Source organism: Syzygium oleosum, unplaced genomic scaffold (genome assembly GCF_021117445.2).
Source record: "Syzygium oleosum isolate NSW1041296 unplaced genomic scaffold, Sole_v2.1 Sole_v2.16, whole genome shotgun sequence".
Taxonomy (NCBI): Eukaryota; Viridiplantae; Streptophyta; class Magnoliopsida; order Myrtales; family Myrtaceae; genus Syzygium; species Syzygium oleosum.
This window is the reverse complement of record NW_026607500.1, coordinates 8636474-8780652: the sequence shown is the minus strand read 5'-3', so window position 1 is coordinate 8780652 and position 144179 is coordinate 8636474. Positions and strand designations below refer to the sequence as shown.

General features: G+C 40.9%; 2 protein-coding genes, 4 long non-coding RNA genes and 1 pseudogene across 14 annotated transcripts; all 7 read left to right on the top strand.

The window, feature by feature from the left end:
• Nucleotides 1-8235: 8235 nt before the first annotated feature.
• LOC115662506 (disease resistance protein RUN1-like) lies at nucleotides 8236-52236 on the top strand (the record flags this gene model as incomplete). The annotated part of the gene is made up of 6 exons (XM_056318761.1): nucleotides 8236-8976; nucleotides 10401-11207; nucleotides 13400-13419; nucleotides 19837-19870; nucleotides 49319-49795; nucleotides 51171-52236. Coding segments are annotated over exons 1-6 (3069 nt in total), but the record flags the coding sequence as incomplete, so codon positions are not given.
• On the top strand, nucleotides 28384-30068 carry LOC130140167 (uncharacterized). Its single transcript, XR_008818168.1, has 2 exons — nucleotides 28384-28659; nucleotides 29788-30068. It is a non-coding gene; the product is annotated as an uncharacterized LOC130140167 (long non-coding RNA).
• Nucleotides 52237-52239: 3 nt separating the features above from the next.
• Nucleotides 52240-55072, top strand: LOC115662505 (uncharacterized). Of its 3 annotated transcripts, XR_008818165.1 has the most exons (5): nucleotides 52240-52264; nucleotides 53165-53296; nucleotides 54161-54305; nucleotides 54383-54459; nucleotides 54742-55072. It is a non-coding gene; the product is annotated as an uncharacterized LOC115662505 (long non-coding RNA). The 3 variants fall into 3 exon arrangements; XR_008818166.1 differs by lacking the exon at nucleotides 52240-52264 and having other exon boundaries at nucleotides 52277-53296; nucleotides 54745-55072; XR_008818164.1 differs by lacking the exon at nucleotides 52240-52264 and having other exon boundaries at nucleotides 52278-53296.
• A 7971-nt stretch (nucleotides 55073-63043) lies between these two features.
• Nucleotides 63044-83418, top strand: LOC115663518 (disease resistance protein L6-like). 7 transcript variants are annotated; one of them, XM_056318800.1, is made up of 12 exons: nucleotides 63044-63498; nucleotides 65903-66674; nucleotides 68192-69287; nucleotides 75192-75473; nucleotides 80631-80738; nucleotides 80831-80927; nucleotides 81006-81062; nucleotides 81139-81334; nucleotides 81755-81839; nucleotides 81943-82173; nucleotides 82257-82325; nucleotides 82953-83418. In XM_056318800.1, exons 2-6 carry the CDS (start codon nucleotides 65992-65994, stop codon nucleotides 80906-80908), a joined length of 2247 nt encoding a protein of 748 aa, XP_056174775.1. In that variant the 5' UTR covers nucleotides 63044-63498; nucleotides 65903-65991; the 3' UTR covers nucleotides 80909-80927; nucleotides 81006-81062; nucleotides 81139-81334; nucleotides 81755-81839; nucleotides 81943-82173; nucleotides 82257-82325; nucleotides 82953-83418. The 7 variants fall into 7 exon arrangements, with proteins under 7 accessions (XP_056174775.1, XP_056174773.1, XP_056174778.1 ...); XM_056318798.1 differs by having other exon boundaries at nucleotides 82249-82325; XM_056318803.1 differs by lacking the exon at nucleotides 80831-80927 and having other exon boundaries at nucleotides 82249-82325.
• On the top strand, nucleotides 77906-79628 carry LOC130140165 (uncharacterized). Its single transcript, XR_008818162.1, has 3 exons — nucleotides 77906-78103; nucleotides 78508-78664; nucleotides 79423-79628. It is a non-coding gene; the product is annotated as an uncharacterized LOC130140165 (long non-coding RNA).
• Nucleotides 83419-87360: 3942 nt separating the features above from the next.
• Nucleotides 87361-89413, top strand: LOC115684213 (uncharacterized). Its single transcript, XR_008818163.1, has 3 exons — nucleotides 87361-87775; nucleotides 87879-88186; nucleotides 88722-89413. It is a non-coding gene; the product is annotated as an uncharacterized LOC115684213 (long non-coding RNA).
• Nucleotides 89414-107033: 17620 nt separating this feature from the next.
• LOC115686253 (disease resistance protein L6-like) lies at nucleotides 107034-124887 on the top strand (annotated as a pseudogene).
• Nucleotides 124888-144179: the final 19292 nt, after the last annotated feature.

Sequence of the window (144179 nt, the reverse complement as noted above, 5' to 3'; positions counted from 1 at the left end):
GAGGACTTTAGATGCAAAAATTTTCTCCTCAAACCGAGACTTAAAACACTACTGTTTTCTGATTTAGACTAAGACTTGCAAGAAGACACGTTTTGGCGGCATATATGGGGATGACTTACCATGTATTTTACCGTAACAAAAGAAAATCTTACCATGCGTACAAAATCTCACTACATAATACTTCCGTTGCTCTCTGATTCTTATAAGAATAAAGTAGGAGCAAAAGAGAGAAGACACTTTGATTTCCTTCTGGCCTTTGAAGGAGAAACTAAGGGAAGAACTGAAGCAAAGAAGAACATCGTTGCATCGTGCTCGGGTACAGAATGATAAAAACAGAATATAATAATATATATATAAGTGCAAATGGACCATCACCACAAAGCTTGACTTAGATTAGAACAACTAGACACGTACCAATCAATGGTCGGCACGACTATGTAGGCGCACTCCACACCGATTTAATTAAAATTATGTGTCTCCCTCCAAGCTGTGACAAAATTTGGGTCCGCTATAACGTAGTATTAAGGATGGTCGATCCTGGACACCTAAAAGTTAGATGAGTTATTAAATATTTTAAGCATTTCGTCAACGATATAAGTTTACCAAAAAAAAGTTTAGATTATAAGTGTCACAGTGAGCATATTTTATGATTTTTTGTGGTATTTTTCAGTTTTGACCTCCAAAAGAAGAGAAATCAGAGTAAAGAAATACCTTATTATTGTTGTTATTATTATTTTGAGGAGAATGATCCATTCGGAGAACTAATCTTTAGGTCTGAATCATAAATAAATAATGTATGAGCCAAAATTGGAGCAAGTTATGTTTGTCGTTGCATCCGAGTTAGTTTCAATTCGAAAATCCATTTAATAACGAAAATGATTAGAAAACTTTGAACAACCAAAATGGATCTTTCTCTGTGACATCTCGAATTTCGACCCATAGTTGGGATTTATAAAACGTGTAATTCGTCAGTATGCTTATAGTAAAAATCTCGCCCGGGAACTAATCACTCCCGGTTATTATTTTAAAATTGAGATTTCGCTAGAATCGCACTCGATCGAATTTGGCCGTTATTTAGAGCCCAAACTTTGGTGTCGAATTTCTTGGAGTTTCGGGACGAATTTAATTGGATGGTGTCGATATTATTGTGGCCAGCGTCGCTATTGCCAGGAATATGTGAAAAGTGGATTTTTGACCGGGTGCGGATTTTGACTAGTAAACCTCCCTCGTAGTGTGTTTTGGATTAATTTCTTTTGGCCCTTTTTCCTAAATTATTAATTAGGATTATTGTGGACCGTTAGATCGTTTTCGAGTTCGAACGTGGGCCGTCGGATCGCGATCATTAGGTTTGACTTTGTGGTCCTTTCTCTCTCTCTCTCTCTCCTCCCCCTCTGCCGCGCACGTTGGCCCCCCATGCACGTGTCCCTTCACGCGCATTTTTCCCCTTCCTGTCAGACCTTCTCTCTCCTTTCCTTCTCTCTCCATTCTTCTTCTTCTTCCTTCTTCCTCCCGCAACTGCTTCTGCACCCCGCTTCTGCTCACCCCAGCCAACGCCGACCGAGCTCGCCTCCAGCCACGTCGCCGTCGCCGCCGTCGCCTGACCGCCGTTGCACCATCCGCCAGCCACCACCCCGACCGGCTGTTCTCTCTCTCTCCTCTGCGCGAGCAGTAGCTCGTCGCTGCGTTCGCCGCGGCCGAGCTCCACCAGCCGTCGGCTAGCTCGTCCGGCCGCTCGCCTAGCACCGCCGCCCAGCCAGTCGCCGCCGGTTCGCCCCTTTCTCTCTCTCTCTCTCTCTCTCTCTCTCTCTCTCTCTCTCTCGCCGTCACCACCCCCTCCCCGGCTCACCTTTCCTTCCCCTCCAGCTCGTTGTCGCTGCGTCGCCGTCACCGCCGCGTCGCCGTCGTCGCCGCGTCGCCGTCGCCGCCGCGTCGCCGCAGCCCCGACCGGCCAAACGCTAGCCCGGCCCGGCCCGGCCTCGTCGGCCGGCCCGGGCCGTAGCCGAGCAGAGACCCAGCCCGGGCCGTGGCCGTGCTCGCCCGAGCCACCGCCGCGCCTCCCCGCCCAACCCGGGCGCCGTCGCCCGTCCAGCTCACCCGTGCGCCCCCGGGCACGCCGTTCGGCCACCACGCCCGTGCGCCAGGCACGCCGTCCGGCCACTGTGCCCGTGTTGGTGTGACATCCCGAATTTCGACCCATAGTTGGGATTTATAAAACGTGTAATTCGTTAGTGTGCTTATAGTAAAAATCTCGCCCGGGAACTGATCACTCCCGGTTATTATTTTAAAATTGAGATTTCGCTAGAATCGCACTCGATCGAATTTGGCCGTTATTTAGAGCCCAAACTTTGGTGTCGAATTTCTTGGAGTTTCGGGACGAATTTAATTGGACGGTGTCGATTTTATTGTGGCCAGCCTCGATATTGCCCGGAATATGTGAAAAGTGAATTGTTGACCGGGTGCGAATTTGGACTAGTAGACCTCCCTCGTAGTGTGTTTTGGGTTATTTCTTTTAGCCCTTTTTTCTATATTATTAATTAGGATTTTCGTGGGCCGTTAGATCATTTTCGAGTTCGATCGTGGGCCGTTGGATCGCAATGATGATGTTTGACTTTCTCTCTCTCTCTCTTTCTCTCTCTCTCTCTCTCCGGTCACCTTTTCCCCATGCACACGTTTGCCCCCTCCCTTGTCAGACCCATCCACTTCTCTCTCTCTTCCTTTTCTTTCTTTCTTTTTCCTTTTTCTTTTCTTTTCTTCCTCTCTTCTTCCTTTCCTTCGCTGGTCTTCTCTTCCGCCGCGACAGTCCACGGCCTCACCTTTGCTGCTCACCGGGACCAGGCCCGACCCACGACCCACCGTTCGTCGTTCGCCTTGCCCCCTGTCGCTTTGGCCGAGCCGTGCCGCCGCTCGTCGCCGCGACCGCCGCTCGCCGGCCCTGTCACTTTGTCGCCGGCCCCTTGTCCGCTTTGTCGCCCGGCCACTATCCATGGCTGCACGCGAGCAACAGCTTCGCCGCCGGCTGCGTCCGCCGCGGCCCGGCGTTGCCCGGCCGTCCGCCCGGCTTTGTCTCCGTCGCTCGGCCACTCGAGACGCCGCCGTGCCGCCTCCATTTGCCAGCCCGACCTCCCCTTTCCCCCTGTTTTCTTTCCGGCGCCTTCCTGTTTCGAGCTCCCGGCTTCGTCGCCGCCGCGTGCCGCCGTTCCGGCCGCCGCCGCTCCGCCTCTGCCACCTAGCCTCTCCCCTCAACCACCTTCGCCGCCCTGCTACCCCCTTGGCTGCGACCACCGCCCTTCCCCTGATTTTTTTCTTCCTCCCCGATGCCTCCCTGTTTTTCTCTTCCCCGGCGCCACTTCGTCCAGCAGCCGCGCACCGCCTTTCCGGCCGCCGCCGCTGCTCCGTCCGCCACCACCCAGCCCCGGCGACCTTGCTCAGCCACTTGCATCCGCCGTGCTCGCCGGAACAGCTCAACCGCGCCCTTGTCGTCGCCGTTGGCCGATCGTGGCCGAGCAGCCCAAGCCGTGGCCGAGCTCGCCCAGGCCACTTGGCACCTCGCCCGTTCGGCCGGCGCCTTGCTCGTCCCGGCTCGGCCGTGCGTCCCGGGCACGCCGATCGGCCACCGCGCCCGCACGCCAGGCACGCCGATCGGCCACCGTGCCAGTGTTGGCCGGTCAGCGCGCCCGTTGGCCCGCGCCTAGTTCGGTACTGTTCACCCGGGCCATTTTAGGCCCGAGCCGATTTTCTCCGGGCCAAAACCAAGTAAGTGACTTTCTAAACCCTATTTAGTACTTCGGGTATTTTATAACTTGTCTCCGGTTTAGAACGGTTAGAGCGTGATTTAATTTAATTATATTATGATATAATTGTGCTAATTGGATTGGATAAAATAATGTGCATGATTTGGGTGATCGTACGTGGCCGACTTGAACGTCGGGTTTGTGGATTGACGTGGCGAATTGTGAATTGGATTGAGATGTGAATATGGATGGTTTAATGCAAATGGCGTGAAATTGATTGAATTGAATGGCGTGTGCATGCCTGTCGATTATAAGCCCGGATTGATCGGAGGGCTACGGACTTGGGACGTGTTGACGGCGGTCCGTGTGAAGGCATGAATGGCCGGTGTGCCAAATGGATGCGGGCTTGAGACGTGTTGACGGTGGCCCGTTAGAGGTGTGTTGGACCGGGACGTATTTACGTCGGTCATTGGAAATTGAGCCCGGATTGATCGGAGGGCTACGGACTTGGGACGTGTTGACGGCGGTCCGTGTGAAAGCATGAATGGCCGGTGTGCCAAGTGGGCCTGAGGCGCAGTGGCGCGGGCAGTGAGAATGGACCTGAGGCGCAGTGGCGCGGGTCGTGAGAAAGATGTTCGGCCACGCATGCGATTTGAGTGTGATTGAAATGTCTGGTTGAGTGTGACTGAATTGGCTGGTTGAGTGTGATTGAATTGGCTGGTTGAGCGTGTGATTGAATTGGCTGGTTGAATGTGTGGTCGAATTAGTAAGATGAATTGCGTGCAAGTGTGGTTGGCGTTTGAGCAATTGCGATGTGCTATTTAGTTACTATTACTGCATTACCATGTTATGACTAACGTGCAGTGTTAGCATGGGTTCGATGGTGAGGTAAGTATAAGGATGCGATTTAATTTTATATGTTATGGGGTAGATTGCATGTACGACTTGTCTGGGTACGCATTGGCCTATGTGGGGTATAGGGGGTTGCTTATTGAGACTCGTTCTCACGGTTATTATATAACCATTTTTAGATCTGCGACAGTGATTGATTGGAGACGCCACCAGGGTATCTCGGGAGTGGAGGACGGGTCAAGTTGCCCCATATTTTTGTGTGCCCCTCTTTTGTAAAGTGAAGTAGGATATCCAAACCACTACTCCGTTTTGATGTTGTGTATTTGGAATTATTGTTTTGTGCTATCCCTTCGTCATATTTTATTGTCCGGGTTGTTTTATTTCGCTTCCGCTTGCGTAGTTCGTTTGGGTCGGCGACGCGTCCTGGGACGTCGCGTTCAATGATCGACCATCGAGGGGTGATCGCGCGCTCGTAGGGTGCGGGGCGTGACAGTTGGCCGGCCAGCGCGCCCGTTGGCCCGCGCCCATGCCTAGTCCAGCACTGTTCACCCGGGCCATTTTAGGCCTGAGCCGATTTTTTCCGGGCCAAAACCAAGTAAGTGACCTCCTATTCCTTATTTAGGACTATGGGTATTTTTAGACTTGTTTAGGATGTGCTTGGTACCGGGTTAGGAATTAAATTAGGCGTGGGCTAATTTGACTGATTGTGCTCAATTTGTGAATTATTGTGGCGGTAATTGTGTGGCTAATTTAGTGATTGACTAAGATAAATAGCATGACTGAATTGTCGTGGCGCTTGTGGGTGAATTGGATTAATTGAATATGTTGACTTGAATGTCGGAATCGTGAGGTTGTGATTTGAAATTGTGATGATTGTGGGTGCATATTTGTGGCTATTGTGGTGAGTCAATGATTGGCTTATCGTGGCGGTTGTGAGTGGAATTGATAGCTGAATGTGACCGACTTGAAGGTCGGGTTGGTGGAATATTGTGGTGAGCATGCCTTGAGTTTGATTGGTACAACTTGTGAGAATTTCGAATTGTGTTGTGGTGCATGTGCATGAGATAAGCCCGGATTGATCGGAGGGCTACGGACTTGGGACGTGTTGACGGCGGTCCGTGTGAAGGCATGAATGGCTGGTGTGCCAAATGGATGCGGGCTTGAGACGTGTTGACGGTGGCCCATTAAAGGTGTGTTGGACCGGGACGTGTTTACGTCGGTCATTAGAATTGAGCCAGGATTGATCGGAGGGCTACGGACTTGGGACGTGTTGACGGCAGTCCGTACGAAAGCATGAATGGCCGGTGTGCCAAGTGGGCCTGAGGCGCAGTGGCGCGGGCAGTGAGAATGGACCTGAGGCGCAGTGGCGCGGGTCGTGAGAAAGATGTTCGGTCACGCATGCGAATTGAGTGTGATTGAATTGGCTGGTTGAATTAGTTGGATTGATTGAGTGTAAGTGTGGTTGGTGTTTGAGCGATTGTGATGTGTTATTTAATTACTATTATTGTATTATCACGTTATGACTAACGTGTAGAGTTAGCATGGGCTTGATGACGAGGTAAGTACAATGATGCGAATTTTATATGTTATGGGGTAGATTGCATGTACGACTTGTCTGGGTACGCATTGGCCTATGTGGGGGTATAGGGGGTTGCTTATTGAGACTCGTTCTCACGGTTATTATATAACCATTTCAGATCCGCGACCATGAGTGATTGAAGACGCTGCAAGGGTATCTCGGAGATCGAGGACGGGTTGAGTATCCGGTATTTTGAGTTCCCCTTTTTGTAGAGGAGTTAAGTTTGTGAACTATTGTCTCTTTTAAGGAATGTGGTTCTGTTGTTGTGGCCTAGCTTGGGATTGTCTTTTTGTGAGCGTCGTATGTATCTGCCAAGAGTAGGAATTACAGTTACTGTTTCATGCTACTGCTACCCCTTGTCCTTATTATTTGTCTGGGTTGTTTCTATTTGTTTCCGCACATGCCTAATCTCTGATGTTTGGGTTGGGTCGGCGACGTGCCTGGGACGTCGCATTTAATGATCGACCATCGAGGGGTGTCGCGAGCCCGTTAGGGTTCGGGGCGTGACATTCTCCCTCAAAATCTAGAAAACTGTGCCCGGCTAGAATGATTTACAAAATGAAAGTTGACTTTAGTTCGAAAGAGTCTTTGTTTTTAGTTCTTCCTCTGCGGGTGCTTATTCATTAATTGCTAATGTGTCGACTAGTAGTGGTAAGCGATGACGAAACCAAAGGGGATGGCCATTTCCCTCTTGGCCATTAGGTGCTTCACACAATTTTTAGTTTTTATTTGTCCGTGGCTATTGGGATTATGCCTCAATTTTTAGTTTTCTCTGCACACTCGTCTCAGGATCTCAAATAACCACCTTACTCTGCTCGATTCAACAAATCGGAAAAGATTGTAAGCAAATTAGCGTCATAACTGAATAAGTAGATCACCAAATCAATAAGTAATTCATCGCCTCAACTAGAGATTGGACACGTTGCTATAAAAAACTACGTGAATGTCTTGGAATAATGCATTCTATATAGCTAATCACTAGAGGTGAGAAAATGGATGACGAACCCATTTTGTAATTCAGATTCAATGACCCGGTAATAATATGGGTTACCTGACTGTGATGAAAGGGGTTTAGATAGGTCTAAAACAATTAAAGCCCAATCAGATAGAGATGCTGTTCCCAGTGTTCTATTGAAATTGATAAGTATTAAAGGATATTGGTAGGAGACACGGTATATATCTTATTTTATCTTATAACTCATATAATCATATTCATCTAATTCGGTATGTGACATGACACACATGCCAGAATTTATGATGTGGTGCCACATGGCTATGACATTGTGCGGCATTGATTTATATTAATATACTATATTGACAATGATATTATTAGTATATATTATTGTTGTTTAATCACCATAATGTATGCTTATACCGATTACTATGGAAATGGATTTTTGGAAATCCAATGCGATTAGACCGAATGCAAGTTGCTTTGTAACATACATTTCGTTAGACCAAATGCAAAGCCCCTCACAATTTTGCAGATAAAATAGTCAGTTTGATAATTTCATGATCCTTGACACGCGTTAGTAACATAATTTCTTAGCATAAGTGATCGCTGATAATACAATATTTCAGTAGTGAAATGAAGATTATCCATTTGATACTACAATATTTTTGGAAATTCTTGTTATTGATTATATTCAACAAAATACCTTTTCTGATGGAAAATATGCTAACACAAGAAAAGGAAAGCTCAACGGTGCAACCACGGAACTAACGCTCGTACGTATTTATCTATCTTGGCCACTTGTCTGACTTATACCATAGCGGCACTTGTCTTTTGTTTTGGTTTTATTTCTTTTCATTGCTTCTGCATCGTAACTTGCTAAGCTATTTTATTCTTCACTGGACAGGTATCGCCTCGGATTTTCTGCTGCATTGGAATTATCACGCACGAAGACAACGACCGTAAGCGCTTGGATAGTGTTCCCGGTCAATGAATTACTAATTTATATCTGGCCTGACAAAGTTTGAATTATTGGTTGCGATTCTGGTTGCCAGCTGGTTCGATTATGTAATTCAAACCAATAAAGAGACAATGGGCAACCACAAGGCATTTCGTGTTTCCTGAGAGGCATTCTGGTTTTTCTTCTCCGGCAGCCTTGAAAGCAAAAATCAAGGGCAGAGTCAGGGCAAAGACGAGATGCATCGTCCCATTTTTGGGCATTCTTTTGCCGTGCTCGTGGCACCCATCCTTCTCTCCGTGCTCGCGTTCAAATTTCTCAATAAGAAGAAAGCTGGCGTGCGTGGAAATGCAAAAGATGCTGAATCTGGCGCATCCGGTTCGTCAATTGCGCCGCCGACGGAAGCTAGTTCCAGTGGATCTAGTTCGTTCACCGCACCAACTAGAAATCACTATGAGGTATTCTTGAGTTTTAGAGGACTAGATATTCGAAAAGGCTTCATCGATCACCTTTACAATGGGCTCATTGATGCTGGAATTCATGCTTTCAAAGACGATAATGAGCTTCGCCAAGGCGAGAAGATCGGACCAGATCTTTTGGCAGCCATCAAGAACAGTAAGATCCTAATCCCCATTCTCTCTGTAAATTATGGTGAGAGCAGTTGGTGCCTAGATGAACTGGTTCAAATAATGGAGTGCAAAAATAATAGCACGGGGCATATAGTGTTGCCCATATTCTACAAAGTGAAAGTAGCTCACGTGCGACATCAAATCGGGAGTTTTGGAAAGACATTTCGGGAGCGTGAAAGCCGTTTGCGCGAGAGGGGCTTCGACCCTACGATTTTGGAGAAGTGGAAGCAAGCACTCACTGAAGTCAGTTCCTTGAAAGGATTGAACGCTGATGGGTAAAAGTTTTCACCAAAACATTCTCTACCTTCTTTTAGTTTGTGTCGATGTTTACTGGTTGTTCTGGATACTACCTGCTTCATTTTCTTTCTATTAGTTTTTTCAGTAAAGGAAAAGCAGTAAGATGTTGCTAGCAGTGAGATCTTGCGATGCATGGTTTTCATAAGTTATTCTTTTCAAGAATTACTATAATGATATTGACCAATCTAATTGTAGAATTTATTGTTATGATCCCATTCGCTTGAATAATATAAGATTTTTTTCATTGAGTTATTACTCTTATGTCCATAGATTTTGTAGCATCGTGCCTTTTTTTTTTTTTTTCATGTTTGTAGTGTAAGCTACATTAATCTCCATCACAAACTTTTCTATTTACATATTTATCTGAGATTGATAGTACATCTTATTGGTGGTTCCTGTTTAAAGCTCATGACATCATATAACGTGCATGTTGATTGACAAAGCCATAATTCTTTTTCTTCGCAAGTTATATTTATTAAATTATTAACATCGTCAATTAATTGCTATTAAAAAAATTACAAATGAAATATTTCATTGGTTATATATGATGATTGCAAATATAAAGAAGGAAAAAAAGATTTTCTTTATTATATATTTGTCTTAATAATGTTCAATGCATTTTCCTGTCTTCGACCAATAATTTCTATCTCATACACCCGCATAAGTTGAAGAATGTTCTTCTTATGGGGAAAAATCATTCTTCTACTTCCCCATAAATCAATATTAGATCAATTATAGTCAAAGAATATAGATACTTAAAAGGAAAATAAAATACAACCTATTATCATCCCATGGCTCCAAGAAAATTGATAAGAACACGAATCTGGAATGATACTAAATTCACAACAAGAGTAGAAACTTGCGACCACATAGAATTGCACAAGCATAGAGAAATTCCCTCAATTATATTTAGGTAGTTCATAATATAACATTCTGAACGACTTTTAAGACTTAAATTCCTCTTGCGTTAAAAGTTATAATCTATTTATTAATTGATGGCTAAACTCTCATATTGGGTCGACTTATTGGGTTTTGCTATTCAAATGCTATAGAAAGTTTTTAATGACACGTCCACATCATCCCTAATAACTTTAACAATCAATAACTTTAAAATTTAATTCAGATCCATAATTCATGTAATATTCAATATTCATTAGCGATACCCTCAGGTTTCTTCTGGCTCAATAGATTATACCATAGCAAAAATGGAATGTCAGCATGCTTGAAGCAACCACCATCACTTTCCACTTTTAATCTTAGCATATAAGATTATATATGGAGGTGTGACAAATAGATTCTTAAAGTTTTTTTATCCTCAAATTTATGGATTACAGTGTTCTCATTAGATTGGCAATATAAAATTACTATTTCCATGTATTTGAACTCTTGTTGCATTTAACAGGTATGAAGGAGAATTGGTGAAATCGGTTGTCCGAAAAGTCTTGAACGAGTTGAAGAAAGAGTTTCAGTTGGTTATTTCTGAGAATCTGGTCGGAATCGATAGACATATCGAGAAGGTTATGGAATTTGTCAATAACAATTCTCGTGCCACCCTATTTGTGGGCATCCACGGAATGGGAGGTATTGGTAAGACAACTCTTGCTAAAACCATCTACAATAAGCTCTCCAACAAATTTGAGCATCGTAGCTTCATTGCTGATATTAGGGAATCATGTAAGCGCAATGGCCTTGAATACTTGCAAAATCAATTAATCTCTGATATATTGAAGCATAGCAATCAAGTTTCTAATAGGGATGAGGGGATTAGGTTTATCTCATCCAAGTTTGAAGGTAAGAAAGTCATAATTCTTCTTGACGATGTGGATGATGATGATCAGTTGATGGCTTTGGCTGGAAATCACAATTGGTTTTCTTCGGGAAGTATAATCATTATTACCACCAGAAACAAGAGTATTCTTGACAATGCCGAGGTGGACTGCAACTATGAACTTGAGGAAATGGATAAGGATATATCTTCGATTTTGTTTAGTAGACATGCATTTAGAAAGGATATTCCTCCAAGTGAATTTGAGGTCCTCACTCGTGATGTTGTATCCGCCACCGGAGGGCTTCCCTTATCTTTGGAGGTTTTGGGTTCATTTCTACGCGATAAAAAGCCAAACATATGGAGAGATACGATAAAAAAATTAAGAAAGGTCCCTCATAAGAAAGTGCAAGAAAAGCTAAAAATAAGCTATGATGCACTAGAGTATGGACAACAACAAATATTTTTGGATATTGCTTGTTTTTTCATTGGCACTGATGGGAGAATTGCATCTTACATGTGGGACACTTGTGACTTCTTTCCAAATGAGGGAATTGAAGTATTGAGATTGATGTCATTAATAAAAGTTGGAGATGGTCATGAGCTCAGAATGCATGACCAATTGAGAGATCTTGGTAGAGATATCGTTTGCAAGGAAAACGAGAGAGAGCCTCAATACCGTAGCAGGTTATGGGATACCGACGAAGTTATGAAAGTGCTAAAGAGAAATAAGGTAACCGTGTCTCTTCTTTTGCTCCCTTAGTCCATTATTTACTATCAGAGTGATGTTGGTCCTCTACTTAGTGCTTGCGCTCGAGTGAACAGAGGACCTAGTAATATTATTTCCCTCGTGTCATTTCATTGACGTTATTAGATAGTAAGAGGTCGCTCTTTCTTAGTAAGTATTGCAGCTTATCAGAGATTTTTCCTAAACAAGCATTATCTCCAAGAATGGGTACTTTCAAATTTACTAGATACTTATAGGGGTATTCTATCTTGAAAAAATTTGTATTTCTCTAATTGACTCTGTTACCTCCTTGACACATGCAATGACTAACTTGAATATGCTACCGTGAAAAATAGCTACTGAGGATATTGTAATCATAGAATTCTAATCTCTCGGTGTTAGAATTAATATAACAGGAGAAACCATGCCCGTATTTTTCATGAAATTTCAATCATTATACCATATTTGAGAATGGAAGGGATACTTATTTCGTGTAATATTAGGTTAGAAGTTCCTTTTACCAAAATTTACATGATAGAACAGCAATATAAATATAGATACGTATAACTTTGAGCGTACTTCATGCATTGACCATTAAAAAGAGAATTGTTTTATTTTTTCCCCATAAAATGTCCCAGAGATAATAACTCTAAAATTCTGTTTTGTGCAAAATGAAGTATGTGATTGTATCGTATTTTTGAAATTAATCATAGTTTTGACTCTATTACTTTGAATCCATCATTTGGTTTGACTCAAAGTTGTTGCTCGAAAGAGTAGCACTTGTTTGCACTTTCAACGTGCAACCTATTTTAAATCTCAAGAGCCGTATCATATGCTATCATTTTCAAAGCCAAGATGTCTTTCGTATTACATCCTAACATAAACTAAACCAACCAACAGAAAAATGAGTATGCTGTATATTTATATCTATAAAAACTGGTATTACTATCTTTTACAACTAAAAAGGTAAATTGATCGATGTAATTAGCTCAGTATTTTTGTTGGGTTCATTTTCCTTCTTCATTCATGGTACTATCATTAGTTGAAATGAAAGTGGTTTTGATAAAACTGAAACAAGATCTTCTTTTAAGATTATTCCTACATTTAATCAAAATATCTAAAGTAATTCTCATAATATGTTATCTTAAAACTCAGTCAACTTTGATAAAATAACCGATGTGAAGTGCGAAGCATGGAGAAGAGCACAAGGACGACGAAGAAAATAAACAGAAATGAAAAGACATAAAGCCTAATTGAAACACATTCATAACTTGCTCCTCAAATATTAGTGAGTATACAGCCAAACAAAAATAAGCACAACCTTTTGCACCTAGGAAAACAATAACACAACCATACAAAATACAAAAAAAGAAAAGAAAATAAGACCAATCTTATGTATGCGGGGTGAAAATAGCGCAATTTTTCAAACTTCCCAGAGAAAAGATCAACCTTTTCACTCGTGAGACAAAAATGCCACCCGTCACAATTTCCACATTTTCTCACCCTAAATTACCATGTGTCATCCTACATGGTTCATTGTGCTGACGTGCACAATGAGCCATGTTAATCATGACCACAAATGACCTTTTTTTCTTTACAAAATGGTAGAAATTTGGCAATCGGTTTTTGTGTTGGTTGACATGACTCACCGTATACGTTAGCACGGTGAGTTATGTAAGATAAAAAGATCAAATTAATCGTTAGAGGGAGTAATAGAATATTTATATATTAAATCATACATTCATTTAATAATTTAAATTTTTATAACTACTCTTCTCTTGGATTCCTTTTAAGGTATTGAGATCTAATTCCTTGTCGACGAATTATATGATCTATTGGTCGTCTTTCAATTATTGTTGGAATATTTGATGGAGGAAAAATTGGTTAAAAAAGGGAATGATGTGGCAAGGGAAGGAAGAAATGATAAGGGTTTGAAGCAATCATTTTTAGGAGAATATTTTTTTTAAATCGTTCATTTTCCGGGAAACGAACAAAGCCATAGATTATATTTTACCAATTGTATAACGATATATCAATATTTATAAGCATTACGAACCTTGGTTGAAATAACGGTATGACGAGGCACAACCCTCTGTGGTATGGTGTCAAGTCATCCCATTTGCTGTCACTCGATCTTGCTTAAGTCAATTCAAGTGGCTGCAGTGGCATAAGGCCAGATTAGTATCCATGAAATCAAATACAACATTGTGAAGTACAAAGAGAAATTTTCTTGTTGAGAGAAACTAACATGGATTTGACAATTCTTGAATTTTCCGTGTTACTTCTTAACTTATGGAAAAGTGATTTTTCTTGGTGAAAGCTTGTTGCATATTTGATTCACAGGAAAAGCTATTATATTTCAAATCCATCCTGATGAAGCAATTATTCATTCGTTTGATTCAAAAATAGATTAGAAATAGCTAAGGGGACCAAGGAATTAATAGCTATTTCATGTGGCCGAGAACAGCTTCAATTTTCATAATTCAGAAATGATAATGAATTCAATTTAAAATTAATCAAAGTCATTAAATGAGGACAGTTACTATAAATAAAAATCACATTTGATGTTTATATAACTACTATCACAAGTTTAGCTACTTTTATTAATCGTAAGTAGCACTGTCATGTAATATGTACGAAATTTATACATAAGATAAAATGAAAAAGAAAAGGACTTCAAAAGATTAAATTCTCTTTGAGAAGTTTGTTTTCCCCAATTGTCAAAATTATTCTGATAACTATGTCCCTACGTGATTGTTGTTCATTTGGATATCTATTATGAAAATTACAGAGAGAATTTTATTTCTCTTAAAATTGATCAAATCAACTTTGATTCTGCACATTGTAATTTAATTAAATCCCGTGCATTGCATGTGCCTAATAACTTGTATAGTACTGAAGCTACATCACTGGAAAGAAGAGGATTTACAAGTAGTAAAGTTTTACCCTCAATGAGCCATTAGATCAAAGGGTAAAAGTACGTTAATAATATATACAAGATACTATAAACTGTACAAAATAAAATAAAACTAAAAGAAAGAGCACATCATAATACTTTTTAAGATCCAAGTACTCATGGCCAAATTTCAAAATCGAAGTTGACATCCTTCACTTCATTACGACTTTATATATATTGTTTACAGACCAAAAAAGGAAATCATATCTTCACTTTGCTAGTCTCTTAAAGACATGGATGCATGTTAATAGCACTGTGAACAAATGATTCTACATTACTTTTGTTGGATATAAATAGCATTAATGAACATTAATTCTTATTTCTAGGGAACCGAAAAGATTGAGGCCATTTATCTTAGCTTCGACGCAACAGCTGGCCTAGGTGGCAATATACATGCAGACGAACAATTCAAGAATTTAAGGAGACTAAGGTTCCTTCATGTGAGCGGGGCACATTTTAGTGGAGATTTTAAGAACTCAATTGAGGAGCTAAGATGGCTTCAATGGCGCAATTGTCCCCTTACTTTCGAAGCAAAGAATTTTTATGTAAAGGAATTAGTTGCACTCGAATTGTCAGGAAGCTTGATTTCAAATAAATGGCAAGGATGGAGCTACGTCATGGTAAGTTGATAGAACAAAGACTTTTCTTCTTCTTCTTTTTTGCTTTCTATTGAATCATAATCACTTTGGGTTATTCTATCCTTTATCAGATGGCAAAGAAGCTAAAATTTCTTGACCTTACATCTTGTGGATCTTTAGAAGAAACTTTCTTCCTCTCAGCTTTTAAGAATTTAGAGGTTCTGATACTTGAAAATTGTTCAAGACTGGAGCAAATTGACTCTTCTATTGGAGACATGGAGAGCCTGGTACGCTTGGACTTGGCGAGATGCGAGATGCTGAAGGAGCTGCCAAATGGCATAGGAGCTTTGCAGAATCTAGAAATTCTGAATATAAGTGGCACCAGGATAAAAGAATTACCAGACGGCATAGGAGCTTTAAAGAATCTAGAAATTCTGAATATTAGTAGCACAGAGATAAGAGAAATATCAGAGAGAATAGGAGCTTTGCAGAATCTAGAAATTCTGAATATGAGTAGCACCGAGATAAAAGAATTACCAGACAGCATAGGAGATTTGAAGAATCTAGAAATTTTGGATATTGGTGGCACCGGAATGAAAGAATTACCCAATGGTATTGGAAGGCTGAAAAAGCTCCGAAAGTTAAATACTTGGCAGTGTAGGGAACTCCAATCACTGCCGGTTCTTCCTTCGAGCTTAATATACTTGAATGTCACCTGTCAAAGTCTCAAATTATCGTCACTTTTTCACATAACCAATCTCAAGGAACTAGATCTTTTTTACTGCGGAGTTCTCGATTGCACCTCAGAGCTTCCATCATCACTATCAGAGCTTTCAGAATGCTCCCAACTAGCAGATGTTGAAGAATTGGATTTGCAAAAATCCCTAAACACTCCTTTTAAGTTGGAAATATTGAAAATCCATGGCGGCAAGTTTAGGGAAATACTAGACGTTTCACAATTAAACCATCTAAGGAACTTGTTTGTCGCATCTTGCACTAACATACTTGAAGTCCGAGGTCTCGACAGATTGAAATATTTGGAAAGCTTGGACATCTTTGATTGCACTTCAATTGAAAGGTTGGACCTTTCAAAATCTGAGAGTATAAAAAAGTTACGTTTTGAAATTTGCAAAAGCTTGGTTGAAATTCAAGGTCTCCACATGTTGGAGTTGTTGGAAGAGCTATCTATCAAAAAGTGTGTTTCAATTGAGAGGCTGGACCTTCCAAAATCCGAAGGTCTGAAGATAGTCAATGCTCAATATTGCGAAAACTTGGTTGAAATTCAAGGTCTCGGTAGGTTGGAGTCCTTGGAAGAGATAAAGATCTATGGGTGCGCTTCAATACAGAGGCTGGACCTTTCAGAATCCAAGGGTTTGAAGAAGTTATCTGTTGGATGTTGCAAAAACTTACTCGAAATTGAAGGTCTCGATGAGTTGGGGTTCTTGAAAGAGTCAAATATGTTTCGGTGCACTTCCTTTGGAAGGTTACCAGATTTATGTCGCTTTGACAACTTGCATAAGTTGGCAATCAACTGTAGTGACAACCTTCATGTTATTCAGAGCCTCGAGAAATTCCCATCCTGGACAAGTTTATGGATTGAGGATTGCAAGTCCTTCGCAAAATTCCCAAACTTGTCAAATATTCATAATTTAAGGGGATTGTTCCTATCAAATTGTCATGAACTTAGGGAGATCCCAGGGCTTGAGAAGTCAAAATCTCTAGAATATATTACTATCTCAGGATGTTCTTCAATCGAGATCTTACCTGATTTGTCATCATGTACCAACTTGAGGAGTCTGGTTGTGCAAAATTGCGAGAAACTGACTGAGCTTCGAGGGCTGGAGAAATTGGAGCAACTGGGGGTATTGGACATTTCTGGATGCAAGTCACTCAAAACAATACCAGAATTATCTAGAACACATATTTTTCGAAATTACGAGAGGGGGGGATTTGCCCCATATGATCCAAGGACAGAATTGCAATCGGGATGAGTCAGAATAGTTGAGATGATCCATATTTCCTGAAAAAGGTACATAAAGCAGGTAAGCTACCTTTTCTCTTTTGAGATCTATTACCCAATTTTCATTTGTATTTACTTTTTGCAATTTCTTTTAAGATTTATTACCTTTTCATTGTGTATCCTGGTTAACAGTGACATTTTTTTCTTACTTGAATTCAAGGAATCCGCGGGGAAATGTTCGTGGAAGTTAATGTGTGCTTTTGCGAAATGTTTTTGCTCATCATGCCAGTAATGGAAATAGATCAAAAGGCCTTCTGAGTGCATCATTTGTCATTAGCCTTTGGGTAAGATTCTTCATCCTCTGCAGAGAAATAAAGATTCTCCGCGTTCGATAGATTCTGGAGTGCTGGAATTACTGAGTAAAAACTGAAGTATACGGGCATTTGACATGCCAAAGGTAATCGTATCATGAAATGCTAAATGAAGGACCCTGTATGGAGGTTCTTCTGATGTGAGGTTTTAGTTTTCTCTATGCTCACTAAGCAGTTCATGATTTGCATGTTTCAAAGGTACGCTTAAGAATGAATTTATGGTGCAAAAGGAACATATTGAGAGTGCATCCCTTAGTAAATTAGTATGCATACACTACTTACTTCGGATAAAATTTTTCCAACAATTGTGTTCCATGCATTTTATCTCACAGAATTGTCTGCATAAGCTAATTAAGGTAATTGTATCAGTTGAGAGGCGCTAAATGCAACTTCTCCTAGCGGCTTGGTCGTGAACAAACTAGGAAACAGGCCAGAAGCAAAACCATTTTGTATTATTTGGATCAATCAAGAAAATAGCAACTCGAATTATGCTGACTATGGATCCATGTTCATTTGCTTTGAATCCGGGATACACCTAATAATCCAAGGCAAATAAAAGATTAGGCCAAAGAATACTTCTTAATGTTTGTAGAGTTAGTAATGCCTTATGTCATTTACCAGATTTGAGTCAAGAAAATAATCAAGATGGTAGACATGAACGAGAATGTCTTTTGACATAATCGGCTGCACTGTGAAATGATCCCTTATATTATGGATAAGCTATTATTAGTGCATTTACTTGCTGAAAAAAAACACACAGGAGGCATTTTCATAAGTTTCCTGACGAAAATTTCCTTTATCCTATATGCCATTTGAAAACTGTCTTGCGTACATTTTGATACGTGAATAGCACATAATGTTAAGGGAAAAAATCATACTATATATCCCACAAAAGAAGCAACTTAAGTTGAATTCACTGTACAACTTGATCAAAGCTTCTGTTATTGATGATGTTAGATGTCTATCAGTTGGATTGAAAGAGCTGAAAAACAAAATTAATATTGAGTTTGACAAACGTTGGGGTATTATTAGTAGTTTGCTGATGTTAGTTGCTAGATTGATTACATTTTGTTCACTGGCAGGATTTGGTTATTATTCGACCAGTTGTGATGTAAATGCTGAAATATCCAAAGGAGCTTTCGAAAGGCACTTCCAAAAGGAAACAAAGTCATCCAAAAATCAGGAGCTCGAAGTTTCTTAGACTTCTCTGAAGTTGACAATGCATCCTTGGAAAGGTGAAGGATGTTCGCCTATTTTTATCCCACATTGTCCTGATTACGATCAACGAAAGCGTCGTAGAGCTGAAACTATCCGTTAAGAGGCTTTTGAAATACTGAAAGTCTAGCCAATTGGTTTGATATAGGCTCAATAATTTGGACGATTGTATTTCGATTTGGTACAATATTCAGCACCTCCATGGAGGTCTTTTGGAGTCCTTATTTAAAGAGAGTTCTTTGTGATTCAGGTTTGGATCTTCATGCTAAAGTGGAATCTATTCGATGTTTGGCTGCTAAACTTTGTTGGGTTAATAATGAACTTAGAGGTTCTTACTTTGGGAAGCTGCTGTCGGAGTAGGCTTGGAATGGTTGTATCACCACTGCAGTTGGAAGTCTTGGAATCAAAGTTTGCGAGGTTAAGATCTTATTGCAGTTGATCTTGCTGTCAGCATGATAGCGGTTGCAGTTGATACCAAATTTGAAAATGCTTCTGGTGTGGAGAACAAGGTCGCCAAAGTCCCCTAATGTGCATTTGAGATTGCACTTTGTTTGGGATATTGAAGCTCAATGGAAACAAAGGATCAGCTGTCATGAACATGCAATTTTGGAATCCTATTGACAATTTATTTTTCAAAAGTAATTGCCCAATAATTTGTCATGTCTTGAAGTGGTTTTCGTGTGGTCACTGGTCAGGTTGATTAATCTTTCCAGTTACACTCTGATCAGCTTAGGTTGGTGCACTTCCTATTCTTAGTCTTTTCTTGACCTGTCTTGATTCCACGAATTACTGATGTTTTATTCTCTTTTTTTCCCTCGAAACGTTATTTGTTGAAATTCTTGTACAGCTTGCATTATATCTAATTGGATACTGACTGTACTAACGGTAGGATATGTCACGCCCCGCACCCTACGAGCGCGCGATTATCCCGCGATGGTCGATCATTGAACGCGACGTCCCAGGACGCGTCGCCGACCCAACCCAAACATCAGAGATTAGGCACGCGCGGAAGCAAATAGAAACAACCCGGACAATTAATAATGACAAGGGGTAACAATAGCACAAAACAATAACTGTAATTCCTACACTTGGCAAATACATACAACGCTCATCAAAAGGGACAATGGTTCGCGAACTTAACTCCTCTACAAAAGGGGAAACTCAAAATACGGGACACTCGACCCGTCCTCGATCTCCGAGATACCCTTGCAGCGTCTCCCATCACTCACGGTCGCGGATCTGAAATGGTTATATAATAACCGTGAGAACGAGTCTCAATAAGCAACCCCCTATACCCCACGTAGGCCAATGCGTACCCAGACAAGTCGTACATGCAAACTACCCCATAACATATAGAGTTTACATCATTATACTTACCTTGCCCTCGAATCACGAGCCAACCCTGCATATTAGTCCAAACAAGATAATGCAAGAATAGTTCATCATCATATCACGGTCACCCGGCACACGCAATCTCACTCGCATTCAACCAGCCTAGCCAAGCAACCACACGTTCAACTGGTCAATTAAATCACACGCTCAACCAGCCAAATCAGTCACACGCTCAACCAGCCAATTCAATTACACTCAAATCACATGCGTGTCCGAACATCTTTCTCACAACTCGCGCCACTGCGCCTCAAATTCATTCTCACAGGCACACAAGCCTCACAATTCGATCAATTCCAATGGCCGCCGTCAACACGTCCCAAGCCATACCATTCAATCAATTCCAGTGGCCGCCGTCAACACGTCCCAAGCCACACTTTCCTTTCACGGACCGCCGTCAACACGTCCCAAGTCCGTAGCCCTCCGATCAATCCGGGCTCAAATTCCAATGACCGACGTAAACACGTCCCGGTCCAACACACCTTTAACGGGCCACCGTCAACACGTCTCAAGCCCGAATCCATTTGGCACATCGGCCATTCATGCCTTCACACGGACCGCCGTCAACACGTCCCAAGTCCGTAGCCCTCCGATCAATCCGGGCTTAAAATCGACAGGCAAGCACGCGCCAATCAATTAAATCAATTTCACGCCAATTGCATCAAACAACCCATACTCACAGCTCAGTCCAATTCACAATTCGCCACCTCAGTCCACAAACCCGACGTTCAAGTCGGCCACACACCATTACCCGAGTCAAGCATAGCATTTAATCTAATTTAAATAGCGTAATTATAACATAATATAATTAAATTAAAACACGCCCTAGCCGTTCTAACCCGAGACAAGTCAATAAAGTACCCAAAATACTAGGTAGGGTTTAGGAAGTCACTTACTAGATTTTGGCCCGGGAAAAGTCGGCTCGGGCCTAAAATGGCCCGAGTGAACAGTGTCTCACTTGGCGCGGGCGAGGGCGCGACGGGCGCGGGGCTCGGCCACGGCGCTCGGCCATGGGCACAGCCCTCGGCCACGGGCACAAGGCTCGGTCACGGGCTCGGTCACGGGCTCAAGCACGGGCGCGGGCGCGGGCAGCGGGCGCGGCAGCGGGCGCGGCAACGGGCGCGGGCGCGGGCACGAGCACGGGCGCGGCTTGGCTGGCCGGCTGGGCTGGCCGGCGGGGGCGGCGGCGGCAGCGACGGCGGCGGCCGCGACCGGCGACGAGCTGGACAGCAAGAAGGGAGGAGGGGAAGAAGGCGGCTGAGGTGGGGAGGGGCGAAGGTGAGAGACAGAGAGAGAGAGAGAAAGAAGCTGGGGGGTGGCGGGGCTCGGCCGGGGCGGGGCAGCTGCGTCGTCGCCGGGGTAGCAGGCGGCGGCGAGCTCTTGGCGGCCCGACGAGCTGAGCTCGCGGCGGTGGGACGAACGGCAAGCTCGGGCCGCGAGTTGGGGCGGAGGACAGAGAGAAAGAGAGAGCAGTCGGTTGGGGCGGTGGCCGGCGGACGGTGAGGCGGCGGGACGGACGGCGAGCTCGGTCGGCGATCGCGCGGCGTCCGGCGGGCTCGAGCAGAAAACGAACCAGAACCAGACGCCCCGAAGAAGAAGAAGAAGAAGAAGAAGAAGAGAGAAAAGGAGGAGAGAGGAGAGAGGGGTGTCAGGGGAGTTGGTCAGCATGCAGGGGGAGAAGGGACGTGCATGGGGAACGTGCACGGCAGAGGGGGGGAAAAGAGAGAGAGAGAGAGAGAGAGAGAGAGAGAGGGAAGGAGAGAGAGAGGGGCACGCGCGGGAATGGAGTCGGCAGAGAGAGAGAGGAGAGAGAAAGAGAGAGAAAATAGAGAAAAGGACTGATTTAAACTTTTCGAGCGTGATTCAATGGACACGGTTTAAACTGAAAATCGATTTAACGGTCACGATTCAAATATTAAATGCGATCCGATGACCCAAATTCAAAATCGAAAGCGATCTACCGGTCCAAAATAAGCCTCGCAAATAAAAAGGGACAAAGGCCGAATTAATTAAATCAAACTATAGCGAGGGGGTCTACTAGTCCAAATTCGCACCCGGTCAAAAACTCCCATTTTTCCATTATTCCTGACAATCTCAACGCTGGCTACGATAATATTGACACCGTCCAATTTATTTCGTCCTGAAACTCCCGAAAATCAACTGCCAAGTTCGAGATCTAAATAACGGCCAAATTCAATCGAATGCGATTCTAGCGAAATCTCAAGATTTAAAAATAATAACCGGGAGTGATCAGTTCCCGGGCGAGATTTTTACTATAAGCGCACTGACGAAATACCCGTTTTATAAATCCCAAAAATGGGCCAAAATTCGGAATGTCACAGGATATCTAAAAATCAGTTCACTCATTTGGCATTGGCTAAGAACGTGCAGTATTTCACTCATTTGGCCTTCCAGTGATCGACAACCTTTGGTGGCACCAACGCCTCGGATTATGCCTGGTAGGCCTAAAGAGACAGAGGAAGAGAATCTAAAAATGGATATAGTGTCAAGACAGGGCACAGAAATTACATGTTATTTGTGCTTCAAGCAAGGCCATAGCTCAAGAAATTGTCCATTGAAACAAAAGAAAAAGGTAAGGTTCATTCATTCTGTGTTTCTAGTCTCTATTTGTGTCATTATTTTCTGACTTTATTTTCTTAAGTGATCAGGATGAAGAGATAGTCAGACACCAACTTGTCACAGAGATGCATCATAACAATGCCACCAGTCAAAAGGTACTTTTAACCTTGCTTTTAAGTAAATATGTAGTGGAATGATTATAAGTGCCCTTTTAACTTGAGTATTTTTTGGTTCTTAATAGCCTGGATGGGAAGGCAGTAGAGTCATTTCTCGACTAAGAAATACTGACAATGTTGTGGTCAATGCTAAGAAGGTAGAGAGCACATCTTGCATATTTATTGCTAGTATAATTGGAGGTACAACATTATGGTAGTCAACGAGTTATTATGTACAGATGTAAAATTTGATTTGTTAGTATGCATTTCTTCCGTCCAGCAGCACAAGCAAGACAGTATGAAAAAGAAGCGAGAGAAATGGAAACAAACGGGTGAACATTTACAGGACATTGGAAGTGTTGGATCAAGAAGATATCCAAGGAGGAGGAAAGTCAACCAGGAGTAGCTGTTTATAGAGTTGGAAGTATGATATGTTCTAGTACCCTTGTTGGTATGATATTCTTCAATTAAAGATCAAGAGATGGAGTCTGTTTTTATATTTTTTGCTAGTGTTTAAGATGTCGGAATGATACTGTTAAGCACAAAAAGCCCACAAGCATTCTGGGCAACAGCTTTTTGTGCTTGGGAGTACGTTTGATATCTGGAAAGAAGTGCAGTTGGCTTATGTTCGCCTTGTCTGTTGGTGCTATTGACAAGACTCTGTCCCCAATAACAAGCGAAGCTTGTTTAGAGGTAAGACACGAATTTTCTTTCCAAACAATTTCGACAAATTTTCATTCTAGAAAACATCAATTTTCTTCGCCAAATGAAAGAATCTAACATTTTCATTCTTAAAAAACTATTTTTCATTGCATAACACCAGCAATTTCACACACATCATCACGAGTAAAATTGGAGATCCTAATCCTACAACCATTAAGTACTTCCAGTAGTGGAACATCACTCTCATCCAACTAAAAACCAAAATGAAAATCCATATCATTCTTTTAGTAACTTTTCCAATTGTTCTTTGCTTTCCCATTCGAGCAATATGCACAATTAAAAGGGAGAAACATGGAGTCATATTGAAGCTAAAATTCTTATGTTACAGGCTTTCCATCACGTCGATCATCTTTTACCTTGTCAATAAGTCGGGCTTCAGTTTTTGATTGGAGAATCGCAATAAGAAGAAAAAATATATCAATGATTGTATACTTTCCAATTTGAAATGAAATAGTAAAAAGAAAAATTTTAACCCATAACTCTGAAAAGCCATTTCACCATATACTATTTAGTTTTTGCCACGAATAAAACGATATTGTATTACCTTATTTTTCATATTGGAAAAAGAAAAAGAGAAATCAACCCACTATTCTAACAAGACAAATGCAATCCATACTCCTCGTTCCTTCTTAATCAAAGATATTTTGTTGTAATATACGTTGGAATAATGGCTTCAGGTTAGGAATACTAAAAGTATAAACACATTCACTAAAGAGTGTGATATAGGAAAGTAATCAAAACTTCATGCAATCCTGATCGAGAAGTAAGATAATCTTTGTATTGTTCAAATATTCATCTAATATATAATTCTTTTAAAATGAATAGCAAAATGTGTAAGGGTACTATGACATCCACGTTTTGGACCCCAGATTGATCAAGGGAAATGGATAGGGAATTGGTACGTGACCGACCCAAGGGTCAGCCATGGATCAAGCGGTTTGGTCGGAACGGGTAACGAAGGGATGGACAGTGAACAGGCTTCCCAATCACGCAAGTACATCAGAGTGATTGACCACGGATTGACCGTTCGACCATAAGGGTCGGCAGTGGGACGATCGTGTATCGAGTCGATCGACGGGAGGTCATGGATCGATGCAGCGCGGACATGTGTAGGTCGCGGGTGATTCCGCATGGCCATGCACCGGTCGCGGGTGATCATGGACTGACTCCAAGCGGCCGTGCGTCGATCGCGAATCGATTCCACGCGACTACATGACAACTGAGAGTCGATCATGGATCGTTGATACTCAAACATGGACCGGTCGCGAATCGGTCATGGATCGTTGCGGTGGATCGGGAAAGGCCGTGGAGGAGTCATGGACCAAGCCTTGTGCCAGGCCATGGACCATCCATGCGCCGGTTAGGATCGGCCATGCGCCCCACCCCGTGCTAGCCGTGGACTAGTTCCACGCCCGTGCGGCACAGGCCCCGTGCCCGTGTAATGTTTCGCTCCGCACCCGTGCAGGCCATGCCATGTGCCTGGCTCAGCGCCCGTGCAGCTCAGGTTGTGCGCCCGACGCAGCACCGTCCAGCCCAACTTTGTGCCCGGTCAGACTTGGCCGAATAGGCCTTGTACCTGGTCATTTCAGATTTTGGTCCGGTTGTGTTTGGGTGCTATTTAGCCCCGAACCTCGGTTCCAAATACGAGGATCGATCGTGTATGGTACATAAAACCCCCGATGGTTCTAATTTGCTTAGTAAGTTAATCATTAGTGAAGTTTAGTGCTCAAAGGAAAATGAACCATTGGAGTTAGTGAGAGCCACAAATGATTGGGAGTTCTTGAGAGAGAGGCACAAGGATCACACGCCCAAAAGACTTCATAGGCAAGAGGACGAATTGGCTTGGCAAGTAAATGGAATTATTGATAACTTCTTTTGTGAGTTGCCCAATAATAGAATTTTGATAACTTCCTTTGTAAGTTGCTCAATAATAGAACTCTGGCAACTTTCATTGTAAATTGCCCAATAATAGAAACTTATCTTGCAAGTTGGCTTGGCTAACTTACCTTGCAAGTTGGCTTGACTAACTTATTTTGCAAGTTGACTAACTTCCTTAGCAAGTTGGCAAGAGGCCTATAAATAGAAGAGCCCCCTCTTGCATTTCCACCCTTTAGCTCACCATTCCACCATCACCACTCTCTCTCTCCCTCACGCCTCACTGTCTCTTGGCCGCCCTCTCTTTCTTGGCCGTGTCCTTGCCGTGCCCTTGCCGTTCGGCTCACCCCTAGGCCACACTCGGCCCCAATCTTGGAGGGTAGTAAGTAGACCTTCTAAACCTTGGTTAGAGCGATGTGTTACGTTGGTAGAACAAGTCATGTTCTTGTTGTGCTTGTATGGTATTGTAATTAAACTTACTAAACCTTAGCTAGGGTATCGTGTTGCGTTGTTGGGCGAATCATGTGTTTGTGGTACTTGCATGAATTATGTGGTTTGTGAACACTTGATATAGGGCAAAAGTACACCACAAATGCCATAACTTGTGTACGGCGATCACTTTGGTGCCCATAACTTTTTTTCGGATCACTTTGGTGCCAAGTCGGAGGAAAATAGATCACTTTAGTGACTCCCGCCAAAAAGCCGACCTGGCATTTATATTAAAAAAAATGATCTGACATGTACAAATGGAAATTATGTGGCTTTTTTTTTCGAATTTTTTAATTTTTAGAAAAATAATAATAATTTAAATAATTTAAATAATTAAAAAAAGGTTGCGGCGGCGAGGAGCCCTCGCCGGCTGCCCTCTCCACCACCGCCGGGGAAGGGCCGGCGGTGGTGGGCGCGGTGGTCGGCGAGGTTGCCGGCCCACGGCCGAGCCGCGACCCTCGCCTCGCCGGCGAGGGCGGATCGGGCGAGGCGAGACCTCGCCGTCGTGACCCAGGCGACGGCGAGGTCTCACCTCGCCGGATCCGGCCCTCGCCGACCCACTGCGCCCACCACTGCCGGCCTTCCCGGCGGTGGTGGCTTGGCAGCAGCAGCGGCGAGGGAGCCCTCGCCGCTGCTACAGGGCCTTTTTTTTAAATTTATTTATTTAATATAATATAATATAATTTTTTTAAAAAAAAGTACACGTCAGCTGGCTAAACAGCATTATTTTTTATTTTTAATGCTGACTGGACCTCTCCGGCGAGCCGTGGACCTCTCCAGCGAGTCGTGTCAGCGCCACATCGGATTTCCGGCGAGCCACGTCAGCATTGGCACTAAAATGATCGTTTTTCAAAAAAGTTTTTTTTGGTAAAGGTCGTTTTTCAAAAAAGTTGGCACCAAAGTGATCCAAAAAAAAGTTATGGCACCAAAGTGATCGCCGTACACAAATTATGGCACTTGTAGTGTACTTTTGCCCTTGATATAGCTTGCCATGCTTGCATTTACATTTGTAAGGTTTGCTCATGTGTTTGGCGTTATGCTTGATAGCACGCTTGGATCATGAAGGAGTCTCGCTTAGTTCGGATCGGCGTCAAGGCGTGTCAGAACGAGCCGTGCTTGGAGGGTCGGTATTGAGGAGTACCAATTCAAGCCTTGCTTGGTGTAGGTTAGCGCCATGACCGGTCGGTTTGGGCCACGAGCTTGGTTTCGTGCCCGGCATGACTTAAAACTTTAAAGGCAACATGGCATGATAAACACTTCATGTGAAGTAGTCAAGTTGGTACGATGCTTGTTGGCATGGTCGTACGAGGGAAAAGAATAGTCGTCGCCATTGATTGGGGACGTTACCCGATTAAGTTCGGATGAATAGCCGTCGCCCTTGATTGAGGACGTTGCCCGATTAAGTTCAGATGAATAATCATCCCCCTTAGATTAGGGGATGTTGCCTGGAGAATTTCCGGAAGAACCGTATCAACGATTGAGATAATGAATCCCTTGTGTACATGCTTTTGGTTGAGATGTTGTTACTTGAATAGAAAGGCAAGTTGAGATCATCTTATGCACAAGAACAAGTGTGTTTGAAGCATCTTTGCTATTGATCTGCTATCAATTGATGTGACTATGGCACGTGCTTGTTCGATGGCGAGGCGTCCTCCTATCCGGAGTTTAGTAAGTTTTACTTACTGAGTCCTCGACTCACTCCGTTGTTTTTCAGATTTGTAAGCATGGAGGTCTCACACCAGTTTGGAGAGCTGTAATCACGCTAAAGGAGATAGGAATTTCCCCCAGCCTATGCAGATACATGTAGTGTGTTGAAAAGGGAAAAATGCTCGTAGAAAGAGGCTTGTAGAATACACTCATGTAATATATATACCATCCTGTAAATATAAGATTTGCTCATGATGCTTGTCTTAATCCCGTTGTTTGTTTAATTGTCCCGAGTTTATGCTTCTGCTTGTTCATAATGATAAGATAAAATAAGGAACGGGACGTCACGCTCTTAATGAGAAGATAAAAAGAAACGGGACGGCGACGCGTCTGGAACGTCGCATTAATAACCCCGAGATGAGGATATTACATGTACGATTATGACTAAGAATATAATATGTAAAGCCTGAAACTAGAAAAAAAATGAAAAGAATTTTAAAAAAATTCTCAGCATGTTTTTTCACCTTATCACTATTTAAATCCACTTTATTTTAATACATATTTTAATATTTTCCCAGAGATAATAGTTACTTTGCGTAAGGTGAAAAGCAGTAAATTGTTGAATTGATTAAAATTTTTTAAAAATCATGGCAAATTCATCAAGAAGTCACATCACCAATTTACAATTCACACCCCTTCCATCCCGTAATATATATTTGTGCATTAGGGGTGAGCGCGGTTCTAGGGTAGAACCGAGAACCGGAGAACCGGACCCGGTGGATCTGATTCGGTTTCAGGTTCCATGGACAGAGGGTCCGGTTCCCCATTTTTAGGAACCGGCTATTCCGGTTTCGATTCTCGGTTCCTATGGAAACCGGAACAGGAACCTGGAACCGGAACCTGAAATCGGAACCGGATCGGAACCAGGAACCGAAACCTGGAACCGGAAGAAACCCTAATTCAGTAATTCCCAAATGCTCCCTGCTCCTCTTGAATCGCACCTTTGAAATTCCAACGCATCCGTTTCGCCACACACGCACACCCCCCAAACCCATCCACAGACTCACTCACTCTCACACACACGCCACTCTCTCTCTACACTCTCGCAGTCGAACGAATCTCCGGCGAGAAGCGACGATTTCCTCACCGTTCGTCGGCCCTCCGTCTCGCGGCTGCGGACCCCTGCATTTCCCGGCGGATTCCTCCGGCAATCGCCCCGGATCAGCCCGAGGTGCACTTCCGGCGTTGTTCTCTCTGATTTCTACGCGCTGTTCGATTTTCCCTTCCGCGATGTCGAGCGCCGAGCTCAATTTCAGCTCGGATGCTGGTCGTCATTCGTTTTCGGTTCGGTTCGGTCAGTCGATTCTAGTCTTTTGCCTCGTGTTTGGCAGCGAAACGGGTCGACCGGTGCGTGTCTGGAAGCGCTAGTCAGTGCTCCGAGCTTCGCGCGTGTGGAGCATTTCGAGTAGCTTCTGGGGAGAGCAAGCTGAGTTGGGGGTAATCATGGTGGTCGTTGGTGCCATGGTGCTGAATTGGGGGGAAATCCAGCTGCTGTGATCGAGATGCTCTTATTGGGTGTTTGGTGTCGTGGCTCAGTTCCTTGTCTTGGGATCCATAGGGGTGCTGAGTTTGGGTCGGTTGACGTGGTAGTTTTCGTTTGTCTCGGAATGATTTTCTTTGGGTCTAAATCTGAGTCCGAGTTCGGAAAATGTTAAATTCCTTCTCCTTACCACGTGCATACCACATGCTCTACCAAATGTTTGAACCAGACTCACACAAGCTTGTCTCTATGCCATATGTACGAACTGGCCACCATATGTTTGTAATAATGTCTGAATGAAGCTATGTTTATTTTTAAGGAAAAACTTTTGAACCAAAACACTTGGTTGCCCATTTTATTACTTGAATCGCAACATTAGTCTTCGATTCATCTATATCGCATTCATTCTCCCGCGATTTGAGTCTATGTCTGTGTGCCTCCTCATTTCATTACTGGCCGATTATGGAGAACATAGGGATCCGGTTTGCTGGACTGTCAGGATGCACATTGGTTTGTGATTTCTGAAGATGGTGTTGGGTTTACGAGCTATATCCTGAAATGTATGAACTCATGCAAATATTGAGGTTAGAGTAAAACACAGTTTTTGGTGACAATTGTGTGCAATGAGATGTTGGAGTTGTATTATGATGTGGAAATGTAGTAATTCAACTCAAAGTTAGTTGATTTCTATAGTTAATTGGTATGATACTTTGATTTAGGTTCTTTTATTCAGATATGATAATATCTTACTCCATAAAGACCACTAGTAAAGGTTCAAGTGCTCTTGGCTAATATGTTCTCATGTTGTTTGCTTGGCAGGAAAAGAGCAACTCCAATGGGTACCATGCATTTGCTCCTCGGGGAACAACAATTATGTCTAATGACTGAAACTTAGCTCTTTTAGTACGAATGTCTTCGTTTCAAATGTTTAAATTCATAGAAGTAGGATTTAGAGGAGTTGGTGATGTCCTCTTGCACGGCAGCAGCATCCATTTCATTTTGTGATGTCCTCTAACAAGTCTAGTGACTGAAACTTGGTGACAAGTCTAGTGACTTTTGTTATGTTTCCTCTCTTTTATCTAATGAAATTCCTTGCCAAATAGCAGCCAATTCTGTTTCCTCTGTTGATAATTTTGTTTGTTTTGTATTCTCTCTTATTCAGTATTATTGCATTCATTTTTCGTTTTGTTTAACTAAAAATGAAATAAAAAAAAAGAAACCTGTTGGACCCTGGAACCTGTGACAGGGTAGGTTCCACGTTCTTACGGGTAGGTTCCTCATTTTGAGGAACCTGTTTCCGAGGGTAGGTTCCAGGTTCCGGGCGGAACCTACCCGGAACCTGGAACCGCTCACCCCTAATGTGCATTAGATCAACTGGGACTATAAACACAAGTACATATAAAAAAGGGATAAGTGCACTACAAGTCCTAAAATTTGTCACAAAAGTGCGTTTGAGTCCTAAAACTTGCAAAAAGTTCATTTGAGTCCTAAAACTTGTCAAAATGGTTCGTTTGAGTCCTAAAGTTAACACCGTTAGATTTACTAACGGAAAATGCTGACGTGGCGCTGACGTGTCGTTTTTAATTATTTTTCTTGAGACACGTGGCGCCACGTCAGCAAAAATAAAAATAAAAATAGAAAAAACTGAAAAAAAAAAACCAAAAAAACCAAAAAAAGGAAAAAAAAAAAAAAAAAAAAAGAACCGGCGGTGGCCAAGCCCGGCGGCCACCACCGGTGGCCGAAGCCCGGCGGCCGGGAAGGACCGGCGAGGTTCACCTGGGCCTTCCCGAAGCACGACGACCCTCGCCGGCCCCGGGCGAGTCCCCGGCGAGGGCCGGCGACCCTCGCTCGAGATGCGGGGCGAGGTCGCGCCCTCCCAGAGATCGAGGGTCGCCGGCCCTCGCCGGGCCCGGCGAGGGTCGCCCGGGCCTTCCCGAAGCTCGGCGACCTCCGCCGGCCCCGGGCGAGTCCCGGCGAGGGCCGGCGACCCTCGATCTGGGGAGGGCGCGACCCTCGTCCCGGATCCGAGCGAGGGTCGCCGGCCCTCGCCGGGACTCGCCCGGGCCGGCGAGGTCGCTGGGCCTTCCGAAGCCCGGCGACCCCGCCGGTCCGGGCGAGTCCGGCGAGGGCCGGCGACCCTCGCTCGAGATCTCGGGACGAGGGTCGCGCCCTCCCCGGATCGAGGGTCGCCGGCCCTCGCCGGGACTCGCCGGGGCCGGCGGGGGTCGCCGGGCTCGGAAGGCCCAGGCGACCCTCGCCGGCCCCGGCGAGTCCCGGCGAGGGCCGGCGACCCTCGATCTGGGGAGGCGCGACCTCGCCCCGGATCTCGAGCGAGGGTCGCCGGCCCTCGCCCGGGGCCGGCGAGGGTCGCCGGGCTTCGGGAAGGCCCAGGCGACCTCCGCCGGTCCTTCCCGGTGGCTGTGGCGGCGGCGGCCGCCGGGCTTGGCCACCGCCGGTTCTTGGCCACCGCCGGTTCTTTTTTTTTTTTTTTTTCAGTTTTTTCTATTTTTATTTTTATTTTTGCTGACGTGGCGCCACGTGTCTCAAGAAAAATAATTAAAAATGACACGTCAGCGCCACATCAGCATTTTCCGTTAGTAAATCTAACGGTGTTAACTTTAGGACTCAAACGAACCATTTTGACAAGTTTTAGGACTCAAACGAACTTTTTGCAAGTTTTAGGACTCAAACGCACTTTTGTGACAAGTTTTAGGACTTGTAGTGCACTTTAAAAAACTAAAACCTGTGAAAGAGACCTGCGACACATTCAAAACCGGTCTGCCTGCGAAGTCCCTATTCATTTGGCAATCAAGAACCGGGAAAATTGCACACTGACATCGATCTCAGTCCGAAGTTGTCCGCCAATACATCGATGCGCCCCGATTTACCATCTTATATACGGAAAAAACAGAGAGGCTATCCCTGAAGCATCGGACCTCTAGTGAAAGTCCATGACACAGGGAGGCCAACTTAACTCCTCGTTTGGCTCTTCATTCAAATAGTATGACTCCCATTCCACTTTGGTATGGTTGTCAGACAAGGCTGCTTTGTGAAAAAGAACTATAAATCATCGTAAGTGTGCCTCCATGTATTGAGTTGAGGACCATCTTGCAGTCTGAAGCGCCGCGACGCTGATACGAGCACTTTGTGAAGTTACACAGTTCGTCCCTTCGCATGAGTTATAAGCAGTCTAGAAAGGAACTCAGTTCTCTACTTGTGCCAGAAGTAGAGATGAACAGCATAAGCTTAATACATAGTCAAAAAGCCACAGATCAGATGCTAAAAATGCTCAAGAAGTAAAAAGAGGGGATAAGCTTCAGAGACGCATCTCCTATGTACAAGTCAGAAGATAAAAGCTATCACATGATGATTACTCATTCTGCTGTTCAAAGCCACAGATGATGACAAGGGTATCTAAGGAGAACAGACTCTAGAGCATCAACCAAATTTTTACCAAAACCAACTAAGTTTGGTCAATCTCTCTTCATTTACTTCTTTTCTTTCTTATTTGATAGAGAGGGGGTGGGGTGAATGTACAGAGAATGGTAGCAAAAGATTCTATACAAATGCTCTCGCAGAACAAACACGACAAGCAGCACTGATGAGGCATACACTTGCTGCTGGCGTAAAAGACTACCGAAATCGCTAAGGTATTGCAAGGATGGACTAGAAAACTGCCAAAATATCGATAATTGAATGTGACAGAAACAAATATTTCTCGACTTCATGGCATCTCCATAGACTTTTCCTTCAAAAACTTTGCATGGTGACAGGCGCACCAGCATCAACGAATCGAGGACCAGCTCTCGCCTCAGAGAAACGTTGTTCATGTCATCTGCACATTCTTTGGGGTCAAATTTATACCAATTCTGTTCACTTTTGCAAAATAACTCAATCAAATTATCATGTCTTCAACATCTTCCACTCCTCGCTGACTTGCTAGTCGCTATATATATAATTGTTAATCGGAGTTGATAATGGTGTTGGCGACCTGGTGGCTAGCAGTGGAGGCGAGCAATGGGATGAGTATAATATCCGGAATACCGAAACTACCACCAATTGTTCTGCTTTTTCCCTACTATTTATGCAAATTTTGATTAAAGTTGTAAAGTTTCGTGAGTTTTATATATTTGACTTTGACCTCGTTAACTTGTACTAATTACATTCTAAGATTCACTTCCCTTTTTGATCTCTCCTAGTAGCTTTTTGCAATTTTAACCATATCCTCTTTCTTTCTTTTTTGGCCTTTTGCAATTTAATGCATGCTTCAGGTTAAAAAGAAGAATGGAATGATTAAATAACGAGCAATCTTAGGATACATAAATTAAAAAAAAAATCAATTCGATACAAATAAACTTGAGGATTTCAAAAACTGAGCGAGCTACTGCAAAGTGCCCGTGAGATTTTAATATATTATCTTATTTTTATCTCCAGCATCATTCTCACATTTTTACGTTTCCAAAAATACTATATTTATTTACTTCTTGCACCCATCGCCTAGACAGTTTTCGTGGCTTAGTTCCTCGTAATTATACATCAACGTAAAAAGTAGATTGCTTTAGAGATTTGGGAAGACATTAGCCAAATTTCTGATATGAATCGATATGTTTTGACATGATTATTGATTTGAAAATAACATGAATCGACAAGAATTTATATAAATAATTTTAGAGCATAATTAACAAAAAAGATTATATTTTTCAACTACACACTTCACACGATTACAAAAATTGAAAAAAAAAAAAACAAATGAGCACGAATCCTCTAAACTTCGACATGCAGCAAACTGATTTAATCGGAGCTATCGTGGAATCGAAGCTTTGCTACAGGCTGCAGCTTTCGCTTGGTTGAGGATCGTGAGTTCGGATTCAAAGTTCGTTGTTCTGAAGGAGGAAGGATGTTAGTCTGAATCGGAATCGATCTTGGGTTTGTCTGTGTCGTGTTGAGACAGCGAATGAGGATCGTTCGGAGACATTTTTGTTATCTTCTTTTTGATTTCTGATGTAGCTGAACGATATGGGATATCTTGAACATTCGGATATTATTGGAATGGAAATGCTGGCTCGGTGATGATTTCATTTGAACAGTCCCTTGCGTTGTTTCAGGGTTGGATTAGTGGTCCAATTTGCACAGCTTGGTGCTGGAAGAGGTTTCTCTCATCCGTGTTCATTATGGATGATGTGTCATGTGATAACTCTGGAAGTTCATTCTTTCCTGGAAGATTTGGTGTAAAGCGTGGTGTGCGGTAGCGGTGTTAGAATTTTAGCTTGCGATTCGGTTGCTGGTCGCAGAATGCAATGTAGTGTATTTAGGTTTCACCAAGAAGCTTGATAACATACTATGCTATGTGGCTTTTGTTAACTGAGAAACAGGAGCCATGGTGAATGCTCATGCAGATCACCCAAGTTCCTTGTAAAAACGATGAAAAGGAGACACGACTGGCTGCCCTTTTACACCTAATAGCATCTATTTTCCATGGCTGGCCTTGTCTGATGATTTGGTTCTCAAATGAAGAATGTTAAGGATGGTTAAGATGTGAAAGCTAACCTTTCCATCTTTTATAAGATGTAGATTTTCTCCCTTCAGGAGGCCTTGGAAATTTGGTATTTAGGGTAAGCTTCAGTTATCCTGTCCTTGCACCAGCATAAGTAGTGATGGAAAGAACTGAAGTTAATCTGCTTCACTCATTGTCATGCTGTACAGGTTGCTGCTACTCAGTTTTTTCTAAAAAACAGCCATCCTTGCGTGGAAGGAGCAATACATCATGACTGTCCTGTTTGCTTCGAGGTAAAGCTCTGTGATTTGATGGTTATTACGTGCGCGTTGAAATGAGTGTATAAACTAAACCAGCGGAAATGGTGATGTGTTGTTTCTATTTGATTCAAGAAATGATGGGGCAGTCTTGCCTTGCTAACACAAATTCGTAAGCGAACATCACCAGTGAGAGTTGTTTGCTGTTCAACCGGTTTGGATCCTCTGCAACGACTGCGGTAAAACATCTCAAGTCCAGTTCCATGCAGTCGTTCAGAAATGCGCCCGTTACAAGTCCTATAATACTCGCCAAACACGTGGCTGACCATGTGGCTAGGGCTAGGACTAAGAAATTGTGATGTTCACTAATGTCCTTACTAAGGCTGTGAAGTAGACGATGGCCCCGTTTGGTTCAGCATTCCCAATGCTCATTTGGCCTCTAAAGTCCCTTGGCCAAATGCAAATAGCGTTTGGCAATTTTTTTTACTCACTTTGAGGAAATGCAATTGCATTTGGAATGCTGGCTAAGGGACCTTTGGCCAATGCACCTCTGAAGGTGCTTTGGGAAGTTGCATTTTCGGAATGCAACTTGCACTATTCATCAACACTGTTCATCTTCTCCAAACCGACGTCCGGCGGAGGGCTAGCCCGACTCCGGCGACCACCGCCCGGGGGTCGCGCGACCCCGGCGACCGCCGCCTGGGGTCGCCGGACCTCGGGCGGTCCGGCCGGGTCGCGCGACCCGGGCAACGCTCGCCCGGGTCGCGAGACCCGTGCGACGCCCGAGGTCCGGCGACCAGGGCGGCGGTCGCCGGGTCGCGCGACTCCCGGCGGTGGTCGCCGGAGGGTCGCGCGACCCGGCGACGGCCGCCGCTGGGGTCGCGCGACCCGCGACCGCCTCCCGGGGTCGCCGGACCTCGGGCGTCGCCCGGGTCTCGCGATCCAGGCAACGCTTCGCCTGGGTGCGACCCAGGCGACGCCCGAGGTCCGGCGACCCCAGGCGGTGGTCGCCGGGGTCGCGCGACCCTAGGCGGGGGTCGCCGGCGACCAGATCTGGCCGTCGGCGGTTAGCCAGCGACCAGATCTGGCCGGAGGCGGTGGCCGGCCGTGTAGCTCCACCGGAGTTTTTTTAAAAAAAAAAAATAAAATAGCAAAAGTCCTTTAGCCCAAGTTGATTTTATAAAACACTTACCAAACGCTACTTGCATTTCGAAAAACCCCTTTAGCCCAAAGGTATTTGCATTCCCCCAAAGCCGAACCAAACGGGCCCGATGTCCACCGCTTTTTTGTAATGGGCTCACATTTTTTTTCGGTCTGAAATACTGATAATTCCATTGACTCAAAACAAGTTTGTGAACATCCGAAATTAAAATATCCAACAACTAATTAATAGGGGTGTGCAATGGGAATTGCCCGAATTGGGAGCCGCCCGGACCGGACCGGACTAGCCGGTTCTAGGCGATTCTAGAAGCCACTGGTCCGGTTCCCGGTTTCAGGATGGGAACTGGACCGATCGGACCTGTTCCATTTTCGAATAACAGAGAAGACTACTAAAGTGAGAGAGACTCACTCTCAATAACCGCAAGAAATCGTCAAAGAAAGTGAAGAAACTGTCGACGAATCCAACCCCACGAAGGGCATCATCCGATAGTCAAACATATGACCAACCCCAAGAACTGAAAACCGATATAAAAAGAACAAAACTTTCTTGCGGGAAAATAAGGGGGGGTCAAGGAAAAAATTGCCTCGAGAGATGGAAGGAACTGAGCCAAACTCATAGCATTCTTCGGAGCTCTAATTCTCGCTTGCCTGAAGAGTAAGCGTGAACTCATGGCTGGTAAGAATGAGAGAAATCGAATTGGACGTGCGCGAGAAGAAGGATTCTCTCCCATCAGGGGCTTCGCCTAAATCCCAAGTACCACCCTCGCAAAATTGATGGCACACACATAAAGTGGTAAGTGCTTTCTTACATCACAGTTGACTTTTATTAGTTATAGTCACTAGTTCCATCGGATCCGATCGGACCGGCCCGATTCCCACTTTCTAGGAAGCGGTCCTCCCGGTCCGGTGCTAGGCCTTAACCACCCAATCTGCAAGCAAGTTCGCCACCTTTTAGACTATGGGTAAGCCGCACAAAGGAGAGGCGGGCCAAAATCATTTTACATCTGTCGGTCCAAGCTCTAATATCCCATGGACATTCAGCTCCGTTCACCAGGCAGTCCAGTAGGAAAGTACAATCGCTCTCTACTTCCTACTGTCTTCACGCAGAGCACACCCGAGTCAGACAACTCTTCCAGAAGCTGGAGACAAAGGCGTTCTTGAAAGATAAAGGCGATGACTTTCAGCTCCGTTGACGACTTTGCTCGGGTCCGGCTGGCGTGCTTGAAAGATAAAGGCGTTCCGCCCCTTCCAAATTAACCTAAGGATACCGGCAATTCCCTCTTTCGATGCCAGGTTCGTGTTTGATTCGAAGCGCTTTGATACCCATTTATCCAATCGAGTGATGGGTTGATCTAAAAACTCCAGCTTTAGCCGCGGATCCCTCCAAATCAGTGCTGTCCAGTTACAAATTAGGAAGACGAGCTCGACTGTTTCCGGCGCTTTGTTGCACAGTTGACATACGGGAGAAGGTAAGATCTTTTCTTTTGTAAAGATTTTCTCCTGTGGGTAATGCATTCTGGCAAGCGCTCCATAGAAAGAGGTGTTCAAATTCCATAGTTGTGTCCAGAAAGACCTGGGAATCTGGAATGAGGTAGAGGCTGAGGCTGTTTGTTGTTGTAGGCTCGGTGGACATAGCTTGTTATAGTCGCATTTCACTGTGTATGTCCCTGAATTTATTCCCTGTCCACACAAGCCGATCCTCCTCTCAGTTTTCGCTTAGAGGGATTGCTAGAACTTCGCTAACTATATGGTCATCAAAGAGAGTCCGCAGCCTATTCTCATCCCAGGTTCTGCTTCCCTGATTAATCAGGTCCTCCACTCTTTGGGGGTCGTTTCGGTTTGCTGACCTGCCAATGACCCCCATGTTCAGCCACTTGTCCTCTCGGATTTTCATCTTTTTTCCATTTCCCACAGCCCACCTTATGTCCTTACTGATAGAGTCCCTGCCAATAAGCATACTTTGCCATCCCCAAGAAGGATGTGACCACTTTCTTGCTTTCCAAAAATCTCCTTCGGGAAAGTATATTCCTTTGAATAACTGGCTCCAAAGGGCTAACTGAGTTTGTGAGAGTCTCCAGGCTTGTTTACCCAGCATTGCTTTGTTGAAAGATATAAGATCATGAACACCCATCCCTCCACTATCTTTCCTGGCTTTGAGAGTTTCGCATTTCTTCCAATGCAGCCCAGATTTCGCCTCATTCTCCTTCTGCCAAAAAGGAAGCAATCCTTTGTTCAATCGCTCTACACACAAAAAATGAAAATTTGAAAATGGACATGGCATATTGAGGCAAAGTTTGCACAATAGTCTTAATCAGTCTCCTTTCCTGCTTTAGAAATAAGTTTTTCTGTCCAACCTTCCAACTTCATGTTTACCCTTGCTAGAATCCACGCGAACATTTGCTTTTTGGTTTGTCCCTAGTCGGATGGGATTCCCAAATACTTCCCTGTTTTGTTAATCACAGGTACTCTTAGTTTAAGACCATGTTCCTACTAAGGTTTTCCAGGCATCCCCTGCTGAAAAAAATCCCTGATTTGTTCAAATTGACAGCCTGTCCTGAAGCAAAGCAATACTGGTTCGACACTGCTGCTTAGTTCTGGCATTCCTTAACCTTTTCATCCAGAAAAAATATGGCATTGTCCGCCAAATAAAAGATGGGACAAGGTGGGGCAAAATCTATTAAGCTTGATCCCTGTGATACTCCCATCCTTGACTGCCTTGTTCAAAAGATTATGAATAAGTAGGGTGAAAGAGGGTCACCTTGCCTAATGCCTCTCATGGGTTGGAACAATTCTAGTGGCTCGACGTTAAAGCTCTAGTGGCTCACACTAGTTATGGACCTTGCATTATGTGGTTCGCGAGTGACTTTGATAGAAAAGTTGAGATTTTGAGTTAGCATACAAGTTTGGTTTCTCATATTTGCACACTCAATACTCCTAAATACACCCTAATCTCCTTATGAATAATGTTTTAGAAATTCTGCATTGCATCATAAATTTGTGGGAAAATTACACAAAAATTACCCTAATTTGGGGGGTAGTACATAGTTGCTCCTAAACTTTCGATCATTACACATTATTCCACCAAACTTTCATTTTGTTTTAGCCGTAAAACAAAGTGATGTAACCATCCTTCCAAAGGACCAGCCAAAATGGTTGGAATGGGCTGGAGCTGGCAATACAAAAGGAGACATCGAAGCATTCCATAGCATTAAGGCATCTTCAGTATTTCATGAGCATAAATCATGCCCACAATAATGCATTTTATATTCACAAAGGTAAGGTAATAATTCGTGTCCACTACTCTTTGGTTAGAACAATTGTGTGACATTATTCTATGCCATGATCTTTAAGTTATTATTTATCCCTCTGATCTATTCAAGAGCTTAGCTTAGCTACCCACTTTATCCCCATGTATTTCTGAATGGCATATTTGGTGGATTGTTTATGCAATGGATTATGTATTCCGTGTATTAACTTGAGTGATTTGCTAAGAGATAATAACTGTTTTTTTTTTTTCGATAAGGCATCTAAACAATTTGAATTTCAATGCTAGAGATTTAAATATTTTTAAGAACAATAATTCGAGATCATTCCTCGGAAAGTATTTTTGGCTTATGTTGTTTTTTTCCTGTCTACGTGTATTACGAAAGGAAGATCCAATCGCAAAAATAAGATGAAAATGTTGAGGGTATTAAAAGTTCCTTCTAATTGCATAAAGGGCGCACAAATTATTATTACTTATGATTGTTCTCGTTGTTATTGTATTATTGCCATGAAATGGGGTATTCTTTCCGTGAGTAGTTACATTTTCCTCCGTTCTTGATTTCTTCTAATCATACGTCTGATTAGCGGACTAAGTATCGGTGATGTCCATGTTTGTAACCCACCACGTATAAGAGTGGTTGGAGGAAAAAAAAATTTTAAGTTTTAGATCTCCCTTTTATCACAGATAGCTAACAACTCATGTTATTACCAGGTCATTGAATCTAAACTACAAAAGGGGTGCATCATCCATTTTCTCACCTCTAGTGATTAGCATATAGTATGCATAAATTCCATAACATCCGCGTGGTTTATTAAAATAGCATGTCTGATCTTTGATTGTGGTGGTGAATTGCTTATTGATTTGGAGATCTACTTAGTTCAGTTATGAAACTGACTCACTTACGATGTTTTGATATTAATTGAATCGAGTAAAGTAAGGTGGTTGTTCAAAGTCCTGTGATAAGAATGTGAAGCGAAAACTAAAAATTGAGGCATGATTCTAATAGTTACAGACGCGTCAAGGTGTCCATAGCGTAAATTTGGGGAATAACTCCACTAGAAGATGAGTTCATGTACTTGATTAATGGATCGGATGCTTTTGGTTGCTCTTTGATGTGTCCAACAATTGAATAAGAGATATAAGGCAAAGGACTGTCTAGGAAGGACAGATATAATGCAAGCCCAAACTCACAAAAGCAAATACGTAGGACCAGCAAAGTAGTACAAGTTACTATTTAAGATGATTCGGTGAGAGTATCTTTCTCAAAGAAAGCAATACCTCATTATACAAAATATGGTTCGGACCTAAAACTAGTGTATGAGCCAAAACTGAGGCAAGTTATGTGTGCCGTTGCATTCGAGGAGGTTCAAATTTGAAAACTTATCTAAAAAACCAAAATGATTTAGAAAATTTTGTATAATTATCGATGCAAAGGACATTTTTTTTTATCTCAAGATGCTAAAAGCTCTTCTTGAAGGATTGCCTCTTAAAGTGATAGATTTTGCAAGGGATTGATCATTCTCCTTATACATATGTTTGTTGATCAATCATTTTTGCATTAATTTACCCTTTAAACATACATAGCGATTAACCAAATTTTGTTATTTGATCTTTTAGTTATTGATGCCTTTTCCCTTTTTAATAAATTTGTATTTATTTTTATAAATGTATTATTTAGTTATATTAAGGTGGTTATATTTATTTAATTTTGCAAAATTCTTATCGATCAATACGATTGTTGATATTTATTATTTTGATTATTGGTATGTTACTTAATTTATTTATCTTCCATTTTCTACATTTTTCAGTTTTTTATATCAATTAAGAGTAAAAGAGAGGCTTCCTTAAGAAAAAGAATGAGATGAAAATGCAGCTTTACCTCTCAAAAATCATGTGCATTGCACATGCTAATGAAAATATAACGAAGAGTTAACTGCTAAAACAAAATAAAAGTTAAGAGGCTATTGTCTAACAGTTGAAAAATCTACTTGTACTACCCCAAAATTCAGAGAAGTTTTGTGTAATTTCGCCTCATATAATGGAAGGGGTTGAACCATCTTTATTTACACAAGTAGGCCCTCGACTAGAGTCAACCAGTGTTCATCGACACTCCCTAGTCTTCAACAATGTTTAGCACTGTTGATGCCTTGGCTTAGTTTACTAATGTCCGAGACTGTCTTGTGATGGCTTTGATAATCAAACCGAGAGAACCTTAAAAGAAAAGTTTAAAAAAAGGGAAAAAGAAATGGAAAACTACTCATGGTGGAGGTCATCATGCTTGCTGGCCATGATTGTATAATGTTGCTGATTTTCCACCGACAAGTTGACTCCAAGATCAGAAATAACATTCTTAATTCTCCAACAGATTCTAGAATATCTTTTTTTTTCTCTTTGTTTATTTTCTACTGAAGTACTTCGCATCACATATTGCTTTGTCCATTACCAAGACCATAACTTCAGTTTCTATACTACACCGGCAATTGCACATCGAAATTCCCTTTCTCCCTCAAAATCTGAATTTGACTCGTCGTACTTATGCATTACCTTTCAAACTCTTTGGCTTCGAAAGGCCAAACTTTGCAAAAGACTTTAATTTCGGCATTTTGATTTTCCTAACATGTATATTAACAAACCCCTGCCTAAGCATGGGAACTGGGTCGTACTGCCCCACACGGACCGGCCCTCTTAGGCTCGAGGTCTGCACGGCCCCTCATAGTTAGGGTTCATGCTAGGCTGGGCCCGCTAGCAATAACGGGCTGTGCAAATGTTCGGTCTCTAGCGTAGGTTCATTTTTTGTTTTTATTTTTAAGGAGTGATGAATTGTAATTGGAACAAGAGTGATAGGATCTAAGTGACGAACTTTCAAAAATTTAACTTTGAGAAGAAACTCTTTGTAGCACGGGAAAAGAAGGGGCAAAGGAGCAATAATGAAATGTTTGTAGCCACCACAAAGCATTGTCATGATTTTTTTTCCCTTGAGGGAATCTTTTGACTAAAATCTTGCCGACAACGCAAAAGCATGCTGAAAAGCATTGGTGGGTCTTCTTTTTCTTTGCTTTTTTGGCTTTATTTCCTTTTCACTGTCACTTTGCTTCTTCACAAAGATTTCCTCGGACTCCCTCAGGCCACTTTCGCCATGAATGACGGTCAAGGTCCACAAGAAATGGTTTTATGCTACTTACGAGTCATCAAACCGGTAGGTTAATTACTTTGATTGTTTGCTTGATAAATGATTCTTCTGGCCATTATTTGATAAAATGATTTTTCTTTTTGGCCAGCAGCATTTGATCAATGATTCAAGACCACAATTTTACTATTTTCTGTGGATTTTCAATGAGAGCTTGTAAAATGACATGCGTTCGCTCTTTTACTTAACAGATTTTACTTAATGGCGTTTTTATTATAATTGCTAGTAATATGTGGACGTGCACTTTTATTCAGTAAGCACACACTCTCATCCACTGAAGTTTGACAAATAAGTCTAGGTTATTCACTAGTGCTGATAATAAGCAGACTAAAATTGATATATCAAGAGATGTGACCCAATCATAATTTAACACTTAACAAGTGAATAAATAGATTTTTTAAGAATAGATGTATCGAAGCGTAGAAATCTAGACAGTTTCATTTTCTTTTAGAAACATCACTTTTGAAAAAAAGTGGTTTTTTCCATATCTCTTTAGCCTAATATTTAAGAGAATCTTGAACTTTCCACTTGGAACTTTCAACTTAATCACGGAGAATATAAACTTTTAGTTTCGTATTAAAATATCATGGAATTCCAATTTTCTTGGAAAATGTGCAGACCTTTCGAGTTTATCGAGTTAATTAAGATATTGTAGGAGCATGTCCGTATTGTAGATTTGAAGAATAAGTTCAATAGATCAATTTAGAGTTTGTTAAAGGGTATAATGGTCTTTGGGATTTTGATGTGTATATATACCGTATTTTCTGATCAATAAAATATATATCATCATTCTTCTTACATGGTATCAGAGCCTAAACCCTAAAATTACCGTCGTCCACCACCAACCACCGTAGAACCCAAGACCGGTAACCTCATACAAGGCCGGCGACCTCATCCCGGCGTCCCGACGAAGCGCCGGCGACCCGGCGAAGCGCCGGTGAACCAGATCTGAGGTCGCCCAGGCCCCGTGAAGCGCCGGCGAACCAGATCTGAGGTCGCCCAGGCCCGGCGAAGCGCCGGGGAACCAGATCTGAGGTCGCCCAGGCCCGGCGAAGCGCCGGCGAGCCAGACCTGAGGTCGCCCAGGCCCGGCGAAGCGCCGGCGAGCCAGACCTGAGGTCGCCCAGGCCCCGCGAAGCGCCGGCGAGCCAGACCTGAGGTCGCCCAGGCCCCGGCGAAGCGCCGGCGAGCCAGACCTGAGGTCGTCCAGGCCTGGCGAAGCCATTTCCGGCACCGATTTAAGTCCTCCAGGTGTCAATCGAAGGTTTCCAGGCCAGGCGACCCACTTTGACGTCTTCTGACGTCACTAAGTGAGGAGCGACCCCTTCTGATGGCTGCTGATTGAAGTGGAATCAAAAAAGAAGAAGAAGAAGGAGGAGGAGGAGGTGAATGTGTTCTAAAGTTTGACTTGGTTGCTGATATGCTTGAGGGAAGGGGGATTATCGCTGTGTATGTTGGTTTGGATGATTGGATGTGATGTTGGTTTGGCTAATTGGCTGATTACGTGTAGTGCTATACATGTAGATTGAGAGAAGGGGGGCTGAGTACTGTTGCGTATAATTACTGGTATTGAACTGATGTGTTGATTGGTTCGGATTTGGTCGATCATTTTGAAGTTGTTGTGATAGGTTGTGGAGTTTTGTTTCTGGTTTAGTGTGAGTGATTATGGCAGATAAGAACAAAGGAGTATTGACTGAAGTCGTATCTACATCTTCTAATCGTTTGACTGAGGAGAAATTAGCTGGGATCACCAACTTTCAGCATTGGAAGAGAATTGTGGTGATAGTATTGACCGGAAGAGAGCAAAATCACCATTTGACAGGTGCACGAACTACTGCTGATACTAAATGGGATACCATGGATGCCAGAATTCTTGGGCAAATGTGGAATTCTATGGAATCTCATGTGGCTGCCTTAGTTACACATGCCACTACTGTTAAGGATTTGTGGGATTACTTGAATGTCCTTTATTCTAGGGAAAATAATCTCTCAAGGATCTATGAAATCTCCCAAGATTTCTTTAGAGCTGGCAGAAAGAATCGGTCTCTTACTCTATTTTTTGCTGATTTTAAACAAATGTATGAGGAGTTTAATCATCTTTTGCCAATTACCTCTGATGTTAAGACGATGCAGGAGCAACGAGAACAATTGGCTGTTATGGGATTTTTGGGAGCACTTGGACCAGAGTTCGATGCAGTTCGTTCACAAATTCTTGGAGGAAATACCGTGCCTTCACTAACGGAGACCTTTTCTCGGGTCTTAAGGGTTTCACGTGAGTCATCTAAGGATATATCTCCCATAGGTGATAGTTCTGCCTTGGCAATCCAAGGAAATCGAGGTGGTGGTCAAGGTCGTGGTGGTGGTCGTAGTGGCCGTGGCTTTAATAGTGGTGGTAGTGGCCGTGGATTCAATAGAGGCCAATCACAGTCATATGGTAGCATCTCTAGTGACAAAGGGAGTAATACCGGACCTGCACGAACATGTCATTATTGTGGTATGCCTGGACATATTCAGCGTTTTTGCTATAAGCTTCATGGAAAGCCCCCTCATTCGGCTGTCGCTAATGTAGCCAATGCAGTAGAGTTGGGTGTTTCTTCGCAGTCTTCTGAAGGAGGAATACTGATTAGAATGTCAGAAGAGGAACTTGCTAGGTACAATCAGTTCCAGATTTCTCAGCCAATTTCCTCTTCCACAGCTACTTTTGCTCAGACAGGTAATGCAACAGCATGTCTTTCCTCTACCTCTCGCCCCTGGGTCATTGATTCAGGTGCTACCGATCATATGACTGGATCTTCAGGTATCTTTTCTGTCTTTCACGAGTCTTCGTCTAGTGTTACATTAGCTGATGGCTCTCTGTCCACAGTAAAAGGGATAGGCACAGTACCACTGACATCCTCCATATCTTTATCCTCTGTCATGTACCTCCCAAATTTTCCATTTAACCTTATGTCTGTTGGTCATCTTACCAAAGAATATAACTGTTCTATAACCTTCTATCCTGATTCCTGTGTTTTTCAGGATTTGAAGACGAAGAAGACGATTGGTAAAGGACATATGTCAGAGGGACTATATGTGTTTGATAATGCTACCAGTGTAGCTTGTTCAGCAGTTTCTCCACATCAAGTTCATTGTCGCTTAGGACATCCCTCTTTAGCAAGTTTGAAGAAAATTAATTCTCGGTTTCATTCTTTATCTAGTTTTGAGTGTGAGTCGTGTCAGTTTGGAAAATTGCATCGTATTAGTTATAGTCCAAGAGTCAATAAACAGGCTTCTCGGCCGTTTTCTTTAGTTCATTATGATGTTTGGGGTCCATGTCCTACTGCTTCAAAGTTGGGTTTCAAGTACTTCGTGACTTTTGTAGATGACTATTCAAGAGCCACTTGGCTATATATAATGAAAAGTCGTTCTGAATTATTCTCTATTTTTTGTGCGTTTGTTAATGAAGTACATACTCAATTTTCTGCTTCTGTTTGCATTCTTAGAAGTGATAATGCCAAGGAGTATTTTTCTAGAACATTCTCTGAATTCATGTCCCAACGGGGCATTCTTCATCAATCTTCTTGTTCGGATACACCACAACAAAACGGTGTCGCCGAAAGGAAGAACCGTCACTTGTTAGAAATTACTCGTTGTTTGATGTTTGAAATGAAGATAGATAAATCCTTTTGGGCTAATGCTGTTATAACAGCATGTTATCTTATCAATCGCATGCCGTCCTCTGTTCTTAAGGGTGCCATTCCTCACTCTCTTCTTTTTCCTTCTGACCCTTTGTTTCATTTGCCACCTCGTATATTTGGTTGTGTTTGTTATATTCGTGACCATCGTCCAGGACTTTCCAAACTTGATCCTCGATCCCTTAAATGCATTTTTGTTGGGTATTCTCGTACACAGAAAGATTACCGTTGTTATTGTCCTTCTTTACATAAGTACTTCACCACTGCAGATGTTTCCTTTTTCGAGTCTACTGTCTATTTTGATCATTCGATGGAGACTCCTACAGTGGATGATGATTCCTTAACATATGTTATTATGGAATCAACACCCACTTCGGATTCTCCGGTTATTCCTCCACCTGTCCAGTATGTTTATAGTCGACGTCCTCGTCAGCATGTGGAGCCCCCTGCAGATGTACCTCAGCCTATCTCATCTACTTCGTCTTCTCAACCTGAGGTAAGTCGGTCACATACTGATCTCGATATTCCTATTGCTCATCGCAAAGGAGTTCGTAGTTGTACCAAACACCCTATTGCCCGGTTTGTCTCATATTCTGGTTTATCGCTTCTTGTCGAGCTAGTCTAATGACCATTGATAATCATCCTATTCCTAAAACATTTTGAAGCATTATCTAGTCCAGTGGAGGGCGGCTATGGAAGAGGAATTACAGGCACTGGACCAAAATCAGACTTGGGATCTTGTTCCTTTGCCTGTAGGGAAAACAGCCATTGGATGTAAGTGGGTATATACTGTTAAAGTTAACCCTGATGGTTCTCTTGCTCGTCTCAAAGCTAGACTGGTTGCTAAAGGGTATGCACAGGCTTATGGGGTTGATTATGGTGATACTTTTTCTCCGGTGGCTAAGATGACCTCCGTTCGTCTTTTGTTTTCTTTGGCTGCGTCTGCTTGTTGGCCTCTATTTCAGCTCGATGTAAAGAATGCCTTTCTTCATGGAGATTTACAGGAAGAGGTGTATATAGAGTAACCACCAGGGTTTGTTGCTCAGGGGGAGTCTGGTCATGTTTGTCGCTTAAACAAATCTTTATATGGCTTCAAATAGTCTCCCAGAGCCTAGTTTGGGAAGTTTACTGTGGCGGTACTCCAGTTTGGGTTGTGTAGATGTACTGGAGATTATTCTATGTTTTATCGAGTTTCTGGAGCTGGTCGGATATTCCTTGTAGTTTATGTGGATGATATTGTCATAACTGGAGATGATTCTACAGGGATTAAAGAGTTGAAAAGGTATTTGCAACAGCAGTTTCATACAAAGGATTTGGGTCTTCTTAGATATTTTCTGGGTATCGAAGTAGCACGGGCGAAGAAAGGTATTTATATCTTACAACGAAAATATGTTCTGGATTTGCTTACAGAGACAGGTATGCTAAGTGCTAAACCACTGGATACACCAATGGAAGTGGGCTCTAAATTGACAGCAGAAGATGGTGAGCTGTTGGATGATCCGCAGAGGTATCGAAGACTTGTTGGAAAGCTAAATTATTTGACTATCACTCGTCCTGATGTTTCTTTTCCAGTGAGTGTTGTGAGTTAGTTTATGTCTTCTCCCCGTACCTCACATTGGGCTGCTGTAATCAAAATTTTGAGATACTTGAAGAAAGCTCCCGGTCGTGGTCTCATTTATCAGGATCATGGTCACAGAAGGGTGGAAGCCTTCTCAGATGCTGATTGGGCAGAATCTCCTATAGATAGGAGGTCTACATTAGGGTATTGTACCTTTGTAGGAGGAAACCTAGTATCTTGGAAGAGTAAGAAGCAAAGTGTTGTGGCTAGATCAAGTGCAGAATCAGAATACAGAGCTATGGCTCAAGCTACCTGTGAGCTAGTTTGGATGCGTCAATTATTAGTTGAACTTGGATTTGAAGACCCTGCGCCAATGGAGTTGTGGTGTGATAATCGAGCAGCTGTCCATATTGCCTCAAATCCAGTTTTCCATGAGCGTACCAAGCATATCGAAGTTGATTGCCACTTTGTCCGTGAGAAACTTCAAGCTAGAGTTATTTCTACTAGTCATGTTAGGACCGGTGAACAACTAGCTGATATTTTTACCAAATCTCTAGGGGGAAGTAGGATTGAGTATATTTGTAACAAGCTGGGCATGCTTGATATCCATGCTCCAGCTTGAGGGGGAGTGTTAAAGGGTATAATGGTCTTTGGGATTTTGATGTGTATATATACCGTATTTTCTGATCAATAAAATATATATCATCATTCTTCTTACAGAGTTTATATCCATTTGAAGTTTATTTATTTGATACTACAATAGGTACCAGGCTCAAAGTAAGAGGGCAAAATTCCTAAGTGGGATCGAGAGCTTATATATATTCGACAAAATACCTTTTCTAATGGAAAATAAATTAACAATAGAAAAGCAAAGTTCAACGGTGAAACCACTGGACTAGGCGTGCCCTCGTTACTGTCGTGATGCTTTGTATGTATTTATCTTGTTTGACCACTTGTCTGGAAAAAATGCACGTCTCCACCCATTGCTTGTCATGTGTGCAGATCGGGCCAATTTAATCTTATTTTAATTTGGACTTGGACCGGACGAAGCTCTGTCTCTCTTTATCTCTCTCTTCCCACTTTTCATCTTCTCCGGCAAATCCATGTACAGTCTCATCCCAATCTCTCTCTCCACTTTTCTTCTTCCCAACAAATCCACCATTGTTACGTTTATTGAAATTTTAACAGCACTTATCTTTTATTTTTGGTTTTATGTCTGATCATTGCTTCCGCATCAAAACTAACAAAGCTATCTTATTCTTCATGGGCAGGTGTCGCCTTGGATTTTCTGGTGCATTGAATCTTCCACCACACAAAGACAACGACCACAGGAGGGTGGTTATTGTTCCCGGTCAATAATGAATTACTAATTTATATCTAGCTCGACAAGTTTTACTTACTGATGCGGTTCTGGTTGCCAACTGGTTCGATTATATAATTCAAACCAATAAAGAGACAATGGGCAACGACAAGGCATCTGTGTTTCCTGAGAGGCATTCTGGTTTTCTTCTTCATCAGACTTGAAAGCAAAAATGAAATGGATCGTCTCATTTTTGGGCATTCTTTCGCTGTGCTCCTGGCACTGATCCTTTTCGCTGGGCTTGCGTTATATTTTCTCAATAAGAAGAAAGCTAGTGTGCATGGAAATGCAGAAGATGCTTATACTGGCGCATCTAGTTCGTTGACTGCGGCAACGGGAACTAATGCGGGCGGATCTAATTTGTCTTCGACAGAAACTAAAAATGGAGCATCTAGTTCGTCAACCACGCCAATTGAAAACCATTACGAGGTGTTCTTGAGCTTCAGAGGTAGAGATACTCGAAAAGGCTTCACAGATCACCTCTACAATGGGCTCATCAATGCTGGAATTGATGCTTTCAAAGATGAAAAAGAGCTCCGAGAAGGCAAGAAGATCGGCCCAGATCTTTTTGCAGCCATAAAGAACAGTAAGATCCTCATCCCCATTATCTCAGTGGATTATGGTACGAGTAGTTGGTGCCTGAATGAACTGGTTCAAATAATGGAGTGCAAGAATAATACAAGGCAAATAGTGTTGCCTATATTCTACAAAGTGGAACCATCTCATGTGGGACATCAAATCGGGAGTTTTGGAGACGCGTTTCATAAGCGTGAGAGGCGTTTGCAGGGTAGGCGTTTCGACCCAATGATATTGAAGAAATGGAAGCAAGCACTTAATGAAGTCAGTTCCTTGAAAGGATGGGACGCAGAGGGGTACAATTTTTCACCAAAACGTTCTCTGCTTTCTTTTTGTTTGTGTGGGTATTTACTATTTGTTCTTATTCCTACCTGCTTCTGTTTCTTTCTTTCTTGTTTAATAAAGAAAACGCAGTAAAATCTTGCAAGCAGTAAGATCCTGTGATATATGAGTTCCATAAGTTATCCTTTTTTAAGAATTACTTTAATGATATTGACCAATCTAATTTTAGATTTTATTGTAAGGATCCCATTCGCTTGAATAATATAAGATTTTTTAAATGAATTTTTACCCTTATATCCAAAAATTTTGTAACACTACGCCCTTCTTTTTTTCATGTTTATAGTATAAGCTACGTTAATCTTCAACCCGAACTTTTCTAATTTCAAATTTATTTGAGATTAATAGTACAACTTGTTGGTGTCCAATTTGAAGCTCATAACATCATACACCATGCATGCGATTGTCAATGCCATAATTCTTTATTTTCTCAAGTTACATTTGTTAAATCATTAAAGTCGATAATTAATTGCTTGTAAAATTATATTTACAAAAGAAATGTTTGATTGCTTATATATGATGATGGTAATATAAAAAGGGAAAGGAAAATAATCTTTATTATATGTTTGTAACTTTTCAATGCATTTTCCTATCTTCATCACATAATATCTATCTCATACGCCTGCATAAATTGAAGCAATGTTCTCATTTGGGGTAAAATTATTCTTCCACTTTCCAATATAATCAAAATCAGATTGACTAAAACATAGAACATAGATACTCAAATGGAAAATAATGTACATATGTTATCTGGAAACACGCCTGGAAACTTGCAAGCATGTACAATTGCGCAAATAAGGAGAAATCCCCTCAATTGTATTCAGGTTGTTCATAATATAGCATTCTAAGCAATTTCCAGATTGATATTACAGGACTTGAATTCCCCTTGCATCAAAGTTATGACCCGTTTATTGACTGATGGCTAGACTCCCATACAAGGCTGGCTTATTGGATTTTTGCTTATTCAACCGCTCTAGAAAGTTGTCAAAGTCACATCCACGTCATACTAATATCTTTAGCAGCAACAAGTTTAAAACATACTTTCAATCCATAATGTATACAACATTAAAGATTCACTAGCGATACGCTCAAGTTTCTTCCTGTTCAATATATTATGTTAGCCTAATGAAGGTATGAGGCACGCCATATGAATGCATCCACTCGCATTTCCCAGTTTAGTCTTAGCATATGAGATATTAGATGGAGGTGTGACAGAAACAATTCTTAAACTTTTTCGATTTATCGCTAGATTTATTTATTACTCTATTCTCAATAGATAAGCAATATAAAATTATGGTTCTGACACATTTGAGCTCTTGTCACATTTGATAGGCATGAAGGAGAATTGGTAAAATCAGTTGTTCGAGAAGTGTTGAGTGAGCTGAAAAAAAAGTTTGAGTTGGATATTCCTGAAAATTTGGTCGGAATTGATAGTCGTGTGGAGAAGGTTGTGAAATTCGTAGATAATAATTCTCATGCCACCCTATTTGTAGGCATCCACGGAATGGGAGGCATTGGTAAGACAACTATTGCTAAAACCATCTACAACAAGCTCTCAAATCAATTTGAGTATCGTAGCTTCATCGCTGATATTAGGGAATCATGCAAGCATGGCGTTAAGCACTTGCAGAATCAATTAATCTCTGATATATTGAAGCAAGAAAATCAAGTTAGTAATAAGGATGAAGGGATTAAGTTCCTCTCATCCAAGTTTAAAGGTAAGAAAGTGTTGATTCTCCTTGATGACGTGGATGATGATGATCACTTGAAGGCGTTAGCTGGAAATCATAAGTGGTTTTCTTCGGGAAGTGTGATCATTATTACCACTAGAGACGAGAGTATTCTTAACAAAGCTTATGTGGACTACAAACATGAACACGAGGAACTGGATATAGATACATCTTTGATTCTGTTTAGTAGACATGCGTTTAGAAAGGATGCTCCTCCGAGTGAATTTGAGGTCCTCACTCATGATGTTGTATCTGTCACTGGAGGGCTTCCATTATCTCTTGAGGTTTTGGGTTCATTTTTGAACAATAAAAAGCCAAATATATGGAGAGATACGATAAACAAGTTAATGGAAGTCCCTCCTCAGAAAGTGCAAGAAAAGTTAAGTATAAGTTATCGTGCATTAGACTATAAACAAAAACAAATATTTTTGGATATTGCTTGTTTTTTCATTGGTACTAACAGGAGAATCGCATCCTACATGTGGGACGCATGTGGCTTCTTTCCAAATGAGGGAATTGAAGTATTGAGATTGATGTCATTAATAAAAGTTGGAGATGACCATAAGCTCAGAATGCATGACCAATTGAGAGATTTCGGTAGGGATATCGTCCGCAAGGAAAACGAGAAGGAGCCTCAGTACCGTAGTAGGTTATGGGACTCTGAGGAGCCTCAGTTCATGACTGCATGTTTCTAAGGTACGGTTACAAATGAATTTACGGTGCAAAACGAACAGGAGTGCATCCCTTAGTGTGCCTATGCTACTGACTTGTGATAAAATTTGTCCAACGATTGTGTTTAACACATTTTATCTCACCCAATTATCTGCATTAGCTAATTAAGGTAATCGTATCAGTCGAGAAGCGCTGAATGCAACTTCTCCCGGTGTTTTGGTCATGAACAATAGGCCAGAAGAAAAACCATTGTGAATTATTTGGATCAATTGAGAAAATAGTAACTCCAATTTTCCTGACTATGAATCCATGTTCATTTGCTTTGAATCCGGGATATACCTAAAAGTCCAAGGCAAATAATGGATGAGCCCAAATAATACTTCTTACTATTTGTAGAGTTAGCAATGCCATATGTCATTTACCAGAATTTTTGAGTCAAGAAAATGATCAAGATGGCAGACATGAACGAGAATGTCTTTTGACATAATCGGCTGCACTGTGAAATGATCCCTTATATCCTGGATAAGCTCTTATTATTGCATTTACTTGCTGTAAAGAAAAACACGAGAAGCGTTTTCATAAGCTTCCTGAGGAAACTTTCTTTTATCCTATATGCCATTTGAAAACTATCTTGCATTCATTTTGATATGTGAACAGCACATAATGTTAAGGAAATGAATCATACTATATATCCCACAAAAGAAGCAACTTAAGCTGAATTCACTACCCAATTTGATCAAAGCTTCTGTGGTTGATGATGTTAGATGCCTATTAGTTGGATTGAAAGAGTTGAAAAAGAAAATTAATATTGAGTTCGACAAACAAAGATGTGTATATGTTGGGTATAATGAGTAGTTTGCTGATGTTAGTTGCTAGATTGATTACATTTTATTCACTGGCGCGATTTGGTCATTATTCCACCAGTTGTGATGTAAATGCTGAAATATCCAAAGGAGCTTTAGAAAGGCACTTCATAAAGGAAAAAAATTAATCAAAGGATCAAGAGCTCGATGTTTCTTGGACTTCTCCAAACTTTGACAATGCATCCTTGGAAAGGTAAAGGATGCTCGCCTATTTTTGAAATACGGAAAGTCTAGCCATTTAATATTGTGCCCAGTAATTTGGACGATTGTATTTCAATTTGGTATCATAATCAGCACCTGCATGAAGGTCTTTTGGAATCTTTATGCAAAGAGAGTTGTTTGTCGTTCAGTTTTGGATCTTCATGCTAAGGTGGAATCTATTTGATGTTTGGCTGCTAAACTTTGTTGGGTCGATAAAGAAATTGGAGGTTCTTACTTTGTGAAGCTGCTGTCGTAGTTGGCTTAGAATGGTTGTATCCGCTGCGGTTGGAAGTCTTGGAGTCGAAGTTTTGTGCGGTTGAGATCTTATTCCAGTAGATTTTGCTGTCAAAATGATAGAGGCCGTTCTTCATACCAAATTTGAAAAGGTTTCTGGTGTGAAGAACCAGGTCAAAGAGTCCAATGATGTGCATTTGAGATTGCGCTCTATTTGGGATATTGAAGTTCAATTGTAACAAAGGATCAGCTATCATGAACAAGCAATTTTGGAACCCAATTGGCCATTTATTTATCAAAAACAAATGCGCATTAATTTGTCGTGTCCCTTGTCAGTAATTGTAGCGGTCTTTATGTGCTCACTTGTTCATTATCCCAGTTGCACTCTGATTAGTTTAGCTTCACTTCCTGTTCTTAGACTTTTCTTGACCTGTCTTGATTCCATGAAATCCCATGTGTTCTTCCTCCTTTCTCCTTGAAACGTCATTTGTCGAAATTCTGGTACAGCTTGCATTATATCTAATTGGATACTGAGTGTACTTACAGTAGGAAGTATAAAAATCAGTTCACTCATTTGGCATTGGCTAAGAATGCGCACCATTTCACTCATTTTGCCTTCCAGTGATCGAGAGCCTTTGGTGACACTAACGCCTCGGATTATGCCTGGTCAGCCTAAAGAGATAAGGATAACAGAGGAAGGAGAATCTAAAAATGGACTCAAATTGTCATGACAAGGTACAGAAATTACATTGAAACAAAAGAAACAGGTAAGGTTCAATCATTCTGTGTTCCTAGTCTCTGCTTGTGTCATTATTTTCTGACTTCATTTTCCTAAATAAACAAGATGAAGAGATGGCCAGACAAAGAGAAGCCAACCAACTTGTCACGGAGATGCATCATAACAATGCCACCAATCAAAAGGTACTTTTAACCTATTTTCAAGTAACTGACGATGTATTTGAATGATTATAAATGCCATTTTCAATTGAGTATTGTTTGGTTCTTATTAGCCTAGTTGGGAAAGCAGTCGAGTCATTTCTCTACTAAGAGATACCAACAATGTTGTGGTCCATGCTAAGAAGGTAGAGAGTGCATTTCGCATATTTATCACTACAGTGGGATTAGAGGCACAGCTTTATGGTAGTAAATGAGTTATGTAAAGATTTGAAATTTGATTTCATAATATCCATTTCTTTCGTCCAGCAGCAAAAGGTAGACAATATGAAAAAGAAGCAAGAGGGTGGAGCATTTGAAGGACATTGGAAGTGTTGGATCAACAAGATCTCCAAGGAAGAGGAAAATTCACCAGAAGTAGCTGTATGAAGAGTTGGAAGTCTGATATATTTTAGTACTTTGTGTTGTTATGATAATCTTCAATTAAGATCAAGAGATGGATCTTGTTGTTTATATTTTTCTGCTAGTGTTTAAGATGTGGGAATGATACTGTTAAGACCACAAGCATTCTGCGCAACAGCCTTTTTGTGCCTGGGAGTGCGTTTGATATTTGAAAAGAAAGTGCAGTTGGCCTTACTTTTACCGAATCTGTTGGTGTTATAGACTAGGCTCTGTCCACAATAACAAGCCAAGCTTGTTAGAAGCTGGACATGAATATTCTTACCTGACAATTTCGACAAATTGTCATTCCAAAAAAACCGCAATTTTCTTCGCAAAAAGAAAGAATCTAACATTTGCATTCTAAAAATTCGATTTTTTTAATTGCAAACACCAGCAATTTCCAGAGACATCAATCCGAGGAAAACTAGAGATTTTAGTCCTCCAACTATTCAGCAGTTCCAGTCGGGGAACATGGCTCTCATCCAAGTTAAAGACCAAAGTGAAAATCCACATCATTCCTTCTTTAACTTTCCCAATCGTTTCTGCTTTCCAAGACCTCAATGTGATCTCCACAAGGCAGAATTCTCCGACTCGAGCAGCCTCACCTCCAATTTGGTCGAATTTGACGTCTTCACCTACACGGGCATAATTAGGTGGCGCGCCCTCCTCGACCCCAAGATCTGCATTGTCGCCTGCTAGACCTCAACCCATCAAACCATCTTCGTCCTTGAGGCTCAAAGCAGTTTGTGTGAGAAGTTCGAAGTGTGACTTGATGAAGAAGATGGAACGTTGATGTCGAGGAAGAGGTTTTGTTGAAGCCCAAACATTTTCTTTTTCCTCTTTTCTAACCAGAGAATAAAAGTAGATGGATAAAATAATGGACGCGCTGGCTCATCATTTAAAAATCCAACTCAGTATACAAGATTTCATGTCATTAAATAACTTCTGATTTGTTATTTTATCAAACGGGATGACCACATTTTTAAGATAAAAACAGAAAAAAGAAAAAAAAAAGAGAAAGACTCCCAATATGTATGTTACAAAGCCACGTGCATTAGATGTAACAATAAAATCATGTTATATATTACATAGTATATCTTCTACCAACATTCTTAGCTTATCAATTTTAGTAGAACACTGAGAATGGTACCGTCTTATTGGGCTTTAATTGTTTTAGACCTCTTTAAATCTCTTTTAAACCAAAGTTAGGTAAAATCATAGTATTACCAGCTAATTGAATCTGAATTACAAAATGGGTTTATCATCCATTTTCTCACCTCAAGTGATTAGCTATGCACTGTGCATTTTTCATAATATTCACGTGGTTTATCGTGACTGCATGTCCGGTCCCTAGTTGAGGTGGTGAATTATTATCGATTCAATGATTTGCTTATACAGTGATGTGTAAATTTGGGGATGCTCTTGGTTGGTTGGTCTTTGATGCGTCCCGCAATTTAAATAAGAAATAAAAGGCAAGAAGACTGTCTAGGAAGGTCAGAGATATGATTATATGTATATAGCCCAAGCTCACAAAAGCAAAGATGTAGGACCAGCAAAATAGTACGAGGTTACCATCATTCTCACATTTCTCCGTCTCCAAAAATACTCTGAATATTACTTTCTTGCTCCCATCACTTAGACACTTTTCATGGCTTAGTTCCTCATAATTATGTATCCACTATCATTCTGACATTTCTCCGTCTCAAAACAATTATGTTTTTCCATTAGCTGACCCGATTACAAAAATTGGAAAAAACACAAATGAGCACGAAATTGCCCGCTCTATCAGAGCACCTCCATTTCGTCAAAAACTGTCAATGGAATGAACATCTCTCGTGGAGCTTATTCACTAAGCGCAGCAAACTGAACCGGAGCTTCGCTACATCTTCTCTTCACTTGGTTGAGGATCGACGAGTTCGGATTGGAAGTTGGTCGTTCTGGAAAGAGCTTCTTACATCGTTAATTTAACCAGCCTTGTTTGAGTTCTCTACTGCTTCGTGGTGGATGCTGTGAATTCTAGTGTGTCTGAAGGAGGAACGGTCTTTGTCAGGATCGAGAATCGATTTTGAGGTTGCCTGAGTCGTATAGAGACAGCGAATGAGGATCGTTCGGATGCATCGAGGCGTTTGTCATCTTTTTGTTATTTCTGATGTAGTTGAATGATGTTGACTCGTGAATGTTCGGGAATGATTGGGATGGAAATGCTGGCTCGGTGATGATTTCATTTGAACAGAGTCCTTTGCGTTTGTTGTAGCGTTTGATTGCCGGTCCAATTTGCACATCTTGGTGCTGGCAGAGGCTTCTCTCCACGAGAGAGAGATAGTTGGCAATAAATTTAATGGTATCGTTGTAGATATTAGTCTGATCCTTCCATTTTTTGAACTGTCCTTCATTTGGCAATTTTATTGCCCAAGAGTTCGGATGCTAAACTTGAGCGACATTATAACTCCATTCTTCTTGATAAATAGAGGACTAGCATGGGTGTTGTTTATCCTATGTTGAAGTGATGGAATCCCTGCTGCTTTCCTTTCTTTTGCCACTCTAATCATTTCCCGAATCATCGAAGCAGGGCGCGCCCATCTGTGTTCATTATGGACAATGTGTCAGGTGATGACTTGGCAATACATTAGAGATTAGTGATGCTGGGATTCGATAACTCTGCAAATTCCTTTTTTTCTGTAGGATTTGGTGAAAAGCGTGGTGCGCAGTAGGTTATTTACGTTTGAGCTAGCAATCCGGTTGTTGGTCACAGAATGCAATGCAAGTGTATTTAGGTTTCACTAAGCAGTTTGATAGCGTAATGCGTTGTGTGGCTTTTGTCAACTGAGAAAGGAGCCAGAGTGAATGCTGAAGCAGATTCACCTAATTAAATAAGTTCCTTGTAAGAAGATGAAGAGGAGAATCGACTCACTGCCCTTTTACACCGAATGTTATTTATTATCCATGACTGACCTTGTCTGATGATTCGATTCTCAAGTGAAGAATGTTAATGATGGTTAAGATGATAGTCAGCCTTTCCATCTTTTATTGGATGTAGATTTTCTCCCTTCAGGAGTCCTTGGAAATTTGGTATTTGGGGGAAGGTGGAGTGGATACAGTTGCTTTTCATGTTTTCCTCTTTTCAGAGATCTCCTACTGATTGGAGCAGTTTTCCCCCACTTTTCTTGTCCTGGAAATTTTCTGGACAATGTAGAATCCAAATGCCACGAGACTGAACAATAACATATCAATTGATGTGCTGTATTCATTTGGAGAGTAGTTTACAGATCAATATATGCACTAATTCATACTCTGTATAGCATACGGATGTGTAGGTTCAAAGTTTTCTGCTCATTCGAGTGACAAGCTTTCTGACCTTTGCCCTAGATCCTGGTTCTCATGCAATTTAGCACATTGAGAACTTCGAGAAATCTATGCTAGAATGGTCGGCTGTTAGTCTATCTAAGATAAATGCATGATGCGGATACTGTAGTTTTGGTTTCAAAGTAGAATTCTGGAATCTCTGTGCTCGTGCTCATCCTGTTTTTTTTTCTGCATGATGAAAGGAGATTTAATCAATATGGTACACCATGGCACAGAAGAGAGAGAGAGAGAGAGAGAGAGAGAGAGAGAGAGAGAGACTTCTGAGTCTTGCTGGTTTATGTAGGCTAGTGTAGACATGAAATGGAACGAGATTCCCATCGCTGATGATTGCTGTCGGAAGAAGATTACTGAAGTAGCATTTGCGATGATTGGAGATAGATCATTGTGTTGTTCTAAAGCAGCTTGTCCGCCAGAGCAATAGATGGTGGAGTTTAATTGTTTCATGACACACAAATGAAGTGATTGCTTCCTATGCTGTTTGTGTAGGCAAAATTCCTCAGATGTGAGCTATGATATTGTATAGTGGGGCTTCGACTGTAATTCTAGGCTTTAAAAACTAAATATTCTTCCTCTGATTCTCTCGGTGCCTCCCTCCAACTTAACCCACGGACTTGATTAATACACGTGGAAGAAGCATATGCTCATACCGCATGAAATAGGAAATGTTGGACTAGAATCGTAAAAACAATTTGTTATGTGTTGACTCTTGGATAACACGTGGAATGTTAAAACAAATTTCAATGGACTATAATTGACTTGTGAGATTAGGTATTGCTTGGATCCTGAAGAACCCCATCAAAGGTTGGAATGGATGGAAAAGTTGGTCAATTGACCTGGGTAAATACCTTCTTCATGAAGGTTCTTACTTAAGGACATCGATGTCTGTCTTCAGCAGTGGTGCAATATGTAGTTCTTCCGGCAGTATGGAATCATTTAGTCAACTTGAAGGTATTTGTTTTGTTGGAAGAGTCTTCTGACTGGAAAAGTCTCATGAGTCAGCACAGTCGTATGTCTGAGGCTTGAGTCATTAGCAGTTTTTGAAGAAAGCTTCAAGCGGAATTTCAGGAGGAGGTAGTATATCCTTGATGGACAACTTTTGCTCTTACAATCTTTCGCCATATTCCGTTATCTTACTTAGTTTAAGAGCAATTGAATTGTGTGAATTTGTGGGCTTTCACCCAAGATTGGCTCATGCATGGTCGCGTCCGATATAGTTTGTTCCAGACTTCAAGGAATCAAGTGATCGGGACGCACAATTCCTTATTATCCACAGCGGGATGCCCTGGAGTTCCTCAATGCTTCACTTATGTTATTAAGTGGGAATTTTTTAGATCTACTTGTTACGATGATTCCTTCTGTTGGAGCACTGCTGATTGGAGCCGTTTGACCTGGATCGGATGGTCTTGTTGCCGATATCAAATGGTCTTGAGCCTTGTAGAAGAAATCAATGTTGCACTGTCTCCTTGCTTGACTGGCCAAGTAAAATTCTTAGGAGGTTATGGAATGTTGATAAGTTTGCTCATCTCTGCAGGTGCTTCATCACTAGCTTCTAGGTAGTTGGTAGTCTCAGCAGAGTCAAACTAAAATGGATGAAGTAGCTATTGAACAACCAGGGTTTCATCAGTTTGATGCAGGAAACCTTCAGCATGTCTTATATAAAGAAGTCAGACAGACAATGAGCTGGCAGTCCTTTAGCAGATGAATGGGGAACGGATGCCTGTCGAAAAAGCTGAAGAAGATGCTAATGCTACCGAGTTGCTAGAGAGAGGGTACTTGCAGTACGGGTAATGTCTCGGCTCATTCTTGAGCAATATTAGTTCCAGCTTAATTCCTGTCAACTTTCAGTTGATATCAAAGTTGCTGCTGCTGCAAATGTCCTCATTACCGGTGAAGGTGCCGCATTAGAACCCCCTGTTGCAATAAGATCTTTTATTGCCATCACTGTCATAATGATGTGAAGTTGATTCCTTGTGCCCCTCATGGACTTAAGAATGCTTGATAACTTCCTTTGTCATGACACGAAGAAGGCACTAGATGTCTAGGAGATACTTTAGTGTAAGCTTAGTTGATAGATTGCAATTAAATTTTTACTTGCTGTACATTAGAGAATGATCATTAACCAAATGTAGGCACCGCTTCAGCTGCCTGTAGATTTTGGGCGCTGGTGTCATGAGTTATCTTGAGATGAGATTGCATTCTGACCTGATGTTAACTTTGAAGTACGTGCGCTTATATTATGACATGTGTGGTCTTCAATTTTTACGTGACAAATATAGCAAGAAGTTGCCATCGATATTCTCTAGAAGTTAATTTACTAGTTAATTGCATCAGACTTTCTTTGTATCATAAATGGAAGTCGCCATATGGATTGAGTTTGGATGAGTAGTCTATAGTTTGGTGAATATGACGAATATGATTCTTTAATCTTCTACCATGGACATGCCTTTCATAACCTGACATGCTGTTCTCTTATGCCCAGAATAATATCAATGTAAACAAAAAGCAGGGACAGACTTACCTCGCCAAGAAGTTCAACAGGTGGATGCTATCGAATTTCTAGCATGTTTATAGAATGACCCTAGCAAATATTTTAAAACCTTGAGCATAAAAAGCTGTATAATGAGCAAACATGTGAAAAAGGAAGTTTCTTATTTGCATTATACAGATAGTCAAAAGTGTCAGGTGTCATATCCTGCACTGGAAGACAGTATGATCACATGGACCCGACATCTTACTTTATTTTTTCTGCAGACGTCCAAGCAGTGTCATTGCAATGGATGTGGCATTTGCAGGTATGGCTACCGTTAGCAGCAATACTCAACAGTGTCAAAGCGATTATCCATGTGAATAATGGGAGTTCTTTGCTGCCTCAATTCACAACATTCGCTATTCAATCTCTGGGTGGCGAGTGTTAGTATTTTTGAGAAAACAAGGAAGAATTCACAAACACTTGCCACAGGATGATCGGTCAGTGTAGATGAAAAATTTCATGTTTCAGGATGTTAGATGAAATTTCTAGATGCATCTCATTGCAGTCAATCATCTGTTAGGAATTTATATATCTATTTATACAGAAGTCCCCCTTCTGGATGATTGTCTTATCATTTCTCTGTCATTGATGTTGCACGTTTGATTCATCCTCACTGTATTTTCTTTCTCGGAATGGGGCGAGAGAATTTCTTCCACTGTTACAAGCGCGGTAAGCTTCAGTTATCCTGTGCTTGCGCCAGCTTAAGGAGTGATGGAAAGAACTGAAGTTAATCTGCTTCACTCGTCATGCTGTACAGGTTGCTGCTACTCAGTTTTTTTCTGTAAAACAGCCATCCTTGCGTGAAGGAGCAACGCATCATGACTGTCCTGTTTGCTTTAAGGTAAATCTCTGTAATTTGATGGTTATTACGTGCGCATTGAAATGAGAGTATAAATTAAACCAGCGGAAATGGTGATGTGCAGTTTCTATTTGATTCGAGAAATGAGGTGACAGTCTTGCCTTGCAAACACAAATTCGTAAGAGAACTTCACCAGTCAGAGTTGTTTGCTGTTTAACAACGAATAATTTGAGAGCATTCCTCGGAAAGTATTTTTGGTTTTTTTTTTCTGTGTGTGTTTAGAAAGAAAGACCCAATGGCAAAAATACAATGAAACTGCTGAGGGTATCAAAAGTTCCTTCTAAGATCTAGTACCTTAACTTTTGGTTTCCACCATGACTCAAAGCTCATTTAGCCAACCAATTGCATGAAGGGCCTACAAATTATTATTACTTATTATTGTTTCCATTGTAATTATATTATTACCATGAAATGGTGTACTCTTTTAGTGATGGGTCATATTTTCCTCCGTTCTTGATTTCTTCTAATCATATCTCTGATTAGTGGACTAAGTATAAGTGATGCCTATGTTTGCAACTCACCATGTATAAGAGTGGTTGGAGGAAAAAAAATTAAAAGTTTTAGACCTATTAAATCCCTTTTCATCACATATAGCTAACAACTCATGTTATTACCAGGTCATTGAATCTGAATTACAGAATGGGTTCATCATCCATTTTCTCACCTCTAGTGCTTAGCATACACTAAGCATTATTCCATGACATCCGCGTGGTTTTTTATAATAGCATGTCCGATCTTTGATTGAGGTGGTTAATTGCCTGTTGATTCGGCGATCTACTTAGTTCAGTTATGAAGCTGACTCACTTACAATGTTTTAATATTAATCGAATCGAGTAAAGTAAGGTGATTGTTCGAAATCTTGCGATAAGACTGGGAAGCGAAAACTGAAAATTGAGGCATGATCCCAATAGCTACGGACGCGTCAAGCTGTCCATACCGTAAATTTGGCGAACAACTCCACTAGAAGATGAGTTCATGTACTTGATTAATGGATCGGATGCTTTTGGTTGCTCTTTGATGCGTCCAACAATTGAATAAGAAATATAAGGCAAACGACTGTCTAGGAAGGACGGATATTATATAAGGCCAAACTGTTTTTTTTTTTTTGGGTCACGCATAAATACCATTTCATTCATTTAAAAGCAGTACCAAATGAGCGAAGTCAATGAGAGTCAATACATAATAAATCCCAAAGAGGTTGAGGTGGCACAGACACCCCTTTTCGGCCGGTATTCGTGATTCAGTCTGCGACTTGGTTAGCTTCTCATGGACAATGGGCCAGAGAGAGAGACGCCTTCTAATTGGGCTAGCAGTGCAGTGCATTGCATTCCTCAAAGGGACGTCTCAAAGCCCATGGGGGCTCAAACTCGGTTCAGCAGTGAATCTAATACTAGATTCATTGTTGTCTGACAGGACACTCACGTGCGCCACAGATTCATCCTTCAGCTCAGACGCCTCCCGCAGCCAGACAGCGCAACGCTTCCTTCACCGCTGGGGCTTCGATTTCGAGTGGAGAAGCAGCCCCAGCGGTCGCCCGCTTTGCAAACCCGGCCGTGAGCGCTCCCCTGTGACCCCGACACACTCCAGCCCCCGATCCCTCTGCTTTGCCTTCGAGCCAAGACCCGTCCACGGTGAATTTCCACATCCCTCTTGCTGGTGGCGACCACCGTTCTGCTGCTGTGGTCTTCTCCGACCAGCGACTCGGATCGAGGGTGCTCCGCCCGTGATAGTTGCTGCTTAGAAGGAGAGCGTCGTCTACAATTGGTCCCGGGTCGGGTCTTTGTTTGTTGGAAAACCAGGGGCGTTCCTCGCCTTCCAGATTAGCCACAGGATTCCTGCGAGCCACTCTTGAGAAGACGGATCAGCCCCGACGGTGAGCGCTTCGTCAACCCACTTGTCCATTCTTGTTAAGTTTAGCGGAGATGCGTCCACATTTAGCCTCGGATCTGACCAAAATCCTTGGTCCAGTCTCACAAGTCGAAGATATGCTCCTTGGTTTCTGGAGTTTTCCGGCAAATTTTCCTTCGTGGGTAGAGCATTTTGGCACACACACCACAAAAAAAAATCGGATTTTGGGCTCGGCATGTAGTTTCCCTATCTTAGTCCATAGGGAATGAGGCGGCTGGTATGATGATGATGCTTGTTCTGTGTTTGGCATGGGTAGTGATGCGCATAGTCTGGTGTACTCATGTCTAACCGTATACTTTCCTTTTGTGTTTCCAGTACATATCTGGTTATCCCTTTCTGAGTTTGGCTTGATCCGTATGGCAAGAATTTCTTTCACGCTGTCCTCTTCGAAGAGCTCATGCAACTGGTTTTTGTTCCATGTTTTTGTCCTTTGATCAATCAGTTCGACGACTCTTTGGGGCTCTTCTCGATTGGCTGGACCCCCAATCACTCCCTGTTCCATCCATTTGTCCTCTCTAATATCGATGCTTTCTCCATTCCTGACCAGCCCTTTGACTTCTGAACTTATCGCATCCCTTCCCGTTAAGCAAGTTTTACCACCCCCAAGATGGGCGGGAGCCCTTATTTGCTTTCCATATGCTGCCATTTGGGAAGTAAATTCCTTTTAGAAGCTGGTTCCACAAGGCAGTTGGAGATTGTGCAAGTTACTATAAGGCCAAACTCACAAAAGCAAATACGTAGGACGAGCAAAACAGTACTAGTTACTATTTAAAATGATTCTGTAAGAGTAGCTTTCTCAAAGAAAGCAATACGTCACAATACAATATGGTTCAGACCTAAAAACTAGTGCATGAGCCAAAACTGAAGCAAGTTATGTGTGTTGTTGCATCCGAGGAGCTTCCAATTTGAAAACTTATCTAAAAACCAAAAAGATTTAGAAAATTTCGGACAACTATCAATGCAAAGGGTGTTTTTTTAACTTAAAATGCCCATCACTAAAAATGTTTATAACAACTTAATGTCTGCATAATGTCGGTAATGTGATACTTTTGGTTGCTCTTTGATGTTTTCAAGAATAAAGTAAAAGCAAAAGAGAAAAGGCTTTTTGATTTCTTTATGAGACTTGAATGAGAAATTAAGGACAGAGCCCAAAATTTTATATATATTACTTATGATCCTTGATCTTGGTTAGTAACAAAATGTTTTAGCATGAGTGATCGTTGATAATACAACATTTCAGTAGTTAAATGGAGTTAATCCATTTGATACTTCAATATTTAACAGGCTCAAAGTGAAAGGGCAAAATTCCAAAGTGGGATCAAAAGCTTATATATATTCACCAAAATACCTTTTCTGATGAAAAATAATTAACAAAAGAAAAGGAACAGTGCAAAGCATTGGACTGGGATCGTTTTGTTCGGCTTTGGAGAAATGTTTTTGGGGAAATGCAAATGCTTTTGGCTAAAGGCGTTTTCCAAAATGCAAGTAGTGTTTGGTAAATTGTAATGTCAAAGTGCATGGGGAAATGACTTTGGCTTAAATGGTGTTTGGCAAAATCACTTTGAAAAGCATTTTTGCTTTTTTTTTTTATAAGAAGAAAAACACAAAACCAGCAAGACTCAGTGGCCGGCGAGGCTAAATTGGCTGCTCGTAAGCCAGATCTGCCGTCGGTAGCCTCACCTAAGGTTGCCCGACCTCAGGCGGCCATCGCCTAGGGTCGCGCGACCCAAGGCATCTTAGGCAAGGTTGCCGGCACCATATCTAGCTCGCCAGAGTCTCGTCGGACTTTTGCTGGCCGCTCGTGGTGACCTAAAACTAGCCGGTGATGTCGCGTTAAGTCGGGACATTTTCGGAATTATGAAAGTCTAGCGAGTATAATGTTGGAAGAAAAAAAGTCTTTCTGCATTCCAGAAATGCTACTTTCTAGAGGACCTTCGGACCTGCCTTGGGCTAAAGACCTTTAGAGACCTTTGGAAATGCAACTGCATTTCCCTAGAATTGAGCGAAAAACGAACCAAATGCTATTTTCATTTGCCTAAGAGACTTTAGTGTCCCAAAGCCCATTTGGAGTGCTGAATCAAACGGGGCCTAAGCGTGCCCTCATCATCGCCCTGACGCTTTGTATGTATTTGTCTAGTTTGACCACTTGTCTGAAAATATGCGATCGCCAACTGATATCTTTTTTCTTATTTGGCAAATGAGACCCGCTTTGCAACTTGAAGCTCTGTCTGTCTTTCTCTCTCTCCCCATTTTTCATCTCAACACTTGTGTATTGAAAATTTAACAGCACTTGTCTATTACCTTTGGTTTTCTTTCTTTCCCTTGCTTCTGCATTGTTATTCCTCATATATTGTCTTCTTCTTGGGCAGGCATCTCGTGTTTCCTGAGAGGCATTCTAGTTTTCTTCTCCGTCAGACTTAAAAGCAAAAATCAAGGACAGAGTCAGAGCAAAGACAAAATGCATCATCCCATTTTTGGGCATTCTTTCGCCGAGCTCGTGGCACCGATCCTTCTCCTTGGGCTCGCGATCTATTTTCTCAATAAGAAGAAGGCTAGTGTGCATAAAAATGCAGAAAATGCTAATATTGGCGCATCTGGTTCGTTGACTGCGCCGACGGGAACTAATTCCGGTGGATCTAGTTCGTCTCCAACAGAAATTAATAATGGTGCATCTAGTTCGTCGACCGTGCCGACTGGAAACCGCTACGAGGTGTTCTTGAACTTTAGAGGCCCAGATACTCGAAAAGGCTTCACCGATCACCTCTACAATGGGCTCGTTGATGCCGGAATTCGTGCTTTCAGAGACGATGAAGAGCTTCGCCAAGGCGAGGAGATCGGCCCAGATCTTTTGGCAGCCATCAAGAACAGTAAAATCCTAATCCCCATTCTCTCTGAGAATTATGGTTCGAGCAAATGGTGCCTGGATGAACTGGTTCAAATAATGGAGTGCAAGAATGATACCACGGGGACTATAGTGTTGCCTATATTCTACAAAGTAGAACCAGCTGATGTGCGATATCAAAAAGGTAGTTTCGGAGATGCATTTCGTACACGTGAGAAGTATTCCAACCCATCGACTTTGGAGAAATGGAAGCAAGCACTCATTAAAGTCTGTTCCTTGAAAGCATGGGAAGCCAAAGGGTACTTTAAATTTTTACCAAGAGATTCTCTACTAACTTTCAATTTTTTTTGGCGTTTACTGGTTGTTCTGATTCCTACCCACTTCATTTTCTTTCTTTTAATTTTGTTTAATGAAGAAAAAGCAGTTAGATCTAGCTAGCGGTAAGATCCTGCAATGCATGAGTTCTATAAGTTATTCTTCTCTTTAAAATTACCTTTAATGATATTGACCAATCCGATTATAGATTTTACTGTTGAGATGCCATTCACTTGAATAATATAATATTTTTTAAAATTAATTTTTATACTCTTGTATCTTGTAACATTGTGCCACTTTTTTTTCATATTTATAGTATAAGCTGCATTAATCTTCATCACGAACTTTTTTAATTACATATTTATTTGATATTATTATTACAACTTATCAGTGGTTCCACATGCCGTACATGTTGATTGTCAAAGCCATAATTCTTTATCTTCTCAGGTTTCATTTATCAAATCATTAATGTCTTGATTAGTTGCCATTGGAATTAGTTTTACAAAAGTTACTAGACATGTGATAATTCTTTATTATATGTTTGTTTAAATGATTTTCAATGCATTTTCCTATCTTCAACAATAAATTCTATCTCACACACCTGCATAAATTGAAGCGGTGTTCTTCTTTTGGTGAAAAATCATTCCTCGACTTCCCAATCAAATAAATATTAGATCAATTATAGTCGTAGAATCTAGATGCTCAAAAAGAAAATACAGTACAACCTGTTATCATCCCATGGCGCAGTGAAAATTGATAAGAACACCAATCTAGAATGATACTAAATCCATAACAAGAGTAGAAACTTGCAAGCGTGTAGAATTGCATAAATAAAGAAAAATTCCCTCAATTGTATTCAGGTAGTTCATAATATAGCACTCTGAATGACTTTCAGGACTTGAATTCCTCTTGCATCAAAAGATATGACCTGTTTATTAATTGATGGCTACTTGCAAGCGTGTAGAATTGCATAAATAAAGAAAAATTCCCTCAATTGTATTCAGGTAGTTCATAATATAGCACTCTGAATGACTTTCAGGACTTGAATTCCTCTTGCGTCAAAAGATATGACCTGTTTATTAATTGATGGCTGAACTCTCATATCGGGCTAACTTATTGGATATTTACCGATTCAAACGCTATAGAAAGTTTTCAATGTCACGTCCACATCAACCCTAATATCTTTAACAAACAAGTAGTTTAAAATTTAATTCAAATCCATAATTTGTGTAATATTCAAGATTCATTAGCGATACCCTCAAGTTTCTTCTGGCTCAATAAATTATGTCAGAGCAATAATGGAATGGGGCATTACATGTGAAGCAACCACCACCATTTCCTGCTTTAATCTTAGCATATAAGATGATATATGGAAGTGTGGCAAAATCAAATCTTTAAGATTTCTGATTTATCCTCTGATTTGTTTATTATTGTGTTATCATTTGTTAAACAATATAAAATCGCTATTGCCCTATGTTTGAACTCTTGTCATGTTTGACAGGTATGAAGGAGAATTGGTAAAATCGGTTGTCCAACAAGTGTTATTCGAGCTGAAGAAGAAGTTTGAGTTGGTTATTCCTGAGAATTTGATCGGAATTGATAGTCATGTGAAGAAGATTATGGAATTTGTAGATAATAATTCTCGTGCCACCCTATTTGTTGGCATTTACGGAATGGGAGGCATTGGTAAGACTACTCTTGCGAAAACCATCTACAACAAGCTCTCCAATCAATTTGAACACCGTAGCTTCATTGCTGATATCAGGGAATCATGGAAGCGTAATGGCATTCATTACTTACAGAATCAGTTAATCCATGGCATATTGAATCAAGAAAATCAAGTTCGTAATGAAGATGAAGGGATTAAGTTCCTCTCATCCATGCTTAAAGGTAAGAAGGCCCTCGTTCTTCTTGATGATGTGGATGATAATCATCACTTGAAGGCTTTGGCTGGAAATCAGAGTTGGTTTTCTTCGGGAAGTATGATCTTCATTACCACCCGAAACAAGAGTATTCTTGACAACACTGGGGTAGACTACCAGTATGAACATGAGGAAATGGATAGGGATAACTCTTTGATTCTATTTAGTAGACATGCTTTTCGAAGGGACTCTCCTCCAAGTGAATTTGAGGACCTCACTCATGATGTTGTATCCACCACTGGAGGGCTTCCCTTATCTCTTGAGGTCTTAGGTTCATTTTTGTGTGGAAAAGAGCCAAAACTATGGAGAGGCACGACAAAGAAGTTAAGAAAAGTCCCTCATGAGAAAGTGCAAGAAAAGTTAAGGATAAGTTACGAAGCATTAACGCATGAACAAAAACAAATTTTTTTGGATATCGCCTGTTTTTTCATTGGCACTGACAAGAGCATCGCATCCTACATGTGGGATGCATGTGACTTTTTCCCGGAGGAGGGAATTGAAGTATTGAGATTTCTATCATTAATAAAAGTTGGAGATAATGATGAGCTCATAATGCATGACCAATTGAGAGATCTTGGTAGGGAAATCGTCCGCGAGGAAAACAAGACGGAGCCTGGGAACCGTAGTAGGCTATGGGACTCCAAGGAAGTCTTGGAAGTGCTAAAGGGAAATGAGGTAATCATTTCTCTTCTTTTGCTCCCTTAGTTCATGTTCTACTGTCAAAGTGACGTTGGTCCTCTACTTCGTGCTTGCTCTAGTGAGTAGAGAACCTTCTAATATTATTGTCCTCGTGTCGCTTCATTGACATGATTAAAAAGCAGGAGGTTGCTCTCTCTTAGCAAGTACTGCAGCTTTTCTGAGATTTTTCTTACACAAGTGTACATCACGAAGTTTTTTTCAAAAATGAGGTACTTTCAAATTTATTATATACTTGATAGGGATATTCTACATTGAAAAAATCTGAATTTATATAATTGATTTGGTTACGTGCTTGACACGTGCAACAAATAACTTGACTATGCTACTGTGTACAATAACTACTTAGGATATATAAATCATAGAATTCTAACCTCCAGGTGTTAGAATTGATACAATTGGAGTAACTGTGCCCCCATTTTTCATGAAATTTCAATCATTATACCCTAATTGAGAATGGAAGGGTGTTTTATTTTATGTTATATTAGGTTAGGAATTACCTTTTACCAAATTCACGTGATAGAACAGGACAATATATAGACATACATAACGTTCAGCATACTTCATGCAATGACCATTTAAAAGAGAAATGTCTTATTTTTTCCACATAAAAAGTCCCAGAGATAAATACTCTAAAATTCTATTTTGTATATAATTAAGTATGTGATTGTATTCTATTACTTTGAATACGTCATTCAGTTTGATTCAAAGTAAGTTGCTCAAAAGACTAGCACTTGTTTGTGTTTTCAACGTGCAACCTATTTATAATCTCAAGTACTAGCAATGTCAAAACTAATGTCTATTTATTATGTCTTTTGTATTACATCATAAATAAGCTAAAATAACCACAAGAAAAATTAATACGCTGTAAATTTTATATCTAAATAAATTGTTGTGACTAACTTTTATAACTAAAAAGGTGCATTATTTGACGTAATTATTTCAGTATTTTTGTTGGGTTCATTACGTTTAAATCAAAGTAGTTTTGATAAAACTGATACAAGATCTTCTTTTAAGTTTATTCCTACGTTTAATCAAAATATATAAATTTATCTTCATGTGTTATCTAAAGGTACAATCAACTTTGATAAAAAAAAACAAAAAGCATGTGAAGTGCGAAGCATGGACATGAGCACTAGGACGACTTACAAATAAACAAAAAATGAAAGACATTTAAAGCATAATTGAAACACATTCATAACACACTCCTTGGATATTAGTGAGTATACATCCAAATAAAAAAGGGCACAAGCTTTAGAACCAGGAACAAAAATAATACAACCTTAAAAAATCCTAAAAAGAAGCCTAATCTTTTGCACGTAGGATGAAAATAACATAACTTTTCAAGCATCCCAGAGAAAAACTCAACCTTTCATTTGTAGGACAAAAACATTGACGCACATTACAAATTATTTCTATTCTCACTGTAAGTCGCCAAGCGTCATCCTACATTGCTCATGGTACTGACATGCACAATGAACCCCTTTAATCATGACCACAAAAGACATTTACAAAATGCTAAAAATTTGGTAACAAAGAGTATAAATAAAAAGAACGACGTCGGTTTTGTGTTAGCACAATGAGCCATGTAGGGTGTCTATGGTGATTTGATGATGATTTTGGACAGAACTTGTAACGGTTTCCCTTTTTTTCCACGATAAAAGGTTGAGTCTTGTTTTGGTATGTTCACAAAGTTGTGTATTTTTGTCCTATATGTAAAAGGTTAGGCCTTTTTTTTTTTTTTGAAAAGTTTGAAAGATTGTATTACTTTTGCCCCAAATACAAACGGTCGGGCTTGTTTATGAGATTTCGCCATGAGTATACTCAAACTCTGTCGATAGATTATTGAAGATTAAAAAATTACACACTTGAAGACAAAGAATTTTGTTGACAGATAGGATTTCTTAATATTTTAAGAGAGAAGTTTATCAGGGAAATGACGAATCCGAGCATGATTACTTCTCTTGGAAGTTGCTTCCTTTTGTTATAACTACTCTTCTCTTGAATTCCTATCAGGTGTTGAGATCTAATTCATTCTCCACTAATTATGTCATTCTCCCCTGAGTATCCATGAAATCTTGTAAAACATTGTGAATTACAATTAAACATTTTTCTCGTTCGGAGAAACTGACCCGGATTTAGAAATCCATGAAATTTCTGCATTACTTGTAAACTTCTCATGCATGAGTGATTTTTCTTGGTGAAAGCTTGCTGCACATTTGGATTAGAAATATTTCAAATCTATTCTGATGAAGCAATTATTCGTTCCATTGATTCAAAAATGGATTAGAAATAGTTGTTCTCTCAAATCAGGAATAACTATTCCTAGGGGCCCAAGGAACTAATAGCTATTCCATGAAACCTAGAATAGCTTCAAAATTCATAATTAAAAAATGACTTTGCATTTTTATTCATGAATTATTTTAAATTAAAGCAAAGTTAGTAAATAAGGATTGTTTATTATACAAGAAAATTTCAATTAATAATATATGCTAACAATAATAGAGAGCATAAATATAATTATTATTTCAAGTTACTATCAATAAAAGAAAAATCATATCGGAAAATATTAATATAACTACTATCACAAGTTTAGTTACTCATAATGAGTTACGAATCCAATGGCAAAAACAAAAACAATTATATTTTATTTTAATTGTAAGTAGCAAAGTTAGGTAATATACACGAAAATACATAAGAAAAAGGGAAAAGAAAAGGACTTTATAAGGTTAAATTTTCTTTATTTTAAGAGAAGTTTGTTTTTCCCAATTGTCACAATTATTACAATAACCATGTCTCTACGTGATTATAGTTCATTTGGATATCTAATATGAAAATTGTGGAGATAGAAAATATATTTCTATTAAAATTGATCAAATCAACTTTTGATTTTGCACAGTGTAATTTACTTAAATCACATGTATTGCTAACTAGTATAGTAATGAAGCTACATTACAGGAAAGAAGAGGGTTAACAAGTTGTTAAGTTTTACATTTGACCCATTAGATCAAAGTGTAAAAGTACGTTTATAACATTTATAAGAAACTATAAACTATTGTTCAGAACAAAATAAAACACGAAAAAAGAGAACATCATAATTTTTTTTAAGATCCAAGTACTTTTTCAAAATCAAAGCTGACATCCCTCACTTTGTTAGCCTTTATCAATACAGTTTATTGGCTAAGGAAGCAATCATATGTTCACTTTGCTAGTCTCTAAAAGACATCGATCCATGTTAATAGCGATATGAACAATGATATTAGATTATTTTAATTGGATATAAGTAGTGTTAATGAACATTGATTCTTACTTATAGGGAATAGAAAAGATTGAGGCCATTTATATTTTATTTTAAGCCTGAAGAGCATAGTAGATTGTGGATCTATGAGGAAGCCCTAGATGTGCTTGACAACAACATGGTAAGAGTTTTCTCTACTTGTCGTAGTTAGTGAATGTGGGTCCATCTTCCATTTCTTGTTTGAGATAAAAATAATTGTCAGTTTTGAGTCCCCAAAACTTGTTGCTTTACTAGCAAAAGAGCTCTTTTGATTAATTGCTGTATTTGCTTGATTCTAAAACATAATTGAGGAACAACTTCTTAGTTATGGAAGATTGATATATATCTTTACCTGGTAGCATTGTGATGGGGATACTTCGCTTTTGGTAACTTCAATGCAACAACAAACCTACAAAAGCAAAATGTTAGACAGAGTACTTCTAGAGAAAACCTGACATTTATAAATAGTTGCGGCTGTGCTTTTCCCACATACTTGTTTGATGCAAGTGTCTGATGTTTGGATTTGTCTTTTAGTTTCTTGTGAGGTCTTTTTTTTTTCTTTTACTAAGCATTGACTGCTTATGAGTTGTTTGGTATGATAAATGAGACCTCCATTCATTTGTGACGATTTAGCTATCTTGGTTCCTGTATTATTCAAGTTGGGTTAAGCGTATCCCTTAAGTATTATTGGTTGTGCAATTTAGTCCCCCATCTATTTTTGTTTTTGCTCAATATAGTCCCCTACCTTTCACTTTTTTGTGCATTCAAGTCCTTTGTGGTCAATTGTTAGTTGACACCGTCAATTTGTTGACGTGGCATTTGTATTTATTTATGATATACGAGCAACCATGTAATATAACCCTTTAAACATATATTATTTTTGTTGTCTAGACTTTTCATAATTGGGGATAGTCTCTTTCTATGAATCTGCTAATACATTTTCTTTTGTGACGATGTATGATTTTTCTATTAATTTCCGATAATAAGTATTTGTTAAATATAGGCTATCATGTTATAATAATTATTTGTCTATTGTTCAACTCTTAGTGAGCATCTTATTTTGCAAAGATTTAGTTAACATTTATATCATCATTTTATTTTTGTGAAATGAAAACTAGTTTAGGGTAAATGTGACACGAGTCTACCAATTTATGGTTTTTTGTGACGTGAAAATTAGTGTGGTGTAAATGTGGAAAAAGTCTACTAGTTTGGGATTTTTGATATTATTAACCAAAGTAAATATGGTCTTGAATTTTGTGTGATGATAAATTTTCATTATTAGCATGAAAGTTAAAAGGTGATCCATTAAAAGCAATTATAACTAATGGAAGATTTGTACAAGCATCAAACAAGCATGTGCAAATGTCGTAAGTATCGCTAGTTAAGAAAAACTAAATAGTCACATTAGGATGCAAAACATATTGAAATAACAAGACTATTGAAAAAAAATGCTACTGATGCTTTTCGGTGAGCATATTATCGTACGAAGGAAAATATAATCAACTGAATAGAACATTGCTTAGAAGTGAAAAAAAAATGTATCTATGAAGTTGTTGACAAAAATACAATAAATATACAAGAAACTTTTAACGTAAAAACAAGTGGCGTCTCATATGAAAGAATAAAAGTTTGAAGGAAAAGTTGAAACCACCAAATAGATCCGTAATATTGACTCTTATGATTTGCGCTCAACGTGCAATTCATCATCTAAAACAAAAAACGAATTTGAGTTCCTGAAATATTAGGTTATGACAAAAGATAAATGCAGAAGACTCAAGTTCTTTATGAATACAATTTTGTCAATCTTCATGTCCAATCTGTTCATACGGAAGGTCTCATTAATATATGGAAAAATTGATCAAAATTTAGATGACTACTACTTCACGGTAACAAAATCAATACGACAACGAAAAGATAGCATCAAACATCTATAGTAATAAAAAGAAAGTAAGAATCATCTATAGAACATTCGATATTATCAATTTTCCTTCCACGTACAATGCAAAACCCTCAGCGAAGAAACACATGATAAGAAAGGAACGTAAAACACATGCGTACCTTTTGCGATGACATTCTCGTTTTCATTTTGATATTTAGAATTGCAAATGTAGTATACCAGAAAGAGTGGGGGGATTCTACAATTTGGATTCCTTAATTTTGATACATGTTTTGATGGCAAGTTTGATGGATGTATTTGAACTGTTAGAGTCGCATTGGTTCACATACACATGATAGGAGTATATGTAGTGTTATTTCACATATAAATGGCATGAATTTTGATAGATATATTTGAATTAGTGTATGCATGAAGAGAGGCCTTCTATTGTAGTCACAAATGGATACAAATTTTGGAAATTCAGAGGGTGCAAATTGCGAAGGGCATATTTGGAAGAGGAAAACTTCGGGAACAACCGCTTGAGCTTCTCATCTTTACATAGATTAGATAAAAATATGCAACCACAACCCGTCATTTCACAAAATTTTAAAGGGAGAAGCCTACGCCATGATAGTATGACAACAAATTGAAATCAATGCATTTCATCTTATATCAGTTGGTTCCATCTCATCATTCAATACTGAAGGTGCACAATGTTTCCAAGTTGCAGGGCACTAGAAAGATCGAGGCCCTTTCTCTTGGCGAATGGAGTACGGAAGAAAGATACACAGCTGAACAATTTAAAGAAATGACCAACTTGAGGTTCCTTCAAGCAGATGGTGCGAATTTCACCGGAGATTTCCAAAGCTTACTTCCTAAATTAAGATGGCTTCAATGGAAGGGATGTCCCTCGGATTTCGTTGCGACCAACTTTCATCCGAAGAAATTAGTTGTACTCGATTTGTCAAACAGTGAAATTTCGGAGGACTGGGGAGGATGGGCTCCACTCAAGGTAAGATGTAAAGAAGGCATTGAAGTATTTTCAATATAATTTTTTTCCTTGTACATATAACATTTGAAAATTGATTTTCATAATTAAACTAGTCGTTTCTCTTTAATCTCATACTATTGAAGGAATACATGGTGCCCAATGAATGCATCTCTCTTCCATGTGAATTAGTCATCTACTACTTGATAATAAAAGTTGCTTCTATTTAATCAGTAAACATTTCCTTTGAAATGTTATTCAGAAATATATGTAGTCGGCACTTGTATATCCCCAACATTCTTTTGCAATTGATGTGCTTAAAAAATATTTATATGTTGGCATAGCCAAACACTACTAAAAAAGACATTTAAAATTAAACAAGACAACTGTGAAGGAGTCGGGGAGCATGGGTATTTTTTGAGGAATTCTAAAAAGTCAAAAACATAAGGAGTAGTGAAAAATCACAGGCTGCTAGAGTCCAATGACATTGAGGTACCATTTCTTTTTTTCAGATGGCAACCAAGCTCAAAGTTCTCGACCTCGAGAATTGTTTATCTTTGAAAAGAACTCCCGACTTGTCTGCTTTCGAAAGCTTGGAGATTTTGATTCTTGAAAATTGTACAAATCTAGAAGAGATTCATCCTTCTGTTGGGGACATCAGGACCCTCGTTTACTTGGACGTCTCTCATTGTGGAAGATTTAAGAACCTACCGGCAGGAGTAGGTAGAATGGTAAAATTGAGGGAGCTTTGCATAAATTACACTGATATACAAGAGATTCCTATTTCGAGAGGTTGTTTGATGAAGTTGGCGACTCTATGTGCCATAAGTTGTAAACGACTTTCTCAACTTCCTAAATCTATGGGCTCCCTTGTCTCCTTAATTCTATTGGACTTATCTTATTCAGCAATTGAAGAATTACCTGAATCCATTAGTTCCATGAAGAAGCTGGAGACTTTGAGTGCCTTTGAATGTAGACAGTTAGCTAGCATACCCAGCTCCATAGGCAATCTAGCATCCCTACAAAGCTTGTCCTTACATAACTGCTCCTCATTGACAGAGATCCCCGACTTGATTGGAAAATTGGCATCATTGACTGAGCTGGACTTAGGAAACACATCGATTACGAAATTACCTGAAAGCATTTGGAATATGCCAAATTTGAGGATCTTGAACATAAATAGAACTAACATAAAGGAATTGCCTGATGCCATCGGGAAGTTGGCAAAACTCCAAAAGTTGAACGCCTCCCTATGCAAAAATCTAGAACGACTACCTAGTAATGTATGCGAATTGGTTTCGCTCGAGGAGCTTTATTTAGAACAATCCATCATTTCGAGCTTGCCAGAAAGCATTTCTAAGCTCTCTTCTCTCCAAGTGCTCAGGGTTGGATATTGTGAAAAACTCCGAGAATTACCAGAACTGCCCTCTGGCTTAACAGCTCTAACTATCACCTGCCAGAGGCCGTCGTTGCCCAATCTTTCCCAGCTGTCCCGTCTCAAGACACTCACTCTTTCTAATTGCCCTCAGCTTGAATGTGTCCCAGAGCTTCCCATTGGACTATCGAAGCTTGATATTAATGGTTGCGGAAAATTGAAAGCGTTCACGAATTTGTCAAACTCGAAGCACTTATCAGATTTGAGGCTCCGCCGTTGCTTTGATCTCGCAGAAGTCACTGGCTTGAAAGGTTCACATTGCCTATCCAACTTACCTACAGGGAAATGCCCTAAGATATCTAGGGTTGATGGGATTGAAGATTCTTCGAAATTGATGAGCCCAAAGGCATCTCAGCTCGATGGATTGCTAGATCTTTCCGATTCAAAGATTCTGCAGAGAATGGACGCCGGAGCAAGTTGCGCGAATTCAGTTGAAATCCAAGACCTTGGTGGATCAAAATCCTCTCAAGTGTCGGATATCCTTAAGTGCACGTCCGCCGGACAATTGCTAGACTTTTCCAGTTTTAAATACCTGAGAAGCCTTTCTGTTCAGGATTGCGATAGTGTAACTGAAATTCAAGGCCTCGATGGATCAGAATCCTTGACAGATTTGCATATTGGCCTGTGCTCTTCCCTTACATCGGTGGACCTCTCGAAAAAACAGAATCTGCGGCGTTTTGCTTTTATCGAATGCGACAATTTAGTTGAAATTCGAGGGCTCGGGAGCTATACACCCTCGCCAGATTTCGATATTTTTGAATGCCCGCATATTATGGGACCTGATGATGGGTACTTCATTTTTCCTTCATGATGGAGGGATCCGCTGAAGTGGAGTTGGGAGGTCGGAGGTCGTCTGGGCCGTGGGGGGGCGGTGGGGGGAAGGATCTCACAGACAGACAGAAGGTGTGTCGGATCTCCTCCCATTTTCTCTTCCCATTCCCTCATTTATTCATTCATTCTTTTCTCTTCCTCTCTTTTCGTTCTTAACCGTTTCATTTTCTCGCTCATCATCATCAGTTGCGTTCGGAGAAAGAGCGAGAGAGAACGGAAGGAGAGCAGAAGTATTCGCGACTGAGGGGAGGGGGGGTTCACCGAGCCCTCGCTTCCTCTCTCCATTTTTTCCCTTCCCCCTCAGGGGGCTCCGAAGCGATCGTTGCTCGCAGACTTTTTGGCCGATTCCTCGAGCTCGAATTCCGATTTCCAGAACTAGATTGAGATGGTTAGTTCTTCTTCTGTTGATTGATGCTTGATTCGCCTGGTTACTTCTTCTCCTCCTCCTTCTTGAATGGTGGAAGGTTGGGGTTGATGTTGTTCCTGTGGAAGTTTAATGGTAGCGCCTGTGTTGTGTATGTATACAAAGAAAATTATGTCAAAGAAGCAAAGGGATTTAGCATTAGCCTGGCGGATATCCTTTCTGGCAGGGTGCTTGTATTTACTGATGAAGTGAAAATTGATTGATGTCGGCGAGTCTTCTTGAATGAGGATTGCTTCATAATACATACTAATTCAGGGATTGATGTTTGTCTACTCACACACAAACTAATACACAATCAATCAAATATGAACTATGGGTATGGGTTGTACCTTTCCATTCTGAGGAGTTTCTCCCTTGCATGAACACAGCATGTGTGACGTTTGCTGGTGGCGAAAGGAATATTAAAAAAGCGGGAGGCAAGATTATTGTGTTCGGTTGTCTGCCTAGTTCTTGGGGCATGAACTTTTGTCTTCCCAGCTCAAAGCACTCTTTGCCTTCCTCTTCAAATGATGTAAAGGAGTCAAAGTTATTTGATGACACTGTTACTTGGATATTCATATATGTTAAATTGTTTTTCCTGTATTTAGTTGCTCCCAAACATTCATGTAATAAAAGAAGTATCTTACACTCCTTTGCTAGGACTGAATGGGGTCAACGAGGTTAACCTATGTCCAAGTATTTGCCTTTTCATCTCTGCTTTTTGAGTGATAAGCTGGTGGAATTTCCACTCTTCATTGATGGTACATCATTGTTATGCTATGCTGAATGCTGATAAGTTCCTCTGGATTAGTCAGAGCATTATGACTAGTGGCTATTAATTATACCTATGCAAGATTTTTACCTTGAAATTCGTTTTTAGGATTTCTATCTGTATAGGTGCAATTAAAAAGATGGAAATTGGTCACATCAAAATCATTCCTAGTTGGGATCAGTAGGAGGATCATTGGATCCATAAAGTTAACCCTAATTAGCAGGTTGGCCTTTAGATTTTGTTTTAGATGTACTACGGGTCACGCACAATGAGAACTGGGGCCTAATTTGGTTTCCTATGAGATTGAGTCCTGATTAAATAGACAAAGTAGGATATTTGGGACTGGGATTAGGAATCCCATTCTACTTCTGAAACAATATTCAAAGGCCAAACCTGTTAATTAGGGCTAACTTTGGGGATTGAACTATAAGGGGATTATAAATGAGAATGAGGTGTTGCCCTCATCCTGAATTAGATTGTATGGAAGATTTAATTGGTGGTCGTGGCAAGGCTGAACATACTTTCTACACAGACTTGGGTGAATCCATAAGCCTTTTGCTGGAGTAAGAATAACTTTTTATTGCTGGAGTTGGAAGTGGGCTCTATCTTCATGAGAGCTTGGGTTGGGGTAATGGAAGGTCTTCTGTGCCTCCACAAACAGCAGTGCAGCACAATGCCAACAACTTTGTGCGGCAACCATCTCTTCTGGCTGGGGACGGAATTTTTTTTTACGTCATAGCATATAGCTCTTTACCCTGTTTATTTCTTTCATCCTCCTGTCTTCTTCTTTTCACTGCCGTCATCTGGTTTTGCGATTGTTTCATTCTCTTCTTTACTTTTGCCCCAGATGCTTCTCTAGTTAACTTTCTTTAAGGGGTAGGAGAGCTTCTTCAGTGATGTGCTTCTGCTGTGGTGATGCTCCTTCTTTTGTCTTCTACTTTTGAGATTCATTCCCTCTTTTCAAAGATAACACACAGGTGTTAGTACAGAAAAAAGATCAAGAATCTATCATTTTAGACCTTAATTTTCTGTAGTCTTATGATCATTGATTCAAAGTATGGTCCAATTTCAATCATTTAGGATCAATCTTAACAACCTTTAGGTTAGATTTTATACTGCAGGGATTGCCTCCCATATGTGTACTGATTAGATAATGAACAGTCGTTTTATGTAGCTGTGACATGCCATCTATGTATAACTATCGAGGTGGGAATGTGCTTGCCATATCGACGTGGGAATTGGCTCTAGGCAATCTGTTGGGATGCAAGATCTCAGGCCTGGTGCTTGTGCTTTAGAATCTAGTATGGTGGAATCCTCTAGAATCTAGTATTGTGGAATCCTTGTCAGTTTCCCACCTTGTGTTTCTGGATTCTCTCTCATGATTGACCCAAATTTTTACTTCCTGTTCTCCTACTCATGTTTGATACACATCACATTTTTTTCATGTCTAGTTCATGTTACATTTCATGATACGTCCTTTATGGGGATATTATAGTGCTTGTGCTGTTTTCAAGTTTTCAATTGGCAGGGATCCTCTTCATAGAGATACATGTAATTGTATTGCACCTTGCTATTGTCCCTTTTTGTTCCTTTATTGACCATATTTTCATTCTAGAGTGACAAATTTTCCATGCTATTAATCGAATAGTTCAAATCAAAGTTTTAATTGTGATCTAGATGTGATAAAGTCATTCACTCGATTGGATGGTGACCAACATGTTGCTGTTTTCTTATCAACAGGCTGTGATAGCAATGGTGCAGCAGGCTATGCAATATGTTGACCAGACAACTGATCTTGAGACCAAGATAGGGCTTATTAAGACACTTAACTCTGTCGCTGTTGGGAAGGTGAATATGTGTAATCAAACTCTATTTCAGCTTATATTCATTGGCAATCTGTTTTTGTTTCGTGGTTTCTATAGCTAGTTTTGTCATGCCAGATATATGTCGAAATTGAGGTTGATCAAGAAACTTGCAAAAATAAAGGAAGAACGGGGTCTTATAGCAGAAGCTATTGATTTGATGCAAGAAATCGGGGTAACTTGAATTTGACTTCTGTTGTCATGTAATTGGTTTTTCCTTGTCCAACATTCCTGTGATGGGTTTGAAGTGCAGGTAGAAAGTTTTGGAGCAACGGCAAAGACAGAGAAGATTGCCTTGATTTTTTAACAAGTACGGGTTTTTGTATTGCTTTTAGCCGTTTATGCACTATTACTATGATTGGTTTTCTGATCGATGGATTTTGCAGGTTCGTCTGTGCATAGATTGCGAGGATTATGTCTGTGTACATATCTTTTCCAGGAAGATCAGCCCCTGAGTGTTTGATGCAGATCCTTCTAAAGGGAAGAAAAAGCCTAAAGAAGATGAAAACGTTGTGGAACAAGTGCCAGCTGATATTCCGTCTCTTCTGGAGTTGAAACGGATATACTATGACTCATGATACGGTAAATTGGTGTTTTGCTTTTTCTGATGTTGTGTCTACTATCTTTTAGCTAATTTGTTTTTGCCGATCAAGTACAATGAAACTTTATGGCTCTATATATATGGCGCATACTCTTCTTCCTTTCTAGCTTTATCGCAAACTCTGACGTTCCAGATGTACTTGATGGATTTGAACTCACATCTTAGTATACCTCGCATTTATGTGGTTAACGATGTAGGTATTACTCACATAACAATGACTACCTTGAGATTTGTCGATACTATAAGGCAATATATGAGATTCCATCAGTGAAGGGCAACCCAGAGCAGTGGATACCGTTGAAGCTCTTTCCTTGTCAAGTCTTCACTGAGTTTTTCAAGGCACAGCTGTTCATTCTGTGATTTAATTGAATGCAGGTTCTAAGGCACATGAACCTATGCAGTTTCTAAGGCACATGAACCTATGCGGTCAAGCCTTCTTAATGCCACTTTAGAGGATAAACATCTCTCAGAAATTCCCCAATTCAGGTACCATCTTTGAATTGTTCTTGGTAATTGGTTGTACATCTTGCAATATCTCAATAATGTGCCATAGAATTCGATCAACCATGCCTTTGATATTTTAACGCAGGTTGCTGCTGAAACAATTGGTCGCGGTGGAGGTCATCCAATGGACTCCTCTTTAAAGTACTTTCAAAGATGAAATTTGAGAATGAGAAAACATGCTAGGAGGTGGACATGTTGAGAAGGCGGCAGAAAATCTTAGACAGGGCCCAATCATAGTCAACAGAAGAATTTTGGCTTCTCCTGGGCAATACAAGCTACCTTTAGCTAGGAGCCTCTTTGGAGAATCATCGAACATGTAATTACAGAACTTGTCATTTTTCTTCTTTTCATTGGATCATCATTCAGATGTGACTCACTCTATTTTCTGCAGAATATTAGTGCCGTTTGAAGTATTGCTTAAGGATTACCTTAAAGAGACTTGCAGAGCTGTTATGCCTTAGTATCGAGGTCTGATTATATGGAACTTTTGTGTATGTTTTTTTATCAATGTCACTCTTTATGAATGATTGCCTAGACCCCTCATTTTACCCTGAGCAGCCTCTCTGCCTGTGATCCCTGATTGGGGCATGGTTGCTGGACTTGGATACAAGTTCCAAAATATGTGTAAAAGAGCTTTTGGTGCATTGAAAGCCAAAGGCTTGTCATGGATTTGAGAATGTTGTCTTCATAGTTTTGTTTTGTACTCTTGGCTTAGTCAACTTCTGCTCATAAACTTATTGTAGCTGTAAGTGTCATTGCCTGGCATTGTGAAACCATTTCTTGTGCCATGGAGCCTGAAATTTTAATGTGCTTTAGAAGGGTGGGAGGAGCTCTGCTATATTGCTAGATATAGCTGAGAAAGCTTTTCTGCTAGTATTAACACTCACCATTTCCTGTGTTACAATTGATTGAATCACTCATGGAAAATAGCTCTGTTTTTGGATTCTCTTACTGCTGTTGTTGAGAGCTTTAATCAATCACATGCCTCAATTTGTTAAATCAACACTATCATCTGATAGATAGACCATATAATGATAATTATGCAAGCTCGTTTGATATTCTATCAGCATGACCTCTTCTATATTACCATTTTAGGAAGCTGAGAAGCATCTCTCCTTAATGGTTTTTTCCAAGTCCCTGGTGGTAAAGATAGACTGGCCAATAGGAATTGTCAGTTTCCAGACGACAAAGGACAGCAATGAGATTTTTAACTCGGAGCAACAAATTTGGAAAAGCTGCTTGACCTTGTCGAGAAAAGTTGTCATCAAATCCCCAAGGAAACCACGGTTCATGAGGCTGCTTTGAGAGGTTGAAGATGTTTTTAGTTGAATAAATGATCTGTCTCCCCTCGAGCATCTCTCTCTCTCTCTCTCTCTCTCTCTCCCCGAAGAATGCTGTTTCACATTGTGGTCTGAAGTGGGGACCGGAGATATTCATGATAGAACTCTGGCGTAGCTGTCTTAGATTTGATTGCATATTTTGTAGGGGGACCAGATCCGGGCTTGTTTCGGACTGAAATGATATACTGAATATACTTTCTGTATAGGAATTTAGTTTGGTCTTTTCATCTTTCTTCTTCCTCTTTCCCCCCGTCCTTTTAATCGAAGATTTGTGGGCTTTCGGGGTCCCGAACTTGTACCATTGGAACTGTTATCAGCGCAAGATGTGCACTCATTTGGACGGAAATAAGCACCTTGTTACAGAATTGTGTTTCGCATTACAAATATTGCTGATGCTTGTGTTTTTCGAACAGCGGGGATAACATTAGCTCTCTAAAGAGTAAAGGTTTAATGAATGCTACTTTTCCATGTCATTTCACATCTGAAATGGGCACCTATTTCTGGGGAGCTTCATTTCAATAAGATAATTGCATTTTTTATTTTCTCAAAAGACGTTACTTTTCTCCAAGTTGATACCTGATACGGGATGAACCTTGTCCTATAGATTTCCAGCTCCTTCATTTTCTTTATGGAAACCGAAAAGATTGGGAAAAGTTGTGGTCACGACAACTTTTGACCATGGAAGAAGCCGTCCCGGAAGGCCGTCTTGCCTTAGCAAGCGTCCCCTCTCTCCACTTGGGCTACGATCTTTCCAGGCAAAAGACGTGACCACAAATTTTACTTTCCGTAGAATCTCGAGTTCGGTCCTTGTTGAGAACTTGCGATGATTTCTGAAGGTGGGTTTCTTTGTTTGTGGATAAAAAACATTGCGGCTGAGACGGAAGTGTCGGGGAGAGGATAAGCGCTCGTCCCTACCGATCTGAGCATCACAACGCCCTACGGAACATACGCTCAAATTGGTAAATTGCAACTTCTTACCACAAAACATTCTTTCAATCCTTGTTCTGGATAATCAATGAGGGCTGAATCAAATCGCTTTACATTTGTTGCTTCAGCGCTGGGATCAGGTTTGGCATGGAAGCATTCGATCGACATCAGTGCAGGCGTGATCAATGCGTACTACAGAGGCCCAGTTGGGGTAATCCTGTTCAACCTCTCGGACGTCAACTTTGAAGTGAAGGTCGGCGACAGGGTTGCGCAGCTGATCATGGAGAAGATCGTGACTCCCGATGTTGCGGAGGTTGAGCACCTCGACTAGACTCTGAGGGGCGAGGGCGGGTTTGGGTTGATGGGGGTGTGAGGTCCGTGTGCTAGGTTTTGGCAATCAAATTTATTGTCTATAGGTTTATTTTCATTGGGTTTTAGGTTGTGCCTAGGATGCACGCAGGCTGGCATGAGCATTCTGTTGGTGAGAAATCTTGTCGAACACTTGGTGTGTAATCTGCTAATCGCTATGTGCTCAGCCCCTCTCTCTTTTATTGTGAAATATATTTGGATCCCGCTTTTCGAGTTGCTAGTTTGCTGGGTTGAGCCTTGCGGCAAGTAATTAGCTAGTCAACTGCTGGCTTACGTATTAGTCCTAGGTGATGGTATTGGGCAACTATATAAGGGGATTCTCAGTGCTTTTACCTAAACTTCTTGGTTTAGTGCCATGATTATGGAATATGTGTGACATTGTTGACTTAGCGGATGCACTATCTTGCAAATGATTTTTTTTAGGGTCTACCACCTCCTTTTGCATTAATTATTGAAGTTAACTTTCCCCGGGTAATAAATTATTCAAGTCGGCAAGATTTGGAAGAATTGCTTAAAAGATGTGCTTTTGGAACTCTTTATTGAATGAAGATTGGGGTTTATATTTCTGTGGAAGTCCAATGGTGCTCCTGCGTAAACAAAGAATGGGTAAAAAGCAAAAGGTTAGCCTGGGATATCCTTTCTAGCAGGGTACTTGTATTTACTTTATGAAGCGAAATTGATCAACATCAATGAGTCTTCGTCACCAAAGGAGTACAAAGTGAGTATCCACCATAACCCCTAGTGTTGTCGCTTGCTCTCAAAAGCAAAAAAAAGAGGAGGAAACAACATACTCAATAGGTAGAAATTGTTGAAATATTACTTGGTAACTTAAAGGAAACATTCAACTAAGATTAGTTATCGGTAAATATCTCCCTAATCTATCAAGTCAATGTAAGATCTTCCGATGTTGCATCCTATCAAGAACACTAATTGGAAGTTCTCATTAACAAAGCAGAGAAATAACTCTTTCAACTGAGTAGGAAAATAATGCACAAAGCTATGAGGATAAGCTGGACATTGTGGTACTATCTACTAGTATTTAGTAGGCAGTTACTAACAAAATACTTTGAACTTGTACTTTTACAAGATGGACCCTCCCTTTGGAATTGAAGTAAACATCTGTGAGTGAAGGATTGAAAGATAGATATCCTTAGTCTATGATGACAAAGGGAAAAGGCACATTGTTTAAGTTAAGAAAAGGCAGATTGTTTAAGTTAAGTAGTTTTATTTTGTTTCATCATCTCTTCAGGGTTTAGCGAAGTCAGTAGTTGGTGCTCCTCTTTGATTTTATTTCTGGTTAGTAGATTTGGTTTACGATTTGAATTATCTTGTATAGGGATGGATTCTTTTTGTTTTAGATGGACAGGTATTTCCTTGATGCCTTACTTATTATACCTTTTACATAAAAAAGAAACCGGGGAGAAAAAAAATTGAGATTGGGTGCTAGAGGGGTGATTCAAAATGCTAATCCTTGTTAGTAGATTTGGTTTAGGATTTCAATTATCTTGAACTGTCGTTGTGTGTAGTTGTAACATGCCATCTAATGAGTGTATGTTGGCATATCTATATGGGTATTGGCTCTGTGCAATCTCTAGAGATGCAAGAATCCAGGCCTGGTGCTTGTGCTCTAGAATCTAGTATTGGGGAATCCTCTTCAGTTTCTCGCCTTGTGTTTCTGGATTCTTCCCCATGTATGCCCAAATTTTCACATCTTCTCGTTCTCCTACAAATGTATGAATCACAAGACTCTTTTCTCAAGTCAAGTTTAGGATACATTTCATGATATGCTTTATATGGGGATAATATAGTGCTCATGCTGGTTGCAAATATTTTCAATTGGCTTGGATACTCTTGATAGAGATAGCTGTAGTTGTATTGCACCTTGCTATTACCCCTTTCGGTTCCTTTTTGAACTGTATTTTCTTTCTAGAATGAATAATTTTCTAATCAAATGTTCAACTCAAAGTTTTAATCGTGCGCTAGACACAATCAAGTCATGACTTGATTGGATGGTGACATATGCATTGCTATTGCTATTTTCTTATCAACAGGCTATGACAGCAATGTTGCAGCAGGCTATGCAATTTATTGACTGGAGTCCTGATCTTGAGACCAAGATAGAGGTTATTAGGACACTTAACTCTGTCGCTGCTGGAGGTGAATATGTGAAATCAAATTCTATTGCAGCTCATGTTCATGAGCAATCCGTTTTGGTTTCTTGGCTCCTATAGCTAGTTTCATTCTGCAAATATATGTCGAAATTGAGAGAGCATGGTTCATCAAGAAACTTAAAAGAATAAAGGAAGAACCGGATCTCATAGCAGAAGCTACTGATTTGATGCGAGAGATTGCAGGAACAAGAAGTTGACTTCTGTGGTCGCTGATCTTGTGATTGGTTTTTTCCTGTCCAACATTGGGTTGAATTGCAGTGGAAACTTTTGGAGCAGTGGCAAAGACGGAGAAAATTGCCTTTATCCTTGAACAAGTACATGATTTTTGTATTGCTTTTAGCTGTTTATGCACTATTACTATGATTGGTTCTCTGATCGATGGATTTTGCAGGTTCTTTTGTGCTTTGATCGCCAGGATTCTGTCTGTGCACAAATCCTTTCCAGGAAGATCATCCCTCGAGTGTTCGATGCAGATCCTTCCAAAGAGAAGAAAAACTTAAAGAAGGTGAAAATATTGTAGAAGAAGCGCCAGCTGATATTCCGTCACTTACTGGAGTTGAAACAGATATAATATGAACTCATTGTACAGTGAATTTGTGTTTTACTTATTCAATGTTGTGTCTACTATCTGTTTTAACTAAAATATTTTGTCAATCAAGCCCTACCTTGTATTCAGTTTACGGTTCATGCCATGGCTTTATTCATCTAACACGTACTCTTTTTCCTTTCTAGCTTTTTTGCAACCTCTGACGTTTGAGATGTACTTAATGGATTTGAACACACATCTACCTCACATTCATGTGGTTGACAATTTAGGTACTATACACATTGCAATGATTACCTTAAGATTTGTTGATGCTATAAGGTGATATATGAGATTCCATCAGTGAAGGGAAAATTCAGAGCAGTTGATACCAGTGAAGCTCTTTCATATGAGGCTTTGTTAAGTCTTCATTAAGGATTTTGAGGCACAGCTGTTCATTCTTTGATTTAATTAATTGCAGGTTCAAAGGAAAATCTGCTGGTACTTAGTTTAGTCACCACATGATCGTATGCAATCAAGCCTCAATGCCACTTTAGAAGATAAAAATCTTTCAGAAATCCAATTCAGGTACATCTTTGAATTGTTTCTAGGTAATTGGTTGTACATCTTGCAATATCTCAATAATGTGCCAGAGAATTTGGTTGACTGTGGCTTCGTTATTTTAATGCAGGTTGCTGCTCAAAAAACAAATTGGTCACCATGATGGTTATCCAATGAATGATCTTTGGAGTATTTTCAAAGATGAATTTAAGAATGAGAAAAACATGCTCGGAGACGCACTTGTTGTGAAGGCAGCAGAAGATCTTAGACAGATCATCGAACATGTAATTACAGAACTTTGTCATTTTTGTTCTTTTCATTGGATCATCATTCAGATGTGACTCACTCTATTTTCTGCGGAATGTTATTGTTGTTTCCAAGTATTACTCGTGGATTGCCTTGAAGAGACTTGCAGAGCTGTTATGCCTCAGCATACAGGTTGATTATGCTGAACATTTGTTTACATTCTTTATCAATGTCAATCTTTATGAATGATTGCCTAGACCCCTCATTTTACCCTGACCAGCCTCTCTGCCCATGATCCCTGTGGGACATGGTTGCTGGACTTAAAAGAAGTTTTGGTGCCTTGTAAGCCAAAGGTTTGTCGTGAGGTTGAGAATGTTGCCTTCGTAGTTTTGTTCCGTAAACATTTCTGACCGACATATATGTGTAGAGTTCACTTAGTCAACTTCTGCTCATAGAATTTGTTGTAGCTATAAGTGTCATTGTCTGGCACTATGAAACCATTTCTTGTCCCATGGAGCCTAAAATTCTGATGCTCTTTAGAAGGGTGGGAGGAGCTCTGCCATCACTCACCATTTACTGGGTTGCCAAAGTATATCTCGCGATTAGAGCTTTCTTATTGTTTTCAGAAAATCTATGTAGCTGAATCACTCAAGGAAAAGAGCTCTGTTTTTGGGGTTCTGTTACCGCAGTTGTAGAGAGCTTTAATCATTATGTATTACCGTTTTAGGAAGCTGAGAAGCATCTCTCCGAAATGGTTGTTTCCAAATCCCTGGTGGCAAAGATAGACTGGCCGATGGGAGTTGTCTCTTTCCATACGACAAAGGACAGCAATATCATCTTGAACTTGTGGGCTACAAATTTGGAAAATCTCCTCGACCTTGTTGAGAAAAGCCGCCACCAAATCCACAAGTAAACCATGGTTCATAAGGCTGCTTTGGGAGATTGAAGATGTTCTTAGTTGAATGAATGATCTCTCTCCTCTTGAGCCTCCCTCTCTCTCACCAAAAGAGAGAAGCTGAAGAATGCAGCTTCACATTGTGCTTTGAAGTGGGGACTAAAGATGTTCATCATAGAACTCTCGTGTAGTTGTCTTAAATTTGATTGGATATTTTGCTGGTGGACCAGATCTGGGCCTTGTTTTGGACTGAAATCATACATGTTTTGGACTGAAATGATACACTGAGTACACTATCTCCATTGGAAATTTTGGTCTTTTCATCTTTCCTCTTCCCTCTTCCTTTTAATTGGAGATTTTTGGGCTCTCAAGGTCCAAAACTTGTGCCAATGGAATTGGTGTCAGTACAAGATTTGCACTCATTGCAACAGAAATGAGCACGTTGTTACTAAATTCTGTTTCGCATTACAAATTTTGCTGGTGCTTATGTTTTTCTAACATTGGGGATAACATTAGCTCTCCATAGTAAAGGTAGATGAATGCTATTTTTTATGTCATTTCGCATTTGAATTTCGTCTTCAGCGGAGAGAGCCTGTTTCTTTTGGCAATCTTGGCCATTGGAAGTTTTAAAAATCTGTTTCTAGGGAGCTTCTGTAACATCCTGAATTTTGACCCGTTACCGAGATCAATGAAGTGTATGTTAATGCTCGTTTGATTTTAGTAAGTCGCGCTCTAAACACAATTTTGCACTTCGGGTATCGACGGGCGATTTTGGGCAAAATCAGTATGGAATTAGGTGCGGAATTACGTGAATGGGGAGTAGAAATTTTATGGCGGGCCTTAGGAATTAAATTGGGTAATATTTATTGGAAATTTGGATTAATAGGGGCTGCGAATTACTGTTCAGATGCTGCGAATCACTGTTCACAAGCTGTGAATTACTGTTCACGGGGCTGTGAGTTGGGTTTTTGGAACCAGTATTTTATGGCGAGAAAGTTCCGTGAAGGATTGGAATTAATCCGACGCCGTTTGGTGGGAGAAAAATGAGAATTTACGGTTTTGCCTCTCCAAACTTTTGGACTGATTTTCGAAGGCTTAAAGGATGATTTTTAAGGATCCGACACCGTATTATGTTGGCCATGCATATATAGGACCGGTATGGACAAAAATTGGAATTTCGGTTCGGGATCGAAAAATTACGAAAATGCCCCTAGGGCTAATTTGGCTAATTCCGAATTTTGGTCAAAATTTTGGGGTTAACCAAGGTTGATTAGGGCTTAACCAGGTCTGGTCAGCTTGGGTTAAGGACAAATGACAAAAGGGCCCCTAAATTATTGGATTGGATCAAATTTGGGCCCTTGGATTAGGGGCAAAATTGTCCTAAGGCACTAGATCGAGACACTTGGACTCCACTAAGACCAAATTTGACCCATTTGACCAGATTGTCTTCTCTCTCTCTCATTTCCTTGTTCTGCCGAGAGCTCCCCCAAATTCTTCTCCCTTTTTGTTTCCGTTTCGGGTTCCGCTGTGGCATTTCGCTCATCCCGGTACCGTTCACGCCGAACAAGATCACCGAGCCGCCGGCCACCACCAACTGTCGCCACAACACCCTTGACCTTCCTCTCACCCGATCGCCCACCTCACCCGTTTCCACCCCAATCGCAAATTCCAAAGAGCGAATCGTCGCTCCCTGCTGCCGCCGTGACCGCCGGCTTGCATCCGGACGCCGCCGTCGATCCTTACCGCGCGTCGGTGATCGACTGCCCGTTCTCGTCGTTCCGAGTCATTAATAGGCGAGTATAAACCCCTAAACCCTTAATTAGTTTATTTGTGCATTTTAGAGGGTAATCAGGGGGTTGATTAGGCTTAATCATGGTCTAATCATGTGTAATGTTGTGTGGGGTGATTAGGGGACCTAATTAGTGCCTAATGAAGTGAGTTAGAGATGGATTATGGCCTAATTGGTGTTCTGTCCTGGTACTGTTCACCAGTACCGAATTTGCATTAAAATGGCTTAAGTTGTACATTAAATGGGTTCATGGATTAAGGCCTTGAATTAAGCATTTTAGAGGCTAATTAGGCTTGGACAATGCTTAATTAGGTGTACTTGGCTATTGGGTGAATAGAGTGTGAGATTAGAGTCTAATGAGGTTGTTTAATTGTGGTTTAATGGGCTAAGTATGTTACTACCGTACTGTTCATACAATCACGAAATTGTGTAATTTGCCTAAGTGTTTCACTAATTGGGTTCAATTGCTAAGGACTTTGAATTGGACATTTTGGGGACTAATTAGGCTTAATTGAGGCTTAATTAGGTGTATTTGGTGGTTGGATGATTAGGGTATATGATTGGGCCCTAATGAGATTGTTTAAGTGTGGTTTAGTGCCTAATGGATATTCTATTCTGGTACTGTTCACCAGAACCGAATTGCACTATATGGCTTAAATTGGGACTTAGTTGGTTCATTGACTATTGGCCTGAGTTTGGCCATTTTTAGGGGTTGATTAGGACTTGTATAAATTCCTATTGAATGACCCCGAAATAGTGAGAATGACTATCGAGATTGATTTGCCCAAGGCGGGCCTTTAGCGCATTGAGTTACTTTGGAAAGAATGCGTGGAAATGAGAGTTGAACTTATTGAACTAGAGGAGTGATAAATTGATGGTGCCGAGGGTGTGTTAAATTCATTGGCTTGGTAATAAGTGTGTTCGGCATGTTGGCTTGGGTATTGGCATGAATTTCTGAGTATATGATTTGTATGCCATGTTGTGATTGATTGGGAATTGAGTGCAACAATGTGCATACCTGAGATTTATTTAATCGGGCCTACGGGTCGTTATAATCAATTGTGGCCTTCGGGTCGGGCCTACGGGTCGTTATAATCAATTGTGGCCTTCGGGTCGGGCCTACGGGTCGATTTTCATCTGTTGGCCTTCGGGTCGGGCCTACGGATCGTTATAATCAATTGTGGCCTTCGGGTGGGGCCTACGGGTCGATTTATCAATTGTGGCCTTCGGGTCGGGCCTACGGGTCGATTTATCAACTGTTGGCCTTCGGGTCGGGCCTACGGGTCGTTTTATCAACTGTGGTCTTCGGGTCGGGCCTACGGGTCGTTATCTCCAACTGTGGGCCTTCGGGTCGGTATAAATGCACGTGATTTGCGTTAATGTCAAATGCCTAACCTGCAGGGCTATGAGACAATGTATTGGGCTGTGAGCCCGGGTGAAATTATGTTGATGTGCTAGTTCATTGGTTGATGCGTTTTATTTACCCTTCTGGAGGTGCACATTAGCCTAGTTTAGGATTAGTGGTTTGTACTTGCTGAGTTTTCTCACGGTTGTGGTAAAACCGACATTTCAGATCCCCGGCCATGAGTAGACTGAGCCCGAGACAGAGTTTGAGGCTATGAGTTCAGAGGAGGAGTCAGAGCAGTCCGAGAGTTCTTCCGAGACGTCTGGATCTGACCCCAACTGGATACCTAGGGCAGACCTCAGTTTTAGGAGCGAGGGCCGATACCTTTTGACTGTAGCCCTCTAGTGTTTAGCCAATCTCCCTAAGCCACCGATCTCTTTTTGTACTCGTGGCCCTTTTGTTGTATGTCTGGTTTTAATGAATGTATATATCGTTTTAATCATTTGTATATTGTTGTTCGTTGCTATTCATGGTTGCTTTTAAATTGTCTGGGTGTATATATATATATATTATATACGTCGTTTCCGCATGTGGCGTGTTTTCTCCGATTTGGGTTTTCGGGTCGGTGACGTAACCTGGGAGCGTCGCATCTTATTTCGACCTATACGGGGATGTTCATCCTTCGTGGGGTACGGGGCGTGACATCCCGGTTCGAATTGGTATCAGAGCAAGGACATCTCGGTCCAATCTGGTCGAACCCTGGAGTGATAAGGAGTAGTGACCATGGGTAGCCATAGGGTGACCTAGTGTGCTAAGTGTACCTCCAGATTGCTTGTGTTGAGTGTTTTGGTGATTAATTGAACCAGTGTTATTCAGGTGCGGCAGGACTCAAGGTAAGTGTGTAAGCCCTTGGGTGAAATCTTGGTGCCGTTGTATTAAGCCGCATGCTGAGTGTTTGATTGCTTTTGTGTTGATACCTGCCTAGGACTTAGACCGGATAGTTGGTTTAGGTCTCTAATTCCTGAACGGAATTACAACAGGTAGTTGAGCACTCAGACTTGAAAGAATGAGTAGAAGAAGGGGCAAGAAACTCAAGGACAGTCCAATGCAGTGGGCCAAGGGGCCCGAGAACCCAGATAGGTTGAGCTTGAGAGGTAGGTATATTTAGGGCCAACCAAGTTTTAAGAACCAAGCAGTAATGGACCCGTGAGTGGTCAGGGTCGTGAGGACATTTGAGGAAGTCAGCAACCTTCTAGGTAGGCAGGCTCAAGAGCGAGCTACCACTAAAGTTCAGGCTGTTGAAGCCGCTGCAGTTGTTGCTATTAGTGATGATGAAAATCCTAACTGAGGTCAAGGAAATGTGATCAGACAGAAGTATCAATGGTTGAGCAGTTTCTGAGATTTAAGCCCTTAAGTCTGATGGAAAAAGGTGACCATGAAGTTGCGTCACTCTCGGTAGAGGAATTGGAAAAGACTTTTGAGGTATTGGGGTGAGTGGATGAGGAAAATGGGATTTTAGCAGTGTACCAGCTGCAGGGAAATTTAAGTGATTGGTAGAAAGCCACCAGAGAAAGAGTATTTCCTGCTGGTACCGCTCAGAGTTGGGTTGTATTTGTTGAGGCCTTTGAAGGCAAGTGCTACCATGAGAGGCATGAGAGCAGAAGTTGGTTGAGATTATGAGGTTTCATCAAAGACAGCTGATAGTGAACCTGTATAAAGCTAAGATTGCTAGGTTATCCAGGTTCGTCCAAAAAATAACGAAGGACCCATTGGATAAGGTCCGGAGGTTCCGTGATAGATTGAAGCCGGATCGCCGAAGTCGGATAGTATTACTGAGTCTGAAGGAGTATAATGAGATTTGTGAGCGGGCCCAGGCAATCGAACAGGAAGTGATAGAAAGGGCTACCGCTTTCGTAATTGGTGATAGAGAAGAAAGGAAAGACCTAGTGGTTCTGCCTATGTGTGATGCTAAGGTAAGGGTGGGCATGGATTGACCATCAAACCAAAATGGCGCGCCGGGATTGCAAGTGGGTCGGGTGATTCAATTTAGTTCTACCGACACCCTAGATCCGAGTTAGTGGGGAGTTGAGGAGGAACCTCGATCCCATAAGTTTTGCCAGTAAAAGCAACCAAGTGGTTGGATGAGGGTTGTTAAGGTTACCTAGCAAGTATGATAGATTGGACGACAGAGGAAGTGTGGCTAAAGGACATGGCGAGGGTGTGCAATTTCCCGATGTTTTTCTCTCAGGAATTGCCGGGATTGCCACCAGGAAGAGGAGCAGAGTTTGTTATCGAGTTTATCTCGAAGTCGCCCTATGCGATGTCATTGTCAGGATTGAAAGAATTGAGAGTTCAGATGCGAGAACTACTGGACAAGAGTTTCATTTATCCTAGTGTGTCTCCATGGGGAGCGCCAGTCCTGTTTGTAAGAAAAGAGGGACGAGACATTGAGGTTGTATAATGGTTACCGGCAGTTGAATCAGGGGATGATTAAGAATAAGTAACCACTGCCGAGGATTGAGGACTTGTTTGATCAATTGTAAAGAGCCTCAATGTTCTCTCAGACTGGTCTACGGACCGGATATCATCAGTTAAGGGTCAGGAAAGAGAATATTCCTAAGACCGCTTTTAGGACGCGGTATGAGCAATATGAATCCGCCGTGATGCCCTTTGGTCTAACTGATGCCCCTGCTGCCTTTGTGGATCTAAAGAAACGGGTGTTTAAGGAGTTCTAGACCAATTTGTCTTAGTGTTCATTGGCGATATATGGGCGTAGTCGAAAAGCTCAGAAGAGCAGGAGGTACATTTGAGTAAGGTACTATGGACCTTAAGAGAACACGCACTCTGTGCCAAGTCTAATAAGTGTGAGTTTGGCTTAACAGAGTAGCGTTCATTGGATATGTAATGTCGGGAAATGAAATTTCTGTGGATCCGTCAAATATTGAGGTAATGACTAAGTGGTTAAGACCGGTATCAATGACGGAGAATTCGAGGTTTCTTGGGCTTGGCTGGTTACTATCGACGTTCGGTAGAAAGATTCTCGTTGATAGCCACGCTGTTGACGCAGTTGTTTAAGAAAGAAATCAAGTTTAAGTGAGGTGAAAAATGTGGAAGGAGTTGTCAGGAGTTGAAGCATAGGCTGACAACTGCCCCGATCTTGACTATTCCGTTTGGATCAGGAGGATTGAGGTCTATAGTAAAGCGTCATTAAGAGGACTAAAATGTGTATCGATTTAGCTCGGAAAGGTAGTCGCGTATGCGTCGCGCCAGTTGAGACCGCATGAGATGAATTAGCCGACGCGCGATTTAGAGTTGACAGCGCCGATGGATAGCACTTTTTAAGGACTTCGACTGCAACATCCTGTATCATCCGGAGAAAGCGAATCAAGTAGTGGATGCGCTAGGCTGAAGGTCGAAGTATGGCGCTTACGATTGTTAAGGAGTAGATCTTATTGGAAAGGTTAAGAAACTCAGGGTTTGAGTTCGAGGTGAGTCTGATGTCTAATCTAATGACTGCATTGAGAATTGAATCGAAGATCCAAGCAAGGATTAAGGCGTTGCAGTCTTCAGACCCTCAAATTCGGAAGAGTCTAGAAATGGATGGCATTAAGAGGAAACCGGACTTCCAAGTGTCCGAGGATGAAATTCTGAAAGTTCGAGGACGTTTGTGCGTGCCCGATGATTTAGAGCTTCAGGAAGAGATGTTGGCGGAAGCTCATAGGAGTAGTCATAGTATTCATCTGGGCAGCGCGGAAATGTACTAGAAAATTCGGCAGCATCATTTATGGAATGGAATCGAGGTGGTTGTGGCCAAGTATATGGTCAAGTGTTTGACGTGCCAACAAGTGAAGGCACCGCCCTGTAAGCTTGGAGGATCGTTGTGACCGTTAGAGGTCCCTGAAGGGAAATGGGAACATGTCACCGTGGATTTTGTCATGGGACTACCAGGAAACCAGAGGGGACACGATTTTATTTGGGTGATAGTGAATCGAGTGTCTAAATTAATGCACTACCTGGCAGTACGAAAGGACTTCGAGTTGGAAAGGTGTGCGGAATTGTATATGTAACAGATTATCTGATTGCGCAGAGTACCGGTAACAATCACACTGGATCGTGACCCGAGATTTATAGCTAATTTTTGGAAAAGTCTGCAAGAGGCCTTAGGCATCAAGTTGCAGTTCAGTACGGCCTACCATCCGCAGACTGACGGTCAATCAGAAAGAACGATTCAGACCCTCGAGGATATGTTAAGGGCTTGTGTACTGGATTTCCAGGGTAAATGGGAAGAACAGCTGCATTTGGTGGAGTTTGCGTATAATAATAGCTATCAGCAGAGTATCCAGATGGCCCCATTTGAAGCCTTATATGGCAGAGCATGTAGGACATCCGTATGCTGGGACGAAGTAAGGTGAACGGAGTATTACTGCCCAGAGTTAATCCAGCAGACAGTAGAAGCTGTCGAAATTATCCGAGAAAGGCTAAAGACAGCACAAAGTCGACAGAAAAGCTATGTCGATCGGAGACGACGACCTTTGGAATTCCAAGTTGGAGACCATGTATTCTTCAAGGTGTCGCCTATGAAAGGGTTATCACGATTAGGCAAGAAGGGAAAGCTAAGTCCGAGGTTTGTCGGACCGTTCGAAATTCTGGAAAAGGTTGGCAATATGGCGTATAGGCTTGCCCTACCACCTAACTTGTCCCAGGTATGCAATGTCTTCCACGTGTCGATGTTGAGAAAGTATGAGCCAAATCCGACACACGTTCTAAGATATGAAGAAATAGACGTGGACGACAGGGTATCGTACATGGAGAGACGAGTCAGAATTGAAGATCGGAAAGATCGAGTACTGCGGAATAAGACAATCCCAATGGTCAAGGTAGTCTGGGAGCACCACGGGGCAGAAGGCGCTACTTGGGAAAGCGAAAAGGCCATGCGACGTCAACACCCCCAGTTGTTTGAGGAGCAAGTTTAGAGTACAAATTTCGAGGACGAAATTTTTGTAAGGGGGGAAGAGTTGTAACATCCTGAATTTTGACCCGTTACCGGGACCAATGAAGTGTATGTTAATGCTCGTTTGATTTTAGTAAGTAGCGCTCTAAACACAATTTTGGACTTCGGGTATCAACGGGCGATTTTGGGCAAAATCAGTATGGAATTAGGTGTGGAATTACGTGAATGGGGAGTGGAAATTTTATGGCGGGCCTTAGGAATTAAATTGGGTAATATTTATTGAAAATTTGGATTAATATAGGCTGCGAATTACTGTTCAGATGCTGCGAATCACTGTTCACAAGTTGTGAATTACTGTTCACGGGCTGTGATGACTGGTTCGGGACGCGAGTTGGGTTTTTGGAACCAGTATTTTATGGCGAGAAAGTTCCGTGAAGGATTGGAATTAATCCGACGCCGTTTGGTGGGAGAAAAATGAGAATTTACGGTTTTGCCTCTCCAAACTTTTGGACTGATTTTCGAAGGCTTAAAGGATGATTTTTAAGGATCCGACACCGTATTATGCTGGCCATGCATATATAGGACCGGTATGGACAAAAATTGGAATTTCGGTTCGGGATCGAAAAATTACGAAAATGCCCCTAGGGCTAATTTGGCTAATTCCGAATTTTGGTCAAAATTTTGGGGTTAACCAAGGTTGATTAGGGCTTAACCAGGTCTGGTCAGCTTGGGTTAAGGACAAATGACAAAAGGGCCCCTAAATTATTGGATTGGATCAAATTTGGGCCCTTGGATTAGGGGCAAAATTGTCCTAAGGCACTAGATCGAGACACTTGGACTCCACTAAGACCAAATTTGACCCATTTGACCAGATTGTCTTCTCTCTCTCTCATTTCCTTGTTCTGCCGAGAGCTCCCCCAAATTCTTCTCCCTTTTTGTTTCCGTTTCTGGTTCTGCCGTGGGCATTTCGCTCATCCCGGTACCGTTCACGCCGGGAACAAGACTTCACCTGAGCCGCCGGCCACCACCACCGCCGCCACAACACCCTTGGACCTTCCTCTCACCTGATCAGCCACCCTCAGCCCCGTTTCCAGCCCCAATCAGTAAATTCCAGCAGCGAATCGTCGTTCCCGTCGTCGCCGTGACCGCCGGCTTGCATCCGGGACGCCGCCGTCGATCCTTACCGCGCGTCGGTGATCGACTGCCCGTTCTCGTCGTTCCGAGTCATTAATAGGCGAGTATAAACCCCTAAACCCTTAATTAGTTTATTTGTGCATTTTAGAGGGTAATCAGGGGGTTGATTAGGCTTAATCATGGTCTAATCATGTGTAATGTTGTGTGGGGTGATTAGGGGACCTAATTAGTGCCTAATGAAGTGAGTTAGAGATGGATTATGGCCTAATTGGTGTTCTGTCCTGGTACTGTTCACCAGTACCGAATTTGCATTAAAATGGCTTAAGTTGTACATTAAATGGGTTCATGGATTAAGGCCTTGAATTAAGCATTTTAGAGGCTAATTAGGCTTGGACAATGCTTAATTAGGTGTACTTGGCTATTGGGTGAATAGAGTGTGAGATTAGAGTCTAATGAGGTTGTTTAATTGTGGTTTAATGGGCTAAGTATGTTCTGCCCTGGTACTGTTCATACAGTACAGAAATTGTGTAATTTGCCTAAGTGTTTCACTAATTGGGTTCAATTGCTAAGGACTTTGAATTGGACATTTTGGGGACTAATTAGGCTTAATTGAGGCTTAATTAGGTGTATTTGGTGGTTGGATGATTAGGGTATATGATTGGGCCCTAATGAGATTGTTTAAGTGTGGTTTAGTGCCTAATGGATATTCTATTCGATCTGTTCACCGTAACCGAATTGCACTATATGGCTTAAATTGGGACTTAGTTGGTTCATTGACTATTGGCTTGAGTTTGGCCATTTTTAGGGGTTGATTAGGACTTGTATAAATTCCTATTGAATGACCCCGAAATAGTGAGAATGACTATCGAGATTGATTTGCCCAAGGCGGGCCTTTAGCGCATTGAGTTACTTTGGAAAGAATGCGTGGAAATGAGAGTTGAACTTATTGAACTAGAGGAGTGATAAATTGATGGTGCCGAGGGTGTGTTAAATTCATTGGCTTGGTAATAAGTGTGTTCGGCATGTTGGCTTGGGTATTGGCATGAATTTCTGAGTATATGATTTGTATGCCATGTTGTGATTGATTGGGAATTGAGTGCAACAATGTGCATACCTGAGATTTATTTAATCGGGCCTACGGGTCGTTATAATCAATTGTGGCCTTCGGGTCGGGCCTACGGGTCGTTATAATCAATTGTGGCCTTCGGGTCGGGCCTACGGGTCGATTTATCAATTGTGGCCTTCGGATCGGGCCTACGGGTCGTTATAATCAATTGTGGCCTTCGGGTCGGGCCTACGGGTCGTTATAATCAATTGTGGCCTTTGGGTCGGGCCTACCGGCCGATTTATCAATTGTGGCCTTCGGGTCGGGCCTACGGGTCGTTATAATCAATTGTGGCCTTCGGGTCGGGCCTACGGGTCGATTTTCATCTGTTGGCCTTCGGGTCGGGCCTACGGGTCGTTATAATCAATTGTGGCCTTCGGGTCGGGCCTACGGGTCGATTTTCATCTGTTGGCCTTCGGGTCGGGCCTACGGGTCGTTATAATCAATTGTGGCCTTCAGGTTGGGCCTACGGGTCGATTTATCAACTGTGGCCTTCGGGTCGGGCCTACGGATCGTTTTATCAACTGTGACCTTCGGGTCGGGCCTACGAGTCGTTATCTCCAACTGTGGGCCTTCGGGTCGGTATAACTGCACGTGATTTGCGTTAATGTCAAATGCCTAACCTGCAGGGCTATGAGACAATGTATTGGGCCGTGAGCCCGGGTGAAATTATGTTGAAGTACTGGTTCATTGGTTGATGCGTTTTATTTACCCTTCTGGAGGTGCACATTAGCCTAGTTTAGGATTAGTGGTTTGTACTTGCTGAGTTTTCTCACGGTTGTGGTAAAATCGACATTTCAGATCCCCAGCCATGAGTAGACTGAGCCCGAGACAGAGTTTGAGGCTATGAGTTCAGAGGAGGAGTCAGAGCAGTCCGAGAGTTCTTCCGAGACGTCTGGATCTGACCCCAACTGGATACCTAGGGCAGACCTCAGTTTTAGGAGCGAGGGCTGATACCTTTTGACTGTAGCCCTCTAGTGTTTAGCCGATCTCCCTAAGCCACCGATCTCTTTTTGTACTCGTGGCCCTTTTGTTGTATCTCTGGTTTTAATGAATGTATATATCGTTTTAATCATTTGTATATTGTTGTTCGTTGCTATTCATGGTTGCTTTTAAATTGTCTGGGTGTATATATATATATATTATATATACGTCGTTTCCGCATGTGGCGTGTTTTCTCTGATTTGGATTTTCGGGTCGGTGACGTAACCTGGGAGCGTCGCATCTTATTTCGACCTATACGCGGATGTTCATCCTTCATGGGGTACGGGGCGTGACAGCTTCATTTCAATAAGATAGCCGCACTTATTATCTCCTTAAGAGACGTAATTTCTCTCCAAGTCTAGTTGGCATTACATGTATGGCAAACCTATGTAGGGGTCAATGGGTCGGGTCGGGTCAGGTTTTCATGGTACCCAATCCGACCCAAAATATTGGACATATGTGTTCGACCCGACCCGAGACAAGACCCGAACAAGATAAAGCTACACGATCGGGCCGGGTCATGTCAGGTCGGGTTGGGGCGGGTTTTATGTTTCAAACAATGAATTCATAGATAGAGATAGAGAGAGAGAGAGAGAGAGAGAGAGAGAGAGAGAGAGAGAGACGCCATTGTTGTGGATCCCGAATTCATCATCTTCCCAGTAGGACCCCGTGCATCACCGCCTTGGCCTCAGCGATTCAACCTTCGCCGCGGCATCGTTGTTGCCCCAGCAGGAGGACTCCACGTCGTCGACGAACCCGCCGCATTCCACCTCTCTCTCTCTCTCTCTCTCTCTCTCTCTCTCTCTCTCTCTCTCTCTCTCTCTCTCTCTCTCTCTCTCTCTCTCTGTTCCAAAGTTGCATCTGCGCTTTGCACTTTTCTTGCATTTGATTTGATATGATTTGATGGGTGTTCCATCAAATTGAAAACTCAAGTTCGGCACACTCTCCATTTGGAGCTCGCTCGCTCGCTCGGAGTCCGAGCTCTGCCTCTCTCGAGCTCTCGCTCTTGGAGCTGCTACACGCACTCGACTTCTCGGGGGGATCATTGCGGACCCTTTGAAGCGCATCGAAGTCCCGGGCTTATGCCCCCTCACGCCAGGTTTCGGATCCTTCGAGGGAGCCATTCTCTTCTCTCTGCGTGTTTTTAGCCCAACGGAAGAGTGCGTGCCGGCGCAGGAACTCAGCCTCTCTGATTACCAGGTAATTTTTGTTTTCTTTTCGCTCGCGGTTGAAACTTGGAGCGGCATTCCTGTGGAATTCAAGTGCATTAGATTGGTGTTGCATGCGTCGTTAGAATCCATCGGCCATCTTTCTGTCCAAAGCCTCTGAAAGTCTTCTTCTTGCCGATGATGTCGCGTTGTGCTGATCAAATGGTCATCGGTTCAGTCTGGGTTTTACCGCGTCTCGTTGGTGAGCTTGAGGACGCCGCGGCCGTCGATCTCGGCGACGCCGCTGAGGGTGATGTTGCCAGCGGCGGCGGCGCGGCGGAACCCGGGGAAGAAGAAGTCGGCGACAGGGTCCTGGGAGAAGGAGCAATCTTAAGGGTTTTGGGTATTGTTTGGGTTGGGCTTGGGTACCCAAGCCCAATAGATCCAAACAATACCCAATTCTTTTTATTGTTACCTAAACAAGTTGAGATCCAACCCGACCCAATAAGAAAATTTCGTGTTCGGGTCGGGTCGGTTCGTGTTTCGGTTCGGGTATTGTGTTTGGTTTTGACACCCCTAGTTAGAACTAGCTTAGGACCATAATGAACCCTTCAAAAACATTTGCACGATTGCTTAGTGGTTTTGATACCTTTAGGATCATAATCGGTAAAAGCAATGCATGGCCACTTAGATAACGGGCTTCCAAGTTATTGGTATTGAAATGACATTAATAGAAATATTAACGTAATCAAGTTCCAGTGCTTAAAATCTCTGGTTATGTAGGAAATGAGGCGAATTTCGTTTGGTTATTAGCCGATCTCAAATGGCTAGTGGTGACTCCTAGAAATACTTAGGCTAAAAAGAACTTAAAAAATGCAACGTCTAAATGTCACGTGAGCTAAGGGCTTCGCACTCATAATGGTTGGATTATTTGGGCCGTCTTGTGAGTAATGTCTCTAAACCCCTTAAAATGTCCCCGACCTTGTCGTCGTATGTGATTTGGGAGGATCGCAACATTTATGAACATGTTTCACATGAAGGAAATTTTTAGTTGATTGCTGAGTACGATTTCAGTTAGATTTCTTTGTTGATAAGATCGAACCTGAAAGTTTTCTTTTATATGTGTTTCTCGGTTGCAGCCGTGCTTGCTATGACGGTGGCTCTGCGGTGATTATCTGTGAGGAACGGCCAGGAGTTAGTGAAGCATTCAACGGTACCCAGAGATAAGCTTTCACCAACATTTCTTTCCTTCTCTATGTTTCCATCGTTTCTGTTCATGCGTTGGATACTTCCTCGACATGATTTGGGAAGGGCTTGATTCAGCTTTAAATGTTTGGGCTGGGTTTGACTTTTCATGAAATGGGTTTAGTTCAGCTGGGTAGGCTTTGCTATAAGAGCCCAACATTGTCCCGAGCTTAAGATCCAAAACCCATGAGAGCATAGATGTGGCCCTTGTTCGAGCCGGGCCGAAGAGTCCAGTCTCATTTCGGACCGGGCCCGAGGGCCTAGCCCGAGCCCCCTCTATCAGAAATAAAAAAAATTTTAAAATAATTTTTATTAGAAAAATTCGAAAAATTAAAAATTTGAAAAATGGCTAGAGACAGAGATCTTGATTAGGTTGTTAAGTTTAGTGCTAGATTAGGTTCATTTAGTTAGTATGCATTTAGTTGAGGGATTTTAGTGATTAACTTTGGTATAGTTTAGTCTTAATAGATTAATTTGTGAGGAACTCTGTTCTTCGATCTTCTCATCTTCCGAAGCTGAAACTCATGGTATGATGAGCATAGACTCATATTCTATGTTCAATGTTCTCTGTATAAAGCTGAGACTGAGAAATTTTCTTGTGGTTAATTTGAAAATGGCCTCCAATTGAGGATCTGTTGGTGATTTGAGCCTGTCTTGATGATAGTTTGGATGTGAATCGTTCTTTCGTAGCTGCATCTAGATTCTTTGACTGAAGTGCTTACCACATGTTTGATTATACTCCTGAAATAGATTAGCGAGCATTTCAGGTTAGATTTTGATTGAGACTATCTTGTTTGTTTGCCTGTTTGTCGTCTCTTGTCACTTAAGCTTTACTTGAGTTTTGTTTTCCTTCATCGAACACACTTAGGTTTCACTTCTCAATGTTTTGATTTACATGTATGATTAGTATTCATGTGAGATCAATCTGATTTGGTGTATTTTAGAAGTTATTCGAGAGTCCTTTACCTGAAATTGACTCGTTTCTTGCTCATTGTTCTATGTATACGCTGCTCATATGTGATAGGGTCAATGAAGCGAAAATTGAATATACATATATGTATGTAGCGAGATGCTGGTGAGTCACTATGGGCATGTTCCGGGGATGTTGCACGTACTTCACACAATTGATTACTGATAGACGTTTCTTGTATTTTTGTTTCATATTGAGATGCTTGTTTGTTCCATGCAATCGTGTAAAGCAAATGTGGCTGGTTTGTTCTTCATATGCATGCTATGAGACGTATTGCATGATCACTGCTTGCATGTTCTTTATATATGCCCTGTAAGTGTAGCAAATAAGTGTTGTTGAGGAACTCTTTGTGTGCTTGCTCGTGTTTTGTGCGTTATGAGTCACTATGAAGGTCAAAAGGACCAGAACACATAATGTTTGATAATTTGTTAACGTGAAGTATCACAGGTTTGGAGTCCACTGAATCAGTGAGATTAATCTGGTTATTCAACCTAGTAAATGGCCAAATCATGAAAAGGAATTAACTAATAATATGATCATGACATTCTAAGCTACGTTTTGATAGGTCATAGCCCAAGTTGAAGATCATTTCCTAGATCAAATCCACCTCGAAATCTAGGCTAAAGAATCTGGAGAACTGAAGTTGAATATGGAATTAGAAGTCTGATTAGGCGTGTCTCGGTATTTTGGGATTTCGAAGGTCTTAATGATAAAATTTCGAAAATTCATGAATTACCAACTTTTAAAAGACTTCTTGATCTTTCCATTCATTCAAGTTTCATGAAATTCTAAATTGAATTGCTGGGTCAAATGTCTTCTCAAAGTACCGAAATAGATTCATTCAAAATTTCAAGGGTCAGTCTGACCTTCAGGGATGTTTCTACAATCTCATAAAAATATGGGACAAATCTGAGAAAATGATGAACTGAAAAATTTCAGAAGACATCTTAAGCTTTCAAATGGGATTGGTCTCATAATTTTCTGAGTTGATTTGCTATGTCAATGATCCGGGTTTAATTCAGGGGTGAATACTGACATATTGGGGCATACTGGTAATTTTGGGTTTTTGTGGTTCTAATCACGAAAAATGGTTAACTGAGAAATTGAAGTAGACTTAATAAGCTGCAAAGTCATAGGTGTTTCATCAAAATTAGACATCCTTTGATAGGGCTAAGACAATAAAATTTGACTGTTCAGGTTAGGAAAAAACAGAGAAGTCAAATCTAGGCGTTAACTAAGTGGGTGTTGATTCTCCTTGCTTGATATGCTTGATACAGGAGATGTGCTGAGTGCCAATTCATTGATTTTTCCTAACTCTTTGGTGGTCAATTCCTTTTGTGAGCATTCTAAAGCTTTTATTGATTGTGGTGCATGAGTGAGTGCCATGAGACTATGATGAACCGAACCATGGAGGTAGATTGGAGAAGTTTGGGGATTCTCGTTAGCTTCCATTAGGATTAGGGTTAGTTCTAGAATTTGAACTCTAGATTAGGCTTAACAAGAGACTTGGGATAGTCACTTTGAATAAAAATGGTAATATTTGGTTTAGTTTAAGATCCACTCGGGATTAGTTTAGCTGATTAGTCTTAATAAATGAAATAGATATAGTTTGAAAAATATAAAGAATAAAATGAAAATAGTAGTTTAGAAACATCACTTTGAAAATAAATAAAAAAATCTTAGTAAATAGCTTAGTTGAATTTAGGATTCGCTTCAAATAATTGAATAGGTAAAGTGGAAGTGTCATGACCTAAAAGAAACTTGACGGGAATTAAGTGAATACCTAATATCCTTGGATTGGGACCCCGACTTAAGGTGACAAAGTACCGACCTAGGGCTTCACTTTTCTCCGAAAGTTTCGATAACCCGTATTACCCATTTTAAGATAGGATAGTCTCTAAAGTCAAGTTCATAGGCATTGCTGTTCTGGAACTTAATAACGAGGCCATGTCATATTTTTTGCCCTACTTGTATTGGGTTACTTCACTGCACTTACTCTTTGCTCGTTCTTTTTTTACTTTTTTAGAGCAATTGATTGCGTTTATTTTATGTTGCCTATTTTGAGTTATGATTTTGCTTGTTTTAGTTGAATATTTTGGTTACATTTTAGTATCATAATAAACATAAAAGCATTGCTTGGTCACTTAGCGGATAAGAACTTTAGTTTGTCAACTAAGTAATCAACTTTAGGTATTGAAATAGCTTTAGTTAGATAACTAGTGTAATTAAGTCCCCGACACGACACTAGATCTCCGGTTGCATAGAAAGCGAGGTATCCTCTCACGCCTCACTTGGTTTTTAGCCGGCCCCAATAGGCTAGTGGCGACTCTTCACGTATAATTCTCATAGGATTAATCGAATTAAGATGAAAATCTCAACGTTGCGTGAGGTAAAGGTTTGGAAGAACCTACGCAAATTGAGGACAGTTGGTCCCCAACTCGACATTACTTCTAAACCCATCATTTTATCTCCCAATCTCGTGTTGAAGATTACGCCCATAAATGCTGGCCGAGTATGTTTACGCCCATATATGCTGGCCGAGTATTTGTATCCTTGTAGATTAGAATTTTAAAAATAAGCACATAAGAGAGCCGAAATAAACAAATGCTGGTCCCTCCATAACAACCCAAGAGATTCTTTCTCTATATTTTCCCTTTTGTGCACCATATATCTCTTCTTCGCGGACAAATTCCTCACTCGGCTTCCCACAAATTCAAAGTCCATCTTGACCGAATCCTTCCATCTCTTGGTGCCAATTCATGTCCACCAAATTCCTCTAAATCTTGCCTCCAAATATATCTAACCCTCATCTCGAAGTTCGAAGTAAATTTATCCATATTCATCTATCTTTGGTCCAACATATGGGGGTCATCCGGCCTGCGCTAATGGAGATAAATTGGTAACTGCAAGCAACAACTTCGTCACCCACATTATCAATTTGGAGTGGAGCGCAGAATTGAAACTCTTCCTGAAGATGGCTGGTCATAGGGCCCATGTCTGCATGCGCGTCCGCCCGTGACAACATGGTGTGGGGCCATGTGGCTCGCATGTAATGCATGACTTAAATAACATGTGAATATAAATTATGATACTGGAATTTTTTTTAAGGGTCGGGTCAATCTCGAATTTTCTTATACGAGCTAAAATTTAGGTGTCGACTTCTTCTATTTCCTGAGCAGCTCCGAACTTCTTCCGGTGAGCTGCTTTCAGTGCACTGTCTTTCGAGGATCGAGAATGTCCGAGTGCCTGAAACATGTAGTTGAATCTCAGCGTTGTTGACACCTAAATATTGTCTAGTTATTCAGGGTTTAAGCGCATAGAAAATTAGGGATTAAGTTTTAACTCTTAAACAAAAATATTTTCATTAAATTACATGACACATAGATATTAGGCGCATTTGCATCAATAAAATTTAGTGAAACATATTTTCCTTTTATTCTATTTTATTTAAAAAAATCATTATAAAATTTTAAGAGAGAGTTCCCGGGGGAGAGAGTGAGACCGAGAGCAGAGAGGAGCCGAGAGAGCGCGAGGGGGTGGAGAGTGAGCAAGAAGAGAGAGAACAGAGAAGGGGAGAGTTGATAGGGAGTGAGCGCCCGAAGAGAGGAAGGAAAAGAGGAGTTCCCGGCAGCCGGCCACGTCCGAACTCCGTCCCACGACCTCCAGACGACGCCCTCGAGCCCACGATTTCTTCTTCCGCGGTGCCGATCTTCCGGTGAGTTTTTGGATTTGATCCATTTCCCAAGGATCCCCCCGGCTCGAGACGTTGCGAGGCGGCCGGGCTAAGTCCGATATATCTCGAGTTCGCCCTCTATTCGCCGTCGCCGAGCCGGGTAGGGCCACTTCCGGGCGACTGAGCTCTTGTTCTTCTTCGCCCTGATTGTTGCTCAGTTTCGCCCTGTCTCGCTTCAACCGAGATCGGGATTTGGTGTTCTTCGTTTATGCTGGCGTTGGATGTGAAAGAACCATTTCTTGAGTTGATGTTGAGTATGGCTTGTTCACTACATTTTGAGTTCGGGTTGATTTCGCGCGCCGTTTGAGTCGGAGGTTTCCTTTCCAACCTTGCACACCACGTGCTTGCTGAAATGCATCAACTAGATCCGTAAACTTTTTCTTTCTCGAGTCCGGTTTGCTGGACTGTCAGGATGTACATTGGTTTATGATGCCTGAAGATGGGGTTGGCTTATATGATTCCCTGAACCGCACTGTCCACGACAAATCCTTTCGTTGTTCCATGTTTGTGCTTTTTCGTTCTTCCGTCTTCTTCTGTGTTCTCTGATGATATAGCTGCGTATGTGATGCGTTTGGCCGGTCATTGTGATGGACGATGGTAATACTCGTTAACTCTGATGGTTGATTTGGTAGCGCAAGATAGTGCCATTCCTGTTGAGCATAGGACGTTGTTATTATTGTTGAAGTTCCGGTGTTTTAGAACAAATGCGCAGGGTTAAAAATTTCTGGGTAGCAAGAACGCAAAGCAAAAGTTTGGTGTTCTGGGCTTGATGTATTAGTTTCTGGGCAATGGGAAGAAGATGTCGAGAAGGAAATAGAAAAAAATAAAAAAACAAAAAACAGGATAGTTTGATAAAAGATAGGAAAATAGAGTTGTGGGCCGAGAATTTTCCTAATTGGGAGTGGCATGAGCGTTGTCTTCATTAGAAATGGGCTGATCTTTTGTTATAGGGGCCTGTTGTAGCTTGGTAAGGTGGGCTTTATCTAAGTTACACGAGTGTGAACTCAGTGTTGTTTGGGCTAGGTTTGTACTTTGGCGAATTGGGTTTAGCTCGCGAGTGGACTTGACACATGAGCCCAATTCACGTTCTTGGCCCAGGCTCGAGAGTCCAAGTTCAGCCCATCTTCGGAATAAAAATTTCGAAAAACTAAAAATTGGAAATTGGGCTTTGGAATTCCCCCTTTTTGCCTTTTCGTGTGATTAATGACACGCTTAATTGTACGTTGTTTGATTCACATGTTTTGAATTGTGTTTAGTTTAACCTCGCATATGGTTGATTGAGCATGTTAGGTGATTGCTTGTGCGCTTTTCATATATTGATTGTTGTTCCTTTAGCCTAATTAGGGATAGAATTTCAAGACTCAATTGGTAAGATTGTTGCATGAACACGTTAGGTGGTGATTGATTAAGTTTAGGTACCGAAATGACACTAGTTGATTGCTAGTATAATCAAATCCCCAATTCTTAGAATCTCTGGTTTTCGCATGTATCGAGATGACACTCCCGCGTCTCGATTATGGTTTCTAGCCAACTCTTGATCATGGCTAGTGGCGACTCCAATTAAATGCTTAGTTTAGACAATTCTCGTCGCATGAGGTATGAGGCTTGGGAATGCTTCGGTCCTTGGATTAATGAACTACTTTCTTTGTTCTTCAAATGAATCAATTAACGTTCATATTCATCGACAAATACCTTCAGACCTCACCTATCAATTTTAGATCCTCTGATCGGGACGGATAAGTCGCGACAAGCGTGTCATTCGATTTTTCTTTTAGAATTGAGAGTCCCTCATTCTGTCGTCTTCCCTGATCCTTTAAGAGCAGATTCCAGTACGAACTCCGATAGCTAATCCTCCTTGATGTCCTTGCCTTGTTCTTTAATTTAGCATGTGCTCCCACGACCGTAAATTGAAGGGATCACAACAAGAAAAGTCCTCCTTTGCCCTTGATGTAAATGCGTTAGTAACATAATATTGTAACATAGGTGATCGTCGTCATTTGGGAAAAAAGTGTCAGAAAAGTCATAAAATTTTTGTATTTATGCCAATTGAATCCTAAACATTTTTTTGTGCCAATTGAGTTCTAAACCTTTTATTTTTGTGTCAATTCAGTCCTTCTGACTAATTTTGGCCGGATTTTGCTGATGTGGACACTAGCCAACTGGCGACTGGCTGCCGGCACTGACGTGTACAATTTTTAATAATATTTTAATATTTTATGAATTTTTACTTATTTTTTTTCTTTTTCTTTTTTTTTTCCCTCCCCTCTCTCTTCCTTCAACTGGTTGCTGGATCAGCGATTGGCCAGAGGCCGGCGAGGTCGACCTCGCCGGCCACTAGTGAGGCTCGACCTCGCCAGATTCGGCGAGGTCGTGCCTCGCCCAGCCACCGGCGAGGCTCCAGCCTTGGCCAGAGGTCGCGAGGTTGCAGCCTTCGCCCTCGCGGCCTCTGGCGAGGGCCGGGCAAGCCTCGCCGGCAGCTGGGCGAGGCACGACCTCGCCAGTGGTTGGCGTGGCTCGCCAGAGGCCGGCGAGGACGACCTCGCCAGCCTCTGGCCTCACCGGTCACCAGTCCGGTGACCGGCTAGAGGAAGAGGGAGGGCAAGAAAAGAAACAAGAAAAAGAAAAAAAATAAGTAAAAATTCAAAAAAAAATATTAAAATATTATTAAAAGTTGTATATATCGGCGTTGGCGATCGGTCACCGGCCGGCCGGCGTCCACGTCAGCAAAATCTGGCTAAAATTAGCCGAAAAGACTGAATTGGCAAAAAAGCAAAAGGTTTAGGACTCAATTGGCAAAAAAAAAAAATTTAGGACTCAATCGGCACCAATGTAAAAGGTTTAAGACTTTTTTTGATACTTTTCCCATCTATTTGGACCCCTTGTCTGACTTATATTCCATGACGGCACTTGTCTTTTATTTTGGTTCTATTTAATTTGATTGATTCTGCATCGAAATTTCCTCACGTTTTCTCTTCTTCGAGGGCAGGTGTCATCTTGGATTTTGTTGTGCATTAAAATTTCCACCACACGAAGGCAAAGAAGAAATGGATCTTCCCATTAAGAAATGCAGTGTCAGTGTGCATAGAATTGCAGAAGATGTTGATACTGGTGCATCCGGTTCGTTGATTGCGCCCACGAAAACTAATTCTAGTGGATCTAGTTCGTCTCCAATTGAAAGTGACAATGGTGCATCTAGTTCGTTGACCACGTCAATTGGAAACTGCTATGATGTGTTCTTTAATTTTAGAGGAGTAGATACTCGAAAAGGTTTCACCGATCACCTCTACAACGGCCTCGTCGATGCTCGAATTCATACTTTTAGAGACAGCAACCAGCTCCGCGAAGGCAAGGAGATCGGCCCAGACCTTTTGACAGCCATCAAGAATAGTAAGATCCTAATTCCAATTCTCTCTTTGAATTATGGTTCAAGCAATTGGTGCCTAAGTGAGCTGGTTCAAATAATGGAGTGCAAGAATAGTGAAAGGGGGCACATAGTGTTGCCTATATTCTACAAAGTGGAACCAGCTCACGTGCGACATCAAATCGGTAGTTTTGGAGACATATTTCGTACGCGTGAGAGGTATTCCAACCAGACAATTTTGGAGAAATGGAAGCAAGCACTCATTGAAGTCGGTTCCTTGAAAGGATTGGACGCCAATGGGTAAAATCTTTCACGAAGCGTTATGTTCTTTCTTTTAATTAGTAAGGGTGTTTACTGAATCTAATTCCTACCTGCTTCATTTTCTTTATTTTTGGTTTTTTTTATTAAAAAAGGCAGTAAGATTTTTATAGTAGTAAGATCATGCGATGCATAAGTTCCATAATTTTTTTTTTGGTTTATTAATATAATGATAATGACCAATCTAATTATAGACTTAATTGTCATGATTGCAATCGCTCGAATAATATAAGATTTTTCAAATGAATTTTTACGCTTATATCCAAAGATTTTGTTAGATTTGTGCCATTTTTTCCCCATGTTTATAGTGTAAGCTACATCAATCTTCATCACAAACTTTTCTGTTTACATATTAATGTGAGATTATAATTCAACTAAGCAAGTTGAAAAAGAGATGGTTGAGGGAAAACGATTGTCTTTGTTATATGTTTGTTCAAATAATTATCAATGCAACACAAAATTTCTATCACATACACCTGTATAACTTAAAGTGGTGTTCTTATTTTGGAGAAAAAATATTCTTCTACTTCCCAATAAAATCAATACAGCATAAGTAAAAAATGATAGAATATGGATATCAAAAGGAAAGTAAAGTACAACCTGTTATCGACCCTTGACACAATGGAAATCGATAAGAACATGAATTTAGAATGAAAATTCACAACACGAGTAAAAACTTCCAGGCATGTAAAATTGGGCAAATATGAAGATTATTTCTCAATTATATTCAGGTAGTTCACAATATAGCACTCTGAACGACTTTTGGGACTGGTATTATAGTTACTAAAATCCTCATACATAAAAAGTTACGACCTATTTGTTGATTGATGGCTGAACTCTCATACCATGCTGCCTTATTTGATTTTTCTTATCCAAACGCTCTGGAAAGTTTTCAAAGCCACGTCCATGTCAACCCTAATATCTTCAACAACAAGAAGTTTGAAATATGATTTCAATCCATAATATGCTAATGTATGGAGGTGTAAAAAAATAATTCTTAAAGTTTTTCGATTTATCCCCATATTTATTTACTACTATGCTCTCATTAGATAAATAGTATAAAATTATTCTTGCCATGTATTTGAACTCTTGTCACGTTTGACAGGTATGAAGGAGAATTGGTAAAATGTGTTGTCCAGAAAGTGTTGAGAGAGTTGAAAAAAAAGTTTGAGTTGGATATTCCGGAGAATCTGGTTGGAATTGATAGTCATGTGGAGAAGATTATGAAATTTGTAGATAATCGTTCGAGTGCCACCCTATTTGTTGGCATCCACGGAATGGGAGGCATAGGCAAGACAACTCTTTCTAAAACCATCTATAACAAGATCTCCAATCAATTTGACTACCATAGCTTTATTGCCGATATTAGGGAATCATGGAAGTGTGTTGGAGTTCATTAATTACAAAATCAATTAATCAATGATATATTGACGCAAGAAAATGAAGTTCGTAATGAGGACGAAGGGATTAAGATCCTCTCATCCATGCTTAAAGATAAGAAAGTTCTCATTCTTCTTGATGATGTGGATGATTATCATCAGCTTAAAGCTTTGGTTGGAAAGCATAATTGGTTTTCTTCAGGAAGTAGGATAATTGTTACTACTAGAAACAAAAGTATTCTGGACAATGCTAGGGTGGACTACAACTATGAACATAAGGAATTGGATAAGGATGAATCTTTGATTCTATTTAGTAGACACGCGTTTCGAAGAGACTCTCCTCCAAGTGAATTTGAGGACCTCACTCATGATGTTGTGTCCACCACCGGAGGGCTTCCCTTATCTCTTAAGGTTTTAGGTTCATTTTTGTGTGGAAAAGAGCCAAAACTATGGAGGGGCATGATAAAGAAGTTAAGAAAAGTTCCTCATGAGAAAGTGCAAGAAAAGTTAATGATAAGTTATGAAGCATTAACGCATGAACAACAACAAATTTTTTTGGATATCGCTTGTTTTTTCATTAGGACCAGCAAAAGAATTGCATCCTACATGTGGGATGCTTGTGAGTTTTTCCCAGAGGAAGGAATTGAAGTATTGAAGTTCATGTCATTAATAAAAGTTGGAAATAATCATGAGCTCATAATGCATGATCAATTGAGAGATCTGAGAAGGGAAATTGTCCGCATGGAAAACAGGCGTGGACCTGAGTACCGTAGCAGATTATGGGACTCCAGGGAAGTCCTGAAAGTGCTAAAGGGAAATAAGGTAACCGTTTCTCGTCTTTTGCCCTCTTTGTCCATGTTCTAGTGTCAGAGTGATGTTGGTCTTGTACTTAGTGCTTGCTCTAGTGAATAGAGAACTTTCTAATATTATTGCCCTCGTGTCGTTTCATTAACGTGATTAGAAAGTAGGAGGTTGCTCTCTCTTAATAAGCATTGCACCTTATCTGAGATTTTTCTTAAACAAGTGTGCATTCTAAAGTTGTTTCCAAGAACGAAATATTTTCAAATTCATTAGATACTTGATAAGGGTATTCTATATTTGACAAAATCCTGAACTTCTAAAATTGATTCAGTTACATCCTTGACACATGCAATAACAACTTTGACTAGGCTACTGTAAAACCATAACTTCTTAGGATGTATAAATCACAGTATTGTAATCTCTAGGTGTTAGAATTAAAATAATAATAGGAACAACCACGCCCGCATTTCTCATGAAATTTCAATCATTGTACCATAATTGAGAATGGAAGGGATACTTATTTTGTGTAATATTAAGTTAGTAGTCCTTTTACCAAAATTCACATGATAAGGACTGATATAAAACTTACCGAGCACATTATTAGTAGGATATGAACACAAATGAATGTAGATAAATTGACATTAAACGTATTTGAAGCAATGACCATTAAAAACAGAAATGTCTTATTTTTTCCACATAAAAAGTCCCAGAGATAATTACTGTAAAATTCTATTTCTTATATAATTAAGTATGCAATTGCATTGTATGTGTGAAATTAATCATAGTTTTGACTCTTGTTACTTTTAATCCATCATTTGGTTTGACTCAGAGTTGTTGCTAAATTAATAACTGGCACTTATTTGCACTTTCAACTTGCAACCTATATATAATCTCAAGAGCCAATTCATATATATGTTATCAAATTCGAAGCCAATGTTCATTTATTATGTCTTTCGTGTTACATCATAAAATAAACCAATCTAACTAAAAGAAAAATGAATATGCTGTATATTTATATCTAGATAAATTGGTATTTATAACTTCACAACTAAAAAGGTACATCATTGGATGTAATTGTTTCAGAATTCTTGCTGGGTTCATTTCCTTCTTCATTCATGGTACTATCATAACTCAAAATTAAAGTGGTTTTGAGAAAACTGATACAAGATCTTCTTCTAAGTTTATTATTACATTTGATCAATATCGAAAGTTAATTTTATGTATGTTATCTAAAACAGTCAATCTTGATATTTGTCATGTGACGTGCGAAGCATGGACAACAACACTAGGACGACTTGCAAAAATAAACAAAAAACAATAGACATTTAAAGCATAATGAAAACACTTCAATAACTCACTAACCAATAGGCATGCGGCCCACTGATAAAGGGATTGGGGGGTGGAGACGCTAGTATTACAGGTGCGGGGTTCAACTCCTGCACTCTACAAGAGGTAGATAAAAGATCAGGGAGTGAGGAGAGTTAGAGATATGACAGACAAAAAAAAAATTGCCAGGTAATGTTAGTGAAAACACTTCAATAATCCTTGGATATTAGTGAGTAAATTGCCAGGTAAAAAATAGAGCAGCCTTTTGACCTGCGACAATAATGACACAACCTAAAAGTCCTATAAATAAGCCCAATCTTGGGCATGTGGGCCGAAAATAACACAACTTTTTTCAAACTTCCCAGAGAAAAGCTCAGGCTTTCACTCGTGAAACAAAAATTACACCCATTACAAATTCTACCTATTCTCTCTTACCTTAAATCGCCACACGACATCCTACATGGCTCATTATGCTGAAATGCACAATCAACCACTGTAATTTTACGACTTTTTGTTTTTTACAAAATGCTAAAAAATTAATAACAAAGATTATACACTAAGTTCGTTGACAAAGATTATAAATAAAAAACATCGTCGTTTTTTTGTGCTGGTTGATGTGACTTGCTTTGTGTGTCAACATGGTGGGCCGCGTAGGATATCAATGGCAATTTAATGATTATAATGAACGAAATTTAGAATAGGTGTCAGTTTTGTTCCATAGCTAAAAGATTGGGCTTTTTGGGTACGTTTGAAATGTTATGTTATTTTTGTCCTCGACGTAAAAGATTAGCCTTTTTTTGGGACATTTGAAAGATTGTGTTACTTTTGTCTCAAGTACAAAACGTTGGGCTTGATTTTTGGGATTTGGCCGTGAGTATTACTCAAACTCTATCGATCCATTATGAAGATGAAAAAATTACTCGCTTGAAAATAAAATTTTTTGATGACAGATAGATTTCTTCATATTTTGTGAGGGAATTTTGTCATTTAAATGACTAATCTGAGTATGATTACTTCTTTTGGAGGTTGCTTCCTTTTTTATAATTGCTCTTCTATTGGATTTATTTTAGGTGTTAGATCTAATTCCTTCTCCACTAATTATGTCATTCTCCTCTGAGTATCCATGAAATCTTACTCAGCACTGTGAAATACAATAAGAAATTTTCTGGTTCAGATAAATTGACATGGATTTGGAAATCGATAATTTTTTTGTACTCCTTCTTAACTTCTTATCCATAAGTCATTTTTCTTGGTTAAAAGCTTGTTGCACATTTGGTTCGCAGGAATAGCTATTATATTTCTAATTCATTATGATGAAGCAATTGTTCAATCCTTTGATTCAAAAATAAATTTGAAATAGTTATTCTCTCAAAATCAGGAATAGCTATTCCTAGGGGGCCAAGGAATTACTAGCTATTCCGTATAGCGAAGAATAGGTTCAATTTTTAAAATTCCGAGAAGACTATGCATTTTTAATAATTAATTATATTCAAATTCATCAAAGTTAATAAACAAGGACTGTTTCTTATATTTATTATAATTTTTATAAAAAATATATATTTATTGTACTTGAATAACTCAATTTCTGGTTGATTTATAATATAGTCCATTGGATCTACAACTAAATAAAAACTTATGCTAAAATGATAAGTTATAGAAAGCATAAATATTTAATATTATTATCTCAGTTACTTATAATTAGAGGTTAATTATTGATAATATTTCAAGTTACTATTAATAAAATGAGAAATACACAGGATATTAAAGTAACTACTATCACAAGTTTAGTTACTTAAAATTAGTCATTACTCCATTGGAAAAAAACAAAAATGAGTGTATGTTATATTGTTATTAATCATAAGTAACACAGCCGAGTAATATACACGAAATTTATACATAAGAAAATATGGAAATGAAAAGAAGCACTTCATAAGGTTAAATTTTCTTATTTTAAGAGAACTTTTTTTACCCCATTGTCACAATTATGACAATAACTATGTCTTTATGTGATTGAAATTAAGTTGGACATCCAATATGAAAATTATAAAGAGAAGATTTATTTCTATTTAAATTGATCAAATCAACTTTTAATTTTGCGCATTGTAATTTAATTAAATTATGTGCATTGCATGTGCATCCTAACTAGTATAGCAATGAAGCTACATTACAAGAAAGAAGAGGATTTACAAGTTGTGAAGTTTACCCCGTAGGCTGAACAAAGGGTAAAATTATGTTTATAATGTGCATAAGAAACTAAAATCTATTATACATGATAAAATAAAACTAGAGAACACCATAATTCAATTTAAGATCTAAGTATTTATGGCCAAATTTCAAAAGGGCCAATACCATGAAAAACCCTGAACTAATATACATGTAACAAATGACCTCAAACCAATTTTTTGATCAACAAAAATCCTAAATTGGTACACTTGTGACAGATTTACCCAAAACTAATTTTTTGACTATCAAAAATCCAAAATTGGTACATCCGTGACAAATTTACCCTCCGTTAGTTTCTGTTAAATTTGATTAATACCACAAAAAATCACAAACTAGTACACCTTTGACAAATGGAGAGTAAAACCCTAAATTGGTACACCCGTTAACTACCACGTGTCATCCAACTCAGCAATTTGACGGTAAAATTTAACGGAGGGTAAATTTGTCACAGGTGTACTAGTTTGGGATTTTTGGTGATCAAAAAATTAGTTTGGGGTAAATTTGTCACAGATGTACTAGTTTGGGATTTTTCGTGATATTAACCCAATTTCAAAATCAAAATTGACATCATTCACTTCGTTAGCCTTTATAAATATTGTTTATCGGCCAAAAAAGGATGTGCTTGTCTCTTGAAGAGATCGATGCATAATATAGCAATATGAACAAATGATCTTAGATTACTTAAGTTGGATATAAATAGTATTAATGAATGTTGATTCCTACTTATAGGGAACAAAAAGTATCGAGGCCATTTGTCTTAGCTCTGGCGAAACTACTGACCAAGGTGACAATATCCTCATGGGCGAACAATTCAAGAATTTAAGGAATCTAAGGTTCCTTGATGCGAGTGGAGCACATTTTAATGGAGATTTTAAGAACTCAATCGAGGAGTTAATATGGCTTTGATGGCACAATTGTCCCTTGACTTTTGAAGCAAAAAATTTTCATGTAAAGGAATTAGTTGTACTCGAGTTGTTGAGAAGTGAGATTTCTGATAAATGGCCAGGATGGAGTTGCATCATGGTAAGATGGTAGAACAAGTCCTCTTTTTTTTTTTTGATTTATGTTGAATCAAAATTACTTTGGGCTAACTCCTTGACAATTATTATATTCTTTATCAGATGGCCGAGAAGCTCAAATTTCTTGACCTAACACAGTGTCAATCTTTAGAAGGAACTTTCTTCCTCTCAGCTTTTAAGAATTTAGAGGTTCTCATCCTCAGAGGTTGTCGGAGTTTGGAGCAAATTGACTCTTCAATTGGAGACATGAAGAGTCTGGTACGCTTGAACTTGTCGGCATGTATCAATCTCAAGGAGTTGCCGGTCGAGGTGAGTGAATTAGACGCACTGGAGCAACTTTTTCTAATAAATTGTCGTAATATCTATGTACTACCAGACAATATAGGGGCTTTGCAGAATCTAGAAATTTTTGACATTCATCACACTCAGGTAAAAGAATTACCAAGCAGCACAGGAGCTTTGCAGAATCTAGAAATTCTGAATATTAGTGACACTGGGATAAAAGAATTACCAGGCAGCATAGGGGCTTTGCAGAATCTAGAGTCTCTAAATATTAGTTACACTGGGATAAAGGAATTACCCAGTGGTATTGGAAGGCTGAGAAAGCTCCAAAAATTAGATGCTTCGTGGTGCATGGAGCTCCAATCCCTACCGGAGCTTCCCTCCAGCTTAACATATTTGAGCGTCACTTGTCAAAGCCGTAGAATGCCTTCACTTTCCCTCTTAACCCATCTCAAGGAACTCCACCTTCTTGACTGCAAATTTCTCGCGTGCATCTTGGAGCTTCCATCAACATTATTGGAGCTTTCAGAATGTTCCCAACTAACAGATGTTGAAGAATCAGAATTACAAAAATATCTAAACACTCCCTTCAAGTTGGAAATCTTGGAAATCTTTTGCTGTGAATCTATGGACACACTGGACGTTTCACAATTAAACTATCTAAAGATATTATCTGCCCAATATTGTTGTAATATACGTGAAGTTCGGGGTCTTGACAAATTGAAATATTTGGAAAGCATGACCATCACAGGTTACAGTTCAATTGAAAGGCGGCTCTTTCCAATATCTAAGGGCATGAAGAAATTGCATGTTGAACATTGCAAAAATTTAGTCGAAATTGAAGGCCTCAAAGGCTTGGACTTCTTGGAAGAGCTATGTATCTGTACATGCGCTTCAATTAAAAGGTTGGATCTTCCAAAATCTGAGGGCATGAAGAAATTAAGTGCTCTATGTTGCGAAAACTTAGTCGAAATTCAAGGCCTTGATAAGCTGGAATGCTTGGAAAAGCTATCTATCACAGGGTGCGCTTCAATTGAAAGGCTGGACCTTTCAAAATCCAGGGGTCTAAAGACATTAAATACTCAAAATTGCAAAAAATTAGTAGAAATTCAAGGTCTCAATATTTTGGGGTTCTTGAAAATGCTATATGTTCCTGGGTGCGCTTCAATTGAAAGGTTAGACCTTTCAAAATCCGAAAATTTGAAGGAACTATATACTGAAAATTGCGAAAACTTAGTCGAAATTCAAGGTCTCCGTAAGTTGCAGTTCTTGGAAAAGTTATATATCTCTGGGTGCGCTTCAATTGAAAGGTTGGACCTTTCAAAATCCAAGGGTCTAAAGAAATTAATTGCTCAATATTGCAAAAGCTTGAGAGAAATTCAAGGTCTCGATAGCTTGGACTTCTTGGAAACGCTGCGTATCTGTGGATGCACTTCAATTGAAAGGCTAGACCTTTCAAAATCCAAGAGTCTGAAGATATTAGATACTAAAAATTACAAAAACTTAGTCGAAATTCAAGGCCTCAACAGGTTGGAGTGTTTGGAAGAGCTATATGTGTGATTTAATTGAAAGGTTAGACCTTCCAAAATTTGAGGGTCTGAAGATACTAGAAGAGGGAGATTGCAAAAACTCAATCGAATTCAAGGCCTCACTTAGTCGAAATTCTAGGACTCTATAGATTGGAGTTCATGGAAGGCCTATATATCTCCGGGTGCATTTTGCTAGAAAGGCTGGACCTTCCAAAACCTAAAGGTACGAAGATATTATATGCTCAAAATTGTAAAAATTTAGTCGAAATTCAAGGTCTTGATAAGTTGTAGTTCTTGGAAGTGCCGAATATCTTTGGGTGCATTTTCCTTTGCAAGGTTACCATATTTATGTTGCTTTGACACTTTGCAAAAAGTTGACAATCAATTGTCGTGACATTACGACCAAAATTTTTTTTTTGCCGTGCCATGTTTCATGACATTCAGAACCTAGAGAGATTCCCATCCTGCACCAATTTATGGATTGAGGATTGCAAGTACTTAGCAAAATTCCCAAACTTGTCAAATTTTCAAAATTTACGGAAATTTGGTAGATCCCAGCGCTTGAGGAGTCGACATCTCTAGAAAGTATTGCTATCTCCGGATGTTCCTCGATTGAGATCTTACCTGATTTGTCATCATTTATTAACTCGATCAGTCTGGTTGTGCAAAATTTTGAGAAATTGACCGAGCTTGGAGGGCTCGAGAAATTGGAGCAACTAGTGGATTTGGACATTTCGGGATGCAAGCCACTCAAAACAATACCGGAAATATTTGGAATGCGGCTTTATCAAAATTACAAGAAAAAGACCATTTGACTCGATCATGAAAGGATGGAATTTGGAGAAGACGATCGGGATGAGTCAAAATAGTTGAGTGATCCACATTTCCAAACGAAGGTATATATAGCGCGTAAGCTAACCTTTTCTCTTTCGAGATCCATCGCACAACTTTGTTTGCAATTTCTTTAAATATTAATTTCCTTTTCAGTAGTATTTCCTGGTTGACAGTGTTATTGTTTTCTTACTGGAATTCCAGGAATCAGAGGGAGATGTTCATGGAAGTTAACGTGTGCTTTGGCAAAATGTTTTTACTCATCATTCCAGTGAAGGAAAAAGATCAAAAGGCCTTCTAAGTGCATCATTTGTCATTAGTCTTTGGGTAAGATTCTTCATCCTATGCAAAAAAATAAAGACTGTCTACGTTTGATTGATTCTGGAATGCTGGAGTTACCGTATAAAACCTTATATATACGGAAATTTGACAGCATGCCAAAGGTAATCGTATAGGTCAAGAATTGCTAAGTGAAGGACCCTATATGGAGTCCGTCTGATGTGAGGTTTTAGTTTGCTTTGCGCACACAACACAGTTCATGACTGCATGTATCTATGGTATGCCTCAGATGAATTAATGGTGTTGAGAGGGCATCCCTTACTATGCATAAGCTACATAATTGGTACAAAATTTGTCCAACCATTGTGTTCCAACCATTTTATTGGACAGAATTATTTGCATTAGCTGATTCAAGTAATTATATTGGTCGAGAAACACTAAATGCAGGAATGGTGTGGTTGTGATTAAATTAGGAAACAGTTTATAAGCAAAAACATTGTGAATTATTTGGATCAATCAACAAAATTGCAACTCGAATTTGCTGACTATGAATCCATGTTCATTTGCTTTGAATCCGGGATATACGTAAAAGTCCAAGGAAAATAATAGATTAGCCCAAAGAATACTTCTTTATGTTTATAGAGTTTGCAATGCCATCTGTCGTTTACCTGAACTTAAGCAAATAATCAAGATGGCCGACAGGAACGAGAATGTGTCTTGATATAATCGATTGCATTGCGAATAATCCCTTATATTATGCATAAGCTCTCATTAGTGCATTTACTTGCTGAAAAGAAAACACGGAAGCCTTTTCATAAGTTTCCGGAAACTTTCTTTTTCTTTATTCTACATGCCATTTGAAAACTGTATTGCATTCATTCTGATATATGAGTAGTTCATAATAATAAGGAAAAGAATCATACCATATCCCATAAAGCAAGCAACTGAAGTTAAATTCACTGTACTAACTTGATCAAAGCTTCTGTGGTTGATGATGTTAGATGACTATTAGTTGGATGGAAAGAGTTCGAAAATAATATCAATATTATGTTTGACAAACCTGTTGGGGAGAACCGAGCAACAATTCATCAAGAACTAACCCAATCCAGGATCTATATCTCCCCCAAAACTAAACCGATCAAAATCAACTTAACCCCAGCTACAACCAGCACTATAACCTTACAATATGTAAATATAATGCCGAAGTGATAAGGAGACAAATGCAACAACAATACAAAGATTTTTCGTGGAAACCCAATGAGGAAAAAATCACGGACGGCTCAAAGACTTTCACTAATCATGAAGAATTGTAGGATACACAAAGTGTTTTTCTCTAGTCACACACTAATGGCTTAACATCAACAATATAATCATATTTCCTCATCGCAAAAGTGGATTAACAAAAACGGAGCAAGAAAACCCTAACTACGATTGAAGAATTCGGAGGAGGATCTCAATGAAAGAAAACCGATCAACTCGTAGCCCTCAATGTCACGAAAAACCTACCAAAATTTGAGCCAATTACTACAACATTTGGTCTTCGAATCGGACCGCAAGCCACAGCCCACTTTTTTTCTTTCGTCTCCCCTGTTCTCTCGGTGAGCAATATCACTCTCGGTCTTCTCTCTCTTCTTTTGACTGCACACGCACGAAGCAACCTTTCTTTTCTCTTTTGTTTTTCTTTTCTTTTCTTTTTTATATGCCAGCTGGGCCCCACAAAGGAGACGGACCCAGCCAACAAAACCGTAATCAGTAAACTTTGGGGTATTATTAGTTGTTTGCTGATGTTATTTGCTAGATTGATTTCATTTGATTCACTGTGAGGATTTGGTTATTATTCCACTGGTTGTGATGTAAATGCTGAAATACCCAAAAGAGCTTTCAAAAAGCACTTCTAAAAGGAAACAAAGTCATCAAAGTATCAGGAGTTAAATGTTACTTGGTCTTCTCCAAACGCTGACAATGCATCCTTGGATAGGTAGAGGATGTTCGCTTCCCACATTGCCCTGATTGTGTTCAACGAAAGTGTTGCAGAGCTGAAACTGTTCGTTAACTTAAGAAGTTTCTGAAATACCAAAAGTTTAGTCAATTAGTTTGATATAGTGCCCAATAATTTGGACAATTGTATTTCAATTTGGTATCATAATTGGCACCTGCATGGAGTCCTTTTGGAGTCTTTATTCAAAGAGAGTTGTTTGTGATTCAGGTTTGGATCTTCATGCTAAAGTGGAAGCTATTCAATCTTTACCTGCCAAACTTTGTTGGGTTGACAAAGAACTTAGAGATTCTTACTCTGGGAAGCTGCTGCCATAGTAGGCTTGGAATGGATGTATCGATTGCGGTTGGAAGTCTCAAAATCAAAGTTTTGCGAGGTTGAGATCTTATTTCTGTTGATCTGATGTTAGAATGACAGAGGTTGTTATTGAAACCAAATCTGAAAATGTTTCTAGTGTGAAGAATGAGGTCGCTAGAGTCTAGTGATGTGCATTTGAGAATGCGCTCTATTTGGGATATTGAAGCTCGATTGATGTTGGTTTAGTAATGAAGGACTAGCTCTCATGAACATGCGATTTCGGAATCCAACTGACAATTTATTTTTGAAAAAACGTATGCCCAATAATTTGTCATGTCCCTTGTCATTAATTGGAGCAGTCTTCATGTGCTTAGATTGCTTATCTTCATGTGTCAAGGCAAGGCACAAAAATCACTTGCCATTTGTGCTTTGAGGGAGGCCACAACGCAAGAAATTTTTCAATGTAACAAAAGAAAAAGGTAAGGCTTACTCATTCTGATTTTCTGGTCTTTGTTTGTGTCAATATTTCTTCACTTTATTTTCTTGATGAACAGGATGAAGAGTTAGTCAGACAGAAAGAAGCCAACCAACTTGTCACAGAGATGCATCATAACAATAACATCACTCAAAAGGTTCTTTTAACCTTACTTTTAAGCATGTGACTATGTATTTGAATAGTCATAAGTTCCATTTCAACCAGAGTATTTGTTTTGTTCTTAGAAGCCTGGATTGGAAGGTAGCCGAGTCATTTCTCTACCAAGAAATACCAACAATGTTGTGGTTAATGCTAAAAAGGAAGAGAGCGCATCTTGCAAATTTATCACTATGGTGGGATTAGAGGTACAGCTTTAAGGTAGTAAATCTGTTGTTATTTAACGATTTGAAATTCAATTGGTTAGTGTGCATTTCTTTCATCCAACGGCAAAAGGAAGAGATTATTGTTGAGAAAAACCTCCTATGATTTTTTGAAGTTAACAAAATTATCTATTTCTCATTCCTAATTGATACATGTAGAATGAGGAATGTTGTGCAACTATCAAAGGTATCCAAAGTATATAGTGGGGAGATGTTTACAAACTGAATGGACCTTGATAGAGTGTGAATAAGTCGGGTAAAACAGGGTGTTTGTGAGAACTTGGAGATACCATGACAAGGTGAACAACTGAGTGAAATTTTAATCCCTAAAGTAATCAGGGAGACTAATGGATAGCAGTTCGGAAGTCGATTATTAGCAAATAGACTCACTTTATTACTGATGAAGGCAACTCACTATATCAACTGTGAAGAAGATGCTAATTACGCGTTATGTTATTTGGAAAAGATAATTGATAGTTTCCTCTAACCTTATTTATAGGTCAAAAGGATTAACAGCTAGCTTTAAGACTGGAATTCTAGAAAGAAGAACTGGAGATAAATCAAATCAATTCTTGCCTATTTTGCTCACTCAATCAGAGGAACAGACGTTCGACAAAAAAAAAAAACACTATTTAGGGAAACCTCTCTATTGCCAGGAATATGGTCGGCCGGATTTCCGGCAATTGTGTCTATCAATTCCAGACGGCTAATTGATCCTCTTGGAGATTCTCCAGTGGCTAATTTGGAGATTGGATGTTTATGTAAGGGACTCAAAGCAAGTAGAAGGACACGGAGGAAAACAAAGAAAGCTTCAATTCTGATAGTGTCACATTCTATCTGATCCTTGCAATCGTGATACTACACTTGTGCTTCTATCTATTAGAATATTTGATTGATTGTTGTAATCTGTGATTTGAGGAGTCTACAAATACACTAGAAGTGTTTGATTATTGATAGTCAAACCTAATAGTTTCGGCTTAAAGCAGCACTAGATACGTCGTAACGTCTCTTGAGATCACTATTGGATTCCAGCCTTATTGGTGGCTATTAATCTGGGAGAGTGGATGTAGGCTTAATATAAGCGGAACCACTATAAAATCTGCTTGCAATATCTTCTATCTATTTACTTGCTTCAATATATTTGATAGAAGCATTTGCCTATGATATCATCAATCTGTTTCTACATCCATCAAAGTTGAATTTGAATTATTCCGCGAAAAAATTGTCATTGTGAATCAACATATTCACCCCCTTTTAGGTTACATCGTGACCCTCAACAATTATGAAAAGAAACAAGAGAAATAGAAACAAGTGGTGGAAAATTTGAACCATATTGGAAGTGTTGGAACAACAAGATCAACAAGAAAGAGGAAAATCGATCAAAAGTAGCAGATTAAATTGTTGGAAGTCTGAAATGCTCTAGTACTTTTTGTTGATATGATACTCTTCAAGTCAAGATCAAGAGATGGAGTTTTTTTTTATATTTTCTGCAAGTGTTTAAGATGTGGCAATGATACCGTTAAGACCATAAGCATTCTGGGCAAGAGTGTTTGATGCTTAGGAGGACATTCAATATTTTAAAAGAAGTGATGTTGGCCCTTTTTTTTGGCCTAATCTGTTGGTGTCAAAGATGTGACATTCTGAATTTCGATCCACTTTTGGGATAAATGAAATGTGTATATTCTTCAATGCACTTGTAGTTAAATTTCGCCTGGAACTGATCATTCTCGGGATACTAACCTTTAGGGAATATCTACCTAAGGAAATGTACGTAGACCTAAGAACTCGACCATGAGTCGACCTTCGGTGACGATCGAGGTCGCCATGACTTGAGTAACCATAGGTCGATACGCGTAAACCCTAAAAAGCCGTCCGTTAGTTAGAGATACACTAAAGACGCATTTGAGTGAAATTGACCGTCATTTGAATCCGAACTTGGATGGCGAATTTCTCGAAATGTCACGACTAATTTATTTGGACGACGTCACATAAGCGTGGCCAACCTCGAGATTGCCCGGATTTATCGGAAAGCGAAATTTGGACCGGGTGCGGATTTAGATCAGTATACCTCCCTCTTGGTTTATTTTATTTAGTGTCTATCTAGTCTTTTCTTTGATTTTGAAATTCGGAATTTTCGTGGCCCTTGGATCTAGCTTGCCCAACAAGATCAATTGTGAGCCCTTCGATTGCACTTGATTGATATGTTGACTTTGGTCTCTCTCTCTCTCCTCTCCTTCTCCCCCGTTGAAAACCCCATGCGCCGGCTAACCTCTTTCCCCGCTGACTTCCTCCTCCTTTCTCGCCGAACACCCCACGCTTGTGCCGACTTTCCGCTTTGTTGACCATGCTTGCCTTTCCTCTGCTCCCCCATGTCCTTCACGTGCTTTCGCCTTTGCTGCTTCGTTTTTGCTTCGTTGCTTGCATCTGTTCTGCAGCTAACCAATCCCCACCAACTCCACCAGCCATCATCATTGAGTCACCCATGCTACTGCTTCTGCTTTCCCCTTGCTTGGCTTACTGTTGACCCCCAAGCTGCCCCACGTTGCTGCTGCTTCTGTCCTTCATTTTTGCTGCTGCTGCTTCTTCTTCACCTTGGTTGCTTCTTCTTCTTCGGTTTCTGCTTCCTTGCTCTTCTTCTTTCCTCTCGGTTTCAAAACCTAAGCTCACCGACCAGCACCACCGTTCAGCCCCCATCTCCGCCCCGACTCCGTCGTGAGCTGCCGCCTATCCGCTGAGGCTGCTGCTGCTTTGCTGCTTCTTGTTCTGCTTCTTGGCTCCTTCTTTCTGCACGCTCGACCAGCAGCTTCGTCCACCTCCACCAGCCAACCACCTCAGCCGTCCGGCAACCACTCGCCGTCGTCCAGGTCGCCGGAAATCACCGAGCCACCCGTCCGACTGCCGGAGCAGCTGCTGCTTGGCTTGGCTTGGCTTTGTTCGGTTTCTTGCTTAGGCATTCTTAGTAAGTGGCTTCCTAACCCTTGACTAGGCTAAGGGGTGACTAATGGACATGTTAGGGATGGATTAGAGGCTGTGGATAGTTGGTTTAGTGGCTGGTTGTGCTTGGTTTGCTTGGTGGTGTTTGTTGGTTGATTTCCGGTAGGGTTGTTGCTGCGTCGCTGGATTTTACTAATTTTTTACTGTGACTTGTGTGAGCCGAATTTGACGAAATTTTCTTCATGAAAGTTGTTCATAACATCTTGTAGTATAACATAATTTAATTTGGGAATTTTTGGAAGTCATTTGAGGCCATTCGGAAGTCCATCTTTGGACCGAAATAAGTCTGCCGGAAACACTGTTCCTCTAACCTTCGAGTCTGTTCGAATTTTTATAAATTTTCCCAGACCTATTTTCAAAATACTTCCTTCAAAAAACTTGTTGCGGACATTTGTGGTTATAACATATAAAAATTTCAAATCTTTCTAAGGAGATTTGGTTACTGCTTGAAATGCATTTTTAAAGCCGGATGGCCAGTCCGAATGAAATATTTTATGTTCGAATTTGGATGACAAAAAGAGGTGGTTCTAGATAGAACTAGATTTTGTGTTCTTCATAGAAAATGTCCATCAAGATGTTTTATACAACATATCCAAATTTCTTAATTTTTGGAATTGGTTTACTATTTATTTCAAACGGATTTTTGTCACTGCGCAACTGCCCAGTTTGGACTCGATTTTGTATATTCTCGATTTTTTCTCTCTCAAGAATTATTCGGTGTTATGGTGGCGTTTTGACGAATTTAGTTGATATTCGGCTAATTTACAAAGATAAGAATTGGTAATGATTGCTGAGGTGTGTGCATGGTCATGACGCGTTCTATCTAGGCGAGGGTTCTAGACGATGCCCGACGGGGGTTCGGATGTCGTCTAGGCAAGGGTTCTAGATGTTACCGATCGCGGTGGAGGCCGGATCGATGCTCCTTTGTGGAATGCCGTCTGGGCGGGGGTTCCGAACGTTGCCGTCGCCGAAGTAGCGGAACGATGCCTGGTTACGCCAAAAGGCCGGCGGGAGTTCGGTGGCCCGAGGGGTCGTTAATAATCTGGACTTAATGAGTGCGATTTGCATTGGGGAATGCTTTGCCTGAGTTAATTGATGAGCACGTCTGGATTATTAACCATGTTATGCTTGATCATGCCATGAATTGCTTTGCGCATGCTTGATGGGCAATTGGCCATGTTATGGCGATATTCTAACGTGCAGGGCTTGTGTATGCGCCAAGGCGAAGTAAGGACGCCTGTGATTGTTTATGGCACGTCGATTGTTTGAATCGCATGTTTAGAATTGTTCGGAAGTACGCTTTGGCCTAAGCGAGGCTTAGGTAGTTGCTTATTGAGAAGTGTTCTCATGGTTGTATAACCAAACCATTTCAGATCCGCGACCGTGATTGATCCGGAGACGCCGCCAGGATACTACGGGGATTAAGGATAGGTCGAGTTACCCCGTCTTTGAGTGCCTCTTTTGTAGAGGAGTTAAGCTTACCAACCACCCGATCGTTTTTGTTGTGCGTGGTTCGTAGATAGTGGCGTCGTAGAAGGCTTGCAAATGTATGTGTTGTAATCGATCTTATGTTTATAAAAGTGTCTTGTTAATGTGTATTCTTTGTTTCTCCACTATCCCGTTGTTTATATGTTGTATGGAGAGTTCGAGGTTGCTTCCGCATGCGTTGCTCGTTAGTGTTTCGATTGGGTCGGTGACAAGTCCTGGGATGTTGCATGCTTGACGACCCCAGAGGGATGTTGCGTGCTCGTTCGGGTTCGGGGCGTGACAAAAGACTAGGCTCTGTCCACATTGACAAGCCAAGCTTGTTTAGAGGTAGGACATGAGTTTTCTTTCCGAACAATTTCGACAAACATCAATTTTCATTGCAAAACACCGGCAATTTCATGATCATCACTAGTAAAATTGGAGATCGCCATCCTCCAACTATCGGCAGTTCCAGTTGTGGAACATTGCTCTCATCCAAATAAACACCAAAAGAAAAATTCTCATCATTCCCTCAATAACATTCCAAGTCTTTGCTTCCCAATTCGAGCGACCTCACCTCTAATTTGGTTGGATTCGATGTCTTCACCTCCACGGACATATTTAGGTGGCTCTACGACGCCAAGATCTGCATAGTTGCCGGTATCGACCTCAACCCATCAAACAAACTTCGTTCGTGAGGCTCTAAGCAATTCGCGTCAGAAGTTTGATTTTGAGGAAGAAGATGAAATGTTGATGTCGAGTTAGAGGTCTATTTGAAGCCCTAATTTTATTTTTCTTTTTTTTAACTAGAGAATAAAATTATATGAAAAGAAAAATGGATATGGTGACTCATCATTTTTTAAAGTCCAATTTAGCATATAATATTTCATGGCGTCAAATAAGTTTTTATTTGTTGTTTGATCAAATAAAAAGACTACATTGAATATTTAGTAATAGTTTAGGGACCACATTGAACTAATTAAAAGTTTAAGGGCAACATTGCACATTTGGCCAAAGTCTAGAAACTATTAGTGTCATTTTAATAAGAAATATTACAGTGTGTCTCGTGTCTGTGACCAACACTCCTAACTTATCAATTTCAGTAGAGCACTCAGAATAGCATCTCCATCTTATTGGGCTTTGCTTGTTTAGACCTATTTAAACTCCTTAATCACAGTTTTTTTTTTGTTGAAAGAATTTCCATTCATTACCAAAATTATACATAAAATGATCCATAGGAAATCTCAAAAGTTGCCATGACAGGGCAAGCTTGTAGAGCTCTAAAACAAACCAAAAACCAGAAATCAAGGTACATCATCAGAGCATGATTGGTAGAGATAATCACACGCTCGTCTTTCAAGAACAGATCTGTGAGTACATCCAAACAAAATGATCAGCGATTGATCACCAAATCACACATTATCATTAGTGATGAGTATACGCCGGGATCTTCATCTGTAATTACGACTTTGCCTTTCGGCAGTGTGCAACTAGGTTCGGCATCCCCAACACTAACGCCGTACCGAAACAACATAAACATGTTGAACAAGCTCAAATCCGATATCTGTGAGAGCGAGCCCTTTAGCAAGTACGAGACGCCAAAGCTTTTAACAAAAACACGTTGAACGAACACATATTTGACACCGAAGTTGCAATGAACCCCACTAAAACTGGAGACGTAGTACTTATTCATTAAAACTCGTATATCTAAAATTAAATCGGAGATAAAAACTCTCCGAGCTAAGATTGAGAGAGCAAAGCTCCCAAATCTAAAACTAGATCAGGAGAGTAAGGAGAGAAACACAAAGAAATAAAAAGAAAAGCAACAAGGGAGGGGAGGGAGAGATCTAGGTCAAATCCCTTCCCTCCTTTTATCACAATTAAGTAACCCATATTATTACCAGGTCATTCAATCTGAATTGCAAATTGGGTTCATCATACATTTTCTCACCTCCAGTGATTAGATACATAAATGCATTATTATGTGACATCTACGTAGTTGACTATAACAGCATCTTCAATCTCTAGTTAAGGTGGTGAATTACTTATTGACTCGGTGATATAATCAGTTATGACGCTGACTCAATTATAATGTTTTGATATTAATAGAGTCGAGTAGAGTAAGATGATTGTTCGAGATCCTAAGATAAGAGTGTGCAGCGAGAACTAAAATTTATGGCATAATCCTAATAGCTGCGGACAAATCACAACTTAAAATCGTATGGGGCACCAAATGGTCAAGAGGGAAATGGCCATCCCCTTTGGTTTCTTCATTGCTTACCACTAATTAGTCGACATGTTATCAACACAGAAAAGACATTTTCATTTTCTTATTAGACATGAAGCAGGGCAGAGTTATAATATAAGCCCAAATCACGAAAGTAAATGCGTAGGACCGGTAAATTTGTACAAGTTACTCTTTAAGATGATTGGGTAAGATTAGCTTTCTCAAAGAAAGCAATAGCTCTTTATTTAATATCATTTGGACCTAAAGACTTAGTTCTTCAAGGGATCTTGTTGGCCGGCCCGTATGGCTCGGCTGAGCGCCCTAGGATCACCATAGTGAGATATTGACAGTACGGTAAAAGGATGGATAGAATTTGAGCACCTGATTTGGATTCCATCGTCCTGGATGCAAAAATGACGACGAACCGGTGCCGTAGGTCTTCTCTCCTGTCACCCCCGAAGTCCCGACACTATGAGACCGCCTCAGCTGGCTCACAGAAACCTTAGGTGAGTTTTGAGAGCGTTTGAGAGAGATTGGAGAGTTGGGTGCAGATGAGGGACCTCTAGCGCTATTTATAGAGTTTCCAGCCAAGCACTCTCATAACGGGCCGGGCCGAACTCGGTCCACACAAGCCGAGCCCATATCCGATTAATTAAAAAACCTTATATCCAACCTTATTAGACCAAACCCGCAAGCGGGTAATAACAATCTCAATTAATGTAGCCCACATTAGGAAAACGTTACATTCTCCCACTTAGAGTAAAGACAAAAGCAACTCCCACTAAACAACAACATCTCATGATACTCCTAAGCCCATGTTAACGACATGTCGTTCATATATACAGGGGCAAAGGACTTTAGTTAGTGGATCTGCTACCATATCATCTGTGGAAATATGCTCTACTGTAATGTCACCATCCCTAACTTTTTCCTTTATGGTCAAGTACTTGACCTCCATATGCTTAGACCCCTTGAGACTTCTGTTGTTGTTAACAAACAACACTGCAGAGTTATTGTCACAATACAACTGTATGGGCCTATCCACAAAATAAAAAATGGTCAACTCCCTAATGAGGTTCCGGAACCAAATTGCCTGAGTAGCGGCCGAAAAGCATGCTACAAACTTCGCTTGCATGGTAGAGGATGTCATTAATTTCTATTTCTCACTTTTCCATGATACTGCACCTCCTGCTAACTTAAAGACGTAACTCGTTGTCGACTTCTTTTCATCTTGACAGCCAGCAAAGTCTGAATCCGAATACCCTACCAGTTATAGTTTCTGAACATGTCCGTAGATCAGTATATAGTATTTTGTCCTCTTCAAGTACCTCATCACTTTCTTGGTAGTAACCCAGTGATCGTGTCCTGTATTTGACTGATATCTGCCTAGAAGTCCTGTTGAAAAAGTAATATCTGGTCTAGTGCAAACTTGAGCATATATGATACTTCCAAGTGCACTAGCATAAGGTATATCCTTCATTTGGGTTTTCTCAACATCTGTATGAGGACACTGTGACAGACTCAATTTATCACCCTTTACGACAGGAGCAATTCCTGGCCTGCAGTGCTGCATACTAAATCTTTCTAAAAAACGATCAACATATGTCCTTTAAGACAAACCCAATACTCGGCGAGAACGATCCCTATGGATCTCAATGCCTAAGACAAAAGACACATCATCAAGATCCTTCATGTCAAAATTCTTTGACAATATTCGCTTTGTCTTATGTAGTAAACCAATATCACTACTCGCAAGCAAGATATCGTCTACATAAAGTATGAGAAAAATAAATTTCCTCCCACTAACCTTGCTGTATATACACTGATCTAACTTATTTTCAATAAAATTGAATGAAGTGACAACACTATGAAACTTCAAATACCATTGTCTAGAAGCTTGCTTGAGGCCATAAATAGACTTCTTCAATCTACACACAAGCTCACCTAAATCATCAACTGCAAAACCTTCGGATTGCACCATATAGACTTCCTCATCAATGTCTCCATTCAGAAAGGCAGTCTTAACATCCATCTGGTGTAACTCCATGTCAAAATGAGCTACTAATGCCATAATCACTCTGGAAGAATCTTTAGAAGAGACTGGAGAAAAAGTTGCCTCATAGTCTACTTCTTCTTTCTGAGTGAAACCCTTGGCTACCGGTCTGGGTTTGAACTTCTTAATTTTTCCTTTGGAGTCTCTTTTAGTCTTGTATGCCCATTTGCAACCCATGGGCTTGTAACCTTTAGGTAATTCAACAAGCTCCCAAACACCGTTATATTTCATAGATTGTATCTCGTCTTTCATTGCATTCACCCACATATCTGATTGAGGACAAGAAATAGCATTTGAATAAGTTCCTGGATCAACCACGCAGCCTATATCGTAGTCATGCTCTCCCAGATAGACCATATAATCTGGTGGTATAGCCGATCGTCTCTGTCTGATAGATCTCCTTAGTAGAGCTATTACAACCTCATCCTGCACCTGAGGGGCTTGAAGTACTTCATCAGGAGCTATTTCAATAATAGGATCCTGGACCACAACAGGCTCAGTCTGTGGTGTAGGGGTCTCCATAATTGTCTATACAGGTAGAGAAATCGACACTGTAGTACCTACCATATTATTATCCTCAATGGTCTGTGAGCAACTACCCTTTTCGGCCACATCAAATTCCAGAAACTTCGTTGTATGTGATTCCACAATTATTGTGCCTCCATGGGGATTATAAAATCGATATCCCTTTGAATGATCTGGGTATGATACAAAGTAACATCGAGTGGTTCTGGATTCCAACTTGCTCAATGTTGGATTGTATAACCTTACTTCTGCAGGACACCCCCAAACTTTAAGATGATTTAGGCTAGGTTTAAGTCCAGTCCATAATTCAAAAGGAGTCGTTGGAATAGCCTTGGTAGGAACATGATTTAGAATGTAGAGAGCTGTTCTCAAAGCTTCACCCCACAGAAAATCAGGTAAGTTCGTCTTGCTAATCATACTCCTCATCATGTCTATAAGGGTGCGATTCCGCCTTTCGGCCACACCGTTATGTTCAGGACTCCCGGGCATAGTAAATTGAGCTACTATCCCAGAATCTTCCAAGTATTTGGTAAATGGCCCTTTCAGCTGTCCAGCATCGCCATGTCTACCATAATACTCACCACCTCGGTCAGATCTGACAACATTTATGACTTTTTCCAGCTGTTTCTCGACTTCAGTCCAAAAAATCTTGAATTTGTCAAGAGACTCAGACTTCTCCTTAATCAAGAACAGATAACCATATCGGGAATAGTCGTCTGTAAATGTGATGAAATAGAAATTTCTACACAATGTTGCCGTATAGGGTCCACTAATGTTAGTGTGAATGACCTCCAACAGGTCAGAACTACGGACTGCGGTTTTCTTCTTTATCTTGGTCATCTTACCCCTACAATAGTCTACGCAAGTATCTAGGTTACTTTCAAGAGTAGGCAGTATGTTTGTCTTTATCAGCCTTTCCACTATTTCCTTAGAAATATGACCAAGTCGTTTATGCCACAATGCATAAGACTGTTCCTTAGGTAGAGGTCTTTTGGAAATAACCCTTTCAGCTGTATAAGCGACGTATATATCATTGGGAGATAAACACAATCCATTCGATATATTGCAGTACCCAACCTTATTTGAATTAAAGAATATAGAAACCACATTGTTCTTTATTTCAAAAGAGTAGCCACAAACATCCAAACTTGATACGAAAACTAAGTTCCGTTTGAAGGAAGGTACATAAAAGGTGTTTCTTAACATCAGATTAAAAACCAGAATCCAAAATTAATATGACATCTCCCACGAACTCGACGTCGACTCTCTTGTTGTTTCCTACAGTGAGCTTTGATTCATCATGATTTGGCTTCCTTATGTTTGTGAATCCCTATATGATATACGCAACATGATTAGTTGCATCGCTAGCTAGCCACCAAGAATTGGATGGGGCTTTTGATAGGTTGGATTCACAAATAAGTGCCAAAGAATCAATACCTGACTGCTCACGCTTGGACAACCAAGTTTTATATCTATTGCAGTCTTTCTTCATGTGACCCTTCTTCCTACAAAAGTAGCAGTGAACACCATTCTTCTTCAAGGGTGTTTTCTCAGGACCCAGATGGTCCAAATGACCAGTGGTTTCAGGAGTTCCTTTCTGAGTACGATTCTTGAACTTACTACTCTTTCTGCTACTAGAACTAGAGGCATAGAAAGCAAGATTCCCTTCATCTTTCTTCAGTTTTTCTTCCTCTGCCACCACCCTAACTATCAGGTCATTGACTGATCACTTTTCATCTTGGGAATTATAGTTGGTCTTTATAATTCCATACTTAATAGGAAGGGTGTTCAGGGCTTGATGCACAATGTAAGCATCAGAAAGGATAATCTCATGAACCTTTAGTTTCGTCTGCAGGTCTACCATCCTAAGGACGTAATCCCTAACCCCACTTGAACCATCATACCTCATATTACTGAGTAACTACATGTATGTCCTAGCCTCGGCATTAAACGAGTCACGATTCCTTGCTTGCAAGGTTTCCATCATTTCTTTAGCAGTATAATTAGCTGGTAAACTACTCTTCAAGTGGTCTTTAATGGATCGCTTCATTAGTAACAAGCAAATCCTATTACTCTTTTCCCAGGCAGCACTCAGTGCCTTTTCTATATCCGTACCATCAGCAGTGACATCTGCTGGCTTATCCTTAGTAAGAGCAATATGAATATCTGCCAGCTCCATACCAAACAGAAAATCCTCTTTCCATTTCTTAAAGTTTGAAGCAGTAAGAACCTCAATACTTATGGAGTTGCCGTTCAGGGAGAAGGTGACTGTTAAAAAACAAGCAATGTCTATAATCAGCATCATGTGAGTACTTTCTTGAGAGTTACACACATCATCATATAATCACTTTTGGGCAGAATACATGATATGCAATTGTATACCCTTTACATGACAACAGCCATGAGAATATATTCCAATCTATTATGAATTCACCACCTTTGGGTGTATGAATCACTAGGATCAGTCATTCCTCACGCATGATGTATGAACCAATACACTGATATATGTTGAACCTTATACATACTATCAATGAAACATGATCTACACGTCCTTATGTCGTCATATACATGTAAGCTTTAATCTGTATCTCTTAAACCATAGAGAAATACAGGAAAATACGAAAATATACCTTAAAAATACACATATATAGGGTTCCGTATGTATTTTTACATCCTTAAAAGTATCAACCATGTAAAATAAATACACCACAGTGTAGAGAATCTTTATATGAGCACGTTGGTACATTGCACGCTCCAATCGGAGCCTGGACGCGCCCTCACGCGCCTCCTGAAGGCGCGGCGCGTGGGCTTTACGCGCTGACGCTTAAGCCGGCCAAAATGGCCGGTCCGACCGCCGACCGGTTGACCAGTTCGGTCAACCGGGTCGGGTCCTTAGTTGGGTCAGGTCAACGAGTCAAACCTACGAGTCGGGTCACCCGGATCAACCCGGCTCGCGAAAACCCTAACGTGTGCAACGCACGCGCTGGGAACGCACGCGAGTGGCTGCACGTGTGCCGCCGGGGCTCTCCGACGCCCCGGCGCGTGGCAGCGCGTGCGGTGGTTCCCGGCGGCCCCCGATGGCCACGACCACTCATTTTTCTCGTCTCGCAACGATCTATTCATCTATGTGATTTATTCTAACATTCAACGGATGAAAAAAAATAAAATCACATATGAACAGTACCCGGCCTGTTTCTCGATTATTGCGGCTCTCATACCACATGTTAGCCGGCTTATATGGCTTGGCCGAGCGCCCTAAGATCACCATAGTGAGATATTGACGGTACAGTAAAAGGATGGATAGAATTTGAGCACCTGATTTGGATTCCATCATCCTGGATGCGGAAATGACGACGAACCGGTGCCGTAGGTCTTCTTCCCTGTCACCCCGAAGTCTCGGCGCTATGAGACTACCTCAGCTGGCTCACAGAAACCTTAAGTGAGTTTTGAGAGCGTTTGAGAGAGATTGGAGAATTGGGTGCAGAGGAAGGACCTCCAACGCTATTTATAGAGTTTCCAGCCAGGCCCTCTCATAACGGGCTTGGCCAAACTCGGCCCACACAAGCCGTGTCACGCCCCGAACCCCAATTGCTCGCGACACCCCTCCGACGGTCGTAATGAACGCGACGTCCCAGGACGTGTCGCCGACCCAAACGAAACACCCAAATTAAAACACGAGCGGAAGCAAATTTAAATCAACCCAGACAATAACCAATGACGACGGGATAGCACTTGCATAAATCAAATAGTTGCTTATAACATCCATAAACATAACATTAAATCGCATTCATAAAAAAAAGGGCAGTGGTTGGGTAGCCTACTTCACTATACAAAAAGGGGACATCCATAAAAGGGATGAAGCATCAATATCCAACGCCACTCCCGGTCTCCGATTCGCACTTGACGACCGTTCGTCACTCCAAACCTGAAAATATTTAACATCGGGGGATGAGATAAATCTCAATAAGTAGACAACCTAAACCCCACGTAGGCCAATACGTATCCAGACGAGTCTAACATGCAATCTACCAGCCAATACAATCATTTCCACACTACAAATTTACCTCACCTCGAACTACGTGCCAACCCTGCATATTAGTCCAAACATGATAACGCAATAATAGCTCATAACCATATCACAATCACTCGGGCGCCATACACACTTGCATTCAACCGATCCAACCAAACACCCACACGTGCATTCATCCAATCCAACCAGTCACATTACGCACACGTGTCCAACCAACTTTCTCACGACCCGCGTCAACGCGCCTCAGATCCTTTCTCACAGCCCGCGTAAACACGCCTCAGGTTCAGCCCTCCGATCAATCAGGGCTCAGTCCCGCGTAACCACGCCTCAGGACATTTCTTTCTTTCCCATGACTCGCGTAAACACGCCTCAGGTCTAACTTTCCTTTCACGGACTACCGTCAACACGTCTCAGGTCCGTTCTCACAGATACACAAACCACACAATTCAATCAATTTCCAATGACCACCGTCAATACGTCCCAGGTCAAACTTTCCTTTCACGGACCATCGTCAACACGTCTTAAGTCCGTTCTCACATGCACACATGCCACACAATTCAATCAATTTCCAATGACCACCGTCAACATGTCCTAGGTCAAACTTTCCTTTCACAGACCACCGTCAACACGTCCCAAGTCAAACTTTTCTTTCACGGACCACCTTCAACACATCTCAAGTCCGTTCTCACATGCACACATGCCACACAATTCAAGTCACGAGCTCATCACACCAGCCCACCAATCCGACACTCAAGTCGGCCCAATCAAACGTCAATTTCATCCACAAACGCCACGACAATCCGATCATCACACCCACATAAATCAACCACAATTTAAGCCCCACAATCATCACAATTTAATCTAACAATTACGCACATACAAATATTGACCCTAATCCACGCTTAGTTCCCAAACCGGTACTAATCACACCCTAAACAAGTCTAAAAATATCCATTATACTAAGTAGGGTTTAAGAAGTTACTTACCTAAGTTTGGCCCGGAAAAAATCCACACGGGCTCAAAATGGCCCGGGTGAACAGTGACGACTCGGCGCGGGCGAGGGCGCGACTGGTAAAATGGCCGGCAAGGTGCTCGGCCACTGCCGGGGTGCTCAGCGCGGCACTCGGCCATGGCTGGGCACACGGCCCGACGATCGGCCACGGGCAGGGGCACGTTCGGGCACGACCTGGACACGCTCGAGCACACGACTGGGCTACTTGGCCGGCGGGCTGGGCTGGCTGGCCGGCGAGCTGGCTGTCTGGCCGGCTGGCTGGGACGGGCGAGCGGCGGCAGCGACGGCGATAGCGACGGCAGCAAGCAGCTGCGACTGCGACGCGGCGGCGAGCTCGGCGAAGATCTCAGCCAGAACAGGGAGAGGCAGCAACATCGTCGTCGGGCAGTAAGGACGACGGCGGCGCGGCGGCGAGCTGGTCCCAGCGAGCTGGCATGGCGCCAGCGCGGAAGGGGAGGGGAGAAAGTTGGGGCGGTGGTGGCGAGAGAGAGGGGGAGCTGGGGGCTGAGGAGGCGAGCCGGCGGCGGTCGAGGTGGCACGGCGGTGTTGCAGGCGGCGGGGCGCGGCCGGATGAGCTAGGGAGGGTCGGCGGAGCCGGGCCGCAACGGACACGGCGGCGAGCTGTTGCTATGTGCGAAGGAAGGGGAAGGATAGCCAAGCTGAGGGGGTCGGCCGGACGGGCGGCGTGGCGGTCGGGCTCGGCGACAGCGACGGCGATGGCGACGGCGACGGCTGTCGGGCGCGACGATCAGCAAGCAGGAACAGAAGCAGTCGGGGCGGAAGGAAAACCAGCGAAGAAGAAGAAGAAAAAAGGAAGAAGAAGAAAAAAAGGAAGAGAGAGAAGGGGGTTGAGGGGACGTTGCATGGGGGGAAGGGGAAGTGGACGTGCGCGCAGGCGGGGAGTGGACGCGTGCGGCAGAGAGGAGAGAGAGAGAGAGAGAGAGAGACAAAAGTCAAAATTTATCATCGAGTGCGATCCAACGATCACGATTTGAACCCAAAAATGATCTAACGGCCCACGAAAAATCCTAATTATAATTTAGGAAAAATGGCCAAAAGAAATCAAATAAAACACACTACGAGGGAAGTCTACTAGTTCAAATCTGTACCCGGTCAAAATTTCACTTTTCACATATCCCGGGCAATAACGAGGCTGGCCACAATAATATCGACACCGTCCAATTAAATTCGTCACGAAACTCTGAGAAATTCGACACCAAAGTTCGGGCTCTAAATAACTGCCAAATTCGATCGAGTGTGATTCTAGCGAAATCTCTAATTTAAAAATTATAACCCAAGAGTGATCAGTTCCGGGTGAGATTTTATTATAAGCGCACTGAAGAAATACACATTTTATAAATCCCAAAAATGGGCCGAAATTCGGAATGTCACAACTTTTCCCCCTTACAAAAATTTCGTCCTCGAAATTTACAATCTAACCCAACTATTCGAACAAATGGGGGTATTGGTGTCGCATCAACTCTTCGCTTTCCCATGTCGCACCTTCGGTTCCATGATACTCCCAAATTACTTTGACCATCGGAATTGTCTTATTCCACAACACTCGCTCCATTCTATCCTCGATTCTTACTGGTCTTTCCATATACGACACTATGTCGTCCACGTCTATTTCTTCCTAATTTAGCACGTGGGTCAGGTCCGGTTCATACTTCCTTAACATAGACACATGGAATACATTGTGAACTTGGGATAAATTCGGCGGTAGCGCAAGACAATAGGCCAAGGTGCCAATTCTCCCTAAGACCTCAAATGGACCCACGTACCTCGGGCTCAACTTCCCTTTCTTGCCAAACCGTGACAATCCTCTCATCGGCGACACTTTGAGGAAAACGTGGTCTCCCACTTGAAATTCCAAAGGCCTACGTCTCCGGTCTGCAAAATTCTTTTAGCGGCTCTGAGCTGTCTTAAGCCTATCCCGAATCACCTTGGCCATTTCGACTGACTGCTGAACCAACTCTGGGCCAGTGATGCTCCTCTCACCAACTTCATCCTAACAAATCGGTGTTCTGCAAGCTCTGCCATACAGCGCCTCAAATGGTGCCATTCTGATACTCTGCCGATAGCTATTATTGTAGGCAAATTCAACCAAATGCAACTGTTCCTCCCAATTACCTTTAAAGTCCAATACGCATGCTCGCAGCATGTCTTCCAAAGTCTGAATCGTCCTTCCAGACTGGCCGTCCATTTGGGGATGATAAGCCGTGCTAAACTGTAACTTCGTTCCTAATGTCGTATGAAGACTTTTCCAAAAAGCGGCTGTAAATTTAGGATCACGGTCTGAAGTGATCGTCACTGGCACTCCGTGCAGACGGACTATTTGTCGCACGTAAATCTCGGCATACCTTTCCAAGGCGAAGTCCTTTCGCACCGGCAGAAAATGTGTTGACTTTGTCAATCGGTCGACTATCACCCAAATCGAATCATGACCCCTCTGATTCCTTGGTAATCCCATTACAAAGTCCATTGTGATGTGTTCTCACTTCCACTCAGGGATTTCCAATGGTTGAAACATTCCACCTGGCTTGCAATGTTGTGCCTTCACTTGTTAACATGTTAAACATTTGGCCACGTGCTTGGCTACATCCATTTTCATGCCGTTCCATCAATAATGCTGTCGCAAATTCTGATATATCTTCATACTACCCGAGTGAATACTAGAATTACTACGGTGTGCTTCAGACAAAATCTCCTCCTTAAGTTCTGCATCATTGGGCACACACAACAGTCCACAGAACTTCAGAATCCCGTCCTCGGGTACCTGGAAGTCCGATTTCCTTTTTGCGACATCCATTTTCAGAACCTTTTGAATCTCCGGGTCCGTCAATTGTAAAGCCTTAATCTTAGTCTGGATTTCCGGTTCAATTCTCAATGCTGCAAGCAAACTCGAGACATGACTCACTTCAAACTTAAATTCCAAATCCCGAACTCCCTCCAACAGAGTCCATTCCTTGACCATCATTTACACGATGCTCGATTTCCGGCTCAGTGCATCCGCTACTTTATTAGCTTTTCCAGGGTGACACATAATCTTGCAGTCATAGTCCTTAAAGAGTTCTATCCAACGATGCTGTCTCATGTTCAATTCCTTTTGGGAGAATAAGTACCTTAAACTCTGATGGTCCGTATAAATCTGAAATTTCTCCCCACACAAGTAGTGTCTCCAAATCTTAAGGGCGAAGATAATCGCGGCCAATTCCAAGTCGTGTGTCGGATAATTTAGCTCATGCGGTCTCAATTGTCACGATGTGTATGCCACTACTCTTCCGTGTTGCATTAGCATGCATCACAGTCCTCTTAGCGACGCGTCACTATAAATCTCATATCCTCCCGGACCTGACGGGATTGTCAACACTGGCACGGTCGTCAATCTCTACTTTAACTCTTGAAAACTCCTTTCACACTTATCCGTCCATTCAAACCCCATCTCCTTCTTTAATAACCGTGTCAACGGCATCGCTAATGCCGAAAACCTTTCCGCGAAGCGTTTGTAATACCCTGTCAGACCCAAGAAACTTCGAACCTCTATCACTGTTGTCGGTCTTGGCCAATTCGTAACTGCCTCAATCTTTGTCGGGTCCACTGAAATTCCATTCCTAGAAGTTACGTGTCCAAGAAATGCTACCCGATTTAGCCAGGACTCGCACGTACTAAACTTGGCATAGAGTGCGTGTTCTCTTAAAGTCCGTAGAACCATCCGTAGATGTTGCTCGTGTTCCTCGAGGCTCTTTGAATACACTAAGATGTCGTCGATGAATACAATAACGACTGATCCAAGAATTCCTTAAACACCCGATTCATCGAATCCATGAAAGTAGCTGAGGCGTTAATCAATCCAAATGGCGTCACTGTAAACTCATAGTGCCCATATCCCGTCCTAAATGCCGTCTTCGACACATCCTCCTTCTTAATCCTCAATTGATGATAGCCAGTCCTTAAGTCGATCCTTGAAAATATCGATACTCCTTGCAACTGATCAAACAGGTCATTTATCATTGGCAATGGGTACTTATTCTTAATGGTTACCTGATTCAACTATCTGTAGTCAATGCACAACTTTAACGATCCATCCTTCTTCCTTACGAATAAAACTGGCGCTCCCCATGTAGACGCACTCGAGCGAATAAAGCCCTTATCTAACGACTCCTGCATTTGAACCTTTAATTCTTTTAATTCTGACAACGACATCCTATAGGGTGCTCTCGAGATCGGTTCTGTTTCTAGGGCCAACTCAATCATGAACTCCACTTCTCTATCACGTGGCAATCCCAGCAATGACCCTCTTAAGTTTTAAGTAAATTCAGAAAAATGACAAAATAGGTTCCTTAACAACTAAAGATAACTTTATGTACTTACTTCATATTTTTCACAATATTTGGATTTTACATACTCAAATAGTCGTATTTTCAATTTTTGGTAAACTGAGATGAGATTTCTTATCATAAAAAGAATAAGAATAAATTGATATGATTTACTTGGAAACCTGCGATGGCCCTCTTAAGTTTTAAGCAAATTAAAAAAAATGACAAAATAGGTTCCTTAACAACTAAAGATAACTTTATGTACTTACCACATATTTTTCACGATATTTGGATTTTACATACTCAAATAGTTGTATTTCCAATTTTTGGTAAATTGAGATGAGATTTCCTTTTATAAAAAGAATATGAATAAATGGACACGATTTACTTCAAAACTTTCGATGACCCTTGTAAGTTTTAAGCAAATTCAGAAATTTATGACAAAATAGGTTCCTCTATATAACTTTATGTACTTACCGCATATTTTTCACGATATTTGGATTTTACATACTCAAATAGTCGTATTTCCAGTTTTTGAAAAATTGAGATGAGATTTCTTATCATAAAAAGAATATGAATAAGAGGACACGATTTACTTCGAAACCTGCGATAACCCTTGTAAGTTTTAAGCAAATTTAGAAATTTATGACAAAATAGGTTCCTTAACAACTAAAGATAACTTTATGTAGCTACCGCACATTTTTCACGATATTTGGATTTTACATACTCAAATAGTCGTATTTCCAATTTTTGGTAAATTGAGATGAGATTTCTTATCATAAAAAGAATATGTATGAATAAATTGACACGATTTACTTGGAAACTGGCAATTACCCTCTTAAGTTTAAGCAAATTTAGAAATTTATGACAAAATAGGTTCCTTAACAACTAAAGATTAACTTTATGTACTTACCGCCCATTTTTCACGATATTTGGATTTTACATACTCAAATAGTTGTATTTCCAATTTTTGGTAAATTGAGATGAGATTCCTCATCATAAAAAGAATATGTATGAATAAATGGACGTGATTTACTTGGAAACCTGCGATGACCTTCTTAAGTTTTAAGCAAATTCAGAAAAATGATAAAATAGGTTCCTTAACAACTAAAGATAACTTCATATGCTTACCGCATATCGTGAACTCAAATAGTCGTATTTCTAATTTTTGGTAAATTGAGATGAGATTTCTTATCATAAAAAGAATAAGTACGAATAGGACACGATTTACTTTGAAAGCTACAATGACCCTTATAAGTTTTAAACAAATTTAGAAATTTATGACAAAATGGGTTCCTTCACAACAAAAAATAACTTTTTGTGCTTACCCCATATTTTTCACGATATTTGGATTTCACATACTCAAAAAGTCGTATTTCCAATTTTTGATAGGTTGAGATAAGATTTCTTATCATAAAAAGAATACGAATAAATGGACAGGCTATCCCTGAAGCATCAGAAGTCATGACACGGGGTCCAACTTAACTCCATGTCTGACTCTTCATCGCAAACAGATAGGTAGAACTTCTATTCCATTTCGGTATGCTTGTAAGACGAGTCTGTTTTGTGAAAATAGAACTTGAAATCACAGTTGAGCGTGCCCCCCATGTATTGAGTTGAGGACCATCTTACAGTCTGAACCGCCCCGACGCTGACCGCAGCGCTTTGTCAAGTTCCACATTTCATCCCTTCGTATAAGTTACAAGCAGTCTAAAAGGGCACTCAGTTCTCTACTCGTGCCAGAAGATGACGAACAGCATAAG

Coding starts and splice junctions, on each gene's coding strand:
- LOC115663518 (XM_056318799.1), top strand. CDS start 65,992: ATGCATCATCCCATTTTTGGGCATTCTTTCGCCGAGCTCGTGGCACCG. Junction 69,288..75,191: donor AAGTGCTAAAGGGAAATGAG/GTAATCATTTCT, acceptor TCCAAGTTGCAG/GGCACTAGAAAGATCGAGGC. Junction 75,474..80,630: donor GAGGATGGGCTCCACTCAAG/GTAAGATGTAAA, acceptor TCTTATCAACAG/GCTGTGATAGCAATGGTGCA.